This window comes from Stegodyphus dumicola, chromosome X1, assembly GCF_044657685.1.
Source record: "Stegodyphus dumicola isolate Sdum_Otavi_A_Nest chromosome X1, ASM4465768v1".
Lineage (NCBI taxonomy): Eukaryota > Metazoa > Arthropoda > Arachnida > Araneae > Eresidae > Stegodyphus > Stegodyphus dumicola.
Genome location: NC_140780.1, coordinates 147,366,936 through 147,496,836, shown reverse-complemented (window position 1 = coordinate 147,496,836; position 129,901 = coordinate 147,366,936). Strand labels below are relative to the sequence as shown.

Here is a 129,901-nt window from a genome sequence, read left to right as displayed (position 1 = left end):
TGAAACGTTTCGCCTTCGTACAGGTATCTTTCGTGGGGATAAATACTATGTTTATCAGCCTCGTTAATTCATTTCAGTTTGAGACGTCGAATGGCTTATCAGGTTCAGTGTTTCTCCTTGTTTGCTTTGGGAACATTCAAAAACCTGACTCGGAACAGGGAGCTTACTAAAGTTGTGTTCAATAAATGTGGGAAGTAGACAAGATACAGAGGAAGGGTATACGAAACCCTTTATTTTCTCACTATTTACAATGATTTCCGGACTTCGGAATACAGAGACCAACCACTTGTGGTGTGAACGTAAGAATATAAAAATATTAACTAAACTCTAACTTAACTTTGGAATAACAAACAAGGGCCTACGTGGAAGATTGGCCGTATATTAACAGGAAGCCGTATGCAGTACAGAGAACTGTTAACACTACAATACGTTTAAAATTATTACGAGGATTAAACCTCTGGCCTGGAAGTCAACCAGCAACCGAGTAAAAACTGCTAAGGCAAGCGGCCTGCTTCTACTAACTCCTTCCTCTCTCTCGCTTGGCAAAAAGCCACAATTTAAGTACTTGGCGTTCACCAGACAAATTTGCATAAATAAGTTAAAGCTTTTAATTCTGACCGGAAGTGGAAAATAAGAAGTGATAGTAAAGATTTAAAATAAAATAAACGTTAGTAAAACTTAAGATCCTTACAAGCCAGAGTTAATTAGTTTGAAACTGAGGTCTAAAACGACCTTGTTGAAAACTTTTAGCTCTAGAATCTAACGCGAGGCCAATCTTTTACAAACATTTCTCACTAGAAACTAGAAATTTAAAAAAAAAATTGTTTTTACAATATCAGCTCCATGGACAATTACTTTTCATCTGTACTGCATCTAAACAGGAGCTTTTAGTTGAAATCTGGTTCCTTCCAGAGATCTGGAAGGAAAACTAGTTTAATGAAATGTTACACAATTAAATGGCAAGTCACATGGATATTTATATTTCTCCTAACATTCTTATTTCATTCATGACTTTTATTTAATTATCTCTCCCCGTGCTCTCTGACATGTGTTGTAAAAGAAAACACCAAACACGAATGTGTTTATGTATACGTGTTCAACACTGCCGCCTACAATCAAAACACTAACGTGTTAAAATTCAACATAACAAGACCTCGTAACACACCTTATCTTCGTCTCTAAACCCTGAGGTAGTATTCTGAAAGTGGCTAACTCTGAAGTGTAGCGTCAGAGAGCCTAACTACATTCATTCAACCTTTAACACATATTCGCAATAATTTTCTCTTTTTTTCAGTCACACGAATAAGTTTAAAAATTTTTGGCATTACTTTCACTTTTACCATATCACAATATTTCTTAACATTTAAAATAACAGTTCACATTGTATATAAGAACATATTAACATGCCGTTAATTTTACGCAATTTAAAACATACATTAGTAGTACATTGTTAACTTCTATTCTTTTCCAAGCAAGTGCCAATTCTTCTACATTGAAATACTACATTTCAAAAGTCTTTCAGACTAAAACTTCTTTCTTGCCAGAATGTTTTAAATAAAATTTATACAATAACTTTTACAATATTCAAGTATTTACACATTCCTATTATACATCAACTTTAGTTTTACTCGCGAGTAATTGAAAAACATAATACCAAAATAGGTAACAACTCATTTCTCGCCTTTTTGGCGATAAAGGTAGACCTCACATGAGGTAAAACGTCTTGAAATCTGCCACTTGCAGTAAGAATGAAAGATTAACTTAAGTTTGCAAAGTAACATAAAATTTTACTTATCTTTGTGATATTCGGACATTCTTTTCTCTGCCCAGTCCTGGAAGGTAGCTAAGATTCGTGTTTGATTTATCCTCCTTCTTGTGCGGGCTCGGTCTTCAGTGCCTTCCTCTAGGAGCTTTCTTTTCCCTCCAGTTCGATCACCCTTGAATACCTTCTTTTTCGCCTCTGCCTGTGGTCTTGGCCGTTTGATGGCCGCTGGTCTTTTGACCGCTGGCCGCTGGTCAACGACGTGATATTTTTGACTCGTAATGGCTTTTCTGTTAAAAGATTCTTCAGAATGCGCAAATTCCGAATTGGATTTATTTTCGTTACCTCCCACTCAAACAGTGATAGAAAAAGGTCAGTGGGTTGAATTTCATCCATTAGCCAATGTGTCAGAAGGAAGTCCTGTTGAATTCAATGTTTCTGGAAGCGGAGACGAATACTTTGACTTATCACAGACACAACTCTATGTGAAAAGGAAATTTTAAAAAATGATGGCAAGCCAATCACGGCTGAAAGTAAAGTGGGACCTGTCAATCTCTTTTTACATTCTATGTTTTCTCAAGGGGATATTAGCTTAAATGAAAGACTCGTTTCCACCAGTAATAACACTTATCCCTACAGAGCCATGATAGAAAAATTACTGAATCATGGATTTGATACGAAAACTTCGCAACTTTCATCAGAATTGTTTTTTAAAGATACAGCAGGACGTATGAATGTTTTTGATATTCAAGATACTCAGCCGAATGAAGGATTCAACCAACGAGTAGAATTGTTTAAACTGAGTGCCTCAGTCGATATGATTGGCCGGTTGCATTTGGATATGTTTCATCAAGAAAGACTTTTGCTGAATATGGTGGATATGAAGATTAAACTCATAGGCAGCAAACCCGAATTTTGTTTCCTGGGAGATGGTGAATTTAAAGTCGTACTCGAACATGCTTCTTTGTTTGTAAGAAAAGTGAGAGTTAGCCCTGGTGTTGTGCTAGGACATGCAAAAAGCCTAGAAAAATCAACAGCCAACTATCCCATTCAAAGAGTACTATGCAAAGCCTATTCCATTCCCACTGGAAATATGACTTTTATTCAAGATAACATTTTCATAGGCCAAATGCCTAATCGTATTGTTGTGACTTGCGTCGATAATTATGCCTTCAATGGAAACTATAAAAAGTCTCCTTTTGAATTCAAGCATTATAATATGAACTTTATCGGCGTTTATGTAGATGGTCAACCGGTACCTCATAATCCCCTTCAGCCTAATTTTGAGAAAAACCATTTTATACGAGCTTATCAGAATTTATTTACAAATGCAGACGACCGAGGACTTTACCTTTCAAGATCAGAATTTTCAAAGGGATATTCCTTATTTCGCTTCGACCTGTCACCTGATCTTTGTGATGGCTCTCATTTAAATCTAATTCGACACAGCAACTTAAGATTAGAAATAAAATTTGACAGTCCTTTAGAACAAACTGTTACCTTATTAGTGTATGCTGAATTTGAAAATTTGATAGAAATCAATAAAGCTCGAAATATTCTGTATGATTTTGGAAACTGATGAATTCATCACAGATTCATCAAATCTTATCTCGAGATCCTATTTCTTCGAGATATTATGCGGGTATTTTCCCATCTGACAAAATACCTGTGATTCAAAATTTTCCCTGTGCACTGGTGCTGAATACGGACAAACATGATGAAAGAGGAACTCATTGGCTAGCTGTCTACCTTGCAGATCAACAGGCTCTTGAATTTTTCGACTCTTATGGGCTCCCTGCTGAAGTATATGGAGAAGATATCGCATCCTTTGTCATGAAATATCGTCATGTTCGCTGGAACAAGATTTCGCTTCAAAGTTTAACTTTTAATGTCTGTGGACAATATTGTATTTATTTTATTATTAAACGATGTCAAGGACTTTGTATGGAACTCATTGTATCACTGTTAACCGGAAAGAATTCTGATTTCCGAATATTTCAATTTGTCAAGAAAAGATATGGTGTAAACATGATTTTTAAAAAATAAATTTGTTTTAATTTGAAAAATTGTGTCTTGTATTTCTTTTGTGTTGTTTCTACATATATTTAAACAAAACTCGTGTAACAACAATTTAGATAACACATTTTGGGGTATAAAAGGGCTCTCCATACACAGTGTGAGCACAGTCTGTTAAACATCACGAACATGGAAAGACAAAAAATTGTTGTTGTTATTTTAGTTTTGTGGATTTTTTCAAGTATGGCCCTCCTAATTTGGACTCATCTCCAATGGACATCTAAACAAGATTTCAACTGTTTTCAAAATAAAACAACACTTGACATTTATAAAATTTATCAAAAGATTGATTCAATAGGTTTTATCAAGTGCCACGAGTTTTCCAATTTTTATTTAAATCACACACATTGCTGAGAAACAATTTGTGAATGCGTTCAAAGCTCTTTAAATGTTTTCAAAAATCACTGTTTGGAATTTACGAAAAATATTGTGGATTCAAGGAGCGAATGTCTTCTGATATCCAATATACTTAAAGGCTGTTTAGAGATTTTCTGTAAAGTTTAAAAGTCAATATTTTCTTGTTCCTGTCATTTACAAAAATGGAACTGCCCAAGTTCGTACATCCTTCTACTTGTCTTCTGAGCGGACCTACCGGTTCGGGTAAAACGGTTTTTGTGAAGAAATTGATAGATCATATAATGTTCCATCCCATGCCGACCAATATTATTTATTGCTACGGAAGTTATCAACCTCTTTTTAATTCCATGAAAAATGTAAATTTTGAAGAAGGATTACCATTTAACCTGCAGACTCTCCAAAATGCTTTAATTATCATAGACGATTTAATGTCTGAATTAGCAAGTGATACTCGCTTAAGGAAACTTTTTACAAAAGGAAGTCATCACCGAAACCTTTCAGTCATTTTTATAACGCAAAATTTTTTTCACCAAGGCAAGGAGATGAGAAATATTCATTTAAATTCCCATTACCTTGTCCTATACAAAAATCCTCGAGATAAAAGTCAAATTATGCATTTAGCTAGACAAATGTTCCCCGGAAAAGTAAAGGCCTTTCAAGAAATTTTTCAGGATGCTACTTCAACTCCATTTAGCTACTTGTTGATTGATTTACGACCTGAAACAAGTGAAACGTTTCGCCTTCGTACAGGTATCTTTCGTGGGGATAAATACTATGTTTATCAGCCTCGTTAATTCATTTCAGTTTGAGACGTCGAATGGCTTATCAGGTTCAGTGTTTCTCCTTGTTTGCTTTGGGAACATTCAAAAACCTGACTCGGAACAGGGAGCTTACTAAAGTTGTGTTCAATAAATGTGGGAAGTAGACAAGATACACAGGAAGGGTATACGAAACCCTTTATTTTCTCACTATTTACAATGATTTCCGGACTTCGGAATACAGAGACCAACCACTTGTGGTGTGAACGTAAGAATATAAAAATATTAACTAAACTCTAACTTAACTTTGGAATAACAAACAAGGGCCTACGTGGAAGATTGGCCGTATATTAACAGGAAGCCGTATGCAGTACAGAGAACTGTTAACACTACAATACGTTTAAAATTATTACGAGGATTAAACCTCTGGCCTGGAAGTCAACCAGCAACCGAGTAAAAACTGCTAAGGCAAGCGGCCTGCTTCTACTAACTCCTTCCTCTCTCTCGCTTGGCAAAAAGCCACAATTTAAGTACTTGGCGTTCACCAGACAAATTTGCATAAATAAGTTAAAGCTTTTAATTCTGACCGGAAGTGGAAAATAAGAAGTGATAGTAAAGATTTAAAATAAAATAAACGTTAGTAAAACTTAAGATCCTTACAAGCCAGAGTTAATTAGTTTGAAACTGAGGTCTAAAACGACCTTGTTGAAAACTTTTAGCTCTAGAATCTAACGCGAGGCCAATCTTTTACAAACATTTCTCACTAGAAACTAGAAATTTAAAAAAAAATTTGTTTTTACAATATCAGCTCCATGGACAATTACTTTTCATCTGTACTGCATCTAAACAGGAGCTTTTAGTTGAAATCTGGTTCCTTCCAGAGATCTGGAAGGAAAACTAGTTTAATGAAATGTTACACAATTAAATGGCAAGTCACATGGATATTTATATTTCTCCTAACATTCTTATTTCATTCATGACTTTTATTTAATTATCTCTCCCCGTGCTCTCTGACATGTGTTGTAAAAGAAAACACCAAACACGAATGTGTTTATGTATACGTGTTCAACACTGCCGCCTACAATCAAAACACTAACGTGTTAAAATTCAACATAACAAGACCTCGTAACACACCTTATCTTCGTCTCTAAACCCTGAGGTAGTATTCTGAAAGTGGCTAACTCTGAAGTGTAGCGTCAGAGAGCCTAACTACATTCATTCAACCTTTAACACATATTCGCAATAATTTTCTCTTTTTTTCAGTCACACGAATAAGTTTAAAAATTTTTGGCATTACTTTCACTTTTACCATATCACAATATTTCTTAACATTTAAAATAACAGTTCACATTGTATATAAGAACATATTAACATGCCGTTAATTTTACGCAATTTAAAACATACATTAGTAGTACATTGTTAACTTCTATTCTTTTCCAAGCAAGTGCCAATTCTTCTACATTGAAATACTACATTTCAAAAGTCTTTCAGACTAAAACTTCTTTCTTGCCAGAATGTTTTAAATAAAATTTATACAATAACTTTTACAATATTCAAGTATTTACACATTCCTATTATACATCAACTTTAGTTTTACTCGCGAGTAATTGAAAAACATAATACCAAAATAGGTAACAACTCATTTCTCGCCTTTTTGGCGATAAAGGTAGACCTCACATGAGGTAAAACGTCTTGAAATCTGCCACTTGCAGTAAGAATGAAAGATTAACTTAAGTTTGCAAAGTAACATAAAATTTTACTTATCTTTGTGATATTCGGACATTCTTTTCTCTGCCCAGTCCTGGAAGGTAGCTAAGATTCGTGTTTGATTTATCCTCCTTCTTGTGCGGGCTCGGCCTTCAGTGCCTTCCTCTAGGAGCTTTCTTTTCCCTCCAGTTCGATCACCCTTGAATACCTTCTTTTTCGCCTCTGCCTGTGGTCTTGGCCGTTTGATGGCCGCTGGTCTTTTGACCGCTGGCCGCTGGTCAACGACGTGATATTTTTGACTCGTAATGGCTTTTCTGTTAAAAGATTCTTCAGAATGCGCAAATTCCGAATTGGATTTATTTTCGTTACCTCCCACTCAAACAGTGATAGAAAAAGGTCAGTGGGTTGAATTTCATCCATTAGCCAATGTGTCAGAAGGAAGTCCTGTTGAATTCAATGTTTCTGGAAGCGGAGACGAATACTTTGACTTATCACAGACACAACTCTATGTGAAGGTGAAAATTTTAAAAAATGATGGCAAGCCAATCACGGCTGAAAGTAAAGTGGGACCTGTCAATCTCTTTTTACATTCTATGTTTTCTCAAGGGGATATTAGCTTAAATGAAAGACTCGTTTCCACCAGTAATAACACTTATCCCTACAGAGCCATGATAGAAAAATTACTGAATCATGGATTTGATACGAAAACTTCGCAACTTTCATCAGAATTGTTTTTTAAAGATACAGCAGGACGTATGAATGTTTTTGATATTCAAGATACTCAGCCGAATGAAGGATTCAACCAACGAGTAGAATTGTTTAAACTGAGTGCCTCAGTCGATATGATTGGCCGGTTGCATTTGGATATGTTTCATCAAGAAAGACTTTTGCTGAATATGGTGGATATGAAGATTAAACTCATACCCAGCAAACCCGAATTTTGTTTCCTGGGAGATGGTGAATTTAAAGTCGTACTCGAACATGCTTCTTTGTTTGTAAGAAAAGTGAGAGTTAGCCCTGGTGTTGTGCTAGGACATGCAAAAAGCCTAGAAAAATCAATAGCCAACTATCCCATTCAAAGAGTACTATGCAAAGCCTATTCCATTCCCACTGGAAATATGACTTTTATTCAAGATAACATTTTCATAGGCCAAATGCCTAATCGTATTGTTGTGACTTGCGTCGATAATTATGCCTTCAATGGAAACTATAAAAAGTCTCCTTTTGAATTCAAGCATTATAATATGAACTTTATCGGCGTTTATGTAGATGGTCAACCGGTACCTCATAATCCCCTTCAGCCTAATTTTGAGAAAAACCATTTTATACGAGCTTATCAGAATTTATTTACAAATGCAGACGACCGAGGACTTTACCTTTCAAGATCAGAATTTTCAAAGGGATATTCCTTATTTCGCTTCGACCTGTCACCTGATCTTTGTGATGGCTCTCATTTAAATCTAATTCGACACAGCAACTTAAGATTAGAAATAAAATTTGACAGTCCTTTAGAACAAACTGTTACCTTATTAGTGTATGCTGAATTTGAAAATTTGATAGAAATCAATAAAGCTCGAAATATTCTGTATGATTTTGGAAACTGATGAATTCATCACAGATTCATCAAATCTTATCTCGAGATCCTATTTCTTCGAGATATTATGCGGGTATTTTCCCATCTGACAAAATACCTGTGATTCAAAATTTTCCCTGTGCACTGGTGCTGAATACGGACAAACATGATGAAAGAGGAACTCATTGGCTAGCTGTCTACCTTGCAGATCAACAGGCTCTTGAATTTTTCGACTCTTATGGACTCCCTCCTGAAGTATATGGAGAAGATATCGCATCCTTTGTCATGAAATATCGTCATGTTCGCTGGAACAAGATTTCGCTTCAAAGTTTAACTTCTAATGTCTGTGGACAATATTGTATTTATTTTATTATTAAACGATGTCAAGGACTTTGTATGGAACTCATTGTATCACTGTTAACCGGAAAGAATTATGATTTCCGAATATTTCAATTTGTCAAGAAAAGATATGGTGTAAACATGATTTTTAAAAAATAAATTTGTTTTAATTTGAAAAATTGTGTCTTGTATTTCTTTTGTGTTGTTTCTACATATATTTAAACAAAACTCGTGTAACAACAATTTAGATAACACATTTTGGGGTATAAAAGGGCTCTCCATACACAGTGTGAGCACAGTCTGTTAAACATCACGAACATGGAAAGACAAAAAATTGTTGTTGTTATTTTAGTTTTGTGGATTTTTTCAAGTATGGCCCTCCTAATTTGGACTCATCTCCAATGGACATCTAAACAAGATTTCAACTGTTTTCAAAATAAAACAACACTTGACATTTATAAAATTTATCAAAAGATTGATTCAATAGGTTTTATCAAGTGCCACGAGTTTTCCAATTTTTATTTAAATCACACACATTGCTGAGAAACAATTTGTGAATGCGTTCAAAGCTCTTTAAATGTTTTCAAAAATCACTGTTTGGAATTTACGAAAAATATTGTGGATTCAAGGAGCGAATGTCTTCTGATATCCAATATACTTAAAGGCTGTTTAGAGATTTTCTGTAAAGTTTAAAAGTCAATATTTTCTTGTTCCTGTCATTTACAAAAATGGAACTGCCCAAGTTCGTACATCCTTCTACTTGTCTTCTGAGCGGACCTACCGGTTCGGGTAAAACGGTTTTTGTGAAGAAATTGATAGATCATATAATGTTCCATCCCATGCCGACCAATATTATTTATTGCTACGGAAGTTATCAACCTCTTTTTAATTCCATGAAAAATGTAAATTTTGAAGAAGGATTACCATTTAACCTGCAGACTCTCCAAAATGCTTTAATTATCATAGACGATTTAATGTCTGAATTAGCAAGTGATACTCGCTTAAGGAAACTTTTTACAAAAGGAAGTCATCACCGAAACCTTTCAGTCATTTTTATAACGCAAAATTTTTTTCACCAAGGCAAGGAGATGAGAAATATTCATTTAAATTCCCATTACCTTGTCCTATACAAAAATCCTCGAGATAAAAGTCAAATTATGCATTTAGCTAGACAAATGTTCCCCGGAAAAGTAAAGGCCTTTCAAGAAATTTTTCAGGATGCTACTTCAACTCCATTTAGCTACTTGTTGATTGATTTACGACCTGAAACAAGTGAAACGTTTCGCCTTCGTACAGGTATCTTTCGTGGGGATAAATACTATGTTTATCAGCCTCGTTAATTCATTTCAGTTTGAGACGTCGAATGGCTTATCAGGTTCAGTGTTTCTCCTTGTTTGCTTTGGGAACATTCAAAAACCTGACTCGGAACAGGGAGCTTACTAAAGTTGTGTTCAATAAATGTGGGAAGTAGACAAGATACAGAGGAAGGGTATACGAAACCCTTTATTTTCTCACTATTTACAATGATTTCCGGACTTCGGAATACAGAGACCAACCACTTGTGGTGTGAACGTAAGAATATAAAAATATTAACTAAACTCTAACTTAACTTTGGAATAACAAACAAGGGCCTACGTGGAAGATTGGCCGTATATTAACAGGAAGCCGTATGCAGTACAGAGAACTGTTAACACTACAATACGTTTAAAATTATTACGAGGATTAAACCTCTGGCCTGGAAGTCAACCAGCAACCGAGTAAAAACTGCTAAGGCAAGCGGCCTGCTTCTACTAACTCCTTCCTCTCTCTCGCTTGGCAAAAAGCCACAATTTAAGTACTTGGCGTTCACCAGACAAATTTGCATAAATAAGTTAAAGCTTTTAATTCTGACCGGAAGTGGAAAATAAGAAGTGATAGTAAAGATTTAAAATAAAATAAACGTTAGTAAAACTTAAGATCCTTACAAGCCAGAGTTAATTAGTTTGAAACTGAGGTCTAAAACGACCTTGTTGAAAACTTTTAGCTCTAGAATCTAACGCGAGGCCAATCTTTTACAAACATTTCTCACTAGAAACTAGAAATTTAAAAAAAAATTTGTTTTTACAATATCAGCTCCATGGACAATTACTTTTCATCTGTACTGCATCTAAACAGGAGCTTTTAGTTGAAATCTGGTTCCTTCCAGAGATCTGGAAGGAAAACTAGTTTAATGAAATGTTACACAATTAAATGGCAAGTCACATGGATATTTATATTTCTCCTAACATTCTTATTTCATTCATGACTTTTATTTAATTATCTCTCCCCGTGCTCTCTGACATGTGTTGTAAAAGAAAACACCAAACACGAATGTGTTTATGTATACGTGTTCAACACTGCCGCCTACAATCAAAACACTAACGTGTTAAAATTCAACATAACAAGACCTCGTAACACACCTTATCTTCGTCTCTAAACCCTGAGGTAGTATTCTGAAAGTGGCTAACTCTGAAGTGTAGCGTCAGAGAGCCTAACTACATTCATTCAACCTTTAACACATATTCGCAATAATTTTCTCTTTTTTTCAGTCACACGAATAAGTTTAAAAATTTTTGGCATTACTTTCACTTTTACCATATCACAATATTTCTTAACATTTAAAATAACAGTTCACATTGTATATAAGAACATATTAACATGCCGTTAATTTTACGCAATTTAAAACATACATTAGTAGTACATTGTTAACTTCTATTCTTTTCCAAGCAAGTGCCAATTCTTCTACATTGAAATACTACATTTCAAAAGTCTTTCAGACTAAAACTTCTTTCTTGCCAGAATGTTTTAAATAAAATTTATACAATAACTTTTACAATATTCAAGTATTTACACATTCCTATTATACATCAACTTTAGTTTTACTCGCGAGTAATTGAAAAACATAATACCAAAATAGGTAACAACTCATTTCTCGCCTTTTTGGCGATAAAGGTAGACCTCACATGAGGTAAAACGTCTTGAAATCTGCCACTTGCAGTAAGAATGAAAGATTAACTTAAGTTTGCAAAGTAACATAAAATTTTACTTATCTTTGTGATATTCGGACATTCTTTTCTCTGCCCAGTCCTGGAAGGTAGCTAAGATTCGTGTTTGATTTATCCTCCTTCTTGTGCGGGCTCGGCCTTCAGTGCCTTCCTCTAGGAGCTTTCTTTTCCCTCCAGTTCGATCACCCTTGAATACCTTCTTTTTCGCCTCTGCCTGTGGTCTTGGCCGTTTGATGGCCGCTGGTCTTTTGACCGCTGGCCGCTGGTCAACGACGTGATATTTTTGACTCGTAATGGCTTTTCTGTTAAAAGATTCTTCAGAATGCGCAAATTCCGAATTGGATTTATTTTCGTTACCTCCCACTCAAACAGTGATAGAAAAAGGTCAGTGGGTTGAATTTCATCCATTAGCCAATGTGTCAGAAGGAAGTCCTGTTGAATTCAATGTTTCTGGAAGCGGAGACGAATACTTTGACTTATCACAGACACAACTCTATGTGAAGGTGAAAATTTTAAAAAATGATGGCAAGCCAATCACGGCTGAAAGTAAAGTGGGACCTGTCAATCTCTTTTTACATTCTATGTTTTCTCAAGGGGATATTAGCTTAAATGAAAGACTCGTTTCCACCAGTAATAACACTTATCCCTACAGAGCCATGATAGAAAAATTACTGAATCATGGATTTGATACGAAAACTTCGCAACTTTCATCAGAATTGTTTTTTAAAGATACAGCAGGACGTATGAATTTTTTTGATATTCAAGATACTCAGCCGAATGAAGGATTCAACCAACGAGTAGAATTGTTTAAACTGAGTGCCTCAGTCGATATGATTGGCCGGTTGCATTTGGATATGTTTCATCAAGAAAGACTTTTGCTGAATATGGTGGATATGAAGATTAAACTCATACGCAGCAAACCCGAATTTTGTTTCCTGGGAGATGGTGAATTTAAAGTCGTACTCGAACATGCTTCTTTGTTTGTAAGAAAAGTGAGAGTTAGCCCTGGTGTTGTGCTAGGACATGCAAAAAGCCTAGAAAAATCAACAGCCAACTATCCCATTCAAAGAGTACTATGCAAAGCCTATTCCATTCCCACTGGAAATATGACTTTTATTCAAGATAACATTTTCATAGGCCAAATGCCTAATCGTATTGTTGTGACTTGCGTCGATAATTATGCCTTCAATGGAAACTATAAAAAGTCTCCTTTTGAATTCAAGCATTATAATATGAACTTTATCGGCGTTTATGTAGATGGTCAACCGGTACCTCATAATCCCCTTCAGCCTAATTTTGAGAAAAACCATTTTATACGAGCTTATCAGAATTTATTTACAAATGCAGACGACCGAGGACTTTACCTTTCAAGATCAGAATTTTCAAAGGGATATTCCTTATTTCGCTTCGACCTGTCACCTGATCTTTGTGATGGCTCTCATTTAAATCTAATTCGACACAGCAACTTAAGATTAGAAATAAAATTTGACAGTCCTTTAGAACAAACTGTTACCTTATTAGTGTATGCTGAATTTGAAAATTTGATAGAAATCAATAAAGCTCGAAATATTCTGTATGATTTTGGAAACTGATGAATTCATCACAGATTCATCAAATCTTATCTCGAGATCCTATTTCTTCGAGATATTATGCGGGTATTTTCCCATCTGACAAAATACCTGTGATTCAAAATTTTCCCTGTGCACTGGTGCTGAATACGGACAAACATGATGAAAGAGGAACTCATTGGCTAGCTGTCTACCTTGCAGATCAACAGGCTCTTGAATTTTTCGACTCTTATGGACTCCCTCCTGAAGTATATGGAGAAGATATCGCATCCTTTGTCATGAAATATCGTCATGTTCGCTGGAACAAGATTTCGCTTCAAAGTTTAACTTCTAATGTCTGTGGACAATATTGTATTTATTTTATTATTAAACGATGTCAAGGACTTTGTATGGAACTCATTGTATCACTGTTAACCGGAAAGAATTATGATTTCCGAATATTTCAATTTGTCAAGAAAAGATATGGTGTAAACATGATTTTTAAAAAATAAATTTGTTTTAATTTGAAAAATTGTGTCTTGTATTTCTTTTGTGTTGTTTCTACATATATTTAAACAAAACTCGTGTAACAACAATTTAGATAACACATTTTGGGGTATAAAAGGGCTCTCCATACACAGTGTGAGCACAGTCTGTTAAACATCACGAACATGGAAAGACAAAAAATTGTTGTTGTTATTTTAGTTTTGTGGATTTTTTCAAGTATGGCCCTCCTAATTTGGACTCATCTCCAATGGACATCTAAACAAGATTTCAACTGTTTTCAAAATAAAACAACACTTGACATTTATAAAATTTATCAAAAGATTGATTCAATAGGTTTTATCAAGTGCCACGAGTTTTCCAATTTTTATTTAAATCACACACATTGCTGAGAAACAATTTGTGAATGCGTTCAAAGCTCTTTAAATGTTTTCAAAAATCACTGTTTGGAATTTACGAAAAATATTGTGGATTCAAGGAGCGAATGTCTTCTGATATCCAATATACTTAAAGGCTGTTTAGAGATTTTCTGTAAAGTTTAAAAGTCAATATTTTCTTGTTCCTGTCATTTACAAAAATGGAACTGCCCAAGTTCGTACATCCTTCTACTTGTCTTCTGAGCGGACCTACCGGTTCGGGTAAAACGGTTTTTGTGAAGAAATTGATAGATCATATAATGTTCCATCCCATGCCGACCAATATTATTTATTGCTACGGAAGTTATCAACCTCTTTTTAATTCCATGAAAAATGTAAATTTTGAAGAAGGATTACCATTTAACCTGCAGACTCTCCAAAATGCTTTAATTATCATAGACGATTTAATGTCTGAATTAGCAAGTGATACTCGCTTAAGGAAACTTTTTACAAAAGGAAGTCATCACCGAAACCTTTCAGTCATTTTTATAACGCAAAATTTTTTTCACCAAGGCAAGGAGATGAGAAATATTCATTTAAATTCCCATTACCTTGTCCTATACAAAAATCCTCGAGATAAAAGTCAAATTATGCATTTAGCTAGACAAATGTTCCCCGGAAAAGTAAAGGCCTTTCAAGAAATTTTTCAGGATGCTACTTCAACTCCATTTAGCTACTTGTTGATTGATTTACGACCTGAAACAAGTGAAACGTTTCGCCTTCGTACAGGTATCTTTCGTGGGGATAAATACTATGTTTATCAGCCTCGTTAATTCATTTCAGTTTGAGACGTCGAATGGCTTATCAGGTTCAGTGTTTCTCCTTGTTTGCTTTGGGAACATTCAAAAACCTGACTCGGAACAGGGAGCTTACTAAAGTTGTGTTCAATAAATGTGGGAAGTAGACAAGATACACAGGAAGGGTATACGAAACCCTTTATTTTCTCACTATTTACAATGATTTCCGGACTTCGGAATACAGAGACCAACCACTTGTGGTGTGAACGTAAGAATATAAAAATATTAACTAAACTCTAACTTAACTTTGGAATAACAAACAAGGGCCTACGTGGAAGATTGGCCGTATATTAACAGGAAGCCGTATGCAGTACAGAGAACTGTTAACACTACACTACGTTTAAAATTATTACGAGGATTAAACCTCTGGCCTGGAAGGCAACCAGCAACCGAGTAAAAACTGCTAAGGCAAGCGGCCTGCTTCTACTAACTCCTTCCTCTCTCTCGCTTGGCAAAAAGCCACAATTTAAGTACTTGGCGTTCACCAGACAAATTTGCATAAATAAGTTAAAGCTTTTAATTCTGACCGGAAGTGGAAAATAAGAAGTGATAGTAAAGATTTAAAATAAAATAAACGTTAGTAAAACTTAAGATCCTTACAAGCCAGAGTTAATTAGTTTAAAACTGAGGTCTAAAACGACCTTGTTGAAAACTTTTAGCTCTAGAATCTAACGCGAGGCCAATCTTTTACAAACATTTCTCACTAGAAACTAGAAATTTAAAAAAAAATTTGTTTTTACAATATCAGCTCCATGGACAATTACTTTTCATCTGTACTGCATCTAAACAGGAGCTTTTAGTTGAAATCTGGTTCCTTCCAGAGATCTGGAAGGAAAACTAGTTTAATGAAATGTTACACAATTAAATGGCAAGTCACATGGATATTTATATTTCTCCTAACATTCTTATTTCATTCATGACTTTTATTTAATTATCTCTCCCCGTGCTCTCTGACATGTGTTGTAAAAGAAAACACCAAACACGAATGTGTTTATGTATACGTGTTCAACACTGCCGCCTACAAGCAAAACACTAACGTGTTAAAATTCAACATAACAAGACCTCGTAACACACCTTATCTTCGTCTCTAAACCCTGAGGTAGTATTCTGAAAGTGGCTAACTCTGAAGTGTAGCGTCAGAGAGCCTAACTACATTCATTCAACCTTTAACACATATTCGCAATAATTTTCTCTTTTTTTCAGTCACACGAATAAGTTTAAAAATTTTTGGCATTACTTTCACTTTTACCATATCACAATATTTCTTAACATTTAAAATAACAGTTCACATTGTATATAAGAACATATTAACATGCCGTTAATTTTACGCAATTTAAAACATACATTAGTAGTACATTGTTAACTTCTATTCTTTTCCAAGCAAGTGCCAATTCTTCTACATTGAAATACTACATTTCAAAAGTCTTTCAGACTAAAACTTCTTTCTTGCCAGAATGTTTTAAATAAAATTTATACAATAACTTTTACAATATTCAAGTATTTACACATTCCTATTATACATCAACTTTAGTTTTACTCGCGAGTAATTGAAAAACATAATACCAAAATAGGGAACAACTCATTTCTCGCCTTTTTGGCGATAAAGGTAGACCTCACATGAGGTAAAACGTCTTGAAATCTGCCACTTGCAGTAAGAATGAAAGATTAACTTAAGTTTGCAAAGTAACATAAAATTTTACTTATCTTTGTGATATTCGGACATTCTTTTCTCTGCCCAGTCCTGGAAGGTAGCTAAGATTCGTGTTTGATTTATCCTCCTTCTTGTGCGGGCTCGGCCTTCAGTGCCTTCCTCTAGGAGCTTTCTTTTCCCTCCAGTTCGATCACCCTTGAATACCTTCTTTTTCGCCTCTGCCTGTGGTCTTGGCCGTTTGATGGCCGCTGGTCTTTTGACCGCTGGCCGCTGGTCAACGACGTGATATTTTTGACTCGTAATGGCTTTTCTGTTAAAAGATTCTTCAGAATGCGCAAATTCCGAATTGGATTTATTTTCGTTACCTCCCACTCAAACAGTGATAGAAAAAGGTCAGTGGGTTGAATTTCATCCATTAGCCAATGTGTCAGAAGGAAGTCCTGTTGAATTCAATGTTTCTGGAAGCGGAGACGAATACTTTGACTTATCACAGACACAACTCTATGTGAAGGTGAAAATTTTAAAAAATGATGGCAAGCCAATCACGGCTGAAAGTAAAGTGGGACCTGTCAATCTCTTTTTACATTCTATGTTTTCTCAAGGGGATATTAGCTTAAATGAAAGACTCGTTTCCACCAGTAATAACACTTATCCCTACAGAGCCATGATAGAAAAATTACTGAATCATGGATTTGATACGAAAACTTCGCAACTTTCATCAGAATTGTTTTTTAAAGATACAGCAGGACGTATGAATGTTTTTGATATTCAAGATACTCAGCCGAATGAAGGATTCAACCAACGAGTAGAATTGTTTAAACTGAGTGCCTCAGTCGATATGATTGGCCGGTTGCATTTGGATATGTTTCATCAAGAAAGACTTTTGCTGAATATGGTGGATATGAAGATTAAACTCATACGCAGCAAACCCGAATTTTGTTTCCTGGGAGATGGTGAATTTAAAGTCGTACTCGAACATGCTTCTTTGTTTGTAAGAAAAGTGAGAGTTAGCCCTGGTGTTGTGCTAGGACATGCAAAAAGCCTAGAAAAATCAACAGCCAACTATCCCATTCAAAGAGTACTATGCAAAGCCTATTCCATTCCCACTGGAAATATGACTTTTATTCAAGATAACATTTTCATAGGCCAAATGCCTAATCGTATTGTTGTGACTTGCGTCGATAATTATGCCTTCAATGGAAACTATAAAAAGTCTCCTTTTGAATTCAAGCATTATAATATGAACTTTATCGGCGTTTATGTAGATGGTCAACCGGTACCTCATAATCCCCTTCAGCCTAATTTTGAGAAAAACCATTTTATACGAGCTTATCAGAATTTATTTACAAATGCAGACGACCGAGGACTTTACCTTTCAAGATCAGAATTTTCAAAGGGATATTCCTTATTTCGCTTCGACCTGTCACCTGATCTTTGTGATGGCTCTCATTTAAATCTAATTCGACACAGCAACTTAAGATTAGAAATAAAATTTGACAGTCCTTTAGAACAAACTGTTACCTTATTAGTGTATGCTGAATTTGAAAATTTGATAGAAATCAATAAAGCTCGAAATATTCTGTATGATTTTGGAAACTGATGAATTCATCACAGATTCATCAAATCTTATCTCGAGATCCTATTTCTTCGAGATATTATGCGGGTATTTTCCCATCTGACAAAATACCTGTGATTCAAAATTTTCCCTGTGCACTGGTGCTGAATACGGACAAACATGATGAAAGAGGAACTCATTGGCTAGCTGTCTACCTTGCAGATCAACAGGCTCTTGAATTTTTCGACTCTTATGGACTCCCTCCTGAAGTATATGGAGAAGATATCGCATCCTTTGTCATGAAATATCGTCATGTTCGCTGGAACAAGATTTCGCTTCAAAGTTTAACTTCTAATGTCTGTGGACAATATTGTATTTATTTTATTATTAAACGATGTCAAGGACTTTGTATGGAACTCATTGTATCACTGTTAACCGGAAAGAATTATGATTTCCGAATATTTCAATTTGTCAAGAAAAGATATGGTGTAAACATGATTTTTAAAAAATAAATTTGTTTTAATTTGAAAAATTGTGTCTTGTATTTCTTTTGTGTTGTTTCTACATATATTTAAACAAAACTCGTGTAACAACAATTTAGATAACACATTTTGGGGTATAAAAGGGCTCTCCATACACAGTGTGAGCACAGTCTGTTAAACATCACGAACATGGAAAGACAAAAAATTGTTGTTGTTATTTTAGTTTTGTGGATTTTTTCAAGTATGGCCCTCCTAATTTGGACTCATCTCCAATGGACATCTAAACAAGATTTCAACTGTTTTCAAAATAAAACAACACTTGACATTTATAAAATTTATCAAAAGATTGATTCAATAGGTTTTATCAAGTGCCACGAGTTTTCCAATTTTTATTTAAATCACACACATTGCTGAGAAACAATTTGTGAATGCGTTCAAAGCTCTTTAAATGTTTTCAAAAATCACTGTTTGGAATTTACGAAAAATATTGTGGATTCAAGGAGCGAATGTCTTCTGATATCCAATATACTTAAAGGCTGTTTAGAGATTTTCTGTAAAGTTTAAAAGTCAATATTTTCTTGTTCCTGTCATTTACAAAAATGGAACTGCCCAAGTTCGTACATCCTTCTACTTGTCTTCTGAGCGGACCTACCGGTTCGGGTAAAACGGTTTTTGTGAAGAAATTGATAGATCATATAATGTTCCATCCCATGCCGACCAATATTATTTATTGCTACGGAAGTTATCAACCTCTTTTTAATTCCATGAAAAATGTAAATTTTGAAGAAGGATTACCATTTAACCTGCAGACTCTCCAAAATGCTTTAATTATCATAGACGATTTAATGTCTGAATTAGCAAGTGATACTCGCTTAAGGAAACTTTTTACAAAAGGAAGTCATCACCGAAACCTTTCAGTCATTTTTATAACGCAAAATTTTTTTCACCAAGGCAAGGAGATGAGAAATATTCATTTAAATTCCCATTACCTTGTCCTATACAAAAATCCTCGAGATAAAAGTCAAATTATGCATTTAGCTAGACAAATGTTCCCCGGAAAAGTAAAGGCCTTTCAAGAAATTTTTCAGGATGCTACTTCAACTCCATTTAGCTACTTGTTGATTGATTTACGACCTGAAACAAGTGAAACGTTTCGCCTTCGTACAGGTATCTTTCGTGGGGATAAATACTATGTTTATCAGCCTCGTTAATTCATTTCAGTTTGAGACGTCGAATGGCTTATCAGGTTCAGTGTTTCTCCTTGTTTGCTTTGGGAACATTCAAAAACCTGACTCGGAACAGGGAGCTTACTAAAGTTGTGTTCAATAAATGTGGGAAGTAGACAAGATACACAGGAAGGGTATACGAAACCCTTTATTTTCTCACTCTTTACAATGATTTCCGGACTTCGGAATACAGAGACCAACCACTTGTGGTGTGAACGTAAGAATATAAAAATATTAACTAAACTCTAACTTAACTTTGGAATAACAAACAAGGGCCTACGTGGAAGATTGGCCGTATATTAACAGGAAGCCGTATGCAGTACAGAGAACTGTTAACACTACACTACGTTTAAAATTATTACGAGGATTAAACCTCTGGCCTGGAAGGCAACCAGCAACCGAGTAAAAACTGCTAAGGCAAGCGGCCTGCTTCTACTAACTCCTTCCTCTCTCTCGCTTGGCAAAAAGCCACAATTTAAGTACTTGGCGTTCACCAGACAAATTTGCATAAATAAGTTAAAGCTTTTAATTCTGACCGGAAGTGGAAAATAAGAAGTGATAGTAAAGATTTAAAATAAAATAAACGTTAGTAAAACTTAAGATCCTTACAAGCCAGAGTTAATTAGTTTAAAACTGAGGTCTAAAACGACCTTGTTGAAAACATTTAGCTCTAGAATCTAACGCGAGGCCAATCTTTTACAAACATTTCTCACTAGAAACTAGAAATTTAAAAAAAAATTTGTTTTTACAATATCAGCTCCATGGACAATTACTTTTCATCTGTACTGCATCTAAACAGGAGCTTTTAGTTGAAATCTGGTTCCTTCCAGAGATCTGGAAGGAAAACTAGTTTAATGAAATGTTACACAATTAAATGGCAAGTCACATGGATATTTATATTTCTCCTAACATTCTTATTTCATTCATGACTTTTATTTAATTATCTCTCCCCGTGCTCTCTGACATGTGTTGTAAAAGAAAACACCAAACACGAATGTGTTTATGTATACGTGTTCAACACTGCCGCCTACAAGCAAAACACTAACGTGTTAAAATTCAACATAACAAGACCTCGTAACACACCTTATCTTCGTCTCTAAACCCTGAGGTAGTATTCTGAAAGTGGCTAACTCTGAAGTGTAGCGTCAGAGAGCCTAACTACATTCATTCAACCTTTAACACATATTCGCAATAATTTTCTCTTTTTTTCAGTCACACGAATAAGTTTAAAAATTTTTGGCATTACTTTCACTTTTACCATATCACAATATTTCTTAACATTTAAAATAACAGTTCACATTGTATATAAGAACATATTAACATGCCGTTAATTTTACGCAATTTAAAACATACATTAGTAGTACATTGTTAACTTCTATTCTTTTCCAAGCAAGTGCCAATTCTTCTACATTGAAATACTACATTTCAAAAGTCTTTCAGACTAAAACTTCTTTCTTGCCAGAATGTTTTAAATAAAATTTATACAATAACTTTTACAATATTCAAGTATTTACACATTCCTATTATACATCAACTTTAGTTTTACTCGCGAGTAATTGAAAAACATAATACCAAAATAGGGAACAACTCATTTCTCGCCTTTTTGGCGATAAAGGTAGACCTCACATGAGGTAAAACGTCTTGAAATCTGCCACTTGCAGTAAGAATGAAAGATTAACTTAAGTTTGCAAAGTAACATAAAATTTTACTTATCTTTGTGATATTCGGACATTCTTTTCTCTGCCCAGTCCTGGAAGGTAGCTAAGATTCGTGTTTGATTTATCCTCCTTCTTGTGCGGGCTCGGCCTTCAGTGCCTTCCTCTAGGAGCTTTCTTTTCCCTCCAGTTCGATCACCCTTGAATACCTTCTTTTTCGCCTCTGCCTGTGGTCTTGGCCGTTTGATGGCCGCTGGTCTTTTGACCGCTGGCCGCTGGTCAACGACGTGATATTTTTGACTCGTAATGGCTTTTCTGTTAAAAGATTCTTCAGAATGCGCAAATTCCGAATTGGATTTATTTTCGTTACCTCCCACTCAAACAGTGATAGAAAAAGGTCAGTGGGTTGAATTTCATCCATTAGCCAATGTGTCAGAAGGAAGTCCTGTTGAATTCAATGTTTCTGGAAGCGGAGACGAATACTTTGACTTATCACAGACACAACTCTATGTGAAGGTGAAAATTTTAAAAAATGATGGCAAGCCAATCACGGCTGAAAGTAAAGTGGGACCTGTCAATCTCTTTTTACATTCTATGTTTTCTCAAGGGGATATTAGCTTAAATGAAAGACTCGTTTCCACCAGTAATAACACTTATCCCTACAGAGCCATGATAGAAAAATTACTGAATCATGGATTTGATACGAAAACTTCGCAACTTTCATCAGAATTGTTTTTTAAAGATACAGCAGGACGTATGAATGTTTTTGATATTCAAGATACTCAGCCGAATGAAGGATTCAACCAACGAGTAGAATTGTTTAAACTGAGTGCCTCAGTCGATATGATTGGCCGGTTGCATTTGGATATGTTTCATCAAGAAAGACTTTTGCTGAATATGGTGGATATGAAGATTAAACTCATACGCAGCAAACCCGAATTTTGTTTCCTGGGAGATGGTGAATTTAAAGTCGTACTCGAACATGCTTCTTTGTTTGTAAGAAAAGTGAGAGTTAGCCCTGGTGTTGTGCTAGGACATGCAAAAAGCCTAGAAAAATCAACAGCCAACTATCCCATTCAAAGAGTACTATGCAAAGCCTATTCCATTCCCACTGGAAATATGACTTTTATTCAAGATAACATTTTCATAGGCCAAATGCCTAATCGTATTGTTGTGACTTGCGTCGATAATTATGCCTTCAATGGAAACTATAAAAAGTCTCCTTTTGAATTCAAGCATTATAATATGAACTTTATCGGCGTTTATGTAGATGGTCAACCGGTACCTCATAATCCCCTTCAGCCTAATTTTGAGAAAAACCATTTTATACGAGCTTATCAGAATTTATTTACAAATGCAGACGACCGAGGACTTTACCTTTCAAGATCAGAATTTTCAAAGGGATATTCCTTATTTCGCTTCGACCTGTCACCTGATCTTTGTGATGGCTCTCATTTAAATCTAATTCGACACAGCAACTTAAGATTAGAAATAAAATTTGACAGTCCTTTAGAACAAACTGTTACCTTATTAGTGTATGCTGAATTTGAAAATTTGATAGAAATCAATAAAGCTCGAAATATTCTGTATGATTTTGGAAACTGATGAATTCATCACAGATTCATCAAATCTTATCTCGAGATCCTATTTCTTCGAGATATTATGCGGGTATTTTCCCATCTGACAAAATACCTGTGATTCAAAATTTTCCCTGTGCACTGGTGCTGAATACGGACAAACATGATGAAAGAGGAACTCATTGGCTAGCTGTCTACCTTGCAGATCAACAGGCTCTTGAATTTTTCGACTCTTATGGACTCCCTCCTGAAGTATATGGAGAAGATATCGCATCCTTTGTCATGAAATATCGTCATGTTCGCTGGAACAAGATTTCGCTTCAAAGTTTAACTTCTAATGTCTGTGGACAATATTGTATTTATTTTATTATTAAACGATGTCAAGGACTTTGTATGGAACTCATTGTATCACTGTTAACCGGAAAGAATTATGATTTCCGAATATTTCAATTTGTCAAGAAAAGATATGGTGTAAACATGATTTTTAAAAAATAAATTTGTTTTAATTTGAAAAATTGTGTCTTGTATTTCTTTTGTGTTGTTTCTACATATATTTAAACAAAACTCGTGTAACAACAATTTAGATAACACATTTTGGGGTATAAAAGGGCTCTCCATACACAGTGTGAGCACAGTCTGTTAAACATCACGAACATGGAAAGACAAAAAATTGTTGTTGTTATTTTAGTTTTGTGGATTTTTTCAAGTATGGCCCTCCTAATTTGGACTCATCTCCAATGGACATCTAAACAAGATTTCAACTGTTTTCAAAATAAAACAACACTTGACATTTATAAAATTTATCAAAAGATTGATTCAATAGGTTTTATCAAGTGCCACGAGTTTTCCAATTTTTATTTAAATCACACACATTGCTGAGAAACAATTTGTGAATGCGTTCAAAGCTCTTTAAATGTTTTCAAAAATCACTGTTTGGAATTTACGAAAAATATTGTGGATTCAAGGAGCGAATGTCTTCTGATATCCAATATACTTAAAGGCTGTTTAGAGATTTTCTGTAAAGTTTAAAAGTCAATATTTTCTTGTTCCTGTCATTTACAAAAATGGAACTGCCCAAGTTCGTACATCCTTCTACTTGTCTTCTGAGCGGACCTACCGGTTCGGGTAAAACGGTTTTTGTGAAGAAATTGATAGATCATATAATGTTCCATCCCATGCCGACCAATATTATTTATTGCTACGGAAGTTATCAACCTCTTTTTAATTCCATGAAAAATGTAAATTTTGAAGAAGGATTACCATTTAACCTGCAGACTCTCCAAAATGCTTTAATTATCATAGACGATTTAATGTCTGAATTAGCAAGTGATACTCGCTTAAGGAAACTTTTTACAAAAGGAAGTCATCACCGAAACCTTTCAGTCATTTTTATAACGCAAAATTTTTTTCACCAAGGCAAGGAGATGAGAAATATTCATTTAAATTCCCATTACCTTGTCCTATACAAAAATCCTCGAGATAAAAGTCAAATTATGCATTTAGCTAGACAAATGTTCCCCGGAAAAGTAAAGGCCTTTCAAGAAATTTTTCAGGATGCTACTTCAACTCCATTTAGCTACTTGTTGATTGATTTACGACCTGAAACAAGTGAAACGTTTCGCCTTCGTACATGTATCTTTCGTGGGGATAAATACTATATTTATCAGCCTCGTTAATTCATTTCAGTTTGAGACGTCGAATGGCTTATCAGGTTCAGTGTTTCTCCTTGTTTGCTTTGGGAACATTCAAAAACCTGACTCGGAACAGGGAGCTTACTAAAGTTGTGTTCAATAAATGTGGGAAGTAGACAAGATACACAGGAAGGGTATACGAAACCCTTTATTTTCTCACTCTTTACAATGATTTCCGGACTTCGGAATACAGAGACCAACCACTTGTGGTGTGAACGTAAGAATATAAAAATATTAACTAAACTCTAACTTAACTTTGGAATAACAAACAAGGGCCTACGTGGAAGATTGGCCGTATATTAACAGGAAGCCGTATGCAGTACAGAGAACTGTTAACACTACAATACGTTTAAAATTATTACGAGGATTAAACCTCTGGCCTGGAAGGCAACCAGCAACCGAGTAAAAACTGCTAAGGCAAGCGGCCTGCTTCTACTAACTCCTTCCTCTCTCTCGCTTGGCAAAAAGCCACAATTTAAGTACTTGGCGTTCACCAGACAAATTTGCATAAATAAGTTAAAGCTTTTAATTCTGACCGGAAGTGGAAAATAAGAAGTGATAGTAAAGATTTAAAATAAAATAAACGTTAGTAAAACTTAAGATCCTTACAAGCCAGAGTTAATTAGTTTGAAACTGAGGTCTAAAACGACCTTGTTGAAAACTTTTAGCTCTAGAATCTAACGCGAGGCCAATCTTTTACAAACATTTCTCACTAGAAACTAGAAATTTAAAAAAAAATTTGTTTTTACAATATCAGCTCCATGGACAATTACTTTTCATCTGTACTGCATCTAAACAGGAGCTTTTAGTTGAAATCTGGTTCCTTCCAGAGATCTGGAAGGAAAACTAGTTTAATGAAATGTTACACAATTAAATGGCAAGTCACATGGATATTTATATTTCTCCTAACATTCTTATTTCATTCATGACTTTTATTTAATTATCTCTCCCCGTGCTCTCTGACATGTGTTGTAAAAGAAAACACCAAACACGAATGTGTTTATGTATACGTGTTCAACACTGCCGCCTACAATCAAAACACTAACGTGTTAAAATTCAACATAACAAGACCTCGTAACACACCTTATCTTCGTCTCTAAACCCTGAGGTAGTATTCTGAAAGTGGCTAACTCTGAAGTGTAGCGTCAGAGAGCCTAACTACATTCATTCAACCTTTAACACATATTCGCAATAATTTTCTCTTTTTTTCAGTCACACGAATAAGTTTAAAAATTTTTGGCATTACTTTCACTTTTACCATATCACAATATTTCTTAACATTTAAAATAACAGTTCACATTGTATATAAGAACATATTAACATGCCGTTAATTTTACGCAATTTAAAACATACATTAGTAGTACATTGTTAACTTCTATTCTTTTCCAAGCAAGTGCCAATTCTTCTACATTGAAATACTACATTTCAAAAGTCTTTCAGACTAAAACTTCTTTCTTGCCAGAATGTTTTAAATAAAATTTATACAATAACTTTTACAATATTCAAGTATTTACACATTCCTATTATACATCAACTTTAGTTTTACTCGCGAGTAATTGAAAAACATAATACCAAAATAGGTAACAACTCATTTCTCGCCTTTTTGGCGATAAAGGTAGACCTCACATGAGGTAAAACGTCTTGAAATCTGCCACTTGCAGTAAGAATGAAAGATTAACTTAAGTTTGCAAAGTAACATAAAATTTTACTTATCTTTGTGATATTCGGACATTCTTTTCTCTGCCCAGTCCTGGAAGGTAGCTAAGATTCGTGTTTGATTTATCCTCCTTCTTGTGCGGGCTCGGCCTTCAGTGCCTTCCTCTAGGAGCTTTCTTTTCCCTCCAGTTCGATCACCCTTGAATACCTTCTTTTTCGCCTCTGCCTGTGGTCTTGGCCGTTTGATGGCCGCTGGTCTTTTGACCGCTGGCCGCTGGTCAACGACGTGATATTTTTGACTCGTAATGGCTTTTCTGTTAAAAGATTCTTCAGAATGCGCAAATTCCGAATTGGATTTATTTTCGTTACCTCCCACTCAAACAGTGATAGAAAAAGGTCAGTGGGTTGAATTTCATCCATTAGCCAATGTGTCAGAAGGAAGTCCTGTTGAATTCAATGTTTCTGGAAGCGGAGACGAATACTTTGACTTATCACAGACACAACTCTATGTGAAGGTGAAAATTTTAAAAAATGATGGCAAGCCAATCACGGCTGAAAGTAAAGTGGGACCTGTCAATCTCTTTTTACATTCTATGTTTTCTCAAGGGGATATTAGCTTAAATGAAAGACTCGTTTCCACCAGTAATAACACTTATCCCTACAGAGCCATGATAGAAAAATTACTGAATCATGGATTTGATACGAAAACTTCGCAACTTTCATCAGAATTGTTTTTTAAAGATACAGCAGGACGTATGAATGTTTTTGATATTCAAGATACTCAGCCGAATGAAGGATTCAACCAACGAGTAGAATTGTTTAAACTGAGTGCCTCAGTCGATATGATTGGCCGGTTGCATTTGGATATGTTTCATCAAGAAAGACTTTTGCTGAATATGGTGGATATGAAGATTAAACTCATACGCAGCAAACCCGAATTTTGTTTCCTGGGAGATGGTGAATTTAAAGTCGTACTCGAACATGCTTCTTTGTTTGTAAGAAAAGTGAGAGTTAGCCCTGGTGTTGTGCTAGGACATGCAAAAAGCCTAGAAAAATCAACAGCCAACTATCCCATTCAAAGAGTACTATGCAAAGCCTATTCCATTCCCACTGGAAATATGACTTTTATTCAAGATAACATTTTCATAGGCCAAATGCCTAATCGTATTGTTGTGACTTGCGTCGATAATTATGCCTTCAATGGAAACTATAAAAAGTCTCCTTTTGAATTCAAGCATTATAATATGAACTTTATCGGCGTTTATGTAGATGGTCAACCGGTACCTCATAATCCCCTTCAGCCTAATTTTGAGAAAAACCATTTTATACGAGCTTATCAGAATTTATTTACAAATGCAGACGACCGAGGACTTTACCTTTCAAGATCAGAATTTTCAAAGGGATATTCCTTATTTCGCTTCGACCTGTCACCTGATCTTTGTGATGGCTCTCATTTAAATCTAATTCGACACAGCAACTTAAGATTAGAAATAAAATTTGACAGTCCTTTAGAACAAACTGTTACCTTATTAGTGTATGCTGAATTTGAAAATTTGATAGAAATCAATAAAGCTCGAAATATTCTGTATGATTTTGGAAACTGATGAATTCATCACAGATTCATCAAATCTTATCTCGAGATCCTATTTCTTCGAGATATTATGCGGGTATTTTCCCATCTGACAAAATACCTGTGATTCAAAATTTTCCCTGTGCACTGGTGCTGAATACGGACAAACATGATGAAAGAGGAACTCATTGGCTAGCTGTCTACCTTGCAGATCAACAGGCTCTTGAATTTTTCGACTCTTATGGACTCCCTCCTGAAGTATATGGAGAAGATATCGCATCCTTTGTCATGAAATATCGTCATGTTCGCTGGAACAAGATTTCGCTTCAAAGTTTAACTTCTAATGTCTGTGGACAATATTGTATTTATTTTATTATTAAACGATGTCAAGGACTTTGTATGGAACTCATTGTATCACTGTTAACCGGAAAGAATTCTGATTTCCGAATATTTCAATTTGTCAAGAAAAGATATGGTGTAAACATGATTTTTAAAAAATAAATTTGTTTTAATTTGAAAAATTGTGTCTTGTATTTCTTTTGTGTTGTTTCTACATATATTTAAACAAAACTCGTGTAACAACAATTTAGATAACACATTTTGGGGTATAAAAGGGCTCTCCATACACAGTGTGAGCACAGTCTGTTAAACATCACGAACATGGAAAGACAAAAAATTGTTGTTGTTATTTTAGTTTTGTGGATTTTTTCAAGTATGGCCCTCCTAATTTGGACTCATCTCCAATGGACATCTAAACAAGATTTCAACTGTTTTCAAAATAAAACAACACTTGACATTTATAAAATTTATCAAAAGATTGATTCAATAGGTTTTATCAAGTGCCACGAGTTTTCCAATTTTTATTTAAATCACACACATTGCTGAGAAACAATTTGTGAATGCGTTCAAAGCTCTTTAAATGTTTTCAAAAATCACTGTTTGGAATTTACGAAAAATATTGTGGATTCAAGGAGCGAATGTCTTCTGATATCCAATATACTTAAAGGCTGTTTAGAGATTTTCTGTAAAGTTTAAAAGTCAATATTTTCTTGTTCCTGTCATTTACAAAAATGGAACTGCCCAAGTTCGTACATCCTTCTACTTGTCTTCTGAGCGGACCTACCGGTTCGGGTAAAACGGTTTTTGTGAAGAAATTGATAGATCATATAATGTTCCATCCCATGCCGACCAATATTATTTATTGCTACGGAAGTTATCAACCTCTTTTTAATTCCATGAAAAATGTAAATTTTGAAGAAGGATTACCATTTAACCTGCAGACTCTCCAAAATGCTTTAATTATCATAGACGATTTAATGTCTGAATTAACAAGTGATACTCGCTTAAGGAAACTTTTTACAAAAGGAAGTCATCACCGAAACCTTTCAGTCATTTTTATAACGCAAAATTTTTTTCACCAAGGCAAGGAGATGAGAAATATTCATTTAAATTCCCATTACCTTGTCCTATACAAAAATCCTCGAGATAAAAGTCAAATTATGCATTTAGCTAGACAAATGTTCCCCGGAAAAGTAAAGGCCTTTCAAGAAATTTTTCAGGATGCTACTTCAACTCCATTTAGCTACTTGTTGATTGATTTACGACCTGAAACAAGTGAAACGTTTCGCCTTCGTACAGGTATCTTTCGTGGGGATAAATACTATGTTTATCAGCCTCGTTAATTCATTTCAGTTTGAGACGTCGAATGGCTTATCAGGTTCAGTGTTTCTCCTTGTTTGCTTTGGGAACATTCAAAAACCTGACTCGGAACAGGGAGCTTACTAAAGTTGTGTTCAATAAATGTGGGAAGTAGACAAGATACACAGGAAGGGTATACGAAACCCTTTATTTTCTCACTATTTACAATGATTTCCGGACTTCGGAATACAGAGACCAACCACTTGTGGTGTGAACGTAAGAATATAAAAATATTAACTAAACTCTAACTTAACTTTGGAATAACAAACAAGGGCCTACGTGGAAGATTGGCCGTATATTAACAGGAAGCCGTATGCAGTACAGAGAACTGTTAACACTACAATACGTTTAAAATTATTACGAGGATTAAACCTCTGGCCTGGAAGGCAACCAGCAACCGAGTAAAAACTGCTAAGGCAAGCGGCCTGCTTCTACTAACTCCTTCCTCTCTCTCGCTTGGCAAAAAGCCACAATTTAAGTACTTGGCGTTCACCAGACAAATTTGCATAAATAAGTTAAAGCTTTTAATTCTGACCGGAAGTGGAAAATAAGAAGTGATAGTAAAGATTTAAAATAAAATAAACGTTAGTAAAACTTAAGATCCTTACAAGCCAGAGTTAATTAGTTTGAAACTGAGGTCTAAAACGACCTTGTTGAAAACTTTTAGCTCTAGAATCTAACGCGAGGCCAATCTTTTACAAACATTTCTCACTAGAAACTAGAAATTTAAAAAAAAATTTGTTTTTACAATATCAGCTCCATGGACAATTACTTTTCATCTGTACTGCATCTAAACAGGAGCTTTTAGTTGAAATCTGGTTCCTTCCAGAGATCTGGAAGGAAAACTAGTTTAATGAAATGTTACACAATTAAATGGCAAGTCACATGGATATTTATATTTCTCCTAACATTCTTATTTCATTCATGACTTTTATTTAATTATCTCTCCCCGTGCTCTCTGACATGTGTTGTAAAAGAAAACACCAAACACGAATGTGTTTATGTATACGTGTTCAACACTGCCGCCTACAATCAAAACACTAACGTGTTAAAATTCAACATAACAAGACCTCGTAACACACCTTATCTTCGTCTCTAAACCCTGAGGTAGTATTCTGAAAGTGGCTAACTCTGAAGTGTAGCGTCAGAGAGCCTAACTACATTCATTCAACCTTTAACACATATTCGCAATAATTTTCTCTTTTTTTCAGTCACACGAATAAGTTTAAAAATTTTTGGCATTACTTTCACTTTTACCATATCACAATATTTCTTAACATTTAAAATAACAGTTCACATTGTATATAAGAACATATTAACATGCCGTTAATTTTACGCAATTTAAAACATACATGAGTAGTACATTGTTAACTTCTATTCTTTTCCAAGCAAGTGCCAATTCTTCTACATTGAAATACTACATTTCAAAAGTCTTTCAGACTAAAACTTCTTTCTTGCCAGAATGTTTTAAATAAAATTTATACAATAACTTTTACAATATTCAAGTATTTACACATTCCTATTATACATCAACTTTAGTTTTACTCGCGAGTAATTGAAAAACATAATACCAAAATAGGTAACAACTCATTTCTCGCCTTTTTGGCGATAAAGGTAGACCTCACATGAGGTAAAACGTCTTGAAATCTGCCACTTGCAGTAAGAATGAAAGATTAACTTAAGTTTGCAAAGTAACATAAAATTTTACTTATCTTTGTGATATTCGGACATTCTTTTCTCTGCCCAGTCCTGGAAGGTAGCTAAGATTCGTGTTTGATTTATCCTCCTTCTTGTGCGGGCTCGGCCTTCAGTGCCTTCCTCTAGGAGCTTTCTTTTCCCTCCAGTTCGATCACCCTTGAATACCTTCTTTTTCGCCTCTGCCTGTGGTCTTGGCCGTTTGATGGCCGCTGGTCTTTTGACCGCTGGCCGCTGGTCAACGACGTGATATTTTTGACTCGTAATGGCTTTTCTGTTAAAAGATTCTTCAGAATGCGCAAATTCCGAATTGGATTTATTTTCGTTACCTCCCACTCAAACAGTGATAGAAAAAGGTCAGTGGGTTGAATTTCATCCATTAGCCAATGTGTCAGAAGGAAGTCCTGTTGAATTCAATGTTTCTGGAAGCGGAGACGAATACTTTGACTTATCACAGACACAACTCTATGTGAAGGTGAAAATTTTAAAAAATGATGGCAAGCCAATCACGGCTGAAAGTAAAGTGGGACCTGTCAATCTCTTTTTACATTCTATGTTTTCTCAAGGGGATATTAGCTTAAATGAAAGACTCGTTTCCACCAGTAATAACACTTATCCCTACAGAGCCATGATAGAAAAATTACTGAATCATGGATTTGATACGAAAACTTCGCAACTTTCATCAGAATTGTTTTTTAAAGATACAGCAGGACGTATGAATGTTTTTGATATTCAAGATACTCAGCCGAATGAAGGATTCAACCAACGAGTAGAATTGTTTAAACTGAGTGCCTCAGTCGATATGATTGGCCGGTTGCATTTGGATATGTTTCATCAAGAAAGACTTTTGCTGAATATGGTGGATATGAAGATTAAACTCATACCCAGCAAACCCGAATTTTGTTTCCTGGGAGATGGTGAATTTAAAGTCGTACTCGAACATGCTTCTTTGTTTGTAAGAAAAGTGAGAGTTAGCCCTGGTGTTGTGCTTAGGACATGCAAAAAGCCTAGAAAAATCAACAGCCAAATATCCCATTCAAAGAGTACTATGCAAAGCCTATTCCATTCCCACTGGAAATATGACTTTTATTCAAGATAACATTTTCATAGGCCAAATGCCTAATCGTATTGTAGTGACTTGCGTCGATAATTATGCCTTCAATGGAAACTATAAAAAGTCTCATTTGAATTCAAGCATTATAATATGAACTTTATCAGCGTTTATGTAGATGGTCAACCGGTACCTCATAATCCCCTTCAGTCTAATTTTGAGAAAAACCATTTTATACGAGCTTATCAGAATTTATTTACAAATGCAGACGACCGAGGACTTTACCTTTCAAGATCAGAATTTTCAAAGGGATATTCCTTATTTCGCTTCGACCTGTCACCTGATCTTTGTGATGGCTCTCATTTAAATCTAATTCGACACAGCAACTTAAGATTAGAAATAAAATTTGACAGTCCTCTAGAACAAACTGTTACCTTATTAGTGTATGCTGAATTTGAAAATTTGATAGAAATCAATAAAGCTCGAAATATTCTGTATGATTTTGGAAAATGATGAATTCATCACAGATTCATCAAATCTTATCTCGAGATCCTATTTCTTCGAGATATTATGCGGGTATTTTCCCATCTGACAAAATACCTGTGATTCAAAATTTTCCCTGTGCACTGGTGCTGAATACGGACAAACATGATGAAAGAGGAACTCATTGGCTAGCTGTCTACCTTGCAGATCAACAGGCTCTTGAATTTTTCGACTCTTATGGACTCCCTCCTGAAGTATATGGAGAAGATATCGCATCCTTTGTCATGAAATATCGTCATGTTCGCTGGAACAAGATTTCGCTTCAAAGTTTAACTTCTAATGTCTGTGGACAATATTGTATTTATTTTATTATTAAACGATGTCAAGGACTTTGTATGGAACTCATTGTATCACTGTTAACCGGAAAGAATTATGATTTCCGAATATTTCAATTTGTCAAGAAAAGATATGGTGTAAACATGATTTTTAAAAAATAAATTTGTTTTAATTTGAAAAATTGTGTCTTGTATTTCTTTTGTGTTGTTTCTACATATATTTAAACAAAACTCGTGTAACAACAATTTAGATAACACATTTTGGGGTATAAAAGGGCTCTCCATACACAGTGTGAGCACAGTCTGTTAAACATCACGAACATGGAAAGACAAAAAATTGTTGTTGTTATTTTAGTTTTGTGGATTTTTTCAAGTATGGCCCTCCTAATTTGGACTCATCTCCAATGGACATCTAAACAAGATTTCAACTGTTTTCAAAATAAAACAACACTTGACATTTATAAAATTTATCAAAAGATTGATTCAATAGGTTTTATCAAGTGCCACGAGTTTTCCAATTTTTATTTAAATCACACACATTGCTGAGAAACAATTTGTGAATGCGTTCAAAGCTCTTTAAATGTTTTCAAAAATCACTGTTTGGAATTTACGAAAAATATTGTGGATTCAAGGAGCGAATGTCTTCTGATATCCAATATACTTAAAGGCTGTTTAGAGATTTTCTGTAAAGTTTAAAAGTCAATATTTTCTTGTTCCTGTCATTTACAAAAATGGAACTGCCCAAGTTCGTACATCCTTCTACTTGTCTTCTGAGCGGACCTACCGGTTCGGGTAAAACGGTTTTTGTGAAGAAATTGATAGATCATATAATGTTCCATCCCATGCCGACCAATATTATTTATTGCTACGGAAGTTATCAACCTCTTTTTAATTCCATGAAAAATGTAAATTTTGAAGAAGGATTACCATTTAACCTGCAGACTCTCCAAAATGCTTTAATTATCATAGACGATTTAATGTCTGAATTAGCAAGTGATACTCGCTTAAGGAAACTTTTTACAAAAGGAAGTCATCACCGAAACCTTTCAGTCATTTTTATAACGCAAAATTTTTTTCACCAAGGCAAGGAGATGAGAAATATTCATTTAAATTCCCATTACCTTGTCCTATACAAAAATCCTCGAGATAAAAGTCAAATTATGCATTTAGCTAGACAAATGTTCCCCGGAAAAGTAAAGGCCTTTCAAGAAATTTTTCAGGATGCTACTTCAACTCCATTTAGCTACTTGTTGATTGATTTACGACCTGAAACAAGTGAAACGTTTCGCCTTCGTACAGGTATCTTTCCTGGGGATAAATACTATGTTTATCAGCCTCGTTAATTCATTTCAGTTTGAGACGTCGAATGGCTTATCAGGTTCAGTGTTTCTCCTTGTTTGCTTTGGGAACATTCAAAAACCTGACTCGGAACAGGGAGCTTACTAAAGTTGTGTTCAATAAATGTGGGAAGTAGACAAGATACACAGGAAGGGTATACGAAACCCTTTATTTTCTCACTCTTTACAATGATTTCCGGACTTCGGAATACAGAGACCAACCACTTGTGGTGTGAACGTAAGAATATAAAAATATTAACTAAACTCTAACTTAACTTTGGAATAACAAACAAGGGCCTACGTGGAAGATTGGCCGTATATTAACAGGAAGCCGTATGTAGTACAGAGAACTGTTAACACTACAATACGTTTAAAATTATTACGAGGATTAAACCTCTGGCCTGGAAGGCAACCAGCAACCGAGTAAAAACTGCTAAGGCAAGCGGCCTGCTTCTACTAACTCCTTCCTCTCTCTCGCTTGGCAAAAAGCCACAATTTAAGTACTTGGCGTTCACCAGACAAATTTGCATAAATAAGTTAAAGCTTTTAATTCTGACCGGAAGTGGAAAATAAGAAGTGATAGTAAAGATTTAAAATAAAATAAACGTTAGTAAAACTTAAGATCCTTACAAGCCAGAGTTAATTAGTTTGAAACTGAGGTCTAAAACGACCTTGTTGAAAACTTTTAGCTCTAGAATCTAACGCGAGGCCAATCTTTTACAAACATTTCTCACTAGAAACTAGAAATTTAAAAAAAAATTTGTTTTTACAATATCAGCTCCATGGACAATTACTTTTCATCTGTACTGCATCTAAACAGGAGCTTTTAGTTGAAATCTGGTTCCTTCCAGAGATCTGGAAGGAAAACTAGTTTAATGAAATGTTACACAATTAAATGGCAAGTCACATGGATATTTATATTTCTCCTAACATTCTTATTTCATTCATGACTTTTATTTAATTATCTCTCCCCGTGCTCTCTGACATGTGTTGTAAAAGAAAACACCAAACACGAATGTGTTTATGTATACGTGTTCAACACTGCCGCCTACAATCAAAACACTAACGTGTTAAAATTCAACATAACAAGACCTCGTAACACACCTTATCTTCGTCTCTAAACCCTGAGGTAGTATTCTGAAAGTGGCTAACTCTGAAGTGTAGCGTCAGAGAGCCTAACTACATTCATTCAACCTTTAACACATATTCGCAATAATTTTCTCTTTTTTTCAGTCACACGAATAAGTTTAAAAATTTTTGGCATTACTTTCACTTTTACCATATCACAATATTTCTTAACATTTAAAATAACAGTTCACATTGTATATAAGAACATATTAACATGCCGTTAATTTTACGCAATTTAAAACATACATTAGTAGTACATTGTTAACTTCTATTCTTTTCCAAGCAAGTGCCAATTCTTCTACATTGAAATACTACATTTCAAAAGTCTTTCAGACTAAAACTTCTTTCTTGCCAGAATGTTTTAAATAAAATTTATACAATAACTTTTACAATATTCAAGTATTTACACATTCCTATTATACATCAACTTTAGTTTTACTCGCGAGTAATTGAAAAACATAATACCAAAATAGGTAACAACTCATTTCTCGCCTTTTTGGCGATAAAGGTAGACCTCACATGAGGTAAAACGTCTTGAAATCTGCCACTTGCAGTAAGAATGAAAGATTAACTTAAGTTTGCAAAGTAACATAAAATTTTACTTATCTTTGTGATATTCGGACATTCTTTTCTCTGCCCAGTCCTGGAAGGTAGCTAAGATTCGTGTTTGATTTATCCTCCTTCTTGTGCGGGCTCGGCCTTCAGTGCCTTCCTCTAGGAGCTTTCTTTTCCCTCCAGTTCGATCACCCTTGAATACCTTCTTTTTCGCCTCTGCCTGTGGTCTTGGCCGTTTGATGGCCGCTGGTCTTTTGACCGCTGGCCGCTGGTCAACGACGTGATATTTTTGACTCGTAATGGCTTTTCTGTTAAAAGATTCTTCAGAATGCGCAAATTCCGAATTGGATTTATTTTCGTTACCTCCCACTCAAACAGTGATAGAAAAAGGTCAGTGGGTTGAATTTCATCCATTAGCCAATGTGTCAGAAGGAAGTCCTGTTGAATTCAATGTTTCTGGAAGCGGAGACGAATACTTTGACTTATCACAGACACAACTCTATGTGAAGGTGAAAATTTTAAAAAATGATGGCAAGCCAATCACGGCTGAAAGTAAAGTGGGACCTGTCAATCTCTTTTTACATTCTATGTTTTCTCAAGGGGATATTAGCTTAAATGAAAGACTCGTTTCCACCAGTAATAACACTTATCCCTACAGAGCCATGATAGAAAAATTACTGAATCATGGATTTGATACGAAAACTTCGCAACTTTCATCAGAATTGTTTTTTAAAGATACAGCAGGACGTATGAATGTTTTTGATATTCAAGATACTCAGCCGAATGAAGGATTCAACCAACGAGTAGAATTGTTTAAACTGAGTGCCTCAGTCGATATGATTGGCCGGTTGCATATGGATATGTTTCATCAAGAAAGACTTTTGCTGAATATGGTGGATATGAAGATTAAACTCATACCCAGCAAACCCGAATTTTGTTTCCTGGGAGATGGTGAATTTAAAGTCGTACTCGAACATGCTTCTTTGTTTGTAAGAAAAGTGAGAGTTAGCCCTGGTGTTGTGCTTAGGACATGCAAAAAGCCTAGAAAAATCAACAGCCAAATATCCCATTCAAAGAGTACTATGCAAAGCCTATTCCATTCCCACTGGAAATATGACTTTTATTCAAGATAACATTTTCATAGGCCAAATGCCTAATCGTATTGTAGTGACTTGCGTCGATAATTATGCCTTCAATGGAAACTATAAAAAGTCTCATTTGAATTCAAGCATTATAATATGAACTTTATCAGCGTTTATGTAGATGGTCAACCGGTACCTCATAATCCCCTTCAGTCTAATTTTGAGAAAAACCATTTTATACGAGCTTATCAGAATTTATTTACAAATGCAGACGACCGAGGACTTTACCTTTCAAGATCAGAATTTTCAAAGGGATATTCCTTATTTCGCTTCGACCTGTCACCTGATCTTTGTGATGGCTCTCATTTAAATCTAATTCGACACAGCAACTTAAGATTAGAAATAAAATTTGACAGTCCTCTAGAACAAACTGTTACCTTATTAGTGTATGCTGAATTTGAAAATTTGATAGAAATCAATAAAGCTCGAAATATTCTGTATGATTTTGGAAAATGATGAATTCATCACAGATTCATCAAATCTTATCTCGAGATCCTATTTCTTCGAGATATTATGCGGGTATTTTCCCATCTGACAAAATACCTGTGCTTCAAAATTTTCCTTGTGCACTGGTGCTGAATACGGACAAACATGATGAAAAAGGAACTCATTGGCTAGCTGTCTACCTTGCAGATCAACAGGCTCTTGAATTTTTCGACTCTTATGGACTCCCTCCTGAAGTATATGGAGAAGATATCGCATCCTTTGTCATGAAATATCGTCATGTTCGCTGGAACAAGATTTCGCTTCAAAGTTTAACTTCTAATGTCTGTGGACAATATTGTATTTATTTTATTATTAAACGATGTCAAGGACTTTGTATGGAACTCATTGTATCACTGTTAACCGGAAAGAATTATGATTTCCGAATATTTCAATTTGTCAAGAAAAGATATGGTGTAAACATGATTTTTAAGAAATAAAGTTGTTTTAATTTGAAAAATTGTGTCTTGCATTTCTTTTGTGTTGTTTCTACATATATTTAAACAAAACTCGTGTAACAACAATTTAGATAACACATTTTGGGGTATAAAAGGGCTCTCCATACACAGTGTGAGCACAGTCTGTTAAACATCACGAACATGGAAAGACAAAAAATTGTTGTTGTTATTTTAGTTTTGTGGATTTTTTCAAGTATGGCCCTCCTAATTTGGACTCATCTCCAATGGACATCTAAACAAGATTTCAACTGTTTTCAAAATAAAACAACACTTGACATTTATAAAATTTATCAAAAGATTGATTCAATAGGTTTTATCAAGTGCCACGAGTTTTCCAATTTTTATTTAAATCACACACATTGCTGAGAAACAATTTGTGAATGCGTTCAAAGCTCTTTAAATGTTTTCAAAAATCACTGTTTGGAATTTACGAAAAATATTGTGGATTCAAGGAGCGAATGTCTTCTGATATCCAATATACTTAAAGGCTGTTTAGAGATTTTCTGTAAAGTTTAAAAGTCAATATTTTCTTGTTCCTGTCATTTACAAAAATGGAACTGCCCAAGTTCGTACATCCTTCTACTTGTCTTCTGAGCGGACCTACCGGTTCGGGTAAAACGGTTTTTGTGAAGAAATTGATAGATCATATAATGTTCCATCCCATGCCGACCAATATTATTTATTGCTACGGAAGTTATCAACCTCTTTTTAATTCCATGAAAAATGTAAATTTTGAAGAAGGATTACCATTTAACATGCAGACTCTCCAAAATGCTTTAATTATCATAGACGATTTAATGTCTGAATTAGCAAGTGATACTCGCTTAAGGAAACTTTTTACAAAAGGAAGTCATCACCGAAACCTTTCAGTCATTTTTATAACGCAAAATGTTTTTCGCCAAGGCAAGGAGATGAGAAATATTCATTTAAATTCCCATTACCTTGTCCTATACAAAAATCCTCGAGATAAAAGTCAAATTATGCATTTAGCTAGACAAATGTTCCCCGGAAAAGTAAAGGCCTTTCAAGAAATTTTTCAGGATGCTACTTCAACTCCATTTAGCTACTTGTTGATTGATTTACGACCTGAAACAAGTGAAACGTTTCGCCTTCGTACAGGTATCTTTCCTGGGGATAAATACTATGTTTATCAGCCTCGTTAATTCATTTCAGTTTGAGACGTCGAATGGCTTATCAGGTTCAGTGTTTATCCTTGTTTGCTTTGGGAACATTCAAAAACCTGACTCGGAACAGGGAGCTTACTAAAGTTGTGTTCAATAAATGTGGGAAGTAGACAAGATGCAGAGGAAGGGTATACGAAACCCTTTATTTTCTCACTATTTACAATGATTTCCGGACTTCGGAATACAGAGACCAACCACTTGTGGTGTGAACGTAAGAATATAAAAATATTAACTAAACTCTAACTTAACTTTGGAATAACAAACAAGGGCCTACGTGGAAGATTGGCCGTATATTAACAGGAAGCCGTATGTAGTACAGAGAACTGTTAACACTACAATATGTTTAAAATTATTACGAGGATTAAACCTCTGGCTTGGAAGGCAACCAGCAACCGAGGAAAAACTGCTAAGGCAAGCGGCCTGCTTCTACTAACTCCTTCCTCTCTCTCGCTTGGCAAAAAGCCACAATTTAAGTACTTGGCGTTCACCAGACAAATTTGCATAAATAAGTTAAAGCTTTTAATTCTGACCGGAAGTGGAAAATAAGAAGTGATAGTAAAGATTTAAAATAAAATAAACGTTAGTAAAACTTAAGATCCTTACAAGCCAGAGTTAATTAGTTTGAAACTGAGGTCTAAAACGACCTTGTTGAAAACTTTTAGCTCTAGAATCTAACGCGAGGCCAATCTTTTACAAACATTTCTCACTAGAAACTAGAAATTTAAAAAAAATTTGTTTTTACAATATCAGCTCCATGGACAATTACTTTTCATCTGTACTGCATCTAAACAGGAGCTTTTAGTTGAAATCTGGTTCCTTCCAGAGATCTGGAAGGAAAACTAGTTTAATGAAATGTTACACAATCAAATGGCAAGTCACATGAATATTTATATTTCTCCTAACATTCTTATTTCATTCATGACTTTCATTTAATTATCTCTCCCCGTGCTCTCTGACATGTGTTGTAAAAGAAAACACCAAAGACGAATGTGTTTATGTATACGTGTTCAACACTGCCGCCTACAATCAAAACACTAACGTGTTAAAATTCAACATAACAAGACCTCGTAACACACCTTATCTTCGTCTCTAAACCCTGAGGTAGTATTCTGAAAGTGGCTAACTCTGAAGTGTAGCGTCAGAGAGCCTAACTACATTCATTCAACCTTTAACACATATTCGCAATAATTTTCTCTTTTTTTCAGTCACACGAATAAGTTTAAAAATTTTTGGCATTACTTTCACTTTTACCATATCACAGTATTTCTTAACATTTAAAATAACAGTTCACATTGTATATAAGAACATATTAACATGCCGTTAATTTTACGCAATTTAAAACATACATTAGTAGTACATTGTTAACTTCTATTCTTTTCCAAGCAAGTGCCAATCCTTCTACATTGAAATACTACATTTCAAAAGTCTTTCAGACTAAAACTTCTTTCTTGCCAGAATGTTTTAAATAAAATTTATACAATAACTTTTACAATATTCAAGTATTTACACATTCCTATTATACATCAACTTTAGTTTTACTCGCGAGTAATTGAAAAACATAATACCAAAATAGGTAACAACTCATTTCTCGCCTTTTTGGCGATAAAGGTAGACCTCACATGAGGTAAAACGTCTTGAAATCTGCCACTTGCAGTAAGAATGAAAGATTAACTTATCTTCGTCTCTAAACCAAAAAGTTTGCAAAGTAACATAAAATTTTACTTATCTTTGTGATATTCGGACATTCTTTTCTCTGCCCAGTCCTGGAAGGTAGCTAAGATTCGTGTTTGATTTATCCTCCTTCTTGTGCGGGCTCGGCCTTCAGTGCCTTCCTCTAGGAGCTTTCTTTTCCCTCCAGTTCGATCACCCTTGAATACCTTCTTTTTCGCCTCTGCCTGTGGTCTTGGCCGTTTGATGGCCGCTGGTCTTTTGACCGCTGGCCGCTGGTCAACGACGTGATATTTTTGACTCGTAATGGCTTTTCTGTTAAAAGATTCTTCAGAATGCGCAAATTCCGAATTGGATTTATTTTCGTTACCTCCCACTCAAACAGTGATAGAAAAAGGTCAGTGGGTTGAATTTCATCCATTAGCCAATGTGTCAGAAGGAAGTCCTGTTGAATTCAATGTTTCTGGAAGCGGAGACGAATACTTTGACTTATCACAGACACAACTCTATGTGAAGGTGAAAATTTTAAAAAATGATGGCAAGCCAATCACGGCTGAAAGTAAAGTGGGACCTGTCAATCTCTTTTTACATTCTATGTTTTCTCAAGGGGATATTAGCTTAAATGAAAGACTCGTTTCCACCAGTAATAACACTTATCCCTACAGAGCCATGATAGAAAAATTACTGAATCATGGATTTGATACGAAAACTTCGCAACTTTCATCAGAATTGTTTTTTAAAGATACAGCAGGACGTATGAATGTTTTTGATATTCAAGATACTCAGCCGAATGAAGGATTCAACCAACGAGTAGAATTGTTTAAACTGAGTGCCTCAGTCGATATGATTGGCCGGTTGCATTTGGATATGTTTCATCAAGAAAGACTTTTGCTGAATATGGTGGATATGAAGATTAAACTCATACGCAGCAAACCCGAATTTTGTTTCCTGGGAGATGGTGAATTTAAAGTCGTACTCGAACATGCTTCTTTGTTTGTAAGAAAAGTGAGAGTTAGCCCTGGTGTTGTGCTAGGACATGCAAAAAGCCTAGAAAAATCAACAGCCAACTATCCCATTCAAAGAGTACTATGCAAAGCCTATTCCATTCCCACTGGAAATATGACTTTTATTCAAGATAACATTTTCATAGGCCAAATGCCTAATCGTATTGTTGTGACTTGCGTCGATAATTATGCCTTCAATGGAAACTATAAAAAGTCTCCTTTTGAATTCAAGCATTATAATATGAACTTTATCGGCGTTTATGTAGATGGTCAACCGGTACCTCATAATCCCCTTCAGCCTAATTTTGAGAAAAACCATTTTATACGAGCTTATCAGAATTTATTTACAAATGCAGACGACCGAGGACTTTACCTTTCAAGATCAGAATTTTCAAAGGGATATTCCTTATTTCGCTTCGACCTGTCACCTGATCTTTGTGATGGCTCTCATTTAAATCTAATTCGACACAGCAACTTAAGATTAGAAATAAAATTTGACAGTCCTTTAGAACAAACTGTTACCTTATTAGTGTATGCTGAATTTGAAAATTTGATAGAAATCAATAAAGCTCGAAATATTCTGTATGATTTTGGAAACTGATGAATTCATCACAGATTCATCAAATCTTATCTCGAGATCCTATTTCTTCGAGATATTATGCGGGTATTTTCCCATCTGACAAAATACCTGTGATTCAAAATTTTCCCTGTGCACTGGTGCTGAATACGGACAAACATGATGAAAGAGGAACTCATTGGCTAGCTGTCTACCTTGCAGATCAACAGGCTCTTGAATTTTTCGACTCTTATGGACTCCCTCCTGAAGTATATGGAGAAGATATCGCATCCTTTGTCATGAAATATCGTCATGTTCGCTGGAACAAGATTTCGCTTCAAAGTTTAACTTCTAATGTCTGTGGACAATATTGTATTTATTTTATTATTAAACGATGTCAAGGACTTTGTATGGAACTCATTGTATCACTGTTAACCGGAAAGAATTATGATTTCCGAATATTTCAATTTGTCAAGAAAAGATATGGTGTAAACATGATTTTTAAAAAATAAATTTGTTTTAATTTGAAAAATTGTGTCTTGTATTTCTTTTGTGTTGTTTCTACATATATTTAAACAAAACTCGTGTAACAACAATTTAGATAACACATTTTGGGGTATAAAAGGGCTCTCCATACACAGTGTGAGCACAGTCTGTTAAACATCACGAACATGGAAAGACAAAAAATTGTTGTTGTTATTTTAGTTTTGTGGATTTTTTCAAGTATGGCCCTCCTAATTTGGACTCATCTCCAATGGACATCTAAACAAGATTTCAACTGTTTTCAAAATAAAACAACACTTGACATTTATAAAATTTATCAAAAGATTGATTCAATAGGTTTTATCAAGTGCCACGAGTTTTCCAATTTTTATTTAAATCACACACATTGCTGAGAAACAATTTGTGAATGCGTTCAAAGCTCTTTAAATGTTTTCAAAAATCACTGTTTGGAATTTACGAAAAATATTGTGGATTCAAGGAGCGAATATCTCCTGATATCCAATATACTTAAAGGCTGTTTAGAGATTTTCTGTAAAGTTTAAAAGTCAATATTTTCTTGTTCCTGTCATTTACAAAAATGGAACTGCCCAAGTTCGTACATCCTTCTACTTGTCTTCTGAGCGGACCTACCGGTTCGGGTAAAACGGTTTTTGTGAAGAAATTGATAGATCATATAATGTTCCATCCCATGCCGACCAATATTATTTATTGCTACGGAAGTTATCAACCTCTTTTTAATTCCATGAAAAATGTAAATTTTGAAGAAGGATTACCATTTAACCTGCAGACTCTCCAAAATGCTTTAATTATCATAGACGATTTAATGTCTGAATTAGCAAGTGATACTCGCTTAAGGAAACTTTTTACAAAAGGAAGTCATCACCGAAACCTTTCAGTCATTTTTATAACGCAAAATTTTTTTCACCAAGGCAAGGAGATGAGAAATATTCATTTAAATTCCCATTACCTTGTCCTATACAAAAATCCTCGAGATAAAAGTCAAATTATGCATTTAGCTAGACAAATGTTCCCCGGAAAAGTAAAGGCCTTTCAAGAAATTTTTCAGGATGCTACTTCAACTCCATTTAGCTACTTGTTGATTGATTTACGACCTGAAACAAGTGAAACGTTTCGCCTTCGTACAGGTATCTTTCGTGGGGATAAATACTATGTTTATCAGCCTCGTTAATTCATTTCAGTTTGAGACGTCGAATGGCTTATCAGGTTCAGTGTTTCTCCTTGTTTGCTTTGGGAACATTAAAAAACCTGACTCGGAACAGGGAGCTTACTAAAGTTGTGTTCAATAAATGTGGGAAGTAGACAAGATACAGAGGAAGGGTATACGAAACCCTTTATTTTCTCACTATTTACAATGATTTCCGGACTTCGGAATACAGAGACCAACCACTTGTGGTGTGAACGTAAGAATATAAAAATATTAACTAAACTCTAACTTAACTTTGGAATAACAAACAAGGGCCTACGTGGAAGATTGGCCGTATATTAACAGGAAGCCGTATGCAGTACAGAGAACTGTTAACACTACAATACGTTTAAAATTATTACGAGGATTAAACCTCTGGCCTGGAAGGCAACCAGCAACCGAGTAAAAACTGCTAAGGCAAGCGGCCTGCTTCTACTAACTCCTTCCTCTCTCTCGCTTGGCAAAAAGCCACAATTTAAGTACTTGGCGTTCACCAGACAAATTTGCATAAATAAGTTAAAGCTTTTAATTCTGACCGGAAGTGGAAAATAAGAAGTGATAGTAAAGATTTAAAATAAAATAAACGTTAGTAAAACTTAAGATCCTTACAAGCCAGAGTTAATTAGTTTGAAACTGAGGTCTAAAACGACCTTGTTGAAAACTTTTAGCTCTAGAATCTAACGCGAGGCCAATCTTTTACAAACATTTCTCACTAGAAACTAGAAATTTAAAAAAAAATTTGTTTTTACAATATCAGCTCCATGGACAATTACTTTTCATCTGTACTGCATCTAAACAGGAGCTTTTAGTTGAAATCTGGTTCCTTCCAGAGATCTGGAAGGAAAACTAGTTTAATGAAATGTTACACAATTAAATGGCAAGTCACATGGATATTTATATTTCTCCTAACATTCTTATTTCATTCATGACTTTTATTTAATTATCTCTCCCCGTGCTCTCTGACATGTGTTGTAAAAGAAAACACCAAACACGAATGTGTTTATGTATACGTGTTCAACACTGCCGCCTACAATCAAAACACTAACGTGTTAAAATTCAACATAACAAGACCTCGTAACACACCTTATCTTCGTCTCTAAACCCTGAGGTAGTATTCTGAAAGTGGCTAACTCTGAAGTGTAGCGTCAGAGAGCCTAACTACATTCATTCAACCTTTAACACATATTCGCAATAATTTTCTCTTTTTTTCAGTCACACGAATAAGTTTAAAAATTTTTGGCATTACTTTCACTTTTACCATATCACAATATTTCTTAACATTTAAAATAACAGTTCACATTGTATATAAGAACATATTAACATGCCGTTATTTTTCGCAATTTAAAACATACATTAGTAGTACATTGTTAACTTCTATTCTTTTCCAAGCAAGTGCCAATTCTTCTACATTGAAATACTACATTTCAAAAGTCTTTCAGACTAAAACTTCTTTCTTGCCAGAATGTTTTAAATAAAATTTATACAATAACTTTTACAATATTCAAGTATTTACACATTCCTATTATACATCAACTTTAGTTTTACTCGCGAGTAATTGAAAAACATAATACCAAAATAGGTAACAACTCATTTCTCGCCTTTTTGGCGATAAAGGTAGACCTCACATGAGGTAAAACGTCTTGAAATCTGCCACTTGCAGTAAGAATGAAAGATTAACTTAAGTTTGCAAAGTAACATAAAATTTTACTTATCTTTGTGATATTCGGACATTCTTTTCTCTGCCCAGTCCTGGAAGGTAGCTAAGATTCGTGTTTGATTTATCCTCCTTCTTGTGCGGGCTCGGCCTTCAGTGCCTTCCTCTAGGAGCTTTCTTTTCCCTCCAGTTCGATCACCCTTGAATACCTTCTTTTTCGCCTCTGCCTGTGGTCTTGGCCGTTTGATGGCCGCTGGTCTTTTGACCGCTGGCCGCTGGTCAACGACGTGATATTTTTGACTCGTAATGGCTTTTCTGTTAAAAGATTCTTCAGAATGCGCAAATTCCGAATTGGATTTATTTTCGTTACCTCCCACTCAAACAGTGATAGAAAAAGGTCAGTGGGTTGAATTTCATCCATTAGCCAATGTGTCAGAAGGAAGTCCTGTTGAATTCAATGTTTCTGGAAGCGGAGACGAATACTTTGACTTATCACAGACACAACTCTATGTGAAGGTGAAAATTTTAAAAAATGATGGCAAGCCAATCACGGCTGAAAGTAAAGTGGGACCTGTCAATCTCTTTTTACATTCTATGTTTTCTCAAGGGGATATTAGCTTAAATGAAAGACTCGTTTCCACCAGTAATAACACTTATCCCTACAGAGCCATGATAGAAAAATTACTGAATCATGGATTTGATACGAAAACTTCGCAACTTTCATCAGAATTGTTTTTTAAAGATACAGCAGGACGTATGAATGTTTTTGATATTCAAGATACTCAGCCGAATGAAGGATTCAACCAACGAGTAGAATTGTTTAAACTGAGTGCCTCAGTCGATATGATTGGCCGGTTGCATTTGGATATGTTTCATCAAGAAAGACTTTTGCTGAATATGGTGGATATGAAGATTAAACTCATACGCAGCAAACCCGAATTTTGTTTCCTGGGAGATGGTGAATTTAAAGTCGTACTCGAACATGCTTCTTTGTTTGTAAGAAAAGTGAGAGTTAGCCCTGGTGTTGTGCTAGGACATGCAAAAAGCCTAGAAAAATCAACAGCCAACTATCCCATTCAAAGAGTACTATGCAAAGCCTATTCCATTCCCACTGGAAATATGACTTTTATTCAAGATAACATTTTCATAGGCCAAATGCCTAATCGTATTGTTGTGACTTGCGTCGATAATTATGCCTTCAATGGAAACTATAAAAAGTCTCCTTTTGAATTCAAGCATTATAATATGAACTTTATCGGCGTTTATGTAGATGGTCAACCGGTACCTCATAATCCCCTTCAGCCTAATTTTGAGAAAAACCATTTTATACGAGCTTATCAGAATTTATTTACAAATGCAGACGACCGAGGACTTTACCTTTCAAGATCAGAATTTTCAAAGGGATATTCCTTATTTCGCTTCGACCTGTCACCTGATCTTTGTGATGGCTCTCATTTAAATCTAATTCGACACAGCAACTTAAGATTAGAAATAAAATTTGACAGTCCTTTAGAACAAACTGTTACCTTATTAGTGTATGCTGAATTTGAAAATTTGATAGAAATCAATAAAGCTCGAAATATTCTGTATGATTTTGGAAACTGATGAATTCATCACAGATTCATCAAATCTTATCTCGAGATCCTATTTCTTCGAGATATTATGCGGGTATTTTCCCATCTGACAAAATACCTGTGATTCAAAATTTTCCCTGTGCACTGGTGCTGAATACGGACAAACATGATGAAAGAGGAACTCATTGGCTAGCTGTCTACCTTGCAGATCAACAGGCTCTTGAATTTTTCGACTCTTATGGACTCCCTCCTGAAGTATATGGAGAAGATATCGCATCCTTTGTCATGAAATATCGTCATGTTCGCTGGAACAAGATTTCGCTTCAAAGTTTAACTTCTAATGTCTGTGGACAATATTGTATTTATTTTATTATTAAACGATGTCAAGGACTTTGTATGGAACTCATTGTATCACTGTTAACCGGAAAGAATTATGATTTCCGAATATTTCAATTTGTCAAGAAAAGATATGGTGTAAACATGATTTTTAAAAAATAAATTTGTTTTAATTTGAAAAATTGTGTCTTGTATTTCTTTTGTGTTGTTTCTACATATATTTAAACAAAACTCGTGTAACAACAATTTAGATAACACATTTTGGGGTATAAAAGGGCTCTCCATACACAGTGTGAGCACAGTCTGTTAAACATCACGAACATGGAAAGACAAAAAATTGTTGTTGTTATTTTAGTTTTGTGGATTTTTTCAAGTATGGCCCTCCTAATTTGGACTCATCTCCAATGGACATCTAAACAAGATTTCAACTGTTTTCAAAATAAAACAACACTTGACATTTATAAAATTTATCAAAAGATTGATTCAATAGGTTTTATCAAGTGCCACGAGTTTTCCAATTTTTATTTAAATCACACACATTGCTGAGAAACAATTTGTGAATGCGTTCAAAGCTCTTTAAATGTTTTCAAAAATCACTGTTTGGAATTTACGAAAAATATTGTGGATTCAAGGAGCGAATATCTTCTGATATCCAATATACTTAAAGGCTGTTTAGAGATTTTCTGTAAAGTTTAAAAGTCAATATTTTCTTGTTCCTGTCATTTACAAAAATGGAACTGCCCAAGTTCGTACATCCTTCTACTTGTCTTCTGAGCGGACCTACCGGTTCGGGTAAAACGGTTTTTGTGAAGAAATTGATAGATCATATAATGTTCCATCCCATGCCGACCAATATTATTTATTGCTACGGAAGTTATCAACCTCTTTTTAATTCCATGAAAAATGTAAATTTTGAAGAAGGATTACCATTTAACCTGCAGACTCTCCAAAATGCTTTAATTATCATAGACGATTTAATGTCTGAATTAGCAAGTGATACTCGCTTAAGGAAACTTTTTACAAAAGGAAGTCATCACCGAAACCTTTCAGTCATTTTTATAACGCAAAATTTTTTTCACCAAGGCAAGGAGATGAGAAATATTCATTTAAATTCCCATTACCTTGTCCTATACAAAAATCCTCGAGATAAAAGTCAAATTATGCATTTAGCTAGACAAATGTTCCCCGGAAAAGTAAAGGCCTTTCAAGAAATTTTTCAGGATGCTACTTCAACTCCATTTAGCTACTTGTTGATTGATTTACGACCTGAAACAAGTGAAACGTTTCGCCTTCGTACAGGTATCTTTCGTGGGGATAAATACTATGTTTATCAGCCTCGTTAATTCATTTCAGTTTGAGACGTCGAATGGCTTATCAGGTTCAGTGTTTCTCCTTGTTTGCTTTGGGAACATTAAAAAACCTGACTCGGAACAGGGAGCTTACTAAAGTTGTGTTCAATAAATGTGGGAAGTAGACAAGATACAGAGGAAGGGTATACGAAACCCTTTATTTTCTCACTATTTACAATGATTTCCGGACTTCGGAATACAGAGACCAACCACTTGTGGTGTGAACGTAAGAATATAAAAATATTAACTAAACTCTAACTTAACTTTGGAATAACAAACAAGGGCCTACGTGGAAGATTGGCCGTATATTAACAGGAAGCCGTATGCAGTACAGAGAACTGTTAACACTACAATACGTTTAAAATTATTACGAGGATTAAACCTCTGGCCTGGAAGGCAACCAGCAACCGAGTAAAAACTGCTAAGGCAAGCGGCCTGCTTCTACTAACTCCTTCCTCTCTCTCGCTTGGCAAAAAGCCACAATTTAAGTACTTGGCGTTCACCAGACAAATTTGCATAAATAAGTTAAAGCTTTTAATTCTGACCGGAAGTGGAAAATAAGAAGTGATAGTAAAGATTTAAAATAAAATAAACGTTAGTAAAACTTAAGATCCTTACAAGCCAGAGTTAATTAGTTTGAAACTGAGGTCTAAAACGACCTTGTTGAAAACTTTTAGCTCTAGAATCTAACGCGAGGCCAATCTTTTACAAACATTTCTCACTAGAAACTAGAAATTTAAAAAAAAATTTGTTTTTACAATATCAGCTCCATGGACAATTACTTTTCATCTGTACTGCATCTAAACAGGAGCTTTTAGTTGAAATCTGGTTCCTTCCAGAGATCTGGAAGGAAAACTAGTTTAATGAAATGTTACACAATTAAATGGCAAGTCACATGGATATTTATATTTCTCCTAACATTCTTATTTCATTCATGACTTTTATTTAATTATCTCTCCCCGTGCTCTCTGACATGTGTTGTAAAAGAAAACACCAAACACGAATGTGTTTATGTATACGTGTTCAACACTGCCGCCTACAATCAAAACACTAACGTGTTAAAATTCAACATAACAAGACCTCGTAACACACCTTATCTTCGTCTCTAAACCCTGAGGTAGTATTCTGAAAGTGGCTAACTCTGAAGTGTAGCGTCAGAGAGCCTAACTACATTCATTCAACCTTTAACACATATTCGCAATAATTTTCTCTTTTTTTCAGTCACACGAATAAGTTTAAAAATTTTTGGCATTACTTTCACTTTTACCATATCACAATATTTCTTAACATTTAAAATAACAGTTCACATTGTATATAAGAACATATTAACATGCCGTTATTTTTCGCAATTTAAAACATACATTAGTAGTACATTGTTAACTTCTATTCTTTTCCAAGCAAGTGCCAATTCTTCTACATTGAAATACTACATTTCAAAAGTCTTTCAGACTAAAACTTCTTTCTTGCCAGAATGTTTTAAATAAAATTTATACAATAACTTTTACAATATTCAAGTATTTACACATTCCTATTATACATCAACTTTAGTTTTACTCGCGAGTAATTGAAAAACATAATACCAAAATAGGTAACAACTCATTTCTCGCCTTTTTGGCGATAAAGGTAGACCTCACATGAGGTAAAACGTCTTGAAATCTGCCACTTGCAGTAAGAATGAAAGATTAACTTAAGTTTGCAAAGTAACATAAAATTTTACTTATCTTTGTGATATTCGGACATTCTTTTCTCTGCCCAGTCCTGGAAGGTAGCTAAGATTCGTGTTTGATTTATCCTCCTTCTTGTGCGGGCTCGGCCTTCAGTGCCTTCCTCTAGGAGCTTTCTTTTCCCTCCAGTTCGATCACCCTTGAATACCTTCTTTTTCGCCTCTGCCTGTGGTCTTGGCCGTTTGATGGCCGCTGGTCTTTTGACCGCTGGCCGCTGGTCAACGACGTGATATTTTTGACTCGTAATGGCTTTTCTGTTAAAAGATTCTTCAGAATGCGCAAATTCCGAATTGGATTTATTTTCGTTACCTCCCACTCAAACAGTGATAGAAAAAGGTCAGTGGGTTGAATTTCATCCATTAGCCAATGTGTCAGAAGGAAGTCCTGTTGAATTCAATGTTTCTGGAAGCGGAGACGAATACTTTGACTTATCACAGACACAACTCTATGTGAAGGTGAAAATTTTAAAAAATGATGGCAAGCCAATCACGGCTGAAAGTAAAGTGGGACCTGTCAATCTCTTTTTACATTCTATGTTTTCTCAAGGGGATATTAGCTTAAATGAAAGACTCGTTTCCACCAGTAATAACACTTATCCCTACAGAGCCATGATAGAAAAATTACTGAATCATGGATTTGATACGAAAACTTCGCAACTTTCATCAGAATTGTTTTTTAAAGATACAGCAGGACGTATGAATGTTTTTGATATTCAAGATACTCAGCCGAATGAAGGATTCAACCAACGAGTAGAATTGTTTAAACTGAGTGCCTCAGTCGATATGATTGGCCGGTTGCATTTGGATATGTTTCATCAAGAAAGACTTTTGCTGAATATGGTGGATATGAAGATTAAACTCATACGCAGCAAACCCGAATTTTGTTTCCTGGGAGATGGTGAATTTAAAGTCGTACTCGAACATGCTTCTTTGTTTGTAAGAAAAGTGAGAGTTAGCCCTGGTGTTGTGCTAGGACATGCAAAAAGCCTAGAAAAATCAACAGCCAACTATCCCATTCAAAGAGTACTATGCAAAGCCTATTCCATTCCCACTGGAAATATGACTTTTATTCAAGATAACATTTTCATAGGCCAAATGCCTAATCGTATTGTTGTGACTTGCGTCGATAATTATGCCTTCAATGGAAACTATAAAAAGTCTCCTTTTGAATTCAAGCATTATAATATGAACTTTATCGGCGTTTATGTAGATGGTCAACCGGTACCTCATAATCCCCTTCAGCCTAATTTTGAGAAAAACCATTTTATACGAGCTTATCAGAATTTATTTACAAATGCAGACGACCGAGGACTTTACCTTTCAAGATCAGAATTTTCAAAGGGATATTCCTTATTTCGCTTCGACCTGTCACCTGATCTTTGTGATGGCTCTCATTTAAATCTAATTCGACACAGCAACTTAAGATTAGAAATAAAATTTGACAGTCCTTTAGAACAAACTGTTACCTTATTAGTGTATGCTGAATTTGAAAATTTGATAGAAATCAATAAAGCTCGAAATATTCTGTATGATTTTGGAAACTGATGAATTCATCACAGATTCATCAAATCTTATCTCGAGATCCTATTTCTTCGAGATATTATGCGGGTATTTTCCCATCTGACAAAATACCTGTGATTCAAAATTTTCCCTGTGCACTGGTGCTGAATACGGACAAACATGATGAAAGAGGAACTCATTGGCTAGCTGTCTACCTTGCAGATCAACAGGCTCTTGAATTTTTCGACTCTTATGGACTCCCTCCTGAAGTATATGGAGAAGATATCGCATCCTTTGTCATGAAATATCGTCATGTTCGCTGGAACAAGATTTCGCTTCAAAGTTTAACTTCTAATGTCTGTGGACAATATTGTATTTATTTCATTATTAAACGATGTCAAGGACTTTGTATGGAACTCATTGTATCACTGTTAACCGGAAAGAATTATGATTTCCGAATATTTCAATTTGTCAAGAAAAGATATGGTGTAAACATGATTTTTAAAAAATAAATTTGTTTTAATTTGAAAAATTGTGTCTTGTATTTCTTTTGTGTTGTTTCTACATATATTTAAACAAAACTCGTGTAACAACAATTTAGATAACACATTTTGGGGTATAAAAGGGCTCTCCATACACAGTGTGAGCACAGTCTGTTAAACATCACGAACATGGAAAGACAAAAAATTGTTGTTGTTATTTTAGTTTTGTGGATTTTTTCAAGTATGGCCCTCCTAATTTGGACTCATCTCCAATGGACATCTAAACAAGATTTCAACTGTTTTCAAAATAAAACAACACTTGACATTTATAAAATTTATCAAAAGATTGATTCAATAGGTTTTATCAAGTGCCACGAGTTTTCCAATTTTTATTTAAATCACACACATTGCTGAGAAACAATTTGTGAATGCGTTCAAAGCTCTTTAAATGTTTTCAAAAATCACTGTTTGGAATTTACGAAAAATATTGTGGATTCAAGGAGCGAATGTCTTCTGATATCCAATATACTTAAAGGCTGTTTAGAGATTTTCTGTAAAGTTTAAAAGTCAATATTTTCTTGTTCCTGTCATTTACAAAAATGGAACTGCCCAAGTTCGTACATCCTTCTACTTGTCTTCTGAGCGGACCTACCGGTTCGGGTAAAACGGTTTTTGTGAAGAAATTGATAGATCATATAATGTTCCATCCCATGCCGACCAATATTATTTATTGCTACGGAAGTTATCAACCTCTTTTTAATTCCATGAAAAATGTAAATTTTGAAGAAGGATTACCATTTAACCTGCAGACTCTCCAAAATGCTTTAATTATCATAGACGATTTAATGTCTGAATTAGCAAGTGATACTCGCTTAAGGAAACTTTTTACAAAAGGAAGTCATCACCGAAACCTTTCAGTCATTTTTATAACGCAAAATTTTTTTCACCAAGGCAAGGAGATGAGAAATATTCATTTAAATTCCCATTACCTTGTCCTATACAAAAATCCTCGAGATAAAAGTCAAATTATGCATTTAGCTAGACAAATGTTCCCCGGAAAAGTAAAGGCCTTTCAAGAAATTTTTCAGGATGCTACTTCAACTCCATTTAGCTACTTGTTGATTGATTTACGACCTGAAACAAGTGAAACGTTTCGCCTTCGTACAGGTATCTTTCGTGGGGATAAATACTATGTTTATCAGCCTCGTTAATTCATTTCAGTTTGAGACGTCGAATGGCTTATCAGGTTCAGTGTTTCTCCTTGTTTGCTTTGGGAACATTCAAAAACCTGACTCGGAACAGGGAGCTTACTAAAGTTGTGTTCAATAAATGTGGGAAGTAGACAAGATACACAGGAAGGGTATACGAAACCCTTTATTTTCTCACTATTTACAATGATTTCCGGACTTCGGAATACAGAGACCAACCACTTGTGGTGTGAACGTAAGAATATAAAAATATTAACTAAACTCTAACTTAACTTTGGAATAACAAACAAGGGCCTACGTGGAAGATTGGCCGTATATTAACAGGAAGCCGTATGCAGTACAGAGAACTGTTAACACTACAATACGTTTAAAATTATTACGAGGATTAAACCTCTGGCCTGGAAGGCAACCAGCAACCGAGTAAAAACTGCTAAGGCAAGCGGCCTGCTTCTACTAACTCCTTCCTCTCTCTCGCTTGGCAAAAAGCCACAATTTAAGTACTTGGCGTTCACCAGACAAATTTGCATAAATAAGTTAAAGCTTTTAATTCTGACCGGAAGTGGAAAATAAGAAGTGATAGTAAAGATTTAAAATAAAATAAACGTTAGTAAAACTTAAGATCCTTACAAGCCAGAGTTAATTAGTTTGAAACTGAGGTCTAAAACGACCTTGTTGAAAACTTTTAGCTCTAGAATCTAACGCGAGGCCAATCTTTTACAAACATTTCTCACTAGAAACTAGAAATTTAAAAAAAAATTTGTTTTTACAATATCAGCTCCATGGACAATTACTTTTCATCTGTACTGCATCTAAACAGGAGCTTTTAGTTGAAATCTGGTTCCTTCCAGAGATCTGGAAGGAAAACTAGTTTAATGAAATGTTACACAATTAAATGGCAAGTCACATGGATATTTATATTTCTCCTAACATTCTTATTTCATTCATGACTTTTATTTAATTATCTCTCCCCGTGCTCTCTGACATGTGTTGTAAAAGAAAACACCAAACACGAATGTGTTTATGTATACGTGTTCAACACTGCCGCCTACAATCAAAACACTAACGTGTTAAAATTCAACATAACAAGACCTCGTAACACACCTTATCTTCGTCTCTAAACCCTGAGGTAGTATTCTGAAAGTGGCTAACTCTGAAGTGTAGCGTCAGAGAGCCTAACTACATTCATTCAACCTTTAACACATATTCGCAATAATTTTCTCTTTTTTTCAGTCACACGAATAAGTTTAAAAATTTTTGGCATTACTTTCACTTTTACCATATCACAATATTTCTTAACATTTAAAATAACAGTTCACATTGTATATAAGAACATATTAACATGCCGTTAATTTTACGCAATTTAAAACATACATTAGTAGTACATTGTTAACTTCTATTCTTTTCCAAGCAAGTGCCAATTCTTCTACATTGAAATACTACATTTCAAAAGTCTTTCAGACTAAAACTTCTTTCTTGCCAGAATGTTTTAAATAAAATTTATACAATAACTTTTACAATATTCAAGTATTTACACATTCCTATTATACATCAACTTTAGTTTTACTCGCGAGTAATTGAAAAACATAATACCAAAATAGGTAACAACTCATTTCTCGCCTTTTTGGCGATAAAGGTAGACCTCACATGAGGTAAAACGTCTTGAAATCTGCCACTTGCAGTAAGAATGAAAGATTAACTTAAGTTTGCAAAGTAACATAAAATTTTACTTATCTTTGTGATATTCGGACATTCTTTTCTCTGCCCAGTCCTGGAAGGTAGCTAAGATTCGTGTTTGATTTATCCTCCTTCTTGTGCGGGCTCGGCCTTCAGTGCCTTCCTCTAGGAGCTTTCTTTTCCCTCCAGTTCGATCACCCTTGAATACCTTCTTTTTCGCCTCTGCCTGTGGTCTTGGCCGTTTGATGGCCGCTGGTCTTTTGACCGCTGGCCGCTGGTCAACGACGTGATATTTTTGACTCGTAATGGCTTTTCTGTTAAAAGATTCTTCAGAATGCGCAAATTCCGAATTGGATTTATTTTCGTTACCTCCCACTCAAACAGTGATAGAAAAAGGTCAGTGGGTTGAATTTCATCCATTAGCCAATGTGTCAGAAGGAAGTCCTGTTGAATTCAATGTTTCTGGAAGCGGAGACGAATACTTTGACTTATCACAGACACAACTCTATGTGAAGGTGAAAATTTTAAAAAATGATGGCAAGCCAATCACGGCTGAAAGTAAAGTGGGACCTGTCAATCTCTTTTTACATTCTATGTTTTCTCAAGGGGATATTAGCTTAAATGAAAGACTCGTTTCCACCAGTAATAACACTTATCCCTACAGAGCCATGATAGAAAAATTACTGAATCATGGATTTGATACGAAAACTTCGCAACTTTCATCAGAATTGTTTTTTAAAGATACAGCAGGACGTATGAATGTTTTTGATATTCAAGATACTCAGCCGAATGAAGGATTCAACCAACGAGTAGAATTGTTTAAACTGAGTGCCTCAGTCGATATGATTGGCCGGTTGCATTTGGATATGTTTCATCAAGAAAGACTTTTGCTGAATATGGTGGATATGAAGATTAAACTCATACGCAGCAAACCCGAATTTTGTTTCCTGGGAGATGGTGAATTTAAAGTCGTACTCGAACATGCTTCTTTGTTTGTAAGAAAAGTGAGAGTTAGCCCTGGTGTTGTGCTAGGACATGCAAAAAGCCTAGAAAAATCAACAGCCAACTATCCCATTCAAAGAGTACTATGCAAAGCCTATTCCATTCCCACTGGAAATATGACTTTTATTCAAGATAACATTTTCATAGGCCAAATGCCTAATCGTATTGTTGTGACTTGCGTCGATAATTATGCCTTCAATGGAAACTATAAAAAGTCTCCTTTTGAATTCAAGCATTATAATATGAACTTTATCGGCGTTTATGTAGATGGTCAACCGGTACCTCATAATCCCCTTCAGCCTAATTTTGAGAAAAACCATTTTATACGAGCTTATCAGAATTTATTTACAAATGCAGACGACCGAGGACTTTACCTTTCAAGATCAGAATTTTCAAAGGGATATTCCTTATTTCGCTTCGACCTGTCACCTGATCTTTGTGATGGCTCTCATTTAAATCTAATTCGACACAGCAACTTAAGATTAGAAATAAAATTTGACAGTCCTTTAGAAGAAACTGTTACCTTATTAGTGTATGCTGAATTTGAAAATTTGATAGAAATCAATAAAGCTCGAAATATTCTGTATGATTTTGGAAACTGATGAATTCATCACAGATTCATCAAATCTTATCTCGAGATCCTATTTCTTCGAGATATTATGCGGGTATTTTCCCATCTGACAAAATACCTGTGATTCAAAATTTTCCCTGTGCACTGGTGCTGAATACGGACAAACATGATGAAAGAGGAACTCATTGGCTAGCTGTCTACCTTGCAGATCAACAGGCTCTTGAATTTTTCGACTCTTATGGACTCCCTCCTGAAGTATATGGAGAAGATATCGCATCCTTTGTCATGAAATATCGTCATGTTCGCTGGAACAAGATTTCGCTTCAAAGTTTAACTTCTAATGTCTGTGGACAATATTGTATTTATTTTATTATTAAACGATGTCAAGGACTTTGTATGGAACTCATTGTATCACTGTTAACCGGAAAGAATTATGATTTCCGAATATTTCAATTTGTCAAGAAAAGATATGGTGTAAACATGATTTTTAAAAAATAAATTTGTTTTAATTTGAAAAATTGTGTCTTGTATTTCTTTTGTGTTGTTTCTACATATATTTAAACAAAACTCGTGTAACAACAATTTAGATAACACATTTTGGGGTATAAAAGGGCTCTCCATACACAGTGTGAGCACAGTCTGTTAAACATCACGAACATGGAAAGACAAAAAATTGTTGTTGTTATTTTAGTTTTGTGGATTTTTTCAAGTATGGCCCTCCTAATTTGGACTCATCTCCAATGGACATCTAAACAAGATTTCAACTGTTTTCAAAATAAAACAACACTTGACATTTATAAAATTTATCAAAAGATTGATTCAATAGGTTTTATCAAGTGCCACGAGTTTTCCAATTTTTATTTAAATCACACACATTGCTGAGAAACAATTTGTGAATGCGTTCAAAGCTCTTTAAATGTTTTCAAAAATCACTGTTTGGAATTTACGAAAAATATTGTGGATTCAAGGAGCGAATGTCTTCTGATATCCAATATACTTAAAGGCTGTTTAGAGATTTTCTGTAAAGTTTAAAAGTAAATATTTTCTTGTTCCTGTCATTTACAAAAATGGAACTGCCCAAGTTCGTACATCCTTCTACTTGTCTTCTGAGCGGACCTACCGGTTCGGGTAAAACGGTTTTTGTGAAGAAATTGATAGATCATATAATGTTCCATCCCATGCCGACCAATATTATTTATTGCTACGGAAGTTATCAACCTCTTTTTAATTCCATGAAAAATGTAAATTTTGAAGAAGGATTACCATTTAACCTGCAGACTCTCCAAAATGCTTTAATTATCATAGACGATTTAATGTCTGAATTAGCAAGTGATACTCGCTTAAGGAAACTTTTTACAAAAGGAAGTCATCACCGAAACCTTTCAGTCATTTTTATAACGCAAAATTTTTTTCACCAAGGCAAGGAGATGAGAAATATTCATTTAAATTCCCATTACCTTGTCCTATACAAAAATCCTCGAGATAAAAGTCAAATTATGCATTTAGCTAGACAAATGTTCCCCGGAAAAGTAAAGGCCTTTCAAGAAATTTTTCAGGATGCTACTTCAACTCCATTTAGCTACTTGTTGATTGATTTACGACCTGAAACAAGTGAAACGTTTCGCCTTCGTACAGGTATCTTTCCTGGGGATAAATACTATGTTTATCAGCCTCGTTAATTCATTTCAGTTTGAGACGTCGAATGGCTTATCAGGTTCAGTGTTTCTCCTTGTTTGCTTTGGGAACATTCAAAAACCTGACTCGGAACAGGGAGCTTACTAAAGTTGTGTTCAATAAATGTGGGAAGTAGACAAGATACACAGGAAGGGTATACGAAACCCTTTATTTTCTCACTATTTACAATGATTTCCGGACTTCGGAATACAGAGACCAACCACTTGTGGTGTGAACGTAAGAATATAAAAATATTAACTAAACTCTAACTTAACTTTGGAATAACAAACAAGGGCCTACGTGGAAGATTGGCCGTATATTAACAGGAAGCCGTATGCAGTACAGAGAACTGTTAACACTACAATACGTTTAAAATTATTACGAGGATTAAACCTCTGGCCTGGAAGGCAACCAGCAACCGAGTAAAAACTGCTAAGGCAAGCGGCCTGCTTCTACTAACTCCTTCCTCTCTCTCGCTTGGCAAAAAGCCACAATTTAAGTACTTGGCGTTCACCAGACAAATTTGCATAAATAAGTTAAAGCTTTTAATTCTGACCGGAAGTGGAAAATAAGAAGTGATAGTAAAGATTTAAAATAAAATAAACGTTAGTAAAACTTAAGATCCTTACAAGCCAGAGTTAATTAGTTTGAAACTGAGGTCTAAAACGACCTTGTTGAAAACTTTTAGCTCTAGAATCTAACGCGAGGCCAATCTTTTACAAACATTTCTCACTAGAAACTAGAAATTTAAAAAAAAATTTGTTTTTACAATATCAGCTCCATGGACAATTACTTTTCATCTGTACTGCATCTAAACAGGAGCTTTTAGTTGAAATCTGGTTCCTTCCAGAGATCTGGAAGGAAAACTAGTTTAATGAAATGTTACACAATTAAATGGCAAGTCACATGGATATTTATATTTCTCCTAACATTCTTATTTCATTCATGACTTTTATTTAATTATCTCTCCCCGTGCTCTCTGACATGTGTTGTAAAAGAAAACACCAAACACGAATGTGTTTATGTATACGTGTTCAACACTGCCGCCTACAATCAAAACACTAACGTGTTAAAATTCAACATAACAAGACCTCGTAACACACCTTATCTTCGTCTCTAAACCCTGAGGTAGTATTCTGAAAGTGGCTAACTCTGAAGTGTAGCGTCAGAGAGCCTAACTACATTCATTCAACCTTTAACACATATTCGCAATAATTTTCTCTTTTTTTCAGTCACACGAATAAGTTTAAAAATTTTTGGCATTACTTTCACTTTTACCATATCACAATATTTCTTAACATTTAAAATAACAGTTCACATTGTATATAAGAACATATTAACATGCCGTTAATTTTACGCAATTTAAAACATACATTAGTAGTACATTGTTAACTTCTATTCTTTTCCAAGCAAGTGCCAATTCTTCTACATTGAAATACTACATTTCAAAAGTCTTTCAGACTAAAACTTCTTTCTTGCCAGAATGTTTTAAATAAAATTTATACAATAACTTTTACAATATTCAAGTATTTACACATTCCTATTATACATCAACTTTAGTTTTACTCGCGAGTAATTGAAAAACATAATACCAAAATAGGTAACAACTCATTTCTCGCCTTTTTGGCGATAAAGGTAGACCTCACATGAGGTAAAACGTCTTGAAATCTGCCACTTGCAGTAAGAATGAAAGATTAACTTAAGTTTGCAAAGTAACATAAAATTCTACTTATCTTTGTGATATTCGGACATTCTTTTCTCTGCCCAGTCCTGGAAGGTAGCTAAGATTCGTGTTTGATTTATCCTCCTTCTTGTGCGGGCTCGGCCTTCAGTGCCTTCCTCTAGGAGCTTTCTTTTCCCTCCAGTTCGATCACCCTTGAATACCTTCTTTTTCGCCTCTGCCTGTGGTCTTGGCCGTTTGATGGCCGCTGGTCTTTTGACCGCTGGCCGCTGGTCAACGACGTGATATTTTTGACTCGTAATGGCTTTTCTGTTAAAAGATTCTTCAGAATGCGCAAATTCCGAATTGGATTTATTTTCGTTACCTCCCACTCAAACAGTGATAGAAAAAGGTCAGTGGGTTGAATTTCATCCATTAGCCAATGTGTCAGAAGGAAGTCCTGTTGAATTCAATGTTTCTGGAAGCGGAGACGAATACTTTGACTTATCACAGACACAACTCTATGTGAAGGTGAAAATTTTAAAAAATGATGGCAAGCCAATCACGGCTGAAAGTAAAGTGGGACCTGTCAATCTCTTTTTACATTCTATGTTTTCTCAAGGGGATATTAGCTTAAATGAAAGACTCGTTTCCACCAGTAATAACACTTATCCCTACAGAGCCATGATAGAAAAATTACTGAATCATGGATTTGATACGAAAACTTCGCAACTTTCATCAGAATTGTTTTTTAAAGATACAGCAGGACGTATGAATGTTTTTGATATTCAAGATACTCAGCCGAATGAAGGATTCAACCAACGAGTAGAATTGTTTAAACTGAGTGCCTCAGTCGATATGATTGGCCGGTTGCATTTGGATATGTTTCATCAAGAAAGACTTTTGCTGAATATGGTGGATATGAAGATTAAACTCATACGCAGCAAACCCGAATTTTGTTTCCTGGGAGATGGTGAATTTAAAGTCGTACTCGAACATGCTTCTTTGTTTGTAAGAAAAGTGAGAGTTAGCCCTGGTGTTGTGCTAGGACATGCAAAAAGCCTAGAAAAATCAACAGCCAACTATCCCATTCAAAGAGTACTATGCAAAGCCTATTCCATTCCCACTGGAAATATGACTTTTATTCAAGATAACATTTTCATAGGCCAAATGCCTAATCGTATTGTTGTGACTTGCGTCGATAATTATGCCTTCAATGGAAACTATAAAAAGTCTCCTTTTGAATTCAAGCATTATAATATGAACTTTATCGGCGTTTATGTAGATGGTCAACCGGTACCTCATAATCCCCTTCAGCCTAATTTTGAGAAAAACCATTTTATACGAGCTTATCAGAATTTATTTACAAATGCAGACGACCGAGGACTTTACCTTTCAAGATCAGAATTTTCAAAGGGATATTCCTTATTTCGCTTCGACCTGTCACCTGATCTTTGTGATGGCTCTCATTTAAATCTAATTCGACACAGCAACTTAAGATTAGAAATAAAATTTGACAGTCCTTTAGAACAAACTGTTACCTTATTAGTGTATGCTGAATTTGAAAATTTGATAGAAATCAATAAAGCTCGAAATATTCTGTATGATTTTGGAAACTGATGAATTCATCACAGATTCATCAAATCTTATCTCGAGATCCTATTTCTTCGAGATATTATGCGGGTATTTTCCCATCTGACAAAATACCTGTGATTCAAAATTTTCCCTGTGCACTGGTGCTGAATACGGACAAACATGATGAAAGAGGAACTCATTGGCTAGCTGTCTACCTTGCAGATCAACAGGCTCTTGAATTTTTCGACTCTTATGGACTCCCTCCTGAAGTATATGGAGAAGATATCGCATCCTTTGTCATGAAATATCGTCATGTTCGCTGGAACAAGATTTCGCTTCAAAGTTTAACTTCTAATGTCTGTGGACAATATTGTATTTATTTTATTATTAAACGATGTCAAGGACTTTGTATGGAACTCATTGTATCACTGTTAACCGGAAAGAATTATGATTTCCGAATATTTCAATTTGTCAAGAAAAGATATGGTGTAAACATGATTTTTAAAAAATAAATTTGTTTTAATTTGAAAAATTGTGTCTTGTATTTCTTTTGTGTTGTTTCTACATATATTTAAACAAAACTCGTGTAACAACAATTTAGATAACACATTTTGGGGTATAAAAGGGCTCTCCATACACAGTGTGAGCACAGTCTGTTAAACATCACGAACATGGAAAGACAAAAAATTGTTGTTGTTATTTTAGTTTTGTGGATTTTTTCAAGTATGGCCCTCCTAATTTGGACTCATCTCCAATGGACATCTAAACAAGATTTCAACTGTTTTCAAAATAAAACAACACTTGACATTTATAAAATTTATCAAAAGATTGATTCAATAGGTTTTATCAAGTGCCACGAGTTTTCCAATTTTTATTTAAATCACACACATTGCTGAGAAACAATTTGTGAATGCGTTCAAAGCTCTTTAAATGTTTTCAAAAATCACTGTTTGGAATTTACGAAAAATATTGTGGATTCAAGGAGCGAATGTCTTCTGATATCCAATATACTTAAAGGCTGTTTAGAGATTTTCTGTAAAGTTTAAAAGTCAATATTTTCTTGTTCCTGTCATTTACAAAAATGGAACTGCCCAAGTTCGTACATCCTTCTACTTGTCTTCTGAGCGGACCTACCGGTTCGGGTAAAACGGTTTTTGTGAAGAAATTGATAGATCATATAATGTTCCATCCCATGCCGACCAATATTATTTATTGCTACGGAAGTTATCAACCTCTTTTTAATTCCATGAAAAATGTAAATTTTGAAGAAGGATTACCATTTAACCTGCAGACTCTCCAAAATGCTTTAATTATCATAGACGATTTAATGTCTGAATTAGCAAGTGATACTCGCTTAAGGAAACTTTTTACAAAAGGAAGTCATCACCGAAACCTTTCAGTCATTTTTATAACGCAAAATTTTTTTCGCCAAGGCAAGGAGATGAGAAATATTCATTTAAATTCCCATTACCTTGTCCTATACAAAAATCCTCGAGATAAAAGTCAAATTATGCATTTAGCTAGACAAATGTTCCCCGGAAAAGCAAAGGCCTTTCAAGAAATTTTTCAGGATGCTACTTCAACTCCATTTAGCTACTTGTTGATTGATTTACGACCTGAAACAAGTGAAACGTTTCGCCTTCGTACAGGTATCTTTCGTGGGGATAAATACTATGTTTATCAGCCTCGTTAATTCATTTCAGTTTGAGACGTCGAATGGCTTATCAGGTTCAGTGTTTCTCCTTGTTTGCTTTGGGAACATTCAAAAACCTGACTCGGAACAGGGAGCTTACTAAAGTTGTGTTCAATAAATGTGGGAAGTAGACAAGATACACAGGAAGGGTATACGAAACCCTTTATTTTCTCACTATTTACAATGATTTCCGGACTTCGGAATACAGAGACCAACCACTTGTGGTGTGAACGTAAGAATATAAAAATATTAACTAAACTCTAACTTAACTTTGGAATAAGAAACAAGGGCCTACGTGGAAGATTGGCCGTATATTAACAGGAAGCCGTATGCAGTACAGAGAACTGTTAACACTACAATACGTTTAAAATTATTACGAGGATTAAACCTCTGGCCTGGAAGGCAACCAGCAACCGAGTAAAAACTGCTAAGGCAAGCGGCCTGCTTCTACTAACTCCTTCCTCTCTCTCGCTTGGCAAAAAGCCACAATTTAAGTACTTGGCGTTCACCAGACAAATTTGCATAAATAAGTTAAAGCTTTTAATTCTGACCGGAAGTGGAAAATAAGAAGTGATAGTAAAGATTTAAAATAAAATAAACGTTAGTAAAACTTAAGATCCTTACAAGCCAGAGTTAATTAGTTTGAAACTGAGGTCTAAAACGACCTTGTTGAAAACTTTTAGCTCTAGAATCTAACGCGAGGCCAATCTTTTACAAACATTTCTCACTAGAAACTAGAAATTTAAAAAAAAATTTGTTTTTACAATATCAGCTCCATGGACAATTACTTTTCATCTGTACTGCATCTAAACAGGAGCTTTTAGTTGAAATCTGGTTCCTTCCAGAGATCTGGAAGGAAAACTAGTTTAATGAAATGTTACACAATTAAATGGCAAGTCACATGGATATTTATATTTCTCCTAACATTCTTATTTCATTCATGACTTTTATTTAATTATCTCTCCCCGTGCTCTCTGACATGTGTTGTAAAAGAAAACACCAAACACGAATGTGTTTATGTATACGTGTTCAACACTGCCGCCTACAATCAAAACACTAACGTGTTAAAATTCAACATAACAAGACCTCGTAACACACCTTATCTTCGTCTCTAAACCCTGAGGTAGTATTCTGAAAGTGGCTAACTCTGAAGTGTAGCGTCAGAGAGCCTAACTACATTCATTCAACCTTTAACACATATTCGCAATAATTTTCTCTTTTTTTCAGTCACACGAATAAGTTTAAAAATTTTTGGCATTACTTTCACTTTTACCATATCACAATATTTCTTAACATTTAAAATAACAGTTCACATTGTATATAAGAACATATTAACATGCCGTTAATTTTACGCAATTTAAAACATACATTAGTAGTACATTGTTAACTTCTATTCTTTTCCAAGCAAGTGCCAATTCTTCTACATTGAAATACTACATTTCAAAAGTCTTTCAGACTAAAACTTCTTTCTTGCCAGAATGTTTTAAATAAAATTTATACAATAACTTTTACAATATTCAAGTATTTACACATTCCTATTATACATCAACTTTAGTTTTACTCGCGAGTAATTGAAAAACATAATACCAAAATAGGTAACAACTCATTTCTCGCCTTTTTGGCGATAAAGGTAGACCTCACATGAGGTAAAACGTCTTGAAATCTGCCACTTGCAGTAAGAATGAAAGATTAACTTAAGTTTGCAAAGTAACATAAAATTTTACTTATCTTTGTGATATTCGGACATTCTTTTCTCTGCCCAGTCCTGGAAGGTAGCTAAGATTCGTGTTTGATTTATCCTCCTTCTTGTGCGGGCTCGGCCTTCAGTGCCTTCCTCTAGGAGCTTTCTTTTCCCTCCAGTTCGATCACCCTTGAATACCTTCTTTTTCGCCTCTGCCTGTGGTCTTGGCCGTTTGATGGCCGCTGGTCTTTTGACCGCTGGCCGCTGGTCAACGACGTGATATTTTTGACTCGTAATGGCTTTTCTGTTAAAAGATTCTTCAGAATGCGCAAATTCCGAATTGGATTTATTTTCGTTACCTCCCACTCAAACAGTGATAGAAAAAGGTCAGTGGGTTGAATTTCATCCATTAGCCAATGTGTCAGAAGGAAGTCCTGTTGAATTCAATGTTTCTGGAAGCGGAGACGAATACTTTGACTTATCACAGACACAACTCTATGTGAAGGTGAAAATTTTAAAAAATGATGGCAAGCCAATCACGGCTGAAAGTAAAGTGGGACCTGTCAATCTCTTTTTACATTCTATGTTTTCTCAAGGGGATATTAGCTTAAATGAAAGACTCGTTTCCACCAGTAATAACACTTATCCCTACAGAGCCATGATAGAAAAATTACTGAATCATGGATTTGATACGAAAACTTCGCAACTTTCATCAGAATTGTTTTTTAAAGATACAGCAGGACGTATGAATGTTTTTGATATTCAAGATACTCAGCCGAATGAAGGATTCAACCAACGAGTAGAATTGTTTAAACTGAGTGCCTCAGTCGATATGATTGGCCGGTTGCATTTGGATATGTTTCATCAAGAAAGACTTTTGCTGAATATGGTGGATATGAAGATTAAACTCATACCCAGCAAACCCGAATTTTGTTTCCTGGGAGATGGTGAATTTAAAGTCGTACTCGAACATGCTTCTTTGTTTGTAAGAAAAGTGAGAGTTAGCCCTGGTGTTGTGCTTAGGACATGCAAAAAGCCTAGAAAAATCAACAGCCAAATATCCCATTCAAAGAGTACTATGCAAAGCCTATTCCATTCCCACTGGAAATATGACTTTTATTCAAGATAACATTTTCATAGGCCAAATGCCTAATCGTATTGTAGTGACTTGCGTCGATAATTATGCCTTCAATGGAAACTATAAAAAGTCTCCTTTTGAATTCAAGCATTATAATATGAACTTTATCAGCGTTTATGTAGATGGTCAACCGGTACCTCATAATCCCCTTCAGTCTAATTTTGAGAAAAACCATTTTATACGAGCTTATCAGAATTTATTTACAAATGCAGACGACCGAGGACTTTACCTTTCAAGATCAGAATTTTCAAAGGGATATTCCTTATTTCGCTTCGACCTGTCACCTGATCTTTGTGATGGCTCTCATTTAAATCTAATTCGACACAGCAACTTAAGATTAGAAATAAAATTTGACAGTCCTCTAGAACAAACTGTTACCTTATTAGTGTATGCTGAATTTGAAAATTTGATAGAAATCAATAAAGCTCGAAATATTCTGTATGATTTTGGAAAATGATGAATTCATCACAGATTCATCAAATCTTATCTCGAGATCCTATTTCTTCGAGATATTATGCGGGTATTTTCCCATCTGACAAAATACCTGTGATTCAAAATTTTCCTTGTGCACTGGTGCTGAATACGGACAAACATGATGAAAAAGGAACTCATTGGCTAGCTGTCTACCTTGCAGATCAACAGGCTCTTGAATTTTTCGACTCTTATGGACTCCCTCCTGAAGTATATGGAGAAGATATCGCATCCTTTGTCATGAAATATCGTCATGTTCGCTGGAACAAGATTTCGCTTCAAAGTTTAACTTCTAATGTCTGTGGACAATATTGTATTTATTTTATTATTAAACGATGTCAAGGACTTTGTATGGAACTCATTGTATCACTGTTAACCGGAAAGAATTATGATTTCCGAATATTTCAATTTGTCAAGAAAAGATATGGTGTAAACATGATTTTTAAGAAATAAAGTTGTTTTAATTTGAAAAATTGTGTCTTGTATTTCTTTTGTGTTGTTTCTACATATATTTAAACAAAACTCGTGTAACAACAATTTAGATAACACATTTTGGGGTATAAAAGGGCTCTCCATACACAGTGTGAGCACAGTCTGTTAAACATCACGAACATGGAAAGACAAAAAATTGTTGTTGTTATTTTAGTTTTGTGGATTTTTTCAAGTATGGCCCTCCTAATTTGGACTCATCTCCAATGGACATCTAAACAAGATTTCAACTGTTTTCAAAATAAAACAACACTTGACATTTATAAAATTTATCAAAAGATTGATTCAATAGGTTTTATCAAGTGCCACGAGTTTTCCAATTTTTATTTAAATCACACACATTGCTGAGAAACAATTTGTGAATGCGTTCAAAGCTCTTTAAATGTTTTCAAAAATCACTGTTTGGAATTTACGAAAAATATTGTGGATTCAAGGAGCGAATGTCTTCTGATATCCAATATACTTAAAGGCTGTTTAGAGATTTTCTGTAAAGTTTAAAAGTCAATATTTTCTTGTTCCTGTCATTTACAAAAATGGAACTGCCCAAGTTCGTACATCCTTCTACTTGTCTTCTGAGCGGACCTACCGGTTCGGGTAAAACGGTTTTTGTGAAGAAATTGATAGATCATATAATGTTCCATCCCATGCCGACCAATATTATTTATTGCTACGGAAGTTATCAACCTCTTTTTAATTCCATGAAAAATGTAAATTTTGAAGAAGGATTACCATTTAACCTGCAGACTCTCCAAAATGCTTTAATTATCATAGACGATTTAATGTCTGAATTAGCAAGTGATACTCGCTTAAGGAAACTTTTTACAAAAGGAAGTCATCACCGAAACCTTTCAGTCATTTTTATAACGCAAAATTTTTTTCGCCAAGGCAAGGAGATGAGAAATATTCATTTAAATTCCCATTACCTTGTCCTATACAAAAATCCTCGAGATAAAAGTCAAATTATGCATTTAGCTAGACAAATGTTCCCCGGAAAAGCAAAGGCCTTTCAAGAAATTTTTCAGGATGCTACTTCAACTCCATTTAGCTACTTGTTGATTGATTTACGACCTGAAACAAGTGAAACGTTTCGCCTTCGTACAGGTATCTTTCCTGGGGATAAATACTATGTTTATCAGCCTCGTTAATTCATTTCAGTTTGAGACGTCGAATGGCTTATCAGGTTCAGTGTTTATCCTTGTTTGCTTTGGGAACATTCAAAAACCTGACTCGGAACAGGGAGCTTACTAAAGTTGTGTTCAATAAATGTGGGAAGTAGACAGGATGCAGAGGAAGGGTATACGAAACCCTTTATTTTCTCACTATTTACAATGATTTCCGGACTTCGGAATACAGAGACCAACCACTTGTGGTGTGAACGTAAGAATATAAAAATATTAACTAAACTCTAACTTAACTTTGGAATAACAAACAAGGGCCTACGTGGAAGATTGGCCGTATATTAACAGGAAGCCGTATGTAGTACAGAGAACTGTTAACACTACAATATGTTTAAAATTATTACGAGGATTAAACCTCTGGCCTGGAAGGCAACCAGCAACCGAGGAAAAACTGCTAAGGCAAGCGGCCTGCTTCTACTAACTCCTTCCTCTCTCTCGCTTGGCAAAAAGCCACAATTTAAGTACTTGGCGTTCACCAGACAAATTTGCATAAATAAGTTAAAGCTTTTAATTCTGACCGGAAGTGGAAAATAAGAAGTGATAGTAAAGATTTAAAATAAAATAAACGTTAGTAAAACTTAAGATCCTTACAAGCCAGAGTTAATTAGTTTGAAACTGAGGTCTAAAACGACCTTGTTGAAAACTTTTAGCTCTAGAATCTAACGCGAGGCCAATCTTTTACAAACATTTCTCACTAGAAACTAGAAATTTAAAAAAAAATTTGTTTTTACAATATCAGCTCCATGGACAATTACTTTTCATCTGTACTGCATCTAAACAGGAGCTTTTAGTTGAAATCTGGTTCCTTCCAGAGATCTGGAAGGAAAACTAGTTTAATGAAATGTTACACAATCAAATGGCAAGTCACATGAATATTTATATTTCTCCTAACATTCTTATTTCATTCATGACTTTCATTTAATTATCTCTCCCCGTGCTCTCTGACATGTGTTGTAAAAGAAAACACCAAAGACGAATGTGTTTATGTATACGTGTTCAACACTGCCGCCTACAATCAAAACACTAACGTGTTAAAATTCAACATAACAAGACCTCGTAACACACCTTATCTTCGTCTCTAAACCCTGAGGTACTATTCTGAAAGTGGCTAACTCTGAAGTGTAGCGTCAGAGAGCCTAACTACATTCATTCAACCTTTAACACATATTCGCAATAATTTTCTCTTTTTTTCAGTCACACGAATAAGTTTAAAAATTTTTGGCATTACTTTCACTTTTACCATATCACAGTATTTCTTAACATTTAAAATAACAGTTCACATTGTATATAAGAACATATTAACATGCCGTTAATTTTACGCAATTTAAAACATACATTAGTAGTACATTGTTAACTTCTATTCTTTTCCAAGCAAGTGCCAATCCTTCTACATTGAAATACTACATTTCAAAAGTCTTTCAGACTAAAACTTCTTTCTTGCCAGAATGTTTTAAATAAAATTTATACAATAACTTTTACAATATTCAAGTATTTACACATTCCTATTATACATCAACTTTAGTTTTACTCGCGAGTAATTGAAAAACATAATACCAAAATAGGTAACAACTCATTTCTCGCCTTTTTGGCGATAAAGGTAGACCTCACATGAGGTAAAACGTCTTGAAATCTGCCACTTGCAGTAAGAATGAAAGATTAACTTAAGTTTGCAAAGTAACATAAAATTTTACTTATCTTTGTGATATTCGGACATTCTTTTCTCTGCCCAGTCCTGGAAGGTAGCTAAGATTCGTGTTTGATTTATCCTCCTTCTTGTGCGGGCTCGGCCTTCAGTGCCTTCCTCTAGGAGCTTTCTTTTCCCTCCAGTTCGATCACCCTTGAATACCTTCTTTTTCGCCTCTGCCTGTGGTCTTGGCCGTTTGATGGCCGCTGGTCTTTTGACCGCTGGCCGCTGGTCAACGACGTGATATTTTTGACTCGTAATGGCTTTTCTGTTAAAAGATTCTTCAGAATGCGCAAAATCCGAATTGGATTTATTTTCGTTACCTCCCACTCAAACAGTGATAGAAAAAGGTCAGTGGGTTGAATTTCATCCATTAGCCAATGTGTCAGAAGGAAGTCCTGTTGAATTTAATGTTTCTGGAAGCGGAGACGAATACTTTGACTTATCACAGACACAACTCTATGTGAAGGTGAAAATTTTAAAAAATGATGGCAAGCCAATCACGGCTGAAAGTAAAGTGGGACCTGTCAATCTCTTTTTACATTCTATGTTTTCTCAAGGGGATAGTAGCTTAAATGAAAGACTCGTTTCCACCAGTAATAACACTTATCCCTACAGAGCCATGATAGAAAAATTACTGAATCATGGATTTGATACAAAAACTTCGCAACTTTCATCAGAATTGTTTTTTAAAGATACAGCAGGACGTATGAATGTTTTTGATATTCAAGATACTCAGCCGAATGAAGGATTCAACTAACGAGCAGAATTGTTTAAACTGAGTGCCTCAGTCGATATGAATGGCCGGTTGCATTTGGATATGTTTCATCAAGAAAGACTTTTGCTGAATATGGTGGATATGAAGATTAAACTCATACGCAGCAAACCCGAATTTTGTTTCCTGGGAGATGGTGAATTTAAAGTCGTACTCGAACATGCTTCTTTGTTTGTAAGAAAAGTGAGAGTTAGCCCTGGTGTTGTGCTAGGACATGCAAAAAGCCTAGAAAAATCAACAGCCAACTATCCCATTCAAAGAGTACTATGCAAAGCCTATTCCATTCCCACTGGAAATATGACTTTTATTCAAGATAACATTTTCATAGGCCAAATGCCTAATCGTATTGTTGTGACTTGCGTCGATAATTATGCCTTCAATGGAAACTATAAAAAGTCTCCTTTTGAATTCAAGCATTATAATATGAACTTTATCGGCGTTTATGTAGATGGTCAACCGGTACCTCATAATCCCCTTCAGCCTAATTTTGAGAAAAACCATTTTATACGAGCTTATCAGAATTTATTTACAAATGCAGACGACCGAGGACTTTACCTTTCAAGATCAGAATTTTCAAAGGGATATTCCTTATTTCGCTTCGACCTGTCACCTGATCTTTGTGATGGCTCTCATTTAAATCTAATTCGACACAGCAACTTAAGATTAGAAATAAAATTTGACAGTCCTTTAGAACAAACTGTTACCTTATTAGTGTATGCTGAATTTGAAAATTTGATAGAAATCAATAAAGCTCGAAATATTCTGTATGATTTTGGAAACTGATGAATTCATCACAGATTCATCAAATCTTATCTCGAGATCCTATTTCTTCGAGATATTATGCGGGTATTTTCCCATCTGACAAAATACCTGTGATTCAAAATTTTCCCTGTGCACTGGTGCTGAATACGGACAAACATGATGAAAGAGGAACTCATTGGCTAGCTGTCTACCTTGCAGATCAACAGGCTCTTGAATTTTTCGACTCTTATGGACTCCCTCCTGAAGTATATGGAGAAGATATCGCATCCTTTGTCATGAAATATCGTCATGTTCGCTGGAACAAGATTTCGCTTCAAAGTTTAACTTCTAATGTCTGTGGACAATATTGTATTTATTTTATTATTAAACGATGTCAAGGACTTTGTATGGAACTCATTGTATCACTGTTAACCGGAAAGAATTATGATTTCCGAATATTTCAATTTGTCAAGAAAAGATATGGTGTAAACATGATTTTTAAGAAATAAAGTTGTTTTAATTTGAAAAATTGTGTCTTGTATTTCTTTTGTGTTGTTTCTACATATATTTAAACAAAACTCGTGTAACAACAATTTAGATAACACATTTTGGGGTATAAAAGGGCTCTCCATACACAGTGTGAGCACAGTCTGTTAAACATCACGAACATGGAAAGACAAAAAATTGTTGTTGTTATTTTAGTTTTGTGGATTTTTTCAAGTATGGCCCTCCTAATTTGGACTCATCTCCAATGGACATCTAAACAAGATTTCAACTGTTTTCAAAATAAAACAACACTTGACATTTATAAAATTTATCAAAAGATTGATTCAATAGGTTTTATCAAGTGCCACGAGTTTTCCAATTTTTATTTAAATCACACACATTGCTGAGAAACAATTTGTGAATGCGTTCAAAGCTCTTTAAATGTTTTCAAAAATCACTGTTTGGAATTTACGAAAAATATTGTGGATTCAAGGAGCGAATATCTTCTGATATCCAATATACTTAAAGGCTGTTTAGAGATTTTCTGTAAAGTTTAAAAGTCAATATTTTCTTGTTCCTGTCATTTACAAAAATGGAACTGCCCAAGTTCGTACATCCTTCTACTTGTCTTCTGAGCGGACCTACCGGTTCGGGTAAAACGGTTTTTGTGAAGAAATTGATAGATCATATAATGTTCCATCCCATGCCGACCAATATTATTTATTGCTACGGAAGTTATCAACCTCTTTTTAATTCCATGAAAAATGTAAATTTTGAAGAAGGATTACCATTTAACCTGCAGACTCTCCAAAATGCTTTAATTATCATAGACGATTTAATGTCTGAATTAGCAAGTGATACTCGCTTAAGGAAACTTTTTACAAAAGGAAGTCATCACCGAAACCTTTCAGTCATTTTTATAACGCAAAATTTTTTTCACCAAGGCAAGGAGATGAGAAATATTCATTTAAATTCCCATTACCTTGTCCTATACAAAAATCCTCGAGATAAAAGTCAAATTATGCATTTAGCTAGACAAATGTTCCCCGGAAAAGTAAAGGCCTTTCAAGAAATTTTTCAGGATGCTACTTCAACTCCATTTAGCTACTTGTTGATTGATTTACGACCTGAAACAAGTGAAACGTTTCGCCTTCGTACAGGTATCTTTCGTGGGGATAAATACTATGTTTATCAGCCTCGTTAATTCATTTCAGTTTGAGACGTCGAATGGCTTATCAGGTTCAGTGTTTCTCCTTGTTTGCTTTGGGAACATTAAAAAACCTGACTCGGAACAGGGAGCTTACTAAAGTTGTGTTCAATAAATGTGGGAAGTAGACAAGATACAGAGGAAGGGTATACGAAACCCTTTATTTTCTCACTATTTACAATGATTTCCGGACTTCGGAATACAGAGACCAACCACTTGTGGTGTGAACGTAAGAATATAAAAATATTAACTAAACTCTAACTTAACTTTGGAATAACAAACAAGGGCCTACGTGGAAGATTGGCCGTATATTAACAGGAAGCCGTATGTAGTACGGAGAACTGTTAACACACCAATATGTTTAAAATTATTACGAGGATTAAACCTCTGGCCTGGAAGGCAACCAGCAACCGAGTAAAAACTGCTAAGGCAAGCGGCCTGCTTCTACTAACTCCTTCCTCTCTCTCGCTTGGCAAAAAGCCACAATTTAAGTACTTGGCGTTCACTAGACAAATTTGCATAAATAAGTTAAAGCTTTTAATTCTGACCGGAAGTGGAAAATAAGAAGTGATAGTAAAGATTTAAAATAAAATAAACGTTAGTAAAACTTAAGATCCTTACAAGCCAGAGTTAATTAGTTTGAAACTGAGGTCTAAAACGACCTTGTTGAAAACTTTTAGCTCTAGAATCTAACGCGAGGCCAATCTTTTACAAACATTTCTCACTAGAAACTAGAAATTTAAAAAAAAATTTGTTTTTACAATATCAGCTCCATGGACAATTACTTTTCATCTGTACTGCATCTAAACAGGAGCTTTTAGTTGAAATCTGGTTCCTTCCAGAGATCTGGAAGGAAAACTAGTTTAATGAAATGTTACACAATCAAATGGCAAGTCACATGAATATTTATATTTCTCCTAACATTCTTATTTCATTCATGACTTTTATTTAATTATGTCTCCCCGTGCTCTCTGACATGTGTTGTAAAAAAAAACACCAAACACGAATGTGTTTATGTATACGTGTTCAACACTGCCGCCTACAATCAAAACACTAACGTGTTAAAATTCAACATAACAAGACCTCGTAACACACCTTATCTTCGTCTCTAAACCCTGAGGTACTATTCTGAAAGTGGCTAACTCTGAAGTGTAGCGTCAGAGAGCCTAACTACATTCATTCAACCTTTAACACATATTCGCAATAATTTTCTCTTTTTTTCAGTCACACGAATAAGTTTAAAAATTTTTGGCATTACTTTCACTTTTACCATATCACAGTATTTCTTAACATTTAAAATAACAGTTCACATTGTATATAAGAACATATTAACATGCCGTTAATTTTACGCAATTTAAAACATACATTAGTAGTACATTGTTAACTTCTATTCTTTTCCAAGCAAGTGCCAATTCTTCTACATTGAAATACTACATTTCAAAAGTCTTTCAGACTAAAACTTCTTTCTTGCCAGAATGTTTTAAATAAAATTTATACAATAACTTTTACAATATTCAAGTATTTACACATTCCTATTATACATCAACTTTAGTTTTACTCGCGAGTAATTGAAAAACATAATACCAAAATAGGTAACAACTCATTTCTCGCCTTTTTGGCGATAAAGGTAGACCTCACATGAGGTAAAACGTCTTGAAATCTGCCACTTGCAGTAAGAATGAAAGATTAACTTAAGTTTGCAAAGTAACATAAAATTTTACTTATCTTTGTGATATTCGGACATTCTTTTCTCTGCCCAGTCCTGGAAGGTAGCTAAGATTCGTGTTTGATTTATCCTCCTTCTTGTGCGGGCTCGGCCTTCAGTGCCTTCCTCTAGGAGCTTTCTTTTCCCTCCAGTTCGATCACCCTTGAATACCTTCTTTTTCGCCTCTGCCTGTGATCTTGGCCGTTTGATGGCCGCTGGTCTTTTGACCGCTGGCCGCTGGTCAACGACGTGATATTTTTGACTCGTAATGGCTTTTCTGTTAAAAGATTCTTCAGAATGCGCAAAATCCGAATTGGATTTATTTTCGTTACCTCCCACTCAAACAGTGATAGAAAAAGGTCAGTGGGTTGAATTTCATCCATTAGCCAATGTGTCAGAAGGAAGTCCTGTTGAATTCAATGTTTCTGGAAGCGGAGACGAATTCTTTGACTTATCACAGACACAACTCTATGTGAAGGTGAAAATTTTAAAAAATGATGGCAAGCCAATCACGACTGAAAGTAAAGTGGGACCTGTCAATCTCTTTTTACATTCTATGTTTTCTCAAGGGGATATTAGCTTAAATGAAAGACTCGTTTCCACCAGTAATAACACTTATCCCTACAGAGCCATGATAGAAAAATTACTGAATCATGGATTTGATACGAAAACTTCGCAACTTTCATCAGAATTGTTTTTTAAAGATACAGCAGGACGTATGAATGTTTTTGATATTCAAGATACTCAGCCGAATGAAGGATTCAACCAACGAGTAGAATTGTTTAAACTGAGTGCCTCAGTCGATATGATTGGCCGGTTGCATTTGGATATGTTTCATCAAGAAAGACTTTTGCTGAATATGGTGGATATGAAGATTAAACTCATACCCAGCAAACCCGAATTTTGTTTCCTGGGAGATGGTGAATTTAAAGTCGTACTCGAACATGCTTCTTTGTTTGTAAGAAAAGTGAGAGTTAGCCCTGGTGTTGTGCTAGGACATGCAAAAAGCCTAGAAAAATCAACAGCCAAATATCCCATTCAAAGAGTACTATGCAAAGCCTATTCCATTCCCACTGGAAATATGACTTTTATTCAAGATAACATTTTCATAGGCCAAATGCCTAATCGTATTGTTGTGACTTGCGTCGATAATTATGCCTTCAATGGAAACTATAAAAAGTCTCCTTTTTAATTCAAGCATTATAATATGAACTTTATCGGCGTTTATGTAGATGGTCAACCGGTACCTCATAATCCTCTTCAGCCTAATTTTGAGAAAAACCATTTTATACGAGCTTATCAGAATTTATTTACAAATGCAGACGACCGAGGACTTTACCTTTCAAGATCAGAATTTTCAAAGGGATATTCCTTATTTCGCTTCGACCTGTCACCTGATCTTTGTGATGGCTCTCATTTAAATCTAATTCGACACAGCAACTTAAGATTAGAAATAAAATTTGACAGTCCTTTAGAACAAACTGTTACCTTATTAGTGTATGCTGAATTTGAAAATTTGATAGAAATCAATAAAGCTCGAAATATTCTGTATGATTTTGGAAACTGATGAATTCATCACAGATTCATCAAATCTTATCTCGAGATCCTATTTCTTCGAGATATTATGCGGGTATTTTCCCATCTGACAAAATACCTGTGATTCAAAATTTTCCCTGTGCACTGGTGCTGAATACGGACAAACATGATGAAAGAGGAACTCATTGGCTAGCTGTCTACCTTGCAGATCAACAGGCTCTTGAATTTTTCGACTCTTATGGACTCCCTCCTGAAGTATATGGAGAAGATATCGCATCCTTTGTCATGAAATATCGTCATGTTCGCTGGAACAAGATTTCGCTTCAAAGTTTAACTTCTAATGTCTGTGGACAATATTGTATTTATTTTATTATTAAACGATGTCAAGGACTTTGTATGGAACTCATTGTATCACTGTTAACCGGAAAGAATTATGATTTCCGAATATTTCAATTTGTCAAGAAAAGATATGGTGTAAACATGATTTTTAAGAAATAAAGTTGTTTTAATTTGAAAAATTGTGTCTTGTATTTCTTTTGTGTTGTTTCTACATATATTTAAACAAAACTCGTGTAACAACAATTTAGATAACACATTTTGGGGTATAAAAGGGCTCTCCATACACAGTGTGAGCACAGTCTGTTAAACATCACGAACATGGAAAGACAAAAAATTGTTGTTGTTATTTTAGTTTTGTGGATTTTTTCAAGTATGGCCCTCCTAATTTGGACTCATCTCCAATGGACATCTAAACAAGATTTCAACTGTTTTCAAAATAAAACAACACTTGACATTTATAAAATTTATCAAAAGATTGATTCAATAGGTTTTATCAAGTGCCACGAGTTTTCCAATTTTTATTTAAATCACACACATTGCTGAGAAACAATTTGTGAATGCGTTCAAAGCTCTTTAAATGTTTTCAAAAATCACTGTTTGGAATTTACGAAAAATATTGTGGATTCAAGGAGCGAATGTCTTCTGATATCCAATATACTTAAAGGCTGTTTAGAGATTTTCTGTAAAGTTTAAAAGTCAATATTTTCTTGTTCCTGTCATTTACAAAAATGGAACTGCCCAAGTTCGTACATCCTTCTACTTGTCTTCTGAGCGGACCTACCGGTTCGGGTAAAACGGTTTTTGTGAAGAAATTGATAGATCATATAATGTTCCATCCCATGCCGACCAATATTATTTATTGCTACGGAAGTTATCAACCTCTTTTTAATTCCATGAAAAATGTAAATTTTGAAGAAGGATTACCATTTAACCTGCAGACTCTCCAAAATGCTTTAATTATCATAGACGATTTAATGTCTGAATTAGCAAGTGATACTCGCTTAAGGAAACTTTTTACAAAAGGAAGTCATCACCGAAACCTTTCAGTCATTTTTATAACGCAAAATTTTTTTCACCAAGGCAAGGAGATGAGAAATATTCATTTAAATTCCCATTACCTTGTCCTATACAAAAATCCTCGAGATAAAAGTCAAATTATGCATTTAGCTAGACAAATGTTCCCCGGAAAAGTAAAGGCCTTTCAAGAAATTTTTCAGGATGCTACTTCAACTCCATTTAGCTACTTGTTGATTGATTTACGACCTGAAACAAGTGAAACGTTTCGCCTTCGTACAGGTATCTTTCCTGGGGATAAATACTATGTTTATCAGCCTCGTTAATTCGTTTCAGTTTGAGACGTCGAATGGCTTATCAGGTTCAGTGTTTCTCCTTGTTTGCTTTGGGAACATTCAAAAACCTGACTCGGAACAGGGAGCTTACTAAAGTTGTGTTCAATAAATGTGGGAAGTAGACAAGATACAGAGGAAGGGTATACGAAACCCTTTATTTTCTCACTATTTACAATGATTTCCGGACTTCGGAATACAGAGACCAACCACTTGTGGTGTGAACGTAAGAATATAAAAATATTAACTAAACTCTAACTTAACTTTGGAATAACAAACAAGGGCCTACGTGGAAGATTGGCCGTATATTAACAGGAAGCCGTATGTAGTACGGAGAACTGTTAACACACCAATATGTTTAAAATTATTACGAGGATTAAACCTCTGGCCTGGAAGGCAACCAGCAACCGAGTAAAAACTGCTAAGGCAAGCGGCCTGCTTCTACTAACTCCTTCCTCTCTCTCGCTTGGCAAAAAGCCACAATTTAAGTACTTGGCGTTCACTAGACAAATTTGCATAAATAAGTTAAAGCTTTTAATTCTGACCGGAAGTGGAAAATAAGAAGTGATAGTAAAGATTTAAAATAAAATAAACGTTAGTAAAACTTAAGATCCTTACAAGCCAGAGTTAATTAGTTTGAAACTGAGGTCTAAAACGACCTTGTTGAAAACTTTTAGCTCTAGAATCTAACGCGAGGCCAATCTTTTACAAACATTTCTCACTAGAAACTAGAAATTTAAAAAAAAATTTGTTTTTACAATATCAGCTCCATGGACAATTACTTTTCATCTGTACTGCATCTAAACAGGAGCTTTTAGTTGAAATCTGGTTCCTTCCAGAGATCTGGAAGGAAAACTAGTTTAATGAAATGTTACACAATCAAATGGCAAGTCACATGAATATTTATATTTCTCCTAACATTCTTATTTCATTCATGACTTTTATTTAATTATCTCTCCCCGTGCTCTCTGACATGTGTTGTAAAAAAAAACACCAAACACGAATGTGTTTATGTATACGTGTTCAACACTGCCGCCTACAATCAAAACACTAACGTGTTAAAATTCAACATAACAAGACCTCGTAACACACCTTATCTTCGTCTCTAAACCCTGAGGTACTATTCTGAAAGTGGCTAACTCTGAAGTGTAGCGTCAGAGAGCCTAACTACATTCATTCAACCTTTAACACATATTCGCAATAATTTTCTCTTTTTTTCAGTCACACGAATAAGTTTAAAAATTTTTGGCATTACTTTCACTTTTACCATATCACAGTATTTCTTAACATTTAAAATAACAGTTCACATTGTATATAAGAACATATTAACATGCCGTTAATTTTACGCAATTTAAAACATACATTAGTAGTACATTGTTAACTTCTATTCTTTTCCAAGCAAGTGCCAATTCTTCTACATTGAAATACTACATTTCAAAAGTCTTTCAGACTAAAACTTCTTTCTTGCCAGAATGTTTTAAATAAAATTTATACAATAACTTTTACAATATTCAAGTATTTACACATTCCTATTATACATCAACTTTAGTTTTACTCGCGAGTAATTGAAAAACATAATACCAAAATAGGTAACAACTCATTTCTCGCCTTTTTGGCGATAAAGGTAGACCTCACATGAGGTAAAACGTCTTGAAATCTGCCACTTGCAGTAAGAATGAAAGATTAACTTAAGTTTGCAAAGTAACATAAAATTTTACTTATCTTTGTGATATTCGGACATTCTTTTCTCTGCCCAGTCCTGGAAGGTAGCTAAGATTCGTGTTTGATTTATCCTCCTTCTTGTGCGGGCTCGGCCTTCAGTGCCTTCCTCTAGGAGCTTTCTTTTCCCTCCAGTTCGATCACCCTTGAATACCTTCTTTTTCGCCTCTGCCTGTGATCTTGGCCGTTTGATGGCCGCTGGTCTTTTGACCGCTGGCCGCTGGTCAACGACGTGATATTTTTGACTCGTAATGGCTTTTCTGTTAAAAGATTCTTCAGAATGCGCAAAATCCGAATTGGATTTATTTTCGTTACCTCCCACTCAAACAGTGATAGAAAAAGGTCAGTGGGTTGAATTTCATCCATTAGCCAATGTGTCAGAAGGAAGTCCTGTTGAATTCAATGTTTCTGGAAGCGGAGACGAATACTTTGACTTATCACAGACACAACTCTATGTGAAGGTGAAAATTTTAAAAAATGATGGCAAGCCAATCACGACTGAAAGTAAAGTGGGACCTGTCAATCTCTTTTTACATTCTATGTTTTCTCAAGGGGATATTAGCTTAAATGAAAGACTCGTTTCCACCAGTAATAACACTTATCCCTACAGAGCCATGATAGAAAAATTACTGAATCATGGATTTGATACGAAAACTTCGCAACTTTCATCAGAATTGTTTTTTAAAGATACAGCAGGACGTATGAATGTTTTTGATATTCAAGATACTCAGCCGAATGAAGGATTCAACCAACGAGTAGAATTGTTTAAACTGAGTGCCTCAGTCGATATGATTGGCCGGTTGCATTTGGATATGTTTCATCAAGAAAGACTTTTGCTGAATATGGTGGATATGAAGATTAAACTCATACCCAGCAAACCCGAATTTTGTTTCCTGGGAGATGGTGAATTTAAAGTCGTACTCGAACATGCTTCTTTGTTTGTAAGAAAAGTGAGAGTTAGCCCTGGTGTTGTGCTAGGACATGCAAAAAGCCTAGAAAAATCAACAGCCAAATATCCCATTCAAAGAGTACTATGCAAAGCCTATTCCATTCCCACTGGAAATATGACTTTTATTCAAGATAACATTTTCATAGGCCAAATGCCTAATCGTATTGTTGTGACTTGCGTCGATAATTATGCCTTCAATGGAAACTATAAAAAGTCTCCTTTTGAATTCAAGCATTATAATATGAACTTTATCGGCGTTTATGTAGATGGTCAACCGGTACCTCATAATCCTCTTCAGCCTAATTTTGAGAAAAACCATTTTATACGAGCTTATCAGAATTTATTTACAAATGCAGACGACCGAGGACTTTACCTTTCAAGATCAGAATTTTCAAAGGGATATTCCTTATTTCGCTTCGACCTGTCACCTGATCTTTGTGATGGCTCTCATTTAAATCTAATTCGACACAGCAACTTAAGATTAGAAATAAAATTTGACAGTCCTTTAGAACAAACTGTTACCTTATTAGTGTATGCTGAATTTGAAAATTTGATAGAAATCAATAAAGCTCGAAATATTCTGTATGATTTTGGAAACTGATGAATTCATCACAGATTCATCAAATCTTATCTCGAGATCCTATTTCTTCGAGATATTATGCGGGTATTTTCCCATCTGACAAAATACCTGTGATTCAAAATTTTCCCTGTGCACTGGTGCTGAATACGGACAAACATGATGAAAGAGGAACTCATTGGCTAGCTGTCTACCTTGCAGATCAACAGGCTCTTGAATTTTTCGACTCTTATGGACTCCCTCCTGAAGTATATGGAGAAGATATCGCATCCTTTGTCATGAAATATCGTCATGTTCGCTGGAACAAGATTTCGCTTCAAAGTTTAACTTCTAATGTCTGTGGACAATATTGTATTTATTTTATTATTAAACGATGTCAAGGACTTTGTATGGAACTCATTGTATCACTGTTAACCGGAAAGAATTATGATTTCCGAATATTTCAATTTGTCAAGAAAAGATATGGTGTAAACATGATTTTTAAGAAATAAAGTTGTTTTAATTTGAAAAATTGTGTCTTGTATTTCTTTTGTGTTGTTTCTACATATATTTAAACAAAACTCGTGTAACAACAATTTAGATAACACATTTTGGGGTATAAAAGGGCTCTCCATACACAGTGTGAGCACAGTCTGTTAAACATCACGAACATGGAAAGACAAAAAATTGTTGTTGTTATTTTAGTTTTGTGGATTTTTTCAAGTATGGCCCTCCTAATTTGGACTCATCTCCAATGGACATCTAAACAAGATTTCAACTGTTTTCAAAATAAAACAACACTTGACATTTATAAAATTTATCAAAAGATTGATTCAATAGGTTTTATCAAGTGCCACGAGTTTTCCAATTTTTATTTAAATCACACACATTGCTGAGAAACAATTTGTGAATGCGTTCAAAGCTCTTTAAATGTTTTCAAAAATCACTGTTTGGAATTTACGAAAAATATTGTGGATTCAAGGAGCGAATGTCTTCTGATATCCAATATACTTAAAGGCTGTTTAGAGATTTTCTGTAAAGTTTAAAAGTCAATATTTTCTTGTTCCTGTCATTTACAAAAATGGAACTGCCCAAGTTCGTACATCCTTCTACTTGTCTTCTGAGCGGACCTACCGGTTCGGGTAAAACGGTTTTTGTGAAGAAATTGATAGATCATATAATGTTCCATCCCATGCCGACCAATATTATTTATTGCTACGGAAGTTATCAACCTCTTTTTAATTCCATGAAAAATGTAAATTTTGAAGAAGGATTACCATTTAACCTGCAGACTCTCCAAAATGCTTTAATTATCATAGACGATTTAATGTCTGAATTAGCAAGTGATACTCGCTTAAGGAAACTTTTTACAAAAGGAAGTCATCACCGAAACCTTTCAGTCATTTTTATAACGCAAAATTTTTTTCACCAAGGCAAGGAGATGAGAAATATTCATTTAAATTCCCATTACCTTGTCCTATACAAAAATCCTCGAGATAAAAGTCAAATTATGCATTTAGCTAGACAAATGTTCCCCGGAAAAGTAAAGGCCTTTCAAGAAATTTTTCAGGATGCTACTTCAACTCCATTTAGCTACTTGTTGATTGATTTACGACCTGAAACAAGTGAAACGTTTCGCCTTCGTACAGGTATCTTTCCTGGGGATAAATACTATGTTTATCAGCCTCGTTAATTCGTTTCAGTTTGAGACGTCGAATGGCTTATCAGGTTCAGTGTTTCTCCTTGTTTGCTTTGGGAACATTCAAAAACCTGACTCGGAACAGGGAGCTTACTAAAGTTGTGTTCAATAAATGTGGGAAGTAGACAAGATACAGAGGAAGGGTATACGAAACCCTTTATTTTCTCACTATTTACAATGATTTCCGGACTTCGGAATACAGAGACCAACCACTTGTGGTGTGAACGTAAGAATATAAAAATATTAACTAAACTCTAACTTAACTTTGGAATAACAAACAAGGGCCTACGTGGAAGATTGGCCGTATATTAACAGGAAGCCGTATGTAGTACGGAGAACTGTTAACACTACAATACGTTTAAAATTATTACGAGGATTAAACCTCTGGCCTGGAAGGCAACCAGCAACCGAGTAAAAACTGCTAAGGCAAGCGGCCTGCTTCTACTAACTCCTTCCTCTCTCGCGCTTGGCAAAAAGCCACAATTTAAGTACTTGGCGTTCGCCAGACAAATTTGCATAAATAAGTTAAAGCTTTTAATTCTGACCGGAAGTGGAAAATAAGAAGTGATAGTAAAGATTTAAAATAAAATAAACGTTAGTAAAACTTAAGATCCTTACAAGCCAGAGTTAATTAGTTTGAAACTGAGGTCTAAAACGACCTTGTTGAAAACTTTTAGCTCTAGAATCTAACGCGAGGCCAATCTTTTACAAACATTTCTCACTAGAAACTAGAAATTTAAAAAAAAATTTGTTTTTACAATATCAGCTCCATGGACAATTACTTTTCATCTGTACTGCATCTAAACAGGAGCTTTTAGTTGAAATCTGGTTCCTTCCAGAGATCTGGAAGGAAAACTAGTTTAATGAAATGTTACACAATTAAATGGCAAGTCACATGAATATTTATATTTCTCCTAACATTCTTATTTCATTCATGACTTTTATTTAATTATCTCTCCCCGTGCTCTCTGACATGTGTTGTAAAAGAAAACACCAAACACGAATGTGTTTATGTATACGTGTTCAACACTGCCGCCTACAATCAAAACACTAACGTGTTAAAATTCAACATAACAAGACCTCGTAACACACCTTATCTTCGTCTCTAAGCCCTGAGGTACTATTCTGAAAGTGGCTAACTCTGAAGTGTAGCGTCAGAGAGCCTAACTACATTCATTCAACCTTTAACACATATTCGCAATAATTTTCTCTTTTTTTCAGTCACACAAATAAGTTTAAAAATTTTTGGCATTACTTTCACTTTTACCATATCACAGTATTTCTTAACATTTAAAATAACAGTTCACATTGTATATAAGAACATATTAACATGCCGTTAATTTTACGCAATTTAAAACATACATTAGTAGTACATTGTTAACTTCTATTCTTTTCCAAGCAAGTGCCAATTCTTCTACATTGAAATACTACATTTCAAAAGTCTTTCAGACTAAAACTTCTTTCTTGCCAGAATGTTTTAAATAAAATTTATACAATAACTTTTACAATGTTCAAGTATTTACACATTCCTATTATACATCAACTTTAGTTTTACTCGCGAGTAATTGAAAAACATAATACCAAAATAGGTAACAACTCATTTCTCGCCTTTTTGGCGATAAAGGTAGACCTCACATGAGGTAAAACGTCTTGAAATCTGCCACTTGCAGTAAGAATGAAAGATTAACTTAAGTTTGCAAAGTAACATAAAATTTTACTTATCTTTGTGATATTCGGACATTCTTTTCTCTGCCCAGTCCTGGAAGGTAGCTAAGATTCGTGTTTGATTTATCCTCCTTCTTGTGCGGGCTCGGCCTTCAGTGCCTTCCTCTAGGAGCTTTCTTTTCCCTCCAGTTCGATCACCCTTGAATACCTTCTTTTTCGCCTCTGCCTGTGGTCTTGGCCGTTTGATGGCCGCTGGTCTTTTGACCGCTGGTCAACGACGTGATATTTTTGACTCGTAATGGCTTTTCTGTTAAAAGATTCTTCAGAATGCGCAAAATCCGAATTGGATTTATTTTCGTTACCTCCCACTCAAACAGTGATAGAAAAAGGTCAGTGGGTTGAATTTCATCCATTAGCCAATGTGTCAGAAGGAAGTCCTGTTGAATTCAATGTTTCTGGAAGCGGAGACGAATACTTTGACTTATCACAGACACAACTCTATGTGAAGGTGAAAATTTTAAAAAATGATGGCAAGCCAATCACGGCTGAAAGTAAAGTGGGACCTGTCAATCTCTTTTTACATTCTATGTTTTCTCAAGGGGATATTAGCTTAAATGAAAGACTCGTTTCCACCAGTAATAACACTTATCCCTACAGAGCCATGATAGAAAAATTACTGAATCATGGATTTGATACGAAAACTTCGCAACTTTCATCAGAATTGTTTTTTAAAGATACAGCAGGACGTATGAATGTTTTTGATATTCAAGATACTCAGCCGAATGAAGGATTCAACCAACGAGTAGAATTGTTTAAACTGAGTGCCTCAGTCGATATGATTGGCCGGTTGCATTTGGATATGTTTCATCAAGAAAGACTTTTGCTGAATATGGTGGATATGAAGATTAAACTCATACCCAGCAAACCCGAATTTTGTTTCCTGGGAGATGGTGAATTTAAAGTCGTACTCGAACATGCTTCTTTGTTTGTAAGAAAAGTGAGAGTTAGCCCTGGTGTTGTGCTTAGGACATGCAAAAAGCCTAGAAAAATCAACAGCCAAATATCCCATTCAAAGAGTACTATGCAAAGCCTATTCCATTCCCACTGGAAATATGACTTTTATTCAAGATAACATTTTCATAGGCCAAATGCCTAATCGTATTGTTGTGACTTGCGTCGATAATTATGCCTTCAATGGAAACTATAAAAAGTCTCCTTTTGAATTCAAGCATTATAATATGAACTTTATCGGCGTTTATGTAGATGGTCAACCGGTACCTCATAATCCTCTTCAGCCTAATTTTGAGAAAAACCATTTTATACGAGCTTATCAGAATTTATTTACAAATGCAGACGACCGAGGACTTTACCTTTCAAGATCAGAATTTTCAAAGGGATATTCCTTATTTCGCTTCGACCTGTCACCTGATCTTTGTGATGGCTCTCATTTAAATCTAATTCGACACAGCAACTTAAGATTAGAAATAAAATTTGACAGTCCTCTAGAACAAACTGTTACCTTATTAGTGTATGCTGAATTTGAAAATTTGATAGAAATCAATAAAGCTCGAAATATTCTGTATGATTTTGGAAACTGATGAATTCATCACAGATTCATCAAATCTTATCTCGAGATCCTATTTCTTCGAGATATTATGCGGGTATTTTCCCATCTGACAAAATACCTGTGATTCAAAATTTTCCTTGTGCACTGGTGCTGAATACGGACAAACATGATGAAAAAGGAACTCATTGGCTAGCTGTCTACCTTGCAGATCAACAGGCTCTTGAATTTTTCGACTCTTATGGACTCCCTCCTGAAGTATATGGAGAAGATATCGCATCCTTTGTCATGAAATATCGTCATGTTCTCTGGAACAAGATTTCGCTTCAAAGTTTAACTTCTAATGTCTGTGGACAATATTGTATTTATTTTATTATTAAACGATGTCAAGGACTTTGTATGGAACTCATTGTATCACTGTTAACCGGAAAGAATTATGATTTCCGAATATTTCAATTTTTCAAGAAAAGATATGGTGTAAACATGATTTTTAAGAAATAAAGTTGTTTTAATTTGAAAAATTGTGTCTTGTATTTCTTTTGTGTTGTTTCTACATATATTTAAACAAAACTCGTGTAACAACAATTTAGATAACACATTTTGGGGTATAAAAGGGCTCTCCATACACAGTGTGAGCACAGTCTGTTAAACATCACGAACATGGAAAGACAAAAAATTGTTGTTGTTATTTTAGTTTTGTGGATTTTTTCAAGTATGGCCCTCCTAATTTGGACTCATCTCCAATGGACATTTAAACAAGATTTCAACTGTTTTCAAAATAAAACAACACTTGACATTTATAAAATTTATCAAAAGATTGATTCAATAGGTTTTATCAAGTGCCACGAGTTTTCCAATTTTTATTTAAATCACACACATTGCTGAGAAACAATTTGTGAATGCGTTCAAAGCTCTTTAAATGTTTTCAAAAATCACTGTTTGGAATTTACGAAAAATATTGTGGATTCAAGGAGCGAATGTCTTCTGATATCCAATATACTTAAAGGCTGTTTAGAGATTTTCTGTAAAGTTTAAAAGTCAATATTTTCTTGTTCCTGTCATTTACAAAAATGGAACTGCCCAAGTTCGTACATCCTTCTACTTGTCTTCTGAGCGGACCTACCGGTTCGGGTAAAACGGTTTTTGTGAAGAAATTGATAGATCATATAATGTTCCATCCCATGCCGACCAATATTATTTATTGCTACGGAAGCTCTTTTTAATTCCATGAAAAATGTAAATTTTGAAGAAGGATTACCATTTAACCTGCAGACTCTCCAAAATGCTTTAATTATCATAGACGATTTAATGTCTGAATTAGCAAGTGATACTCGCTTAAGGAAACTTTTTACAAAAGGAAGTCATCACCGAAACCTTTCAGTCATTTTTATAACGCAAAATTTTTTTCGCCAAGGCAAGGAGATGAGAAATATTCATTTAAATTCCCATTACCTTGTCCTATACAAAAATCCTCGAGATAAAAGTCAAATTATGCATTTAGCTAGACAAATGTTCCCCGGAAAAGTAAAGGCCTTTCAAGAAATTTTTCAGGATGCTACTTCAACTCCATTTAGCTACTTGTTGATTGATTTACGACCTGAAACAAGTGAAACGTTTCGCCTTCGTACAGGTATCTTTCCTGGGGATAAATACTATGTTTATCAGCCTCGTTAATTCATTTCAGTTTGAGACGTCGAATGGCTTATCAGGTTCAGTGTTTCTCCTTGTTTGCTTTGGGAACATTCAAAAACCTGACTCGGAACAGGGAGCTTACTAAAGCTGTGTTCAATAAATGTGGGAAGTAGACAAGATACACAGGAAGGGTATACGAAACCCTTTATTTTTTCACTCTTTACAATGATTTCCGGACTTCGGAATACAGAGACCAACCACTTGTGGTGTGAACGTAAGAATATAAAAATATTAACTAAACTCTAACTTAACTTTGGAATAACAAACAAGGGCCTACGTGGAAGATTGGCCGTATATTAACAGGAAGCCGTATGTAGTACAGAGAACTGTTAACACTACAATACGTTTAAAATTATTACGAGGATTAAACCTCTGGCCTGGAAGGCAACCAGCAACCGAGTAAAAACTGCTAAGGCAAGCGGCCTGTTTCTACTAACTCCTTCCTCTCTCTCGCTTGGCAAAAAGCCACAACGTAAGTACTTGGCGTTCGCCAGACAAATTTGCATAAATAAGTTAAAGCTTTTAATTCTGGCCGGAAGTAGAAAATAAGAAGTGATAGTAAAGTTTTAAAATAAAATAAACGTTAGTAAAACTTAAGATCCTTACAGGCTAACATGTCTTCTCCCATCGTGATCGATTTCGAAGGCTGTCAATGGATGCCTCATTGCTACGTTGTTTAAGAATTAGCCTTGTATTCTGTGCCAAAGGATATCACAGTTGCTGGTCATTTTTACCCCCTCAGCCTTGGAAAACATTATCACGATCTCAGCAAAAGTGTTTTGCTTGGGTCACAAGAAATCGTCATCGCATGAATTGGAGTGAGGGTGTAATACCTTATACTCACCTTCGTATTATTTTGCAATATTTGTCATCTATTTATTCTGTCATATACGTGAAAGGATTAGAAAAGAAATTATTTTTAGAAAATTTATTATGTAGAGACATCATAAATCTAGACTGTCCTAAGATAGAGGATTTAAAAAAGAAAAGTTCTTTAACATGTTCGATTCATGCAAAAGGATTTAATTGCTGTGCTTTAACCAAAGTGGCTGCATTTGCTACCTATATAAAAAAAAGTGTGCAAGAAAAAGAGCTCATTTGTCATCAGAATGTCTCATCTGAAGGATGTGGATTATCTAAAACTATTAGGAAAAAGTCGAATAAAAGCAGCTGTACTGAAAAAGTGTCCAAATCATCTCATCAAATCAGTTTGTGAATGCGTTTTAAATCTTCTAAAAGGAAACGTACCCATCACAAAACTCGTCAAAAATCGACTCGCCCCTTTTGAAAGAACTTTAAGAAAACTAGCGGACAAAAAAGTACCTCTTTTTAAGAAAAGGCGTCTTTTGGTTCAAAAAGGTGACGGTTTTCTATCTTTCCTGATTCCTGCAGCAGTCAGTGTCGCGTATTTCCAAACCCTACCCCACTTTTCGAATTTTTGACGTCATGGACAAATCGACTAGTTTCGCCTGGATGGTAATTCTAGAGCATGCGCTGAAAGGCGAGAAGTAACATAAACAGAACTGTGGCTTGCACTTGTAAACAGTATTAAATATATTGTCTGAAAGTGTATTCGTTTATGTAATTGCATAATTTTACTGTTTCTGTAATAAGAAAACTTCATTCAGATAAAATTTATTTTAATATTATTATTATTATCTGGTTATAGGATTATACGAAATGCTGAATACTCTAGGTACTATCGTAATCTTCGCATAACCTTTCACATTGGATTTTGCCTTATCATTTTAATATATATTGTATGATAAAGATTAAATCAAAGCAAATTACTTTGTTAGAGATGTGAATGCTCTAACTGAATTTTCTTTTTATCACTTATTATTTATTTCCTCTTTGAAAGCACATTCATATTTGACAATTATCTCCGCTGAAAATTTTTTGATTGTTTAAAAACTATATTTGTCAATAATGTAATAAAAACTCACTAATCTAGTGCTTCATAGATCAATATGACAACGAATTCAAAATGTTTTAAAAACAGTTCTTTAATCTTTATTTTGTAGTAGATGCAATTAATGTCACAGAGAAAAAATATTTCAATAAAAAAGTTCCCCATGTTAATTCAGTAGCAAAATTATTTCTGTTTCAGTGAGAAATCCACTTTCAATGCTTATATAACAGAAAAACAATTTTATGTAAGAAACGTAATAATTTACTTTCATTCCTTTTAAATCGGCATATTCGTTTCCAATAGATAACTAAAATTTTTGGCAAGTTACAGACTTAACTTGAACACACAGTATTCCGTCACTTAAAATATCAATTAATTGTTCTTTTTCATTTAGAGATACGGTTGATCTTTACATTACGGTAACTGGTAGTTTGGCGACATTTTGGAGGCAATAAAGGTTACTACCTGGGACTTTGGTAATAATGTGAGCAGTACTGAGTTCCGATTACGCATTATTTTGTGTGGGGGAAATGAGAGATCATGGGATATGTCATGTGATATTAATGGACGAATTACGGTTCTTTAATCGGGAAAGGGGGGAAATCGGGAAAAAATCTGGAAATTTTGTATTTGGCTTTATTCTGTGTTGTGTGAAATAGTGTTTGTGAATTTTTGGATCCCATGGCCGTAAGTAAAGTGAATTCGAAATGGGTATTTAGTGGTATTGAAAAGGATAGTAAGAAATGTTTTTTAAGGTTGTGAATAAGAGAGAAATAAACATGTTTTATTATGTTATTTATTTTACCTGGTATCTTGCTTTGAAAGATAAGTATGATTTTAAAGATTCTGAAAGAGAATGAAGAAAAGTGTATCCGCCACGTAATGAAGATTCTGAAGGAGATTAGGTAAGTTAGTATTTTTAATTATTTTTATGCATTGTTGGAAATGTAAGGTGGAAAGGAATTTGGTATTATTGGGAAAATTGTTATTAGCAATGATTTAGTTTAAAGTAATTAGGATTGTAAGGTAATTTTTATTAATTGAATGTATGTGCTCATGTATATTTTAAGTGGTGTTTTTGAATTTAATTATATTTTAATGAAATGATAGTTATTTTGTGAATTTTATACTTGTAGGAATTTGGTGTATGTTTAAGTTGAAATAAATGTGCATGGAAATAATTTAAATATTTGATAATAAATATTTGTAATGCTTCATGTATGAATTCGTTGGTGACGTGTATAATGTAATAGATGATTTAGAGGTAAAAGCTTTTGGATATTTTATTTATTTTATATGTGGAAATGTTCATATTTGTAAAGGGTAAATACTTTTTCGCGATCAGGTAATTTCATATATGTTCTTTTTACCGGGTTTAAAGATTGAGAAAATTGTCATGTATTTTCGTGAAATTTTTCTAATTTATGAGAAAAAAGCAGTGTACATGGATATAGTGAAGAGTGTGCGCAATGCCATTTTTGTGCAATTCTGGGATGTTTTTTTAAGTAAAAATAAGTCGGCGTGTACATGGTTTATGTGTATGTGTTATTTTGAAAAACGCGTAAGGTGTATGGTATTGTGCACTTTTTCCGAATTTTGCAGTGAATATTTGTCATGATTAAGCAGTTTTGTTTGATAAAATTTCTAGCATAAGTGTAATTCGGCTAGTAGATTGTTGGAAGAAGTGTTCAGTAGATAAGAAGAAAAGAAACATGTCTTTACTTCGTGAAGACAAAATGGCGGCGGAGAAAAAAAAATAGAGGGTTGCTGTAGGGGAGTTGGTCGCCAAATTTTCGCCAAAAAATCGCCAAGTTACCGTAATGTAAAGATCAACCAGAGATACATTGGAATTGAAAATACCAAAGGCAAAATGAGTCACAGATCCAACCTAATTCCTTATTTGGAAATTTTTCAAAAACATTTCTGTCAATTTTATCATATGTTGTTTTAAACAAGAAATCTGTATTATTTTCTTTAGTAAATTGTGAAAAAGCATGTTTCTGTTTTTTTTTTTTTTTTTTTTTTTTTTTGGTTCAATTTCCTTGCCAAAGTATTGGCTTAGTTTTAAAAGCTTACATTAGTACAAACTGTGACACAGTGTGTCTAGGTAAGATTGTTTCAAAATGTCTGATAATAATTTCAAATATTTTCTCTCCAGTTGCTTTTCCATCCCAAATATTACAACATAAAAAATATTCTACTGCGTCGTTTTCAAAAACATATTTCACATAAACGATAAATTGAAACATTTTAGTACTGTCGGTAGTTTCATCAAGTTTTATAGTAAAGACTGGATTTTGTATTCTATAGTGTCTGATATGACAAAAATTTGGTGAGAAACAGTATCTTTTTTAATGCTATTGTTTTTAAATCGTTACTATATTTTTCTGCATGCATAAATGATGTCATTTTAATTGCTGAAGGAAGAATTAGCGATTCTCCAATTGTATGAGGTTTTAAATTTTTTGCAATTAAATATGAAACTTTTAAGGATGTCTGTAAATCCTTCTCAGGAACTGTTGTATATTTTTCAAAAACACATTTTAATTTTAAATGCTCTCAGCTCATTCTTTAAAAAAATTCTTCAGATTTATTTACTTAATCTTTGTGTTTAGTTTCTGAGGTACTTTTCAGTTTCACTGGTGCAAATCTCGCCAAGCAGACTTTGTTGACGACAACATACAATATACAAATAAAAAATGTTAACAGACATTAGTTCTAAGAATTTTTTATTTTGAAGGCACAAACATTTTAATATCTTTTAAAATTTTGTAAAAAGCCAATAAATAGAGATAATAAATTTTTTAAAATACATTAAGAATCTACTATGTTTTCATGGTTCAACATCCTTATTCGCCGGTTCGTATCACGTAACACCACGTGATCTCATCTCGCGTAAACTATGCTACAAAAATCTAATTCTCTCAGTAATTATCTACATTAATTTCAAGTTAAATCTTAATTTGGAATACAAGTTTAAATGCAAGAATTATTTCAATTTGTACAAATAGCTTACTCAGAAATTATGTAAAACCGCAGTGCTTTACTTCGCTACTGCATTCTCACATTCTCATTAGAATTGATGAATTTAACCCTTGATTTTGCCTTCGGGTGGGTGGAGTGATTGCAGTCTAATTGTCTTAATTACCGCGAATGGTCTTGGGGCATAAATTTTAATTATCTTGTAAAAATTCTATGTAGTTGTATGCCAGTATTGAAAGAAACAATCTGATAAGAAATGGCTGCGACCTGTTTCGAAAATGAGGTTGTTTTTGAAAAAACAATTACAATACTCTTGTATAATACTTACAAGGAATGAGTTAGGTTATTTAACTAAAGTGCAGTCAATTTTATTTCTTATTTACATGAATGATGTATCACACAATGCTGTGTAGGCTAGTTACCTAGCGATGATTACTCAAAATGCATCTTTGCATTCAGGCATACACTGTTTATAAGAATATAAGCATACACTGGAGTCCTAGCTTCAGCAGGTACATTTTGTTATGATATGCAATCTCTGTGGGTCCTAAATTCTAAAAACTTTTCCACTCCTAAATTCCAAAAATTTTGCTACTTGATATTTCTGTAAATTCCAAAATTTGCATACCTGTATAACTGCACTGGCTGTGGCCTCAGTTATCCAATGTTTCAACAAAATCAAATATTATAACGTTATTTTAGACCAGACTTTCTTAAACTGTAGATCGCAACCCCCATCTACAGCAGGGGGTCGCAAAAAATTTTAGTATTTTTTGTATTTCTTAAACTTAATATAATAATTTTACAATTACCCAATATTTCTACACAATGTATCTGAAAATAGATAAAGATAAGATAATACAGTCAAAGAGAAAAACAAAAATGTTTCAACGCATTCTGTTTATAATATAAATGTTCACTTTACTTGCTTTGCACGTGACGCTGTCATTTTATCTGTTAATTAATTAAAATTTTCACATTGTTCTATGTCTTAAAATGAGAAATTAAAGATATGACCTAAAACTGCAATACTATCTTACAATACAAGTGAAAAAATTGACAGTTTCACTCGCGCGTGTGTCAGATTTTCGCAATGCTTATGGGGTCCCACAAAATTTTCATAAATATTTTGGGGTCATGAAAAAAATCTATGATGAAAAAGGATCACAACTGAAAAAAAGTTTAAGAAGCCCTGTTTTAGAACAATCAGTTTCCTGACACCAACCCATTTTTTTGCCTGTTTTGTTTCTAAGCCGAATTATGTTTCTGTGGGAATTTTTCTATATTTTTACTGTTTCAGCTGAATGGAAAAACACGCTAAAATGTTTCAACTGACTATTAGGGGAAGAGAATCGAATATCCCACATTATTATTATCTCTATTTATCTCCTGTTTTGATTCCGAGTTATGTTTTTGATAGAGTTTTTCCATATTACATATTTCAGTTCAACAAAAAATCAACTTTTAAAATATTGAGGAAAAGCATATACTAAAAAATGTTTCAAAATGAAAATTTGGGATAAATAAATATATAAATTAGTTTTTTCTAGGAGTGTAGGAGTTCTTATACATAGTATATAGAGAAATCTAGAAACAACTTTTCACAAAGACAAAAAAATTGAAGTTCAAATGATCTTCATAAAATCCTATAAATGTGGAACAAAGATAATTTAAAATGTAAAAATTAACACGTTGACTGCCGCGTGCATTTTACGTGATTTGCGCATGACGCCAACTTGAAATTTTTATTGTGCGATATACATTATGTCGAAATATTATCTACAGAACATAATGTTATATAATCGTGCTTCATGCTGGGGGTCACCAGCGACCTCCAAACATCTGTAGACCATTTTTGTGATTTATAATTTAAATTCTTGCGATTTATTATTCTTCAAACCATTATAGTAACAATGGTACTATTTAAAAATTTATCAGTATCAATATTTATTCTAATTATGTATTTTACTTTGGTCGCGTTGCCAGTGGCACCCACAGCGCTGTAGCCAAGTCGAGAGCAGGTTACCGGTTACCCCCACGGCAGTCAACATGTTAAAATAAACCATCACAAGAAAAACCAAAAAAGTAGTATAAAAGAACAAGAACGGTGAGGAATAAAACCAACTTTAACATAATATCGTCAAAAGGAGGTATGTCGAATTTAATTACATTTCCCCTTCTAAAACAAAATCCTTGCTTCTCTGTATCCAGAATCAGCTGATGAACCATTTCAATATATTTTTTATCTTAATAGTTCACCAAAAAATTCTAGTCCTCCTCAAAGCGAAGGAAAATCATTGAAAATATCTTCCGATTTAAAAATATTCTTCTAATGTAAAAAAAAAAAAAAAAAAAAAAAAAAAAGAAAGAGAGAAAGAAAGAAAGAAAACATGCTCTCCTGCAGTGGAAAATCTTTGAAAGTTCAAAATAATTTTAACACAAAACTTTACTAGAACCTCTTATCAAACAGCAGTAGCAAAGGAAAATGGGAGGGGGGGAGAGGGAAGTAAAATCATTAAAAATATCTTCCAATTTAAAAAGATTTTACTAGTCTAAACAGGATTTTATCAAGTTAATTTGAATTTCAATTTTTATTCTTTCTGAAAAATTGGTTCTAAATTTCTTTCTTTATATATTTACTGATCAATTTTTAGCAGCATAATGCACAAAAATTTTTGGAAGGATTCTAAATTTTCCTTTTAAAAAATTATTTGTATATACATAGTCCAAACACATCTGTATACAGTGGAATACGTTTAACGCGAAATATCGGTTAACACGAAATAATGCAACGGTCCCGACAAACTATAGTCAAAAGTCGTTAATCCGGACTCGTCGGGACTTCGGATTATAGATCAACAGTTTAAATCTCGTAAGATGGCATGCAATTATTCTAAAATTAAAAATATGAAACCGTAATTTATGAAATAAAGAACAATTATGATCTAAAGGGTATCAAAATTTACAAAAAAAAAAAAGCTTAATATTTATTTGTTTACTTTATTAAACATTTCTTTCAATGTAAGTTGTTTAAGTTGCTTTGTTTTATGTGATAATACTTTCTCTTTAATTCTATAAACAGACATAATTTCTTGTTCAGTTACAAAGTTCCAAGTCCTATAATTGCTGTGCCAAGAATACCGATTAATTTGTCAATCGAAATTTTTTCGTTTTCACTAACCTCTCTGTCACCTTCTTCATGTCTTTATCCACTTTTTGCAGCAATTCCACTTTTTGTTTGATGGACATCGAAACATACTTTCGTTTTGTACGATCCTTTGGGAGCTCCAGAATCGGAAATTCTATTTGACATAATCGAAAGTTCAAGTTTACTTTTATAAAATTGCTCTTACAGTCTTTAAAGAATAATAAGCCGGATCCAATTCAAAGATTAAGGAACAACGCAATCATCACCATTAACTGAAATAGATAATTAGATAGTTTTAGCTTATACCGTCCGTTATACGTAAAACGTGCACACGAAAACGTATTCTGCGCTTGCGCAGTCGTAAAAGATCTTAACGCACATGTGTCAACGTGGCGCATGCGCAGAAAGTTTTTAGCTTTGAGGTTCGGATTATAGATCATTCCGGATTATGGGTGTCCGAATTAACAACTTTTGACTGTACTATATAATTTCATGCATTTTTCACTTAACACGAAAAGATATCCTTTCTGGAAATGAACAAAATACAGAAAACACTGGCATCGCTGGCGAGATTTAAGCGGGGTGTGAAATGAAAGAGAGGTGGTTTCACATGTTTCGTAGAAAAGAGGCTAATTTGAAATACTCTCGGAATAGCCTGTGACACGAGCCAGTTTTGTTTATCTACGGACTTTTGCCTTCCACGTCTACAAACACCACACAAACATCTCATCTCTCATCAGTTAGCTTTGGAATTCAGTGATGAGTACATGGCAGTGTGAGTAAAAAATTAGTGAGTTTGGCTCATATGTTGCACTGCATAGAATTCAGCGACTCCAAGGTTGAATGAAAATTTTCATTACACACGATTCTCAAAAGTATCAGATTCTTTGGCTCCGAAAGAAATGGAGAAGTAGGATATTGAAACTGAGCTGACACTTAATGAAATGTTCTGTATTAATGAAAGATTCTGTATTAATGAACTGTTCTACTGTACTATCGAAGAATTCGTTGCAGTAGTTTATGATAATGTGTGTACAGCCCCAATTATGGCAGACAAAGTTATTTTTGAGTTTGTTCAAAGCTAAAAAGATATCATTGATGCAGAGACGAAAATAAAATGAATGCAGTTCCTGTTCCCATGTCATCCGAAATGAGGAATATCATAAAAAGTATGGACAGTTATTTAGACGCACATTTCCAATGGTAAAATGAATAACAAAATGTTTGACATTGAACAATTTGATGCTAAAAAGAGAATGCAAAGAAAAATATCAGATTATTTTCCCAAAACTCAATAAATGTTTTGTTTTTCAAAAACTTGAAAATTTTGTATTAAATTCCATTAAGTTCTTGTGGATGTTTTTGTTTCATTGGTTTTTATCAAATACATGCATATATACATATCTATGTAAATAAAATGTATTCTAATAAGCTTAATTTTGTTGAATATATGCTTTTTTTTTCCTTTTCAATATTCTTTAACACGAAAAAATATTTCAGTCCCCTCAGTTTTGTGTTAAATGATTTTCACTGTATATCTGTTGCACGTAAATCCCTTTCTTACATAAAATATAAATGTAGGTATAGAATAACTAAATAAATTGTAAAGGAAGTTTAATTAGCAACTATGAAATCTTAAAAAAGTACATAGTATGAAATTTATAATGGCAAACATTAAAAATAGATGAAAGTAAATAAAATTTAAATTATAGAATGTACTTTATAAAATTAATAATAAGTGGTTAAAAATATATTTTTTAATTACTTAAAACATAGAAGTTATTTGGCAGAGATTGTTGGATATGAAATTACTACTTCAAATTTTCAGATTACTATTGTTCATATTTAAAGTCTCAACTTGCAGTCTTAATCCACATAACAACCATTGTAAAAATCACCCGTTATCATATTCCAAAGATCAGCCGCATACATTTTTTTCAAAATCGTGCATGATATTAAATATTGGCTTTTGATAGTCAAGTTGATACAAATAAGATGAACTGTTTTTATGATTTTAGACTAGTAGTTTATTTTTCCATTCACTTATTACAATATTTCATTTTTTATATGCTCGGCTATCCAAAATTTCAAGAGCTTTCCGGATAATTTTTTTGTCGAGTTTTTACTATACATACATTTCAGCATTTACATCGTCAAAATTGCACAGACACATACTTGAAGTGAATTTACTTTTATAGCTAAACACAGGAACTGGAAAACAAAAAAGTACTTATTCAGAGATTGTATTTCTTTTTCGTTCATGAAAATCAAAGTTCATTACACAAACATGCATTCACACTGCACAAGCATGTATGGAAATTCTTAATACATTTAGTAAATAAATCAGAAAATATTTTAATGTATAACAAATGAATAGTAAGTAGCTAAGCTTTTAGTTAGTAGTTAGCTTTTAGAAGTAGTTAAGCTTTTATAAAACAGAGCATAATAACACAGTTACAAATATATTTAATGTTATAAAGTTAGGTAATTTAGTAAATTTCAGTTGTTCATCAAAGCAATGAATTATGAAGTTCCTTGTGTATCTTTATAAATGAACTTTATTGCTGTTTTAAGCAATTAAACAACTGTTCAAGTTGTGTTAAGGGAATACTCAGATAACCGGCACTTGGCGAACTTCCAGAAATCGCGTTCACCTACTTGAGCGATAGGCGCCAAACAGTGGGAGGACAGTTCAGGTTGCAAGTTTAAACCTTCACTAAGCTAGGGAGAAAGGGAAAAGGGAAGGGATGTATTAATCTATTTGTCAAACTTGATTTTGGCACGAAAGTCTGCAGAATGCTTCATAGTTTTTAAGCACATAGAGGCACTGCAATTTTTATTCCTTGATCTGAAGTTTTCTGCAATTTTGTTTTTTTATTTAAATTGCTGTATTGGCACACATATAATTTTTGTATAGTGGCTTCAGATGTGGATAAGTTTTTCGAACATTTTCGTTTATTTTACTGGCGTCGCTGAATTTTGCGATGAAATGCAGCACATTTATTGCCGAGTATCACCTTCCAGACTTTTCATACTGTTAATGTATACATCAGCAGTGAATTATTCTCCTCTTTCCTCAAATACACTACGGTATTTAATAATACTATTATTAAACAATAACCATTCACTAAAGATTTTGCGTAAATTCCCACTCATAATAATTTAAATTGCGAAAATCTCACAATTAGCACCTAAACACACTATTCAGGAGCACAATTCTTTCGAAAGCGCGCCGTAGTAGTCAAAAGTGGGGTAGGCGTCTTGCCAGGTGAAACTAGTCGATATTTCCGTGACGTCAAAAATTTGAAAAGTGGGGTAGGGTTTGGAAATACGCGTCAGTGTCTTATCCTCCCTTATCCATGGAACACAGTAAGAAATTTGCGCTGGTACCCCTGGATCGTATGCAGCAATTTGAAGATGAACATTTGATTGATTTAGACACACAAATTCAAAACATCTTAAAAAAGAAAATGGACGATGAAGAAAAGTCTAAATTGTACATCCAAGTTCTGCAAAAGTATGTTACATTTCCTCATGTGAACACTTCCGAAGAACAACCGCCTGAACAACGTTCTGAGAAAGATATAGAAAAAGAAATTATGCAAACAGTTCCTGTGAAGCAGAAAAGAACGGCACAGAAAATAATAGATTTTCTAAAGGAGCATCAGATTTCCTGGACACAGAATAAAGAACTCATTCTGGATGATCATGTGTTTTCTGGCTCTGACATTGTTCAGTTGATAAACTTTCTGTTGAGAAATAGAACTCAAAAACCTTTTGCCTTTGAACAGTTTAAAAATGTACTGAATGTTAACAACTTTCCTCAAGACTTTGTCAAAAACAAACATTTAATGAATGTAAAAGCTATGTATGCTAGACCTAAAAGAAAATCCTCTTCGCAGCTGTGGCTAAAATTGTAATGACATGTGTAATACTTTGAGATATGAATAAAAGTTAATTTCTGATTATTTGTGTTATGTTTTTCTTTCTAATTAAACTAACATATAATAATAATTTTTGAAAAATATAACAATTTTCTTAAAATAATAAAAACTTACCTTTCATGCCATTCTTTGAAAAAAAGAAAAACACCATAATTTTCAAACTTCTGTTTATTTTTTATCTAAATAAGTTTTTACACGCAAATACTGTGCATAACACTTTTTACATACAAACATTTTTTGTACATACCATATATTTTTACAAAAGTTATTTTCAAAATCCAAATGGTTAGGTGGTCAAGTCCTGATGGGTCACCCTTTTATCCAACACAATTCTGTACAGTTTTGTTTCCGGTTTATTCACCACCTTTCTTCTCTTCGCTTCTCGGGTGATTTTGCAGGGGTTGTGGAGAGAGATGATCTCACTTCGGTCGAGGCTGCAGACCAGACTTTTAATGGCTTCAAAATTCAGCAACTGGGAATTCCTGAAGTTCAATGAAAATCCTCGAACTTTGCAGCAGGTTTTCCCAGTGGCCGTCTGGTATGCGTAGTTTTTCGGTCCTCCTGAAAAAATAAAACATCATGAGAAAAAAAGAGATAATAGAAAAAACATTAAACATTTTTTGGTACGTATTAAATAAGGAACTTTTTAAAGGTGTTTACCTGACACGAAGGTTTTGATAACATCTCCATCCAGTTCGTCGGTAAATTCTCCTAAGAAGTTTCCTAAGGGGGGATCGTTGCAACCATTCGAGGCATAGATGATGGAATCTGTGACGTGATACAGGACATCTCGACCCAGCTTCTCCATTTCACTATACAGCTTGAAACGAGCCCAAGCTGTCGTAAAAGTTGCTAGAAAAATGTTGGTCGAGGCATCCTGCGGTACAAACTCCTTTGAAGATTCCCAGCAAATGGCAGCCACCTCAGGCGTGGGAAGAAAGACGTCCTTGATCTGAAAATAAAAGAAGAATCATAAGTTAACAGTTCAAAATAGTTATGAGTTAACAGTTTGAAACACACTAAGCTTATAGATGGATAAAATCGATAAGAAAACTTACTTTTTTAGTAGGATCCGCCAACATCTTATTAAAGTCTGGCACCGTATGTACAGTCGGTCACAAAAGTATTCGAACACCGGTAACCTATCAGAAAATGACAAGATGGCTTTTTTTTCTCTTTCTCTCTGTGTGTCGTGTTATTCCATCCTAGGTTTTCTTCCCCCCCCCATCTTGGAAAAAACTGGAAAAAATTGGTCACGATCTCTTTTTGAATGGGGAGATGCCATTTTGAGAAAAAGCTGACGACCCTATCTTGGAGAATGAACATGACCGCTCTACACACCCTTTTACTCTCTCTCTCTCTCTTTGAATTGGGAAGCCATTTTGGGAAAAAGCAGACGACCCTATCTCGGAGAATGGAAATGAACGCCTCTCCCTCTCTCTTTGAAATGGAAAGCCATTTTGGGACCCTCTATTCTTGGGGAGGGAGAAAACTGAAGTCTGCACTTCGCTGTCTCTGAAAAGCGGACCCTCTTCTTCTGATCTTGAAGAACTGGAAATGAACGCTCTACACGATCTCTCTTTGAATTCAGAAGGTATTTTGGGACCTTCTAATGTTGGAAAACTGAAATGAACGCTCTACGCATTTTCTCTCTCTCTCTCTCTTTGAGATGAGTAGCCATTTTGGAGGATTCTCCACCACCATCCTAACCTTGGAAAACTGAAATGAACGCTCTACACCTTCTCTCTCTCTCTGAAATGGGTAGCCATTTGAAAACTCCCTAACTTTGGAAAAAACAGAAATGAACGCTCTACACCATCTCTCTTTGAAAATGGGGGGGTGTCATTTTGAGACCTCCCTCCCCTAAACTTGGAAAAAAAACTGAAATGAACGCTCTACACTTTCTCTCTTTGGACATGGGTAGCCCTTTGGGGACCCTCTCCTCTTGGTATATAAAAAAAAGAACTGAAGTGAAGGCTCTACACAATCTCTCTTGGAATGGGATCCATATTTCGGGAAACGTGGATCACCTCATGCTGGAAAACTGAAGTGAACCACCAAGATTGGACTCTATATAATATTTTTTTTTTTAAATTGACATCATGACCCTCCTCCAATTTGTTATTAAAAAATTGTTTTTTTTGTTTTGGTTTTTATCCCATTTCCGATGTGATTTCAGAAATGCAATTCCATAACAGTTCAATTTCATTCGAGGTTAAATGATCTAAACAGTCTTTGACCCACCCATCGGTATGATTATTTTCTTCTCCTTCCTGTTGCACCAAATTTTGTAAGTCCATATAATCATTCCATACGGGAAGGGCTGGATCCTCACAAGGCTGTCTTGAAACACTTGGAGTCTCTTTGGGATGAGTGGAGGGATCTAGGATGTCTGGACCCGGCTGCGATTCTACCTCCATGAATTCTGGACCCATTGGAACTTTGTTTACCCGGCTGAAATTCTACCTCTACGATTTCTGGACCCGTTGGAACTTGTGGACCCGGCTGACATTCTACCTCTACGATGTCGGGACTTTTTGAAGCTTGTGGACCCGTCTGACATTCTACCTCTACGATGTCGGGACAGGTTGGAGGAGAAGAAGAAGAAGAAGAGGATATTGGAAGAGGTTCTGTCTGTGAGGAGTCCGAAAGAGGTTGCCTGTTTGAACAAGTCGGGGAAGAAGAAGAAGAAGCTTCTGGATTCTGAAGCGGATCTTGCACGCCAGGTAGATTCCGGTAAGTCGACCGTTTTTTAAGAGGTAATTTTTTTTCTTCCTCCTCATCTTCAATTGTGATGACTTCAATTTCATTCCGTTGCCGGGTCGATTTTGTTTCGGGAAATAACGGTTTGGTCCAGCTCCTCTTATCATCTAAGGAAGGGATGGGTAAAGGTGGCGGAGGGTTTTCTTCTTCTTTTTCTTGAAACATCATCGGCGATTGGAAAGAAATCTCCTCTTTCAATTGTTTCCAAAGCGAGTACGAGCACCGATCGACGAGAAAGAGACTCTTCTGGGTTGTGACGATGAGATATTGCGTTTTCGGGGGAACGACATAGTTTTGAAAAGGTCTTAGAATATATTTCTTATATTTCATCCTGTCGCTGACTTTAAAACTTCTTTCCTTCAGATTGGGGGACGATGATTCGTAATAGGCGAGAGGAGCGGCTGTGGTTTGAACAATATGAACTTCGTCCTCAGCCGTCGTTCTCACTCCAAACGTAAGATATCGTTTCGTGAGAAAAATATTCTTCCACCGAAAACTCGTGCGCGGATCTGTATATCGCCGGTCTGTTTGAATGGGCCGTCTCAAAGCTCGATCCATCCGATTCCAAGAGAAGGGAGATTCCTCTTTCGTTTGTTGCGATTCGAATAAATTTCTGTATATATTCTGAACGAGCAGGTTGGAGGATTCGACATCTTGGTTGAAAGAAACGATCGCTTGATGAGGTGGTAAATGCGGAATAAATGTCGCACAATGACACGCCAAAAAAATTTTCAAGTTGGAGATTTGCTTTAGCGTTTTCAAATCCTCCCCGTTCGAAATCCGTTGAGTTGGAAAAACGTCTAATAGCGACATGGCTCCCAATGGAAAAGAAATGATCTCGCCCAGTACTCTCGCGTTTTTATATATAGACAAACACAGACACTCATAGAGGCTCTATGACGTCCGTTTTCTTTGTTTTTTTTTGTTTCTCTCTCTCTCCCTTCTTTCCAAGAAATCTTATCTCCATGACCTCTTTTTCTTTTCTTAAAAAGATGAATGTGTGTGGGAATGAGGAAGTGAAAGTAATAATTTAATAAACAAAAAATTATCCAACCATGACCTTCTTTTTTTTTCAAAGTCAACCTTTCCAATCCAAGGACGTCCAGAGATAGAGGAAGCAGAGAGAGAGGAGGAGGAGGGAAGGGAAGGTCACACTCTCTTTCTCTCTATAAATAAAAGGGGAGAGCCCCAAAGTCGTATTTTTGTCCAAGTGGATCATGAGGAGGCATCCCCAGCTCACTACGTGTATTCCTTTCAAATATAAATATGTTGATCTTTCCTTTTATATCATCCAAGGAGTCGTTTACCTGAAAGCCTCCGATTTTTCAAAATGTGCGGGTTATTATACCGTGGGGAGTTATCAAAAGATGCGGGACGAATTTTTGTCCGACGAAAACGTGTTGATGGCTCGTGACATTCCACCTTTGGATGCACAAATTTTGTTAATGAAACGAGCCAAATATTTTTACACGTCCCACTTTCTAACCGTCTCGCAAATGAATAGGATTATGGATCGTCTTGAGAAGACAAAAGGGATTCTCGTTCATTTTAGTGAATGGTTGCACAAATGTTTGCACGAACCTCTCTCGATCGAGAAGACTGGGAAGAATACCTATTATATTGTTCTCGAGGACTCTCCTCCTTCGTCTTATCATAGAGAGGCCACGACTTTTGAAAAAATCCTCGAGCAAGAAAAAATAGAATGGTGGAACAACTACCCCATCCCTCTCCCCGAGCATCAAGAGGAGCCTGTTCAGAAGAAAAAGAAAAACCTTTCCAAAACCCTATCCTCATCCTCCTCGATAATGATGCGGATGAGGAGAAGCCTGTTCAGATTCCTCTCCGTTGGTCAAAACCCGTCGAGGATGAAAAACCTCTCCCTTCCTCAAAACCCCTTGAGGAAGAGAGACCCCTCGAGAAGGAGAAATCTCTCCCATTGTCAAACCTCCTCGAAGATGAAAAACCTCTCCATTTATCAAGACCCCTCGAGAAGGAGGGACCTCTTCCTTTATCAAACCCCCTCGAAGATGAAAAACCTCTCCATTTATCAAGACCCCTCGAAAATGAGGGACCTCTCGATTTGTCAAAACCCCTCGAGGATAAGGGAACCAAAACTTCTCTCTCTTTCGAAGAGGAGGGACCTCTCAATTTGTCAAGACTCCTCAAGAATAAGGGAACCGAAAATCCTCTCCCTTTCTCAAGACTTCTCGAGGAGGAGGAGGAGAGACCGCTCCATGTCTCAAGACAGGACCCCCCTCTATCTCTTGAGGATCCGAGGGAAACGATTCCTATTGAAAAACCATCTATCGACGATCCCCAGAAAAGGTCTTCGGAGGAGATTAGACTTCAATGTAGAAAACGAATCTGCCACAATCATCATCATCATAATAATAATAATAATAATAATAATATACCCCCTTCTCAACAACAGAATCCTACAACATTTGCAGATAAATGCATTCAAACCAATCCCTTTATAGTAACCCTTTTGATTGGAGAACCCGTGCATTAGCCTCGAAAAATAAAATGAGATTCTAGACTGTTTCTATGACCAGAATGTTAAGCCAATAGATAGGTCTAGCTCAGAATTTTTCTTTTTAAAAGAAAATAAATAAATAATCCAAAGACTATTCGTAAATATAAATGGTAAAGTCTTGAGTCGGCTGGAAAATAATTTTCAGAGCTGAGAAAAATTCTACAACTCAAAAAAAAAAAAAAAAAAAAAAAAAACTTTTTGTTAATTTTTATCATGTCTTAGACATTAATTTTTATCATGTCTTAACGACCCCCTTCCCTTTTCGTCTGGGAATGTTGTCTCACTCTTTTGAAAAACAAATCGTGATTCATTCATGGAATGATTGCCATTAGAGAAAGGATGAGTCATGGTCTATTTTTAGAAAGGGTGAGACATCCTTCCCAGACAAAAAGGGAGGGTCATTAATTTTTATCATGTCTAAGACATGATAAAAATTAACCAAAAGTTTTTTTTTTTTTTTTTTTTTTTTTCATTAGAGAATTTTTATCTCACCTCTGAGAAATTTTTTTTCTCCCAGCCGATTCGAGACTTTACCATTTGTTTTTGAGAATGATTTCTCCCTGATCTATTATTTCAAAATTCCAAGTTTCGCTTCAGAACCATCTGTGCTGTTGAAGAAGTAACGTGATATATGTATTTTTTAATGAGTTCTGTCAAGATTGAATTGTGCAGGATCGACCTTGCGAATTTCTTCTCTGTGTCTTTAAATAATAATGATACCGAACTGCTTTTTGTAGAGCGCAATGGAAAACACCTTTTGTATGGTTAGGACAATTCATGTGTTCGATCCCATTGTATTTGAGAATCTCTTGCGTCGATCCCGAAATGCAATAAATGGATCTTTGCAACCATTTCTCTAAAAACCGCCGTTTCATTTCTCCTCGCACCCAAATCATGGAAAAAGGTTCCGTCAACATCGTTAACACCCATGGAAAATAACTGTACGGAATTTCTCCTTCGTACCACGACAAGCCGTGATAATAATCACTCGCCCACACAGCGGTTCGTTTTTCCTTCTCGGTGAGCATTTGCCATGGAAACGGGGGTTTAAAAACAAATACCCCTCGAGAAGTACCGTCCAATGTGACGTAAGCCAATTCTTTCACAATAAAGGCTCCTTGAGAATCGTAGAAACCTTCAAAGTCGAGCACGAGTTCCATGTTTTTTATTTCTTTTTCTTTCCAAGGTGACCTTTATTATCATGACGATGGATGTGTATTGAGATACGCACGATATTATTCAAAAAACAAATATATATACGAATGTGACCTTTCCCAGAATTCATACGACCTGTCACGTGCAACCTTCTCTCTATATATATAAAAGAGGAGACGGCGAGAGAACGCTATCCATTTTTTCCTTCAGGACACACAGCGAGAGAGAGAGAGAGAGAATTTTGTTTTCTTTTTTTCCTCAATTGAAGAAGATGGACATTTTGAGTGCCAAACCTCTCAAAGATTCCTACATTGTTCTGGACATGGAATACTTTCACTGTTATGATCCAAAGACGGGAGATATATGTTTCATCTTGAAAGAACTGGGCTACATCACTTGCGATTTAACCTTATGCGGATCCATGATTTTTCTCCCTCCTGTCCATTACGATGACTTATCGTCCCGCAATCAAGCTGTGGTCAACCAGACTACAAATAATCGACACGGCCTGCAATGGATCGAGGGTCGTCTTTCCTACGAGCATCTTCCTACAATCCTGAAAATACTGACCGAAAATGTGGAGGTGAACTCTGATACGGAATAAATGGAATGCGTATTTTGGGGCCACGGATTACGATCAGATTCTCTCGGAACTCGAAAAAGTATTCCATTTCAAAGAAAATCTAGAGAGGACTCTCGAAACGCAATTGGCGCAACTGAAAGGTCACTTTCCCGAAATATCGGTCGTTCAATTCGATAATTTGGCGTCGAGCATGATCGAATGGGCTCGACAGGTCGAGAATCGCAACGATTGTGAAGTCGAGCTCCGTAAAACCAAAGAACAACTTTTCGAATTGAAACAGAAACTCGATCAAGTCGAAAGTAATTATACGAAATGTAATGAGTACCTTCTCTACGCCAAAACGAAATTGACCACGTTCCTAAAAACGATCCTTCAGAATGACCCTAGTGATCAGAGGGAAGATTGGCCGCAAGCCGTTGTCCATCAACTCCAAAACGTGATTCACGAGCATCGACAATTTCAAGATCTCGTTTATAAACAAATTGTCACGCTTCGAGCCCAGTTTCCGAACATACCGGATCCCATTGAAGAATTGGCGAATTCGGTGATTTTATATTTCGAGCAGGAACGAGACCTATACCGACGGCAGTTGGAGGAACGTCCTCACATTACCGAAGTGAAAGAACCCACTACTGTACCGGCCATTACGTATCCTACGGATCAAGTGGAGGAATTACAGCGGGAAGTGAAAGATTTACAAAACCAACTGGAAGTGTCTCGGTCTCGAAACCAAACTTTAGAAAACCAACTGGCTAAAGCTCTCGTAGCTCCGCAGGATGTAGAAATGTCCGATACTTCGAAATATAAACGAAAGCACGTATCGAAGGTCGACGAAGACTATGTAAGAGGTCTGTCATTGGATTTACAAGATGCCAAACACGCTTTAGATCGATGTCTGGACGAAAAAGCCCACTTGCAAAAGGAATTGGAACACATTAAAACCGAACCAACCCCTTCTCCCTCCGTATCGTCCGATTTCAAAATGCTCAGCGACCTGTTTTATCAATTATACGTGTCCTATTTTCGATTACGATTTGATGTCGTGTACGGAAAAACCGTTTTTTCGTCGGAGGAATATATTAGATCCGTGCTGAATAAATTGGATTTCGTGGATCGAACCATTCGATCCAATATGACTGTGAAAGAATGGACCGATGTTTTATTGCAATACATCAAATGGGACGTACAAACTCTGACAGGAGGGTTAGATTGGCAGGGGTCGCATACAGCCTACATTAAAGATGAATTCTTAACCTATTGCATGAATCAAACGATTGAAATCATTGACCGGTACGCGAAAGAATTGAGAAACAGACCGAGATGTTTAGAAGTCCATAAAATAATAATAAAGGGGAACTATGGAATATTCAGAGTTAATCGATCGTATTCTTGCGCACCCGATTTTAAAAGCGGGGATTGACGAAATCGTTGAAAATAACCCGAGAACGTTAAACCTCGTGAGCCGGGAATGGAAAAATATATTAGCCAACAATCCTCAGTTTCAAGATTTTCAAGCTAAAGCGATCCCGTTCCAGCATCCCGTAGAAAAAGGTTATATTCAGATTGAAAATATTAAAGATTTCAATCATCATTATAATATTCTCGTAGCGGGGTATTGGGTTCTCTGCGCTACTAATTATAAGAGGAATCTGAATGCCCATTCTTTCATATGTAAACTTTGTCCTCCTCTGGTGGACATTACCAAAGCCGTGGCCGCCGATCATTCCCAAATGCTGATTTCAGAACAATGTCGGTTCTTCATTGAAAAATGTAGACCTTCTCTCTGTAAAGCGTGTCGGCAAATGAGTCAACGAAATGATCTGAATTCTCAGATGTCTCAAAATCAATGGTGTTTACGCAAAACCAAAGTGTTTGATGGAACGACCCTTTTAAACGTGTTTCAAGAAACCCTGGACCAAGAATTTGTGAATAACGATATGTTTATTGGTATTTTAAATATTAAAATTAATTCGCGGTACTTTTACGAAACGGACGCTTTGTATTGTAGAGTAGGAGGCATTTGTAGAGATATGATTCTCTTTCAAGAAGATGCTCTGAATATGATCAAAAAACCCGTGTTTCAGTTAAATATTTTAGAACCTTCTTCGAGAAATATTATTAACGAAACCATTTCCACTACCTTCGATAAAGAGAAAATCAAAACTGAAAAGGTGGATCCAGACCAGGTTCCCATCAAAAGCAAGATCAATCCAGATCTGTGCAAACCATTCAAGAAAGAGAAGCCTAAGAAGGAGGCTGAGGATGTAAAAGGCAATGAGGATCCAGTCTATTTAGGTGAGGTTTCTGCCAGTTCTATGAAGGACAAGTTTAGTAAATTTGCGTATAAACCGTACGCTCTCAGGTCTCGTCGTGATCTGGATGATCTGGATTAGAAGTTTAAAAAAAAAAAAAAAAAAAAAAAAAAAAAAACTTTTTGTTAATTTTTATCATGTCTTTAGACATGATAAAAATTAACTACCCTCCCCTTTTTGTCTGGGAATGTTGTCTCACTCTTTCGAAAAATAAACCGTGACTCATTCTTGGAATGATTGCCATTAGAAAGGATGAGTTATGGTCTATTTTTAGAAAGTGTGAGACAACATTCCCAGACAAAAAGGGAAGGGGGTTGTTAATTTTTATCATGTCTAAAGACATGATAAAAATTAACAAAAAGGTTTTTTTTTTTTTTTTTTTTTTTTTTAATTTTTTCCAGCCGACTCGATCAACAAGACCATAATTTTTTTTCAAGAATGTGTTCTCACTTATCTATTTAAGCCATTCAAGTTTCATTTCAGATCGTTTAATGCTGTGGTCTGTGTACAAGCTTCTACATGATGAAAACAGATTCTGTGTCAAGGTATATTACCATTTTGTTTTTTTTTTCCTTTTTACATAATAGAAATTTTTCTGTACTGACTTTTTAACCCCCCCCAACCAAATCAATTTTTTTCTCCAAACCTTTTCGCATTTAGCAAATTAGGAACCGCGTATCAGAAAACTGCATGGCATTTTTCATAATGAGATTATCGGGCAAATCCTTTCTCGTCAATTGTTTATTTAAAGCCGTTTCTTTGGGATACGTGATGCATTTGGATTGATAGAGATACGAAGATCCTGTTTCTTCTCCCATCACAACAATCGGTTCAGGGTGACAAATATCTTCTAACGTATAAAACCCAACCCCTTTCTTGTACGCGACATTCGAAATGACGGTTTCGGGAACGAGGTCTAAATTGGGTAATTTATGAAAATCGAATAAACAATGCGCCAGCAGGAAATTGTAAAAAGGAGAGAATTCCGTTTTAGGGTCGACAAAGAGACCTCCATTCGCCATGTCGCATACCTTTATCTTGTCGAAAAGCGTCGCTACATTTGAATTATTAATATAGTGGTATAAACCGCAAAGACGTTGCTGAAGCGTGCTCTTGAAATGAACCATCATTTCTTCTTGCATCTTCGTGGTATTGTTCACGCCTAAACCAATTTCGTTCGTGTTGCCAACACTTAAATTCCGTAGCAGTTCGTAATGGAAACGCCGATCAAACACATCCATGGCGTTATTGCGTTTCAAGTCGGTCGGGTCTTGAGAATACAGGTGGTTGATATAGTGCTCGATGCACGGGTTGAGTTTAAATGTGAGATCGTCCAACTGGACGTCGTGTAAATCGGGTCGGAAATGTTTATCCAGGAACTCGCGCGTCGGTAAAATGACAGTATTTTTCGGAAACGAGAAATTTTCCTTCACAATCAGGAAAGGTCCAACGACCTTGGTATGCGATTCCGATTCCATTCGATGATAATAAATTTGCAATCCATAAGGATTTCGAAGATGGTTCAGGCAGAGAATATTCCGAAACGCCGAAATATTGTCCGACCCACAAGGAATTTTTCGATTACTAAAAATACAATTGGATTCGTTCATTGTCTTGGTTTCTGAAAATCCGGCAAGGGTCAAGAGACATGCGATTTTTTAACAAGTCTGGAGGCAAAGTCGCTAAACAATTTAAACGATTCGACATTCCTGTCAAACGAGCAGGGGAGGTCGCTAAAGTCGTCGCGAAGAATAAACCCCTTCAAAAAGCTTTTGATAAAGTGTTTAGTAAGAAAGCTCTTCTGACCGCAGGAGGGGTGACGGCCGTCGCGCTCGATTCTCAATATGTCAACCAATACATTCGGGACAATTCGGGCTGTTTTCTCTACAACGGAGGGGACATGGTTTGTAAACTTAAAGAATTGAGTTGTTGTCAACCCGAACCTGTTCACGGGATCGAATCGTGCACGGGATTTCCTATTCAGCAATGGAATGCGTGTGAAGGGTACGACAACGAGAAAGAGGATACGTGTTGTCGATTATGTGATTGTCAATATCACGATTGTACACCGACGCAAGAATTGAAATGCCGTCGACCCACGATCGGAGAAGCTTTAACGCATTTCAGTCAAGACGTGACGGGTTCCATCACGAGTGGTATTTTAGATGTTTTGGGTAATATACCGTACCTAAAACCAATCTTGTTGGGAATCGTTCTTGTCATCATCGGCCTTATTATTTGGAAATTCGTATAAGAAAAGATGGATATCGTTACACTTCAATCCTTAAAGACTCCTATCGATCACCTTCTTCATCATAAATATCGTCCTCGACTGAATACCGTGGTACCTCAATATATCAAATTTCATAAATTTCCGCCCTTCACGAGCCTCGTCACGCTCGAACTGGTGCGCGATCCAGAAGTACGGGAAGCGGTGCGAGACTATATTCAAACGCTGTTTCGAGAAAAAGAGAAATACGGCTATTTGTATTTTTTGAGTGAACAAAATCTCGTACTTCCATTTACAATTCAATGGAATACAGAATTGGTCGTGGATCCACTGAACTTTTTTACTATCATTACGGAAATAGATCAGATAGCCGACCAGTTCGCTCAACGGGGAGATATGACGTACGAAATAACTCGCGTTGAAATACTCTATTTTTTAGTGTTGATTGTGAATATTCAACTCAATTGGATCACGGTCGATTATTTGCTACGATGTAATCAGATGTATGATTACTTGATTGCTGCTCCTAATCGAATCTTGACCAATTCCGAAATGGAAAAGAATACAATATGATCTCCAAGTTACGAAATGCTTCTTCTTCAACCCTCCTGAGCGATCTGAAGTAAAACTTGAAATGTTTAAATAGATAAGCGAGAATCCATTCTAGAAAGAATTTTGAGATGTCTTGCCAATCGAGTCGGCTAGGAAAAATTTCTGTAGATGAAAAAAAAAAAAAAAACTTTTTGTTAATTTTTATCATGTCTTAAGACATGATAAAAATTAACTCTCTCTTCTTTTTGTCTGGGAAGGATGTCTCACCGTTTGAAAAAACAAACCATAACTCATCCTTTCTCATGGCAATCATTGCAAGAATGAGTCACGGTTTGTTTTTCGAAACGGTGAGACATCCTTCCCAGCCAAAAAGAAGAGAGAGTTAATTTTTATCATGTCTTAACGACATGATAAAAATTAACAAAAAGTTTTTTTTTTTTTTTTTTTTTTTTTTTTTTTTTTTTTTTTTTAAGCTCTCAGAAATTTTTTCCAGCCGACTCGATTCACAAGACATTTCAAGATGACGTCATCGTTTCAAGAATTGTGTATATCAGTGGATAACTTTCGCATTTCTTGTGAGTTGAGTTCCTAGCTGAGCTAAGGGAATCACCATTTCTCAATCTACAGATATTTGTTTCGTTTTTTTTTCTCTTTACAACAGAACACATGGAGAGGAAACTGGTCGTTCCAGAAATTCAATTCTTAACCGGACAATATCGAGAAATTTTCGAGCTTCCTGACTTAGGCGAATGACGATCGGAGACGATGAATTTCTTGGTACAATGATACCTTCTTCTTCTTCGGTTTCGACCGTTTCGGCCGAAAAGCATATTTTATGTCGAGCCAAAGTTAGAGCCAATTGAAAGAGTTTCAGATTGCCGTACCTGATTTCTGGATCCGTGGAACGATTCTGATGATAAAATTCCAGCCATGATTGAACCAGGTAAGGTAGATGAGCATAGGGTTTGGCAAGTGGAACTGGTTTTTCTTCTTCGATTTTGGTCAGACACCATAAATCATGAGGAATGGAAGCATATCGAACTCGGTGAAGCGCATGCTGACAATCGTATTCGTAACTCTCGAGAAACGTCAATTCGCTCACATCTGTGACGGGATGGAACAGACACGCTGTGTTTCTATTAGCAGGTTGTTTCGGATGAGATTCGAGCATGACATAACTTAAACATAAGAAAGCCTTTTTGTATTCAAACCCGATGATCGTCGAACAGAGTACGACCGGTTGAAGTGGATACGTGGTTTCTGGTTCGTAAAGAATAGGAATCCAGTGCACGGTCGTGGGGATGGCTTGATATTCCATGTACCGCTGATACGGTGATCGAACATATAAAATCGTTTCCGGTTCAGAACCGTTGACGACGAGTCCAATGCATTTCCCGTTAGGATTCGATCGAGTAGCATTTTCGAACCCGATTTGAAACGGGTATTCGATCAAGAGTCCGACCTTCTCAAGCGAATTTCTCTGATCGTACGTATTCAAAATATCTTGGACAATATATTGAGGATGGTGCTGATGCGTCCATTGTTTTTGAATGAGCGCCGTACTCTTATTGTACTCAATGGGAAACGGGATGGGTTTCTCAGGATTCACGGACGGTAAAAATTCAATAAAGGAAGACGGAAAAGCCGTTCGGTTTTCAAAGGATCGTAATAAACGTCCGGTCGATCTTTCCATTCGTTGATGAAATTATGGACGAGGTCATTCTCGTGATGGACCTGGTTGGACAAAAAACAAAGACGATACCTTTTCCCTCCGTCATCTTCTGGTAAATGTAATCTGGGCCCGTTATCATCATCAAAGTAATGTCCTCCTGGATACGGTATATCCCATTCGTCTAAATATAGAATTGTATGATTATTTTGGGAGCGGTACACGTTTTCGAACACGGGATTTTGTAAATACCGTTCGATAGTTTTAGGATCTTTCACAAAAAATGGTGTGGCGAAAAGTTTGAAAAGATTGTGGGAGGATTCCGATGAATTCGGGATCGTGGTGAAAATGACCCGTTCGTTTTCTAAAAGAAGGATCCATGATGCATTGCGTTGAAGAAAAACGGTACACGACAAGTCCGACATTTTACAATAGGCGGCTAGGGCGAGAACGAGTGGTTTCTGACTCGGGACGACTTTATCGAAATGAGCGAGTTTTCGAATCACAGAAGGTTGAAGCCGCATATGGGCTAAGGGAAAAAAAATCGTATCTTGAATCACATTGAATCCTCCTAAATGCAAGCCATGAAATTGGCTGTAAAGTGTAGCGTATTTATGAATATTCATTATCCTTTGTTTTTGAGAGGGTCGGATTAAAAAAAGAAGAAAATAGACATCTGAGAAAGTATCCGCAAGTGGAAAAGCTTACGATGAGCCGATTTTATAGTTGGCGTAGTATCCGAACTGACATTCGCTAAGGGGTCTAATAAAATCTAAAATCCATGGCTAGAGAATAGATGGGAAAGTCTTTTATGCTTCTGATAAAAACCGCTCGTTGTAAATCCAGAATCCATTGGTTAGAACAGATGCGGGAAATGTATTTGGAATTCTAATAAACAGACCAAACTGCCTCGAGTATCTGCAAGTAAAAAATCTTACGATGAGTCAATTTTATAGTTGAAGTAGAATCTTGTATCCATTAAGGATATTGATAGAACTTGTATGTAATTAGAGAGAAAGGAATGAGCAAGATAAAATGAGTTATGAATCATTTCTCCGATCCGTTTTTGGATCTAATTATAAGACATTTATGCCTTTTATTCATACTATTCAGCTTTACTGTTTATTTGTCATTACATTAGTAATTTGTCTGACCATCTACATGATTTATGAAACACAGCAAGATAAATATTAGGAAAACTATGTTCCCCCTTCATGGTATTTGTTTTTCAGACATATATATTATGGATTAAGTTATTTCTTTATCAATAGCGTCAGATCCTGGCACCCATTCAAAAAATCATTAATAATAATTTAATATCATTAATAAAATTTTGAAACCTTCTAGTAGAAACCTTTTTCTTAAATTTTTGTAAAATAACAAAAATAACTAAAGTTCTAACCCTTCTATCATAACCCCATTACTTGATCAAGGTGCCTTGTTCGAGAAATGGGGTAATAATAGAGGGGTTAGAACTTTAGTATGCTTTGTATTTTGCGGTTAAAGGATATTTAAAAGGTTTATAGAACCCCTATATTTTTTTTAATCAATTTAATTTTTAGATACCAAAAAAGGATTAGATTAAAAAAATATAAGACGGAATCAAAAATAACATATATAATAATTAATATGAAGGGATTGAATCAAGATGAATAATGAGGAATCTACAATTTTATCTGAAAGGAAAAGGAAGAAAAAGGCCTATATGAAACATTATTGGTCATTGGAAAGAGTAAAAGAAGCAAATCGATGGAGATTACGAGAGAGGAGAAGAGATCCAAACGTTCGATTCAAAGAGAGGGAATACCAACGAATGAGACGATGGAAATGTTGGGAAAACTCTCTTCCTAAACATAGACACAAGCATGACAATACAGTATTCATACCATGTCCGTCAATGGAGGAATGTCAAAATATTATTAAACGGATGAATATTTCGGAAGCAACACGAACTAATTATGAATTTTATTTTAATGAATTCTATGACTGGTATCGAAAACATGGTGATGGTATAAAATATCATTATAAGAGAGCACTACAGAAATATGAAGAGTATCTGACTGAGGAAAAAAGAAATCGCGTAATCAAGTGAAGAATAAACTATGGTTTTTATATCGTTTATTAAGTGTTAAATGGGAGCGTCCGAAGCAAACTAATATTAAAAGGTGTCGAGGCCCTCTTCTTACATTAGATGACCTAAAGAAACTGAAAGAAATAGTTATAAAGTGCTATGAATATGAAGAAATGGCATTATTTATTCTCATCATTCTTGAAACTGATTTAAAAGCAAAAGAAATTTTAAAAATTCTGAACGAAACAGATCTTCGACGGCATTATGCACAAAAAAAATTGGTATCGTCCAATATATGGGATCAACGTAATCGGTTTTTGTATGAATTTCTGGCTTGGGTTATTGCCGGCCCACTTTTCCCTCGAAGATTAGATAGTTGTTCAAGAAAGTTAAAACGATTCTTTCGAAAATATTTTCCGTATCGACCTTTTAATCCTTCCTATACTATCATTAAACGTTCCATGAAAATTGTAGGTTATCGTAAACATATGCTAGAAGAAGCAAAAAAAGAGATGGAACCAAAAACGTAACAGCTTATTTTTTAAAAATATAGTAACTGTTAACGTTTATAGATTGAGTCGAAATGCTTAGATAGAGTTAAAAAAATGGGAGTGAAGAAATATGTCAGAGAATCAGAGTTATGAAAGAATATTCCATGAAAGGAGTTGGTCAGAGAAAATTTCTTTTAAACAAAATGAAAAATAGGTAAAAAGCAAAAGATTTCCTACCTTTACTGAAGTCTTTGTCATAATGCATATGTAAGCCAATTTGGAAGATGTTACCTCCTTCAACAGCACAGGCGATTTTGAAGCGAAAGTCAGATTACTTAAATAGATAAGAGAGAGTTTATTCTAGAAAGAATTTTGAAATGTTTTGTTGAATGAATAAACTAAAAAAATTGTCTAGGAATAATGTCTCACCTTTTCTAAAAATAGATTTGTGAGAAAAGATTGATTATACCTTTCTTGGAAATCTGTTCTTGAAACATGTTGAGACCTGATCCAAACAAAAAAGGGGAGGTAGAGTTAATTTTTATCATGTCTAAAGACATGATAAAAATTAACCAAAAGTTTTTTTTTTCCACCCCACTTAATTGACTTGATCCTAACAGTTCATTATGGTTCCCTATAAAACCGAGCTATATTCCTATGTACACATTGAGGTTTTCCTTGAATTATAGCCTTTACTTGTGGAAATTGACACATGCATTCGTGCTGATTGAACCCCCTATAGATAAATGTACCATTTTGACAAACATCTTTCCACAATCTGGTCCATTGTAATCCAATTCTCCACAATCTGGTCCATTGTAAAAAGCTGGATCCGTGCAGTAACACGACCACTGATAAAATCCATTTTTTTCCGTAAGAATAATCATTCCCCCCTTTTCAGTTTGACACGGGTAAGGGTTCAGTTTGGGCATACAGAGTCCTCGAATACATTGCATTTCTTCCCCGTTTGTGCAAAGAAAATCACATGTATCCACACACCAGACTTTTTCTCGTCGGCAATCTTTAAGCGGTATCGATTCGTTCATGGGGATGGAATCCGATTCCATAACAGAAGTAGGAAAGAAAAATAGAAAGAGACCAAACATCATCAAGAATATATATATTTCAGCCATCTTTTTTCTTTGGACAAAAAACAAAGGATAAGGATATGGAAAGACGAGTTGATCAACACGAAGAATGTCGATCTTGTCGTCGAACGGCTCTTCAGTCTAAAATTAATACTTGGCGAGATGCTTTTACGGCATGCTTTAAAATCATGGATGATTGGGCCACGATTGATTTTAAAAAATTCCATTTCATATTTGAACTATGGGTCTCGATTCTCAATCGTATCTTGGAAAATCCAATTCGTCGATTGGACCGTTACTAAATGTCCATGTATTATTGTGAAGAGCCAGTAGGACCCAAAGAGATTATTCAGTTATATATTAATGAAACCGAAACCGAGGAAGGAAAAATTCCCGTCTACGTTATTTTTAATCTTTTCGAGTTTATTAAAATTCATCGCAATTACTGCTTAAACTATTCCACTTCGAACAAGATGCTGGTAGATCAAAACAGGGGTACGATCAATATGAACACCTATTATGCTAATCAGGTCAATGTAGATCAAACTCGATTTTATCGTAATGAAACGACATGGCAATTATTATTCATTTTTACTTTACATGCCTTGGCTCATTTAGATGTGTTTGATTTATACGATCACGCTTACTATGATACACACCAGCACGTTCGAGATTCAGTTTTCTTCCGATTATATTTCTATGGACAAGTCATTTGGGATATATAAAGCAAAAAAAAAAATGTCTTATCCTTCCAAAGTTCCTATTGAGTATGTTCAAAACGTGTTAGAAGAGGAATTAAATCGAAACGTGCGTCGTTCGGAATTGACAGGGACATGTTCGTTGGGGCACGTTTTATTTGACTTGTCTCATTTACAAAAATTTTTTCCCCGCTATAGTCCAGAAGAGTTTATAAAGTTTCGAGACGATAAATTTATAATCATTCCGGGAAATTACTGGTATGACGCTATGAGTGAAGAACCTCGTGTCCAAGACTATGTAAAACGTTTCTTAAACCGTAATAAAGTAGAAATAAATCCAAATATGCGGCGTCGATCTCAACGTCAACGTTCTAGAAGTCGATCGAGAAGTCCAACGAGGGTCCGAACACGATCTCAAAGTCCAACAAGAGTCCGAAGTCGATCTCCAAGTCCAAGAAGAGTCCGAAATCGATCCCGAAGTCGCTCTTCGAGTATAGATATACCCATTCGGCATTACTTGGCTCCTCTACCCAAAAAAAGAGGGAGAAAGAGAAAGTCCAAACTCAAAGCTCGTGTTGGCTACGATCAAAAGTTTATAAAAGCCCTTGAGACAAACGAATCAGGTCTGATTCTAAAACCGACTCGAGGAATGGATCGAGATTTAAATTTGCCGGGATCTATTTGTCGGGGTATTCGCCAAGTCTGTCGCTACAAGGATCCTCAAACGAAACGTTACATCAATTTTGTTCGTGACGGGAGTGAAGACGATGAGTATGTGCTGCAACTGGAATATTAATGAATGATGGGATTTTCTAACGGGTTAAAGGCCAGCGGGACAAGAGCTTTCCAGTGATCCGAATAATGTAAATTATAAGGATCGTAATCGTATATATAAGACGGTAAAATGGCTTTATTGGTATGATTCTTCCAAGCATAATCATCTCGAAGAGACAATAATACTGATTTAGAAGTGCATGGTGATAATAAACCTTGAATCATGCGTGTTTCCAGTAAAAGAGATGAACGCGGTCCAAAATATTCGGGATCCATAGCTTGATGAGTGATCTTGGCCGTTTCATAGTTATACACCCACAGTCGTATGGACTGAGGTAAATATCGAGTACTTTCGTCGTGAGTTAAGTTCAAAAATTCTCGAATGGCAGGAATATTACTATTCAGGTACATTATGAAATTATAAATTTGCTCTTCGAACATCTTGTATTTAAACATATTAAATTCAGCAAGATGGTGGCTGGACAGTTTAACACGAAAACATTTTTCCGGATATTGATTTATAATAAAATCTTTAGGATCGATTTGTCGTCGAATAACCAATTTACTACTATCATCCGAAGTGATAAATTCCAGTTTATACGGATTGGGTTCTTCTAAATATCTTTGATTCAACTCGAAACATGGGGAATCGAATCGTTTTACTTTCCCGTCTGATTTATAAACCATTTTATAATAAATATCCATAACTACATAATCCACTAAAATGGGATATTTTTTCTGTTTCAATAAATCGAGGACGAGTTGTTTATAATCCATCTTCTTGTTTATCTCGCAGAAAGCCACGTTCGAATGAGTTGACGAATAGGCTCATGGGGCATGAGTTCTTGAAAAGTACTAAAACCTCGGCCAGACTGCGTTGTCGACTTTTACAAATCAGTTGATGCGTTACATCGTTGAAGACGACTTTCTCGGAGAGAATGCATTGACCGCGACATTTCTTCTTAAAATAATCCGGATGCATGAGTTTCACGTACCGAATAATGTCTCGAGTCGTTCGTCGTTTCAAGAACCGATGCCATTTCTTCTCGTTTAAAAATTCTCGATGACCGATGCGTTCTCTCTTTTCCACATTCAGAGCTCCAATATCCACGAGCACGGGATGATGGTCCGTGTACACAAAAGAACATAATTTTAAAACGGGAGCCGTTCCTCCGAGTCGATAACAAATACTACACAAGAAAACAATGAACGTGTAAAACGTTTCTGCTAAATATTCCGGTTAAAGAATGCGAGCACTATAAAGTCCAGGATTCATTTCAAAGAGACCTATTGTATATCCCGAACGTTCTCGGAAATGCGTTGCAAAAGGCAACACATACTCCGAACTCAATTGTCGATGAAGAAGGATCAAATCGAAAAAATGTTCGGGCAAGTCACAAGAGCTGCTGGCACTGTAAGATCTCCACTGCATCGAGTGGGAAGTAAACAGGCAGTGGAATCGTCTTTGATTGAAATTATTTAAAATGAGAAAACAGGCATAATCAAAATGCCAAGGACATTTGGAAGGAGCATAATAAACAATTTCTTTCACGTGTTCAATAATAGTATGAGTGGTGGATCGACTCATCTTCTTCTTTCTTTAAAAAAGAAAGATGGTGGTGGTCTGTGTCTTAGATATGGATGAGACGCTTGGATACTTTGAAGGAGAAACATTTCAAATTCGACCCAAAACCAATTTCCTGATCCAGTTTTTACGTCTTTGCAATATCGATATCATTTTGTGGAGTAAAGGTTCGGATGATTATGTCGAGCGAGTGATCAACAGTTCATTGCACGATATTGCACGATATGCGTATCGGATATTTGGCCGCACACAATGTGAAAAGTCGTGCCGAAAGTATAATATTTCAAAATGTTCGGAACATATCAGAGTCTTGTACGATTACGACATTCTTTTAATTGGGGTCGATGATAACGTCAATGAAAATATGGAAAATATGGATTTTTTTTTTAAACTTTCTAGATACTTTTCTTCCAGCTCTCACAAATTTTTTTCCACTCGACTTCATCAACCAAACAAGACATTGCAAAATTCTTTCTAGAATGAATTCTCACTTATCTATTTAAGTCATCCCATTTTCGTTTCAAATCAGTTTGTGCTGCTAAAGAGGTAACATCTCCTAAGGCTAGTAGTCTAATAACCAAGATACTACATTCTACTTTGTTCGAAAAGAAGAAATCTATTGAGTAAGAATGGATTATTCGTTGATTATCAAGAATATTCTTTCTTCTCCCATCCTTGAGAAAGCTATCGACGAATTAAAAGAACGTCAAGGTGCTCTCAACTTAATATGTCCTAACTGGGAAGATGTTTTAAATCACGATCCGCTGTACGAGACACATTGTCAACAAAAAGTTCAATTTTCCAAAGGAACTCGAAAAGATACTGTTCACATCCGAAACATTATTGGTTTACAAAATTGCTATAATGTTCTCGTGGCTGGTTATTGGTATTTGAAACCGGGGGAGAATAATAAAATAGGAACTTCGTTCATGACTCGACTGTGTGCTCCTTTAACTAAAATTGGCGAAAGCATGAAAGAGAATCCGCAACACAAATTTGCGGAGAATTGTCGTTTTTTCATGGACCGGTGCGATCCCGCGTTTTGCTCTGCTTGTAAAGGAGCCCAAGATAAATTTCAAATTCATAGAAATATGTGGTGTATACGAAAGAGTCGGATCTTTAATGGAGAGGGTTTAAAAAATACTTTTCAGTGTTCGATTGAAAATATGTTTGGTACGACGACTTCTTTTCTAGGTATTCTAAACCTTCAAATTTCTAACCGGTACACTTTCAGAGAAAATTCGTACAAGGTAGGAGGTTTAGTTCGCGAATTTATCTTATTTAAAGAATCTGTCCTGTTCTCGACCGATCTGGATATTGAAACTCCTCTTTCCCTCCCTGTAGTCGAAGAGATGGAAGAAGGGGAAGAGAAGTGTCCCGAAATTATCGGTATTCCCAATTACTTCAAACCCGTTACTCATTTTTAAATAAGAAGAAAGCATTTAGAAATGGATTTATGGAAAATCCATCGTCGACATTTATTATCCAAACGACGTTACCGATTTTTTGCCAAGATGGCTCAAAAAGAAATGGATCAACTTCCCTATCTCACCCCTCATAATATGTTTATTCATCGAGGTTTATCGGAATCGCTGTTAAGTAACAGTTTTGTGATTACCGATCATATGCTTTCCAGCATTATACACCGAAAAGATAATATTGATCCTAAGTACAGTCAATATTTGAACAAAATCGTTCCTTGCCGCAATTTTAATCAACCTCTCCTCCTTCAGTTAATAGCCACCTCGATCGCGGAAAAGGTGAAAACGGAACAGAAAGAATTACCGATGGACACAAGAGGACTTCCTAAAGACCCAATAGAGGATCCAAACGCTAGGAAAGTAAGTGTTATTAAGGGGGGTCCAGGAACCTCCACGGAGGATGCACTGAATCAAATGTTTGGCGTAAACAAGTAATTTAAAAAATAATGGACGACCCTGTCAAAATGGTGAAGGCTCAACGAAACGATATGGTCTACAGTGTTCGAAAGTATTTATTATCGATCCAGAATCTACAAACCAAATATAAATTTTTGCAATATTTTGAACAAATAGGGGCTCAACGAGATAATGCCGGTCTGGTGCATGAAGATCGAGGCGATAAAATAAAAGTTGTGAACCTCTATTGAAAAAAAGAAGATGACGCTTTGGATATTTCTTCTCGTCTTTTATCTTTACCTGATCATGATCTACCTGTTTCGAAATGAGTCCCAAACGACTACAACCCCTCCTTGGCAATCCATTTCCTACCACCCTCCTCAGCGGACGACGCTTTATTCGACTTGTATTCACGCAACCGATTGTGACGACGATCAAATATGTTTTCGGGGTGAACGTCTTCCCAAACTCCTTCCCCATGCTACTTGTTCTTCAGCTACGGGAGAGTGGGTTCTGGTGAATCAAAAAGGATTGAAATTCGCGACCTGTTTTTGTAAATACCCTCATCTCGTCACGCAAAAAGAACGCGGGGGGAATTGTGATGTGGATATTGCTTGCGGACCTCACGGCCGATTAGAAAGTTTAGACAAAGATCCTTTGAAAGAAGGTAAATGTGTTTGCGATTTTGGATACAAACCGCTTTTGCAAGGTTTCGGGTGTGAAGAAATGACCGCTCACGAACGATTAGCGTTTTCGAAGGAAGAAGAAAAAAACAACGTATGGGATCCGACCGTATTTTCCGAAAAGTATCTCGCGTCTTTCCAAAAACCCGGTTACTTCCAGCAGCCCTGTTCCTTCGATGCTTTTACAGGTCAGCCTTTAAAACATACTTTTTATCATGCAGAATTTGGAAGTTGTGTGTGTGATCCGAGGTATGGGAATATTGGGGTGCGACTCGATCATCCCTATTATTTGAAAAATAACGATAAGGGCTATAATGCTTGCGCGAATATTTTTAAAAGCGAACCCGATTCCCCGATCCATCATGTGAAACTGTTTGCCTATTTCTACATGTTTGATTATTCGCCGGTCGCGTTCATCGAATTTGAGAATTTAGACCCGACTCAATTATCCTATCCTTTCAATTATTACGTGGTCCAATGCAAGAAACACCATCTACAAATCGAAGAAACGTGGCCTTTTGACTACATGCAATATGTTTTTAAGTACCTTCCCTTTACGGTGCATACGCGTCACTGCCACGAAGATCCTATTTTTCATGTCAAAACGTGCTACGAAACCATTATTCGACAAAACCAGCTCACGCGTTGCCAGTTGATCGAGCAAGAACTGGATGGAAAATTAAGTCAACACGCAAACGCCTACACGCTCCTGTATCGATATCCCGTATGTCTTTTTTCAGAGGAGGATCGACGCGTTCCCGAAATTTATCAAGGCCATGTCGTTCTCAATCCTTTCCATTTACTGTTGAAAACCCTCCCAAACTTTCTTCGATCGAACGGTATTCAGATGAAACCGAATGAGGAAGGCATGTGGCATGTCACGTTTGCTCGAGCTCCTTATGTAGAAACATATGCGGCGACGTTAGATCCAGCCGTCTTTCCCGATATTAAAGGAGAACCCACGAAAGCGTTGGAAAAAGGTCATTTCTTTTAAAGAGAAAGAGAGAGAAAATCAAAATAAAAGAAAGGGAGACATATAATCAAAATAAAAATGAAACGCGCTCATGAAGAATCCGAAAAGGAAATGGACCATGAAGAGGGGGAGAAGGAGGAAGAAGAACCTACCCATAAACGAATTAAACAGTCGGACGTGTCTCTATTATTAGAGCTTCAAAATAAACACACGGATCCCGGTCAACAAATGAATCGAGAATTGGAAACGGCTCGCGAAAAATATCTCGTTTCTTATCTACGGAAAGTCATTGAAAAACTGCCCATGAGTAAACACGTTCTAGATTCAACGACCGAAATTCCAGAAGGCTACGAAGGATTTTTAAAAATGTACAGTATCGCTAAAACATGCGTCCATTCGGAAATTCAGTTAAAAAAATTGATGGCGTTTAATTCCATCTTTGACATGTTGAATGGCGTGATCGGGAAAGTCATTCACGATAAATATATTGCTCCATATTTAACGAAACTCGTCACCGATCACGATTTGAATCGGGCTTTTGCCGTATTCCAAGAAACTCTGCAAGCAGACGATACGAACGTATCCACGGAACTCCATTGCGTTTCGTTTTTGATTCAAGACGAATTGTCAAAGAAGGAACCTCTCAAAGTCCCCAATCCTCTGCATAATCGTTTCACGCAGCAAATGTATGCCGTCAGTAAATACGTGACAAGTATATTAATGGCGATCGCAGCGAATCATGCAACTGCATCTACGCCTGACTTTGAAATGATCGGAACACCTAGAAAAGGAGAAAAATAACCAATGAAAAAAAAGCTTAGAAATACGAAAGTCCATTAGTAACAAAACATGACAATGTCAGTTGGAAAAATTTTCTAAGAGCTGAAAAAAAAAAAAAAAAAAAAAAAAAAAAAAAAAAAAAAAAACTTTTTGTTAATTTTTATCATGTCTTTAGACATGATAAAAATTAACTCTACCCCCTTTTTCTTTTTTGTTGTGAATGATGTCTCACACTTTCTAAAACTAGATTTCTAAGCAAAAGAATGAGTCATATCGTTCTTGGAAATTTATTTTAGAAACATGTTGACACCTGATTCAAACCAAAATAAGGGGTGAGGGGTAGTAAAGTTAATTTTTATCATGTCTAAAGACATGATAAAAATTAACAAAAAGTGTTTTTTTTTTTTTTTTAATAGTCAATTCGATGTGGACAAGAAGTTACCCTTTTTTAACCAGAATAAACTTTCACTTAAATATTTAAATCGTCAGTCAGTGCTGTGGACTGGATCCAAGCTTATACTCCATCATAGGAAAAAAACCTTCTTATTTGGGTCCATATTCTTAAAAGAATTTCTTTTTTTGAATGTCTATTCTCCATTCGATAAACCACGCAACCAACACCAGAAACACGATCCATCGAAACTGAAATATATAGAAGAGTTTAGGAAAGAAATGAAATCCATGGAATATAGTTTCGGCCGCTTCATGGTATCGTAAACGCCGATCAAGGTTGACGAGCTGTTTAACCGGTTCAGGAGCGATTAATAATTGTCTGTCTTGATTCACCAGAATCACGGAATGAGCCCAATCCACCTCATTTAAAGAATCCACGTTGAATTTTTCTGCCGAGGGGTAATTGGGATAAACATGTTCCGTTACATATCGTAAATGCACGTCTAAGAGTTGAGCTGTAAAAATAATATTTTTGGGATACGTCAATAACAATTGACTTCTTAGAAATTCTTCCTGATAAGGAATCCAAGCTGATGAACGATCAAGAATCGTTTCCATCATGATATTATTTCATCTACTCTGTTTTTTTCTTCTTTACCTATTCCAATATTTCATGTACCGAAATTTACTCGTCTATTATTCGGGACAATCGATCCCTTTTCATTTCAATCTTCTTCAATGTTATCGACAAGTCCATCAAGAAATCACATAATAAAGGAATCATTAGTGGATAAAACAATGTTTGGTTTTAATCTTCGTTCGACTCTCGCCATAACCATTTTAATATGTCTGGTGACAACACTGGTCATCATGGCCCTCATCGTATATCGTCTCTCCTACGGCAGTGTGGCTTTCGTTTACGATGCTGCTGATCCGAATAAAGTCACGACCAAAGGAACGACAGCGAGCGATTTCTGGACCAACAATAAAATGTTGCTCATTGCTCCAACGGTTGTCAATGTGATCAATATACTAATGGTCGGTTTATTACTTTACGTGTAACCGAAAAGAGAATAAAGACTAGATTCAAAAATACATCACGATGGATACAAAGGCTATCATGGTAATTATCTTATTAGGAATTGTATTTGTCTCGTTACTCAATTTCGGCTACCTGGCAACAGCTATTTACAGTGATGCGACACCCAAAACAGGAGCCGAACATTTTAATCAACGCAACTGGATGTTTTACGGAAATATAATGCTACATATTATTGCTCTGATGCTAGGTGGAGGCATTTTTATGAAAAAGTAATGATTTAATTAAAAAAAATATGACAAGACCTACCCAAGATGAATCCAAAATCTTTCAGAGAAATACATTCATAGATAACGATGAGTCACTCGTATTCATAAACACGTTCAAGGTGATGGACGGGCGTAACTTCAATCCAAGAAGAAATATACCAACAACTGCTTTTATTGACATCTTGCCCACTCAAGAAGGAAGAACAAGAATGATCAGAGTCAGCTAGAAAAATTTCCCAAGAGCTAAAAAAAAAAAAAAAAAAAAAAACTTTTTGTTAATTTTTATCATGTCTTCTAGACATGATAAAAATTCACTCTACCCTCCTTTTCGTTTTGAATGATGTCAACATGTTTCTAAAAATAGATCTCTAAGAATGAATCATACTTTTCTTGGAAATCTATTTTTAGACACATGTTGACATCATTCAAAACGAAAAGGAGGGTAGAGTGAATTTTTATCATGTCTAGAAGACATGATAAAAATTAACAAAAAGTTTTTTTTTTTTTTTTTTTTTTTTTTTTTTTTTTACTACTAGAAAATATTTTTCTCAGCTCTCAGAAATTTTCCCAGCCAACTCGATTGACCAGACTTCACCACTTTCTTACAACAATGAAGTTTCACTTATTTATTTAAACCATCCCAGTTTCACTTCAAATCAGTCTGTGCTATGACCTGAATACAAGCTTCTGTTCAGGTATGTTAATAATATATTTTTTGTTTCTTTGGCTTTCCGCGTTTAGTTTATGTGATTCGTCTTTCGCTATAGAGATCCAATATTTTATAATGGCAATTTTGATTTAAGATGGTCACCATTTTCGCCATTTTCCGTAGCGCTTGATCTGCTCGAGTGTCCATGTTGCGTCTATCTTCATAAGACATATCTAAATACAGCTCATTGGCGTTCGGTTCAATATTTAGGTGATACACTTCATGATTGCGTTCTTTGTCCATGAGAAACTTGAACACATCAAATTCATTTGGCCGGCGATCTGATTTGAACGGTTTCAAGACTCTCGGACTGTAAAGTCGTTTCCCCTTCGGATCAAAGACGAAACCCGGACAAGGTCCACTTTTTTGAGAACGAACTTCCACCTCGTCCGGTTCGACATCTTCTTCGACCTGTCGGCCATTGTCGGAACGATACTGTAATTTAAACCGTCGCCAATTGTCAATAAACGCGTCGAGAGTATCCTCCGATTCTGGAAAATATTGTCGGTAAAGTGTTTCGGCTTGAGTTTGTTCTTCGGGTAATAAATTGGCATACTCCACATATTCAGTGAACAATTTCCGGAAAATAGGATCTTTCTCACTTAAATAAGTGGCCATTTCATCCAACGTCATTTCGTATAACTGTTCGACAAAATTCATGATGGAAGTGCTTTTTTCTTCTTATTATTATTATTGAATTTTCAAAGCGGACATTATATCTTCCATTCTCTCACATTGATAGCGGTATTTTAAATATTTGAAAGATGTGATGGCCATGAGCGCTAGAAAAATGACGAGCGTTAAGACCGTGAAATGAAATTTAAAGTGAGTTTCTTCCTCATGCACAATCAACACGCAAACGGAATAGAGTAATCCACCCGCTAAAGCAAAGATACCGAACGGTTCTAGCTTCGAAATATTCATGGGGATCCTAAAAGCGACTGGGCAACTCTCAAGTTAGTAAATACTTTATTCCAAAATTCTTCGTGAATAGCGAGCGAATTTTCTAAAGAGGCCTGGAACGTTTCGTACTGAGGCAGAGTTTGAGCAAACGATAAAATACAGTCTTTGGGATTCTGCATCGGCGTATGAACTAACCATTCGCGTAACCGGTTCCACGTCTCGGGCCAACATTGAATTTCTTGGTTGAACCGATCGGCAATCGAGGGACCGAACGTTTCATTCAAAAACCAAGAAATGCAAGCTACAGTTTGTTTCATAATCGTTTCTGAATTCATGGTTCTTTATTTTTAAATATTTTTTTTTCATTTATTTCAGAAAAAAAGAAAAAGAAGAGCAAAGAATGAATCATTTAGACGAATTGTTTCAGTACCTTCTCCAACACAAGAAAACGATTGTGTTTGGGAACCTGAGTCGATTGCCCTATGTGATCAACGATTACATTTCCAAACATTTATCTCACCTCACCATTTTTGTCATTTGTCCCTTTTATACGTACCCGTCTTCCCCTCATGTGCGTGTAATTAAACCGGAAGAATTGAGCACGAACACGTGCGATTTATTATTCTACATTGAACCTTTTCCGCATGCCGTTTTACACCACGACATTAAAACGGCTCAACACCTCGTCATTTTAACGAGCCACATGATTTTTATCGATCGATACCATACGTGTTCCTATTTATCCTATTTTCATTTCCCGGGAAGTTTAGAAAGGTATATGGAAAAAACCAAACAGCTGATGGATTTGGAACAGACGTTCCTTTACAAAACGGATCTACCCGAAGTTAAAGAGTCCAAGAAAGCTCTTTCGATCGGTCCTAGTCCTACCCTGGATCGATGGATCAGTCCCGAGAATCCCGATCCAACTCCCTTAGAAAATACGTCATGGATTTTAATCGATCTCACGTCCTTCCGGAATACGTCGTCACTGTTATTTCATTTTTGGACAGCTTTTGATTACATGCTGAATCATATCGATCGCATTGAAGGCTGGCAATTGTGTTTTAAAACGTCCGCGGA

The 129,901-nt window shown here is 35.4% G+C and overlaps 18 protein-coding genes across 18 annotated transcripts; all 18 read left to right on the top strand.

Moving 5' to 3' along the window:
- The first annotated feature begins 2,405 nt into the window (after window positions 1-2,405).
- On the top strand, window positions 2,406-3,341 carry LOC146993315 (uncharacterized protein F54H12.2-like). Its single transcript, XM_085808212.1, has one exon. It carries the CDS (start codon window positions 2,406-2,408, stop codon window positions 3,339-3,341), a length of 936 nt encoding a protein of 311 aa, XP_085664338.1.
- Window positions 3,342-6,965: 3,624 nt separating this feature from the next.
- On the top strand, window positions 6,966-8,264 carry LOC146993314 (uncharacterized protein F54H12.2-like). Its single transcript, XM_085808211.1, has one exon. The coding sequence runs from the start codon at window positions 6,966-6,968 to the stop codon at window positions 8,262-8,264; it is 1,299 nt and encodes a 432-aa protein (XP_085664337.1).
- Window positions 8,265-11,888: 3,624 nt separating this feature from the next.
- On the top strand, window positions 11,889-13,187 carry LOC146993313 (uncharacterized protein F54H12.2-like). The gene has a single exon (XM_085808209.1). It carries the CDS (start codon window positions 11,889-11,891, stop codon window positions 13,185-13,187), a length of 1,299 nt encoding a protein of 432 aa, XP_085664335.1.
- A 3,624-nt stretch (window positions 13,188-16,811) lies between these two features.
- LOC146993312 (uncharacterized protein F54H12.2-like) lies at window positions 16,812-18,110 on the top strand. The gene has a single exon (XM_085808208.1). It carries the CDS (start codon window positions 16,812-16,814, stop codon window positions 18,108-18,110), a length of 1,299 nt encoding a protein of 432 aa, XP_085664334.1.
- Window positions 18,111-21,734: 3,624 nt separating this feature from the next.
- On the top strand, window positions 21,735-23,033 carry LOC146993311 (uncharacterized protein F54H12.2-like). Its single transcript, XM_085808207.1, has one exon. The coding sequence runs from the start codon at window positions 21,735-21,737 to the stop codon at window positions 23,031-23,033; it is 1,299 nt and encodes a 432-aa protein (XP_085664333.1).
- Window positions 23,034-26,657: 3,624 nt separating this feature from the next.
- Window positions 26,658-27,956, top strand: LOC146993310 (uncharacterized protein F54H12.2-like). The gene has a single exon (XM_085808206.1). It carries the CDS (start codon window positions 26,658-26,660, stop codon window positions 27,954-27,956), a length of 1,299 nt encoding a protein of 432 aa, XP_085664332.1.
- Window positions 27,957-31,580: 3,624 nt separating this feature from the next.
- On the top strand, window positions 31,581-32,414 carry LOC146993309 (uncharacterized protein F54H12.2-like). The gene has a single exon (XM_085808205.1). It carries the CDS (start codon window positions 31,581-31,583, stop codon window positions 32,412-32,414), a length of 834 nt encoding a protein of 277 aa, XP_085664331.1.
- Window positions 32,415-36,503: 4,089 nt separating this feature from the next.
- LOC146993308 (uncharacterized protein F54H12.2-like) lies at window positions 36,504-37,337 on the top strand. The gene has a single exon (XM_085808204.1). It carries the CDS (start codon window positions 36,504-36,506, stop codon window positions 37,335-37,337), a length of 834 nt encoding a protein of 277 aa, XP_085664330.1.
- Window positions 37,338-41,445: 4,108 nt separating this feature from the next.
- On the top strand, window positions 41,446-42,744 carry LOC146993307 (uncharacterized protein F54H12.2-like). The gene has a single exon (XM_085808203.1). The coding sequence runs from the start codon at window positions 41,446-41,448 to the stop codon at window positions 42,742-42,744; it is 1,299 nt and encodes a 432-aa protein (XP_085664329.1).
- A 3,623-nt stretch (window positions 42,745-46,367) lies between these two features.
- Window positions 46,368-47,666, top strand: LOC146993306 (uncharacterized protein F54H12.2-like). Its single transcript, XM_085808201.1, has one exon. The coding sequence runs from the start codon at window positions 46,368-46,370 to the stop codon at window positions 47,664-47,666; it is 1,299 nt and encodes a 432-aa protein (XP_085664327.1).
- A 3,623-nt stretch (window positions 47,667-51,289) lies between these two features.
- LOC146993305 (uncharacterized protein F54H12.2-like) lies at window positions 51,290-52,588 on the top strand. The gene has a single exon (XM_085808200.1). It carries the CDS (start codon window positions 51,290-51,292, stop codon window positions 52,586-52,588), a length of 1,299 nt encoding a protein of 432 aa, XP_085664326.1.
- Window positions 52,589-56,212: 3,624 nt separating this feature from the next.
- Window positions 56,213-57,511, top strand: LOC146993304 (uncharacterized protein F54H12.2-like). The gene has a single exon (XM_085808199.1). The coding sequence runs from the start codon at window positions 56,213-56,215 to the stop codon at window positions 57,509-57,511; it is 1,299 nt and encodes a 432-aa protein (XP_085664325.1).
- A 3,624-nt stretch (window positions 57,512-61,135) lies between these two features.
- On the top strand, window positions 61,136-62,434 carry LOC146993303 (uncharacterized protein F54H12.2-like). Its single transcript, XM_085808198.1, has one exon. The coding sequence runs from the start codon at window positions 61,136-61,138 to the stop codon at window positions 62,432-62,434; it is 1,299 nt and encodes a 432-aa protein (XP_085664324.1).
- A 3,624-nt stretch (window positions 62,435-66,058) lies between these two features.
- LOC146993302 (uncharacterized protein F54H12.2-like) lies at window positions 66,059-66,892 on the top strand. Its single transcript, XM_085808197.1, has one exon. The coding sequence runs from the start codon at window positions 66,059-66,061 to the stop codon at window positions 66,890-66,892; it is 834 nt and encodes a 277-aa protein (XP_085664323.1).
- Window positions 66,893-71,519: 4,627 nt separating this feature from the next.
- LOC146993301 (uncharacterized protein F54H12.2-like) lies at window positions 71,520-72,281 on the top strand. The gene has a single exon (XM_085808196.1). The coding sequence runs from the start codon at window positions 71,520-71,522 to the stop codon at window positions 72,279-72,281; it is 762 nt and encodes a 253-aa protein (XP_085664322.1).
- Window positions 72,282-75,905: 3,624 nt separating this feature from the next.
- Window positions 75,906-76,829, top strand: LOC146993300 (uncharacterized protein F54H12.2-like). The gene has a single exon (XM_085808194.1). It carries the CDS (start codon window positions 75,906-75,908, stop codon window positions 76,827-76,829), a length of 924 nt encoding a protein of 307 aa, XP_085664320.1.
- Window positions 76,830-80,828: 3,999 nt separating this feature from the next.
- Window positions 80,829-82,127, top strand: LOC146993299 (uncharacterized protein F54H12.2-like). Its single transcript, XM_085808193.1, has one exon. The coding sequence runs from the start codon at window positions 80,829-80,831 to the stop codon at window positions 82,125-82,127; it is 1,299 nt and encodes a 432-aa protein (XP_085664319.1).
- A 3,617-nt stretch (window positions 82,128-85,744) lies between these two features.
- On the top strand, window positions 85,745-86,578 carry LOC146993298 (uncharacterized protein F54H12.2-like). The gene has a single exon (XM_085808192.1). It carries the CDS (start codon window positions 85,745-85,747, stop codon window positions 86,576-86,578), a length of 834 nt encoding a protein of 277 aa, XP_085664318.1.
- The last annotated feature ends 43,323 nt before the right edge of the window (window positions 86,579-129,901 follow it).

Excerpts from the sequence above, each read along its gene's own strand:
- LOC146993315 (XM_085808212.1), top strand. The coding sequence starts at position 2,406 with ATGATAGAAAAATTACTGAATCATGGATTTGATACGAAAACTTCGCAA.
- LOC146993314 (XM_085808211.1), top strand. The coding sequence starts at position 6,966 with ATGGCTTTTCTGTTAAAAGATTCTTCAGAATGCGCAAATTCCGAATTG.
- LOC146993313 (XM_085808209.1), top strand. The coding sequence starts at position 11,889 with ATGGCTTTTCTGTTAAAAGATTCTTCAGAATGCGCAAATTCCGAATTG.
- LOC146993312 (XM_085808208.1), top strand. The coding sequence starts at position 16,812 with ATGGCTTTTCTGTTAAAAGATTCTTCAGAATGCGCAAATTCCGAATTG.
- LOC146993311 (XM_085808207.1), top strand. The coding sequence starts at position 21,735 with ATGGCTTTTCTGTTAAAAGATTCTTCAGAATGCGCAAATTCCGAATTG.
- LOC146993310 (XM_085808206.1), top strand. The coding sequence starts at position 26,658 with ATGGCTTTTCTGTTAAAAGATTCTTCAGAATGCGCAAATTCCGAATTG.
- LOC146993309 (XM_085808205.1), top strand. The coding sequence starts at position 31,581 with ATGGCTTTTCTGTTAAAAGATTCTTCAGAATGCGCAAATTCCGAATTG.
- LOC146993308 (XM_085808204.1), top strand. The coding sequence starts at position 36,504 with ATGGCTTTTCTGTTAAAAGATTCTTCAGAATGCGCAAATTCCGAATTG.
- LOC146993307 (XM_085808203.1), top strand. The coding sequence starts at position 41,446 with ATGGCTTTTCTGTTAAAAGATTCTTCAGAATGCGCAAATTCCGAATTG.
- LOC146993306 (XM_085808201.1), top strand. The coding sequence starts at position 46,368 with ATGGCTTTTCTGTTAAAAGATTCTTCAGAATGCGCAAATTCCGAATTG.
- LOC146993305 (XM_085808200.1), top strand. The coding sequence starts at position 51,290 with ATGGCTTTTCTGTTAAAAGATTCTTCAGAATGCGCAAATTCCGAATTG.
- LOC146993304 (XM_085808199.1), top strand. The coding sequence starts at position 56,213 with ATGGCTTTTCTGTTAAAAGATTCTTCAGAATGCGCAAATTCCGAATTG.
- LOC146993303 (XM_085808198.1), top strand. The coding sequence starts at position 61,136 with ATGGCTTTTCTGTTAAAAGATTCTTCAGAATGCGCAAATTCCGAATTG.
- LOC146993302 (XM_085808197.1), top strand. The coding sequence starts at position 66,059 with ATGGCTTTTCTGTTAAAAGATTCTTCAGAATGCGCAAATTCCGAATTG.
- LOC146993301 (XM_085808196.1), top strand. The coding sequence starts at position 71,520 with ATGAATGGCCGGTTGCATTTGGATATGTTTCATCAAGAAAGACTTTTG.
- LOC146993300 (XM_085808194.1), top strand. The coding sequence starts at position 75,906 with ATGGCTTTTCTGTTAAAAGATTCTTCAGAATGCGCAAAATCCGAATTG.
- LOC146993299 (XM_085808193.1), top strand. The coding sequence starts at position 80,829 with ATGGCTTTTCTGTTAAAAGATTCTTCAGAATGCGCAAAATCCGAATTG.
- LOC146993298 (XM_085808192.1), top strand. The coding sequence starts at position 85,745 with ATGGCTTTTCTGTTAAAAGATTCTTCAGAATGCGCAAAATCCGAATTG.